Here is a 114,430-nt window from a genome sequence, read left to right on the forward strand (position 1 = left end):
GTGAGTTGGTTCTGGGGGGAAAAAAAAGCCTTTGGCTGTTTACTGCTCACGGGTCTAGATTTGAGTCTAGGCTCTGGTCACTCCCTGTAGTCGGTGACCTTGGTCGCTGAGACGTGGTTCCTTCCTCCTTGGGTTAATGATTGGCTACAGCTATAGATAGATAGCACTTGGGCCAAGACCCTGTCCTTCTAGGTGTAAACTGCCTGCTTTCTTAAAGGGGCAGACAGATGCTTGATCTTGAGGACACTGTCAGGGATGGCAGCAGTCTTTTCTGTGAAAGGCAGGGAATGTTGGCCTAGGTCAGCCAGAGGTCAGCTTACAACCTTCCCATGGCCAACTAATGATATTTTATTTTTAGAAAGTACAACATACCTACAGATAACTTGAGACAATCTGGAGAGTGAGGATTGTTTTCCTATGGTCGCCTGAAACAGAATCATGAGTGTCTGCACTAAGGCCAGATGGGGTGGGCCAGGGAAGTCTTTTAATCAACCTTTAGGCTATGAAGCCAACAGCATAAATTCCATCCCAGAAGAGGGAAGAACAGTTTTCAAGGAGAAAATTCCATAATTTCCAAAGGCAGGTTTTCTAGTCAGAAGGGCCCTGAGCTCCACTCTGTGTCAGGCATTCTTTCAGTCTCCAGCCATGGATAGAGGGGAGAGGGAGAGGGAAAGGGAGAGGGAGAGGGAGAGGGAGGGGGAGGGGGAGAGGGAGGGAGAGGGAGAGAGGGAGAGGGAGAGGGAGAGGGAGGGGGAGGGGGAGAGGGAGGGGGAGAGGGAGAGGGAGAGGGAGGGGGAGGGGGAGGGGGAGAGGGAGGGAGAGGGAGAGGGAGAGAGGGAGAGGGAGAGGGAGGGGGAGGGGGAGAGGGAGAGGGAGGGGGAGGGGGAGGGGGAGAGGGAGGGAGAGGGAGAGAGGGAGAGGGAGAGGGAGGGGGAGAGGGAGGGGGAAAGGGAGAGGGAGGGGCTGGGGGAGGGGGAGAGGGAGGGGGAGAAGGAGAGGGAGGGGGAGAGAGAGAGGGAGAGGGAGAGGGAGGGGGAGGGGGAGGGGGAGAGGGAGAGAGAGGGAGGGAGAGGGAGGGGCAGGGGGAGGGGGAGAGGGAGGGGGAGAAGGAGAGAGAGGGGGAGAGAGAGAGGGAGAGGGAGAGGGAGGGGGAGGGGGAGGGGGAGAGGGAGAGAGAGGGAGAGAGAGGGAGAGAGGGAGAGGGAGAGGGAGAGGGGGAGAGGGAGGGGGAGAGGGAGAGGGAGGGAGAGGGAGAGAGGGAGAGGGAGGGGGAGAGGGAGAGGGAGAGGGAGAGGGAGAGAGAGAGAGAGAGGGAGAGGGAGAGGGAGAGGGAGAGGGAGGGGGAAAGGGAGAGGGAGAGGGAGGGGCAGGGGGAGGGGGAGAGGGAGGGGGAGAGAGAGAGGGAGAGGGAGAGGGAGGGGGAGGGGGAGGGGGAGAGGGAGAGAGAACGAGAACTTGAGAGGGAGAGAGGAAATAAAAGAGCAATTAAATTGGGCACGACACATCCTCCTGGAGGAAAGATAGACGCAGTTACTTAAATGGTGTCATGTGTGCATAGCAAAGTGACCCAGAGGCCTGACCTCTAGAAGGCATGCTTCAGGATTGGTCATTGGCCGCCATCTGGGAAGCTGATTTCCGGGGGCCCTTTCTGTACAGTCTGCTTAGACTGCACAAACAGTGTGAGTTTAAAGTGAACACTTGCTTTCCTTCTGTGAGTCTGATGCGGGGAACAACCCCCGGTCCTGAGTGCCAAATGAGTACCCTATTCTGGAAACTACGGAAACTACCTCGTGTCCCTGCATTTTATCCAGGTGGGAGGGGATGGGAAGCCGGCCCCAAACCTGCCTCTGACCCCCCACTTCTGGTGTCTTCTCCCCTCTCTTGCCCAGCGGTACCCTGACTGTGTCCTTTAGAGACCTTCGCTGGTGTACTGCTGCCTGCGTATCAGTTAGCCCTTCAGGAAGAACCGCCATGTGGCAGTTCTGGGCGTCCAAGTATTCGTGGGTGTCTGCAGGTAGTGTCAGGGCAGCAGCACCATCAATGGAACAGAAACGCCAGATGTCAGGAGAGGAAACATCAAATGTGGAGCGAGCTGTAAGGCATGGAGAAGGAGGTAGGGCAGGGGAAAAAGGCCGTAGGAGAGAGATCTGAGTAACCTTGATGGAAATGAGGGAGGGAGCCTGGGAAACACATTGGGGAGCGTTTGGGGCATGATGGATGAGGGCAGAAACAGCGCCACGGCTCCGTTCTTGGCCACCTCTGCGCCAGAGCAGACTGATATCTTAGACTACTCATTTATGAAATAAGTACAATACCAGGATGGCACAGACATGGTTAGATTGTTGAGAGGATCAAATGACATACTTCTAGACATCACTCAGCAAATGTTCTTATTAGCTGTCGTCCGGACATGTGGTGACCCCATGCACAGAGGTATGAAATACTGCCCTGAGTCTGTGTGATTGAGCCACTGGGATCCACAAGGTTTCTATGAGCTATTTTCAACTCCCCGCCCCCAGCCCCAAATCTGTTAGATCTCTCTGGAGACAGTTATACCTTGGCCCTTGGCTCCGCGCGAGAAAGAATCCATGCCGAAGCCTGGGTCATGATCCAAGTGAGTTTTATGAGAGTTAGAAGAAGTTTCAGGTTTACACGGCACCCATAGGACTCCTCCCGACCACGCAGCCTAGCGGAAGCTACTCAGCGTCAAGCAAAGTTCTCTCTCCCCCTCTCGACTCTAGGCACCTGCCTTTTCAAGCATTCCACGGGGAGGCTTGGTGGACGACCCCTGCTCGACCCCATTGGCTGAACTGAATTCACCTGGCCTACGTGAGCCAATCCAGGTGGCTTAGGTGAGCCAATCCAGGTGGCCTAGGTGGGCCAATCCAGGTTTAGTGCCCACCCACGCCTACTGGCGGGGAAACCTGAACCTCTGAGCATGTGCAGTGCGCCACTCCTTGTTCCCGTGCTTGGCTCTCTGGGCATGCGTCAACGGACATTCCCCATCCCTACGCTAGAACTACCTAACAAATCCACTTTAATCTGAAGTTCTCCTGAAATCTATTTGAATTGTAATCGAACTTGAGATTTCACTGGCAGGTGGTGCTGCACATGGGGATTAAGCCCAGGCTACCCACATGGAAGGTGATAACGGCCGCCTTCTCACAATATTGCCAGTTGCTGCGATGCCCTGGGTGGCAGAACGTGAACATGGGTCATGCAGAGGACTAGTTGTCCAGGGTGGGTACTGGCAAGCTTAGATGATTCTTTCGTTGATGTTCTTGTTGTTGCTAGGTGCTGTAGACTAGGTCTGACCCACAGTGACCGTGTGCACAGCAGAATGAAACACTGCTCAGCCCGGCACCCTTCTCATAATTGTTCCCAGGCTCTAGCCCATTGTTGTAGTCAATCCATCATGATGTCAATTCATCTCCTGGAGGACCTTGCTCTTTGTTTGCTTCCCCACCTTTTTTTTTAATGTATAGGAAGGAGCTTTATATCAAGAAGTAACTTAATATCAAGAAAGCATCCTAGCCCAGTCCAACTCAATTTGTTAGAACAAAGTGTTCTTGTATTGAGGGAAGGTGTGAGTCGAGGCCCAATGCCCATCTGCACACATTCTTGTTTTTCAACACTTGAAAGAGGTCTTTTAAATAAGATATTATGTTTTTAATATTTAATCTTCTCTTTGCATTTATAGCATAAGTTATATCAACAATCACAGAATCCTCTTCTTCCAATGCCACAACTGTTACAAATGAACACTGGTACTGCTGCGTATCAAAATACACAAGACAATTGATATTTTATATAAAACCACGCTCTGTTAACTTGTTCCCAACCCCCCCCTTTTTTTTTCCTTTTTTAGCCTGGTTAAAAAAATGTTGTTACAAATATTTACAGCATTTTCTTCTGTTAGATGAACATTCTTACAAACGTAAAAAAGGGAGTTTCATGAAGACACCACATAACAAACAGAGGATGATGTCAGAGGCTCCTTGCTGTGCTCTTTTCCCTGAATACAGTACTGAGAATGCCCATCAACCCTTGTCTTCCTAGACCATTCTGTTCGAAAGAGGTCTTGGGGAGCAGATTTACCTGATGCAAAACATCTTTTGATCTCTTGACTGCTGCTTTCATGAGCATGGATTGTGCATCAAGCAAGACAAAAATCCTTAAGAACTTCAACCACTTCTCCACTTATCATAATGTTACTTATTCATCTAATTGTGAGGATTTTGGTCTTCTTTACATTGAGTCGTAATCCATATCGAAGACTGTAATCCTTGATCTTCATCAACAAGTGTTTCAAAGTCCTTGCTTTCGGCAAGCCAGGTTGTGCCACCTGCATGTTGCAGGCTGTTATGCCTTCCTCCAGTTTTGATGCCACCATCTTCTCCATAGAGTCCAGTATCTCTGACTGGTTGCTCAGCATACAGATTGATGACAGGCTACAACCCAGTAGCAGATGTTTCCTGATTTTAAATCATGTAGTATTTCCTTGCTCTATTCCAACCACTGACCCTTGATCCATGGACAAGTTCCTCATGAGCACAATGAATTGTTCTGGAATTCCGTTTCTTCTCAAGCTTATCCATAGTTGGTTATTATCCTCAGTCAATGCCTTGGCATAGTCAACAAAACACAAATACACATCTTTCTGGTATTCTCTGCTTTCAGCCAAGATCCATCTGACATCAACAATGATATCCCTTGTCCACGTCCTCTTCTGAATCCAGCCTGAACCTCTGGCAGCTCCTTTGACAATGTACTGCTGCAACCACAGTTGGATAATCTTCAGAAAAATTTTACTGGCATGTGATATCAATGATACTGTTCTATAGTTTGAACATTCTGTTGGGTCACCTTTCTTTGGAATATGTATAAATATGCATCTCTTCCAGTCAATTGGTCAAGTGGCTGTCTTCCAAATTTCCTGCCTGTAGGTTGCAGCGGTCTGAGCCTGGGTATAGCTGACATCTATGGGTTGTCCATAGGTTCATAACTTTGTTGTCCATGTGCCTGGGTGTTTTGTGCATATCCTTAAGTAGGCTGGGCCGTGTAAGCACTGTAGCCTTGCTGGGCTGCAGTTTGGCTATCATCAGCAGATGCCATTTTCTCCCCCTTCTTCCTGGTTCCCTCAATGTCCATTTCCTGTTTCCCGTCTTTTTAATGACCCTTTATTTTCTTCATGAATGATGGTATTGATGTCCTCCCAAAGTGTAACAGGTCTTCTGTCGTTGATGTTTAATGTGTGTCAAATCTGTTCTTGAGGATGTTCTTGAAATTCAGACTTATCCTGAACATAAAGATGAGCTATCGATGGTCTGTTCCACAGTCATCCCGTGGCCTGGTTTTAGCTGCTGATGTTGAACTTCTTCATTGTCTCTTGACACAGATGTAGCCGATTTTATTTCTGTGTATTCCATCTGGAGAACTCCATGTGTATTAACTGTCTTTTGTTGAAAAAAAAAAAGGTATTTGCTACGGACAAGTTGTTGATTTTACAAAATTCTGTCATGTGAACTCCAGCTTCATCTCTATCACCCTACCAATATTTTCCAACTATTGTTTCTTCCTCTTTTTTTCCAACCTTTGCATCCTAATTGCCAATAATTATCAATGTTTCTTGATTCCATGTTTGATCAATGTCTGACTGAAGACGTTGGTAGAATTCTTAAATTTCTTTATTACTAGCTTTTAAGTTGATGTATAAATTTAATAATATTGTCTTGATTGGATTTCTTTGAAAGCAGATAGATGCAATCCCATCACAGACAGCATCGTACTTGCATGATTGGCCTTGCAATGTCCTTTTTGACAACGAATACCAGGTTATTCCTCTTGTTTATATTAATCCAGGCACAGTAACTCAGATGATTTTTTTGATTCAAATTGCCAGGATATAATGAAATGTGCTCCATTTCATGTCTGATGACTTTCAATTTTCCTGGATTAATATTTTACATATTAGCAGATTTTTGCAGCTGTTTATTCTTACCTTGAGTCGTTCCCCATCACCAAATGAAGATTCCAAAGGTTCCACTCTCATAGGCTTTACTCGACTCCTGCCACCACAGTCGACTCGATTTGAGAAAGCAACTCTTCCTCGGTCACATTTCGAGTGCCATCCAACTCAAGTGTAAAGCTTAATAGAGTCTGATAAAAACCAAAGTTCTTCCATGTTTGCCCCAGAACTCACTCTATAAAGTTCTACCCCACGGCTGACCCTATAAAAAGTTCTGCACAAACCCAAAAGAATGTGCCTTTGTCAGAAACCAGTGAACCAAGGACAGTGAGGGAAGACAAATGATGACCACAAATGAACACCTGGAGCTTTTGGGAAAATCCTATGATGCAGAATATCCCCCAAAAACAATGGCCTGTATTTTTCCATACAGATACTTCCCCCCTGGCTCCCAGTTCCCCCAACCCCACCCCATCTTTAGCCTTGTATTGTACATAAGGGCATTCACACTTATGGTCAGGACTGATATACTATTCTGCCTCAGTCAGTCCACACCCAGAGACATGACATAAATCTTACTATTTGTTAACTCTTGGCTATGACTTGAGCCTTCAGGTTGAACTTGACATTCTGGCACATTCATTAGGTCTTCAGTATCTGACAGTGTTTTAAAGCTATGTGTAAGGTTTTCAGTGATGACTTTCTTTAAAGTGGAGTTCTTCTTTGCCTGTTCTTAGTCTGGAAGCTCAGTTGAATTCTGTTCATTTTGGGTGACCCTGCTGGCATTTGAAATATCAATGACATGGCTTCCAGCAGCTCAGCAGCACACAAGCCACCACAGTACAACAAATGGACAGGCGAGCGGTAGGATGGTCCCTTCAGTTTGTGTCTATTTTAGGAACCAAGTAATTGTCCCCAATCTTCTCTTTAATCTTTCTCTCTTTCAAAATGTTCAGTTTTCTTTCTTACTCGCCCCTTTTCCTTTTCCCACATGAGTGAACTATTGATCAGCTCATGAATCCAGTTTCTAGACCAGCTTGTGCAGCCGGAGAGTCAGTTTAGGAAGGCCATCATTGGGCACCTGTTTGCCTGCCAGAGTCACACCCATCTGGGTGCCTTTTGGATAAGGTGGTTCTGTCTTTCAGAACATGAAGAGAATCTCACCCCAAGAACTAATGAAGAGCATGACTTCTTTCAAAGCTATTCTGCTTGCCAGTTTCTAATTGCTTACTAAGTTTTTCCAGATCTAATTCCTACCTAGATCTTGTTTTTGTCCCATTTCCCAACCTTTGTTATCATTGCCTAGCTCAGGGTTTCTCCGTCTAGGCACTAATGGCATTAGGGCTGTTCTTTCTGTAGGATTTTAAAGAACAGCCCTAATGTCTACCTGCTAGATGCCAGGAGTCACCTCACTTGTGACAGTCAAAAGCAGCTTCAGATATTGCCAAAATTTCATAGCGAACAAAAAGTGACCCATGTGGAGAACCATCTGCCTACCTTTAGCACTCATGACTTGTACCTAAAAACTGCATTATGCTCCCCACTACCAGATTCTCCTGCTGAATCACTCCTATCTGCCCTTTGTACTTTTTCTAGAGAAATTTTGATTGAATTCCTTGTTCATGCTTTGATGAGTTCCCATCACTCCTAAATGCAGTTTTAGCTCTTTTACTTGGCATCATAATCTTTTACAGTACAACCCAAATCTTCCTTTTGTTCCCCCAGAGGCTCTGCCAGGTCCTCCCTTGACTCACGTTGTGAACTCTTCATCTTTTTAGCCCTTTATAAGCCCTCCTTGCTTGTAATATTTCCCCTTCCGATTCCAGGCCACCTGCCTGCTTCTTTGCTTGCAATTCTCAACTGGCTTTGTGACTGTCTGCTCAGTCTGCCTTGTTTACTGTTTCCTTGAAGCTAGAGGCTGTATCTGTCTCTCTTTTTAGATTGTCTTGAAAACATACACACCAAAACATCAGCCAGCACAACAACCTTAATATTTATAATGCAATTACATCGATTATATTTTTCATGTTGTGCCCACCCCACTACAATCCTTTATTAATACCTTCTGGGAGACAGACAAATCTGGGGCAGGGAGAAAAGAGAATGTTGGAAGGAATTCAAGCACAGAGGGAGGAGAAAAAACAAATTTCCTTTATCAATAGTTTTTAAAAGGGAAGGAATTGCCAACACAGGTAGGGAAAGGTAGTAAAATGTTGTGAACTGAATGTGAGCACAGCCCCCACAAGTGACTGCTTTAACTCCTGGTCTCAATATACAGAAAATCATATGAGACACAAATAGGAAGTAAACAAACAAGTAAAAATCCAACAACAGGGTGAGGATCAAGCAGGGCCATGTCATAAGAAAGAATTGTTCTTAGATTGGGGCTAGAATTAAATGTGAAACCCAAATCCATCCATATATCAATGAATTATATATGTCTCTGATTCACCTTCATCATTATCATATTATGTTAGAGAACTTGATCAAGAATACCCTTGGGGAATAAGGTAATTCTATTGATAGTATCATTAATTTAGCCAGTGGTATATGTTTGACTAGAGACACAAGTCCAGAGACACTCATATGTGTGTAAGAGAGAGCTTTATATCAAAGAGCAATTGCATATTGAGAAAACATCCCAGCCCAGATCAAGTCCATAAGTCTGATATTAGCCCATATGTCTTATACTAGCTCATAAATTCCTGTTTAGACTCACACATCACATGCAATGATGCTGAATGCAGGTAGATCACAGGCCAGTGGTGGGTTTAGTGGTGGTGGAAGCATCTCAACCCTGGTGCGGTCTCTACATGGCTCCTCCAGCTACAGGAGTCTGGCTGCCATCAGCATGGTTCCATGTGGCTTGTCAACAGGAATGTGAAGAGAGAGTGTGTGTCCCATCTCCAGGGAGGAAGACAGAATACTCAGGAGAAAGCCATACCCACACAGAGGCATCATTGGCTATGACCTGATTGACAGGTTATACTCCACCCCTTCGCTTAAGTTGATAACAGATTATATAACTGTCACAGTTTATAATTGAAAACACTGTTTGCAGGATGAGTGAATCTATAAAGACAATAACTGGACTAGTGGTTTCTTGGGGAGAGGGCAGGGGGGTTGGAGGGAAATGGGGAGCTAATAGCAATAGAAAGAAGAAACTATTCTAAAATTGATTTGGTAATAATTGTACAAGCCTTCTTAGTATGATGAAACCATTGACTTATATAACATGTGGACTTTGTCCCTACAAAGCTGTTTTTATTAAAAAAATAAGTTAAGACACTATTGTGGAAAGGAAATTACATAAATATAAGCCAGCTTCAGACTGAAATTCATGAATTTTTGACTTGTGTAATTTAAATTCTTAAGTGAATGGACAATGGGGGTTGGTGACAGGGCAAAAATTTTCAATAACACTTATTCCCAAAGGTAGAACCATGAATACCAAAAATAATACATGCCATAAGAAAGCAAGGAGGGCACTAAAATAGTAAAACATATGGTAAGTCTCGGGTTATCAATCACTGGGCACACTCGAAGCAGGAGATCAAACCAATTCAAAGATTGCCAATTCCATAACCTTGGGATAGTAGGTTGTTGTCACAAGAGGGCATTTCAGCCTTAAGACAGTATGTTGATTCTATGCATGTATTTTGCCTACCTCTGATTATTAGCCTATTTTTGTTTTTTAGTGTAAAGTGTGTCTTTTGATAGCATTGGCTCAATAGGGAAAAGAAGGAAAAAGTGCAACACAAACACACACCACAAGTGGATATGATAGGTAGGAAAACACCCAACACACAGGGTACAAGATGATGTCATAGAGTCCACAGATGGGTGTAATAACACTGAATACCAGTGGCCTAAAATCAGGCATTAAAAGGCAGAGACTAACAGACTGGTTCAGAAAGCATAGCCCATCGATCTGCTGCCTCCAGGAGACACATCTCAAGCCTGCAGACAAAAACAGGTTGAGAATTAAAGGCCTGAGAACGGCAAACGGTAATGCAAAAAAAAAAAAAAAATGTAAAAAAAAAAGTAGGGGTAGTGATCTTAATATTTCACAAAATTGATCTCAAGGTTCAGCCCATAACAAGAGACAAGGAGGGACACTATATAATGCTCAAGGGAACAGTAGACCAAGAACCAGTGAGCCTAATAAATATATTCATGCCCAATGGGTGACCCATGAAATTCGTAGATTAAACACTCCAAAAGATGAAAAAAGAAATCACAGGATCAATAATTATAATTGGTGACTGTAATACACCACTTTCTGAAAAAGACAGATCATTGGGAAAGAAACCCAACAAGGAGGCTACAGATCTAAACAGCACAATTAGACCACTTGACTTGATAGATATTATCAGAGCTTTCCACCCAAATGCAAAGGAATTCACATTCTTTTCAAGTTTACAGGGCACATATTCTAAGATAAACCACATACTGGGACACAAGTCGAACTTGAGTAAATTCAAGGACACAGAGATTATACAGACGTCTCGCTCCAATCACTGTACCATAAAGTTGTAAATCAACAGAAGGATGGTGAAGAAAATAAGGGCAAACAATTGGAGAATGAATAATTCTCTATTACAAAAGGAGTGGATCAGAGATGAAATCAGGAAGTTTCTATAAACCAATGAGAATGAAAATATAATGTACCAAAACCTTTGGGATACAGCAAAGGCATTTATCAGAGGAAGGCTGATAGCAATAAATGGGCGCATGAAAAAAGAAGAGAGACTTGTGGTTGATATACTGGCACAAAACTCACACCAATTAGAGCAGAGTCAACAGAACAAACCTACTAATAGCAAAAGGATAGAAATAATAAAAAATCAGAGCTGAGATACAGGAGAGGGAGAACAAGAAAACTTTGGAAAAAATTAATGCAGCTAAAAGTTGGTTCTTTGAAAGGATTAACAGAGTTGATAGACCGCTGGCAAATCTAATCAAAGAAAAGAAGGAACAAATGTCAATTGCAAGGATGAGGGATGAATCAGGTAACATTACAATGGACCCTAATGAAATCAAAAGGATAATTACACAGTACTATGAATTCAACAACTGGGAAGACATGGAAAAATACTTGGAAACACAATCCCTCCCTAGACTATCCCAGATGGATGTCAAGAACCTTAACATACCCATAGCAATAGAAGAAAGAGACAAAGTTATTAAGGGATTGCCAACAACAAAAAAAAAACCCAGGCCATATGGCTTCGCAGGAGAATTCTATAAAGCATTCAGGAAAGAACTGACACCAATCCTACATAAATTATTCCAGAACATAGAAAAAGACTAAAACTCCCAAACTCCTTCTATGAAGCTAGTATAACTCTGACACCTAAAGCAGGTAAGGATCCCACAAGAATTGAGAACTACAGACCAATATCCCTAATGAACTTCAATACAAAAATTTTTAACAAAATATGGGCCAATAGAATACAAAAGTATATTAAAAAAATCACCCTGACCAAGTGGGATTCATATCAGGGATGGTTCAACATATGAAAGACCATTAGAATTATTCACCAAATTGGCAGGAAAAATTATAAGAACCACTGATAATATTGATAGCTGCAAAAAAAGTATTCGATATCATCCAACACCCATTCCTGTTTAAGACACTCAAGAAGATAGAAATAGAAGGAAAATTCCTCAATATTATACAAGCTATATATGAAAAAAACCAATGGCCAACATAGCAGTCAATGGAGAAAAGGCAAAAACAATTCCACTGAAAAGGGGGACCAGACAAGGTTGCCCTTGTCCCCACTCCTATTTAACATCATATTGGAGGTCCTAGCTAACAACATAAGACAAAGAAAGGTATTCATCTGGGGAAGGAAGAGGCAAAGTTATCACTGTTCACATAAGATATGATTCTATACATTGAAAATCCCCTAAACTACAAGTGGAGTGTTGGATGCAATAGAGGAATATGGCAGAGTGGCAGGATACAAGATCAACAAACAGAAATCTATCGGTCTGCTATACATATCACACAAGATCACAGAAGAGGCAATTAAAAAGGCAGTACCCTTTACAATAGCCAAGCACAAATTGAAATATCTAGGGATATACCTGACCAAAAAAAATAATAAAAAATTTGCAAGAGGAAAATTATAGAACACTATTACAAGAAACCAAGAGTGACCTCAACAAATGGAAGAATACCCCATGCTCATGGACTGGAAGACTCACTATAGTAAAGATGTCAGTTCTGACCAAGCCACTATAAAAGTTTAATGCTATCCCGATAGGAATACCACCATCCTTCTTCAAAGAACAGGAAAAACTGATTACCAGCTTCATATGGAGAGGGAAGAAGCTCAAAATTAGCAGAGAACTCCTCAAGAAGAAGGACAAAGTGGGAGGGCTTTCTCTACTTGACTTTAGCATGTATTTTATGGTCACAGTAGTCAAAACTGTGTGGTGCAGATATTCAGACAAATAGAAGGGAGCTGAAGACCCAGAAATAAAAACATCAGCATACAGGCGACTGATTTTTGATAAGGGCCCAAAAATATCAATTGGGAAGTGGATGCCCTCTTCAATAAATGGTGCTGGAAAAAAATGTACATCTACCTGCAGAAAAATGAAACAAGACCCTAACCTCACTTCATGCACAAGAATAAACCCAAGGTGGATCACAGACCTTGAGGTAAAACCCCAAACAATTAGGGCCACTAATGAGGGTATTTGGATAAATCTGAGAACTTTGGCACAGGGAATACATAGGCTATCAGAAATAGGGAAGGATACAAATATGGAGGAATCACAAATTGACAAGCAGTATATACTGAAGATAAATCACCTGTGTACACAGAAAGAATTCACCAAGAGAGTAATAAGAGGGCCCATGGACTAGGAAAACATCTTTAGCAATGACACATCAACAAAGGCCTTATTACTAAAATTTAGCATATTTTGCAAGCTTACAATAAGAGAAAAGCTAACTGCCCACTCAAGAGGTGGGCAAAGGACCTGAACAGAATTTTCACAGGGGCAGAAATCTGAATGGCCAATAAACATATGAGGAAATGTTCCCATCATTAGCCATAAGAGAAATGCAAATTAAAACAACTATGAGATACCATCTAACACTCTCAAAGACAACCTAATTCAAAAAATCAGAAAGCAACACGTGTTGTAGGGACTGTGGTAAGATAGAAACTCTCATCCACTGCTGGTGGACCTGTAGGTATGTACAGCCATTATGGAAATTGATTTGACGACTTCTAAAACAGATAGAAATTGAGCCATCATACACCCAGTAATCCCCTTTCTGGGCATATACCCAGAAGATTCAAGAAACAAACCATGACCAGACATCTGTCCTCAATTTTCATCTCAGGACAGTTCACAATTGCTATGAGTTGGAAACAACCCAAATTTCCATCAACAGACGAATGGATTAAAAAACTGTGGTATATACATGCAATGGAACACTATGTATCACTAAAAAGCAGTGATGAATGCATGAAGCATATCACCGCATGGGAAGAACTGCGGGAAATTATGCTAAGTGAAGTGAGCCAAGCATAAGAGGACAAATACAACATGGGTCTGCTGAGGTAAGCTTAAAAAATGCAAAAGAGGCACAGGGAAACAGCTACTGTATACAAACATCCCTGGGGTGAGGTTCAGGTAGTATGGTAGGGGCCAGACCAAATCCAGGGGTACATATTGAGAGGCGGAGATGCAGGCGCAGAAAGGAGACAGGGCTCAGTCAGGAACAAAAAGTAAAGAAAGGCTTTATTAAGACAGGGACAACTCGCGGGCGAGTTCCACAACCCAACGAGTTAGGTCAGGGAAGTCGGGTCTGGCAGTGACGCAGTGGGACATATATAGGACTTGAGTCAAGGACGTATGTGCTGATAAGGGGAAGGAGGCTTTCTGATGTTGTAGTTGCAGGGTCTGAGCCAGGATGTGGTCTGAGTAAATGATCTTGTTTTTCGCAGACCTGCTTCCTGGACAGCTGAGGGAAGGGACTGTAGAGACCTGGCCTGGAGATATAAGCTCCTTGGAATGCTGGAAGCAGGGACTGCACAGTCCAGCTGTGGCCTTGAGAGGCGGGGAAGGGGCCACACAGTCCAGCAGGCTATCTTATGGGAGAGCTGGGGGAAGCAGCTGCATTGTCCGGACTCTGCCCAAACATTCCAAACGCTTAATAGTGGTAATGGGCGTCCTATTCTATCATTAAGTACTTCCTGCTGTGGTCGGGCAACAAGGGGAGGGATTAAGAGTCTGAAGGTCTGGGGCCTGGGCTGGTAGGCAGCTGATTATAAGGATGAAAAAAGAGCTGGTTGAAGGTCAGGTTGGAGATGGCTTTCATTCATTCTTGCAAAAATGTAAACACAAGAGAGCTAAAAGTAATAATACATGAATTATTATTAAAGGCTCTCTGAGAGGCATAATCCAGGACATGACAGAATTTTGAAACCACAAGGAGGATCCGGGAGTGCTCCACTGACTTTTTCTGATTTCGTTGGCCATGTTGCAGAGTGCGTTAACATTTTGTTCAACTATACCTGACCCATTAATATAATAACATTCTTCATTCAGCAGAGACAGGACTCAGTGTGAGAGAAGATCCTGCAATCTGTGGGTGGATACTGTCTGGATAGGCTCTCCCAGCTTTAGAGCTTCTTTGGTGGGAGTTGTGGCTTCTGCCAGGGCCTGGCCACACGGTTGCCAACCTCTGACTGTCATATCTAGCTGCTTGGACAGATAAGCTACAGGGGATAGAGCAGGCCCCAGGGGCTGAGTCAGAACTCCAACTGCTGTACCTTGTTTTTCGTCAGTGTAGAGTGAAAAAGATTTGGTGAGGTTTGGTAAATGCAGAGGTGGGGAGTGGAAGGGAGCATGTTGGAGGTTGTTAAAGGCTTCTTTGAGTATCCAGGGAGAGGCTAGAAGGCCAACAGGGTGGTCTTAGCGGCTTTGTACAGGGGTTTAGCTAATAAGGAAAAGTTAGGAATGCAGTGTCTGGAGAATCCTATAAAGCCCCAAAAAGGAAAGTATTTTGTCTGCGGTTTCTGGAGTTTGGAGCTTCCTTACCTCCCGATGATGGTCTTTTGTAAGTCCCTGGGCGGTGGGAGTGAGCTGTAGGTCCAAGTAGGTAACAGTCATGCATGAGAGCTGGGCTGTAGCTCATGAGACCCGATAGCCTTTAGAAGCTAGGAAGTTTAAGAATTTGGCTGTGTGCTTCAGAGATCTGGTTTTAGATGGTTTGCACAGTAGTTGATCATCTACGTACTGCAGCAGAGTGGGCGGTGAGAGGGGAGAGTGTAAGAGGTCTGTGGTTAGTGCTTGGCTGAACAAATGAGGGGAATCTTGGTAACCCTGAGGCAAGATGGACGACACATATTGGGAGGCAGTTCCAGTGTCTGGGTCCTCTCAAGTGAAGGCAAACAAAAACTGGCAGACTGGGTCCAGTGGAATTGCAAAGAAAGCGTCTTTCAGGTCAAGCACGGTAAAATGAGTTGTGTTGGGTGGAATGTGAGATAGAAGAGTTTAGGGATTAGGGACGATGGGATCGATAGGGACTACAGCTTCATTGATAAGGCCCAAGTCCTGTTCTAGGTGGTTGGACCCATCTGCTTTTTTTAGCAGGATAGGGGTGTTGCACGGAGAGTGAACAGGCACAATGAGTTGGCCAGTTAGGAGGCATTGGATGACAGGTTTCAGGCCTTTATGGTGAATGAGGGAGATTGGGAACTGGGGGCAAGATGGGAAGGTGGATGGATTTTTAAGGAGAATAAAAACAGGCTGGTGATATCTTGCAATGACAGGTCTGGCAGTATTCCATACTTCCGGGTTTATGTGGTGAGGCAACAGAGTGGAGGAGGGTGCAGGTGGAGGTTCAATGGCTGAAAGCAATAGCAAAAAGGATATTGGGGAAGGAGAAGTGGGTAGCAAATGGTTCCACTGGAGACTAACTCCCAGCTTAGAATGGAGATCCCTATCCAGTAACAGCACAGGACATGAAGGCATTATTAAAAAGAAGTGAGAAAGAGGGGATTGTTCTATATCTAGGAACAAAGGAGGGGTTACTAAAGGCTTTGAGGCTTGACGTCTATACCTACATCCATGACCGGGGAAGGAAAAGTGGGTTGGGAGAAGAAAGGAGGAACTGAGAAGGCAGCTCCCATGTCCACTGAAAAAGAGACTTGTTTGCCCGCTACCTTGATTGTCACCTGAGGCTCAGAGAGGGTCACTGGTATCGTTGAGTCCGGTGTCTTCAATCACTGTCAGTAGCCAGGCCCAGCATTGCCAGCAGCAGGTCAGGGTTCAGAGGGATCATCCCTCCAAAGATAGGCACCAAGGGGCAGTCACTTCTCCAGTGGCTCTGCTGATCAAACACCAGGCAAGGCTTGCTGGGTGGTCGGGGTTTCGGGCAGTGTTTGGCCTAGTGTCCTCTTGGCCACATTTAAAGCACAGCCTTGACAGTGGACGGTTAGAGGCATGGCTAGAGTTGTTTCCTCATGTCTTCGGACCCCTCCCTCTGGCTGTCCTTAGAGAGGCAACCAAAGCCTGGGCTTGCCAGTTAGCCTGTTGGTGGGCTCAGGACTCATGTGCTGCCTCAGCCTGTTCCTCTCGGGCATTAAAAATTTAAATAACATGTTTACCAGGTCACGGATGGAGGTCTGAGGGCCATCTTTGGCCCTTTTAAGTTTCTTTTTAATATTAGTAGCTGACTGAGTTATAAAATGGGTGGCTAAAACAGTAGCTCCTGCTGGAGAGGTGGGATTTAACCTAGTATACTGGGTTAAGGCTTCAGTTAGGTGCGAAAGAAAAGCTACAGGGTTCTCATGTGTCTGCTGAGTAATTTCTGCAACTTGTCAAAATTGACTGCTTTGTGGGAGATGGCTTGTAAATTGGCCAGCAAACATCATATCATGTGGTCTCAGCTAGCTCTGCCTTCTCATCCAGCTTGGGTAGCTGTCTGATACGTCCAAGCTGGCTCTTCTCTAGGAGCTGCCTGAGGGCCTACGGGCATGGGGGCATCTGTAATATGGACCTGGTCTGCATGCTGTGGGCACCTATAAAAACCTACTCTCGCTCGTTAGGGGTGAGGGTAGAGGTGAGGACTATATAGAGATCATGCCAGGTTAGGTCATAAGCTTCGGTGAGGTATCAAACTCTTTAATATAGGGAGTGGGGTCATTAGAAAAGGTCCTAAAGCACTTTTCTATTTGAGAGAGATCCGTGAGGGAGAACGGCACATGAACTCGGATAGGGCCTTCCACCCCAGCTACTTCACAGATTGGGCAAACGTAATGTGACCTGGTGTGGGAAGCAACAGGGGAGGGTAGAGGGTCAGGAGAGGGAGGCAGGGGTTGGGGAGCTGTGAAGGCTGAGGAGGAGCCTGAGTAGGCTCTGGTTCATATGAGATGGTAGGGAATAGGGTGGAGGATGGGTAGGTGGGAAGGACAATGCTACCACAATCCACACATATATCCACTATGTCAAGCACATTTGTACATTTGTTGGCATGATCATTCTCAAAACATTCGTTTTCTACTTGAGTCCTTGGTATCAGCTCCTCATTCCCCTCTCCCTCCCCTCATGAATCCTGGATAATTTATAAATTATTATTTTGTCATATCTTATACTGTCATACATCTCCCTTCATGCACTTTCTGATTTCTATCCCCCCACAGAGGAGGTTATGTGTATATCATTGTAATTGGTTCCCCATGTCTACCCCACCCTCCTTCTACCTTCCTGATATCGCCACTCTCCGCACTGGTCCTGAAGGGATCATCTGTCCTGGATTCCCTGTGTTTCCAGTTCCTATCTGTACCAGTGTACATTCTCCAGTCCAGTCGGATTTGCAAGGCAGAATTGGGATCATGATAGCGGTGGGGGTGGGAGGGGAGGAAGCATTTAGGAACTAGAGGAAAGTTACATGTTTCATCGTTCCTACACTGCACTCTGACTAGCTTGTATCTTCCCTATGACCCTTCTGTAAGGGTATGTCCAGTTGCCTACAGATAGGTCTTGGGTCTCCAATCTGCACTCCCCATCATTCACAATGATTTGATTTTTTGTTCTTTGATGCCTGATACCGTTGACATCTCATAATCACACAGGCTGGTGTGCTTCTTCCATGTGGGCTTTGTTGCTTCTGAGTTAGATGTCCACTTGTTTACCTTCAAGTCTTTAAGACCCTAGACACTATATCTTTTGATAGCCAGGCTCCATCAGCTTTCTTTACCACGTTTGCTTATACACCTGCTTTTTCTTCAGTGATTGTGTCGGGAAGGTAAGCATCATGGAATGCCATTTAATAGAACAGAGTGTTCTTGTATTGAGTGAATACTTGAGTGGAGGCCCAATGTCCATCTGCTACCTTAATACTAAACCTATAAATTATGCACGTAGATCTATTTCCCCATCATCATATATAAATATATTTACATACATACATGGCTGTACTTAGACCTTTATAAATACCCTTTGATTCCTAGCCCTTTCCTCAATTTCCTTTCACTTTCCTCCTGTCCCTCTATCATGCTCAGCCTTCATTTGGGTTACAGTAATTCTTTTTGGTTACATTACCCTTGATCAAGCCCTACCAGGCCTCCTACACCCTCCTCACTACCGATTTGGATCACTTGTTCCCTTGTCCCTGGATTTGTTAATACCACTTCCTTTCCCCTCACTTCCCCCTCTCCCATGTCCCCCTGGAACCGTTGGTCCCACTGTTTTTTCCTCCATATTGTTCGTTTAGCCTATCTTATTTAGACAAAACCTGCGGAGATAATAACATGCATGAAAACAAGACAGAGCAAAACAAATCAACAAAACAAAACTAAACAACAACAACCCCCCAAAAAGCCAATGATAAACAAACCCTGTAGTTATTTCAAGGACTGTTTGTTGGCCTTTAGGAGTGTTTTCCAGTCGAGTCTGATGGGGTGACATGCCCTGGCCCCAAAGTCAAATTTTGGTATTCCCTGGGAACTTTGCTGCTCTGCTCTGATCAGACATGTCCTCTCCCTGAGCTGTAGCTTCTATCCTGTCCTCCGAAATAAATTCTTCTGGGGAGCGGGGCAGGTGTCCACATAGTTGGGATTGGGGCTGGCCCCTCAAAGATTCTTAGTGTAAATTTTATGATAATAACATTCAGGAAGGAGTTAGTTGGCCTATCAGGATAAAATAAAAAGGCAAAGAAAGATAATTCCCTTGTTCCATGTGTTCTAATTCTGAGAACAGTTTCAGGCTAAGCTTTCTAGTTCTTCTTTGTGTGGGTGCACATATGTATGTGTGTGTGTGCCTGTCTTAATATTGACATGTTCCCCCATCTCTTTCCGTAAGCACACTACTTTTCCCTATTTATCTAGACTTTGTCCTGGTCACCTTTGTAGGGTAGTGGTTAGAAATACTCCAGATGGCTTTTAGGCTGATTCAAGACACAGAATGGAGACAAGCTTTGGTTTGCAGGCTGCAGATTTCTGCACAACCAATGACTTCTAGTTTCTGGAACTGATGCATTTTCTCTCAGTGATGAGAGGTTGAAGGTATCACACTGATTAAACGTTTAGCTGGTCTCTCAAGGTGGCAGTCATGGCAGACCCTTTACATTCACTGCACTGATTTTCCACAGGTGGGATAGTTAGGGATTATGTCAGCTAGACCCTCCTGTCTAGAGGGATGTCAATCCAGTCAATCAAGTTGCAGCTCGATGACCCCTCCTTGATGTCATAGCCCTATTTGTATAAGATCAAGATAAACAGAGACAATCTCTTTATCTGCCACTTCTCCTTACTTCTCACTGGGACTTCCCTGGGATTCTGTGCCCACCTCCACAGCCCATGTGAGCCAGCAGGCCCAGAGAGCTGTCAACACCCTGCTGTGTTTCTACCAACCTTGGATCCACACAACTCTGCATCTACTACCCTGTGATCTCCCTGCTTCTTGCTTTACTTTTCTGCATCACCAGCCTGTGAGTCTGAAGAGGGCTCTGGTTTGCATTGGGCTTGTGGACATGGTAAGGTTGAGAGAAGAGACTCAATTCAGTCACAAGGCCAGGTGGGTTACAAACAGCAAGGTGTGTTTCTCTCATGGGTGCAGAATGGTTGAGGCAGAACAGTGCATCAGCCTGGGCTGAGGCTATAACATGTATCAGCCCAAGCTCAGGGACTTATATACTGTACAGAAATGAAGAATGGGGTTGGTCCCTCTGGGGTGAAAAACACAGGCTGGGATCATCTTGATAGATCAGCATCATAAAGTTCGGTTTTCATTGTCATTGTTTGGTCCTCATTGTTCATGGTTCACTGATTCCTTCATAGTTGCCACTCTCCTTGTTTCTCTGGTTTCTGACAAAAACACATTCTTTCTGTTTGTGCAGAATTTAAGAAATTTATTATTAATTGGAATTGAATACATATACCATATCATTCCATATTTCAATCATGTCAAGTAGAATTGTACAATTGCTACAACAATTAGTTTCCAAACATTATTTTTCTATGTGGGCTCCTTGACCTCACCTCCATTTTAGCCCACCACCGTCACTGCACCCACCTCCCCCAAGCCCCTTTTCCCACTCGCTGTCCCTATGTCAATCCTGGGTTTGATATTAAAAAAACAGAAGCATATAATACAGCTTCAAGAGGATGACCTCCATTGACACAACACTTCTGGGATTTTCTCTAATATGAATAAACAAAAACCAAACAAAACCATACAAATTAAAAATATACAAAATTTTGGAAACCAGATCAGATACAGCCTGTGAAGAACCTTTTACAGGGTCAGACTGGGGGCATAACTTTATAGGGTGGGCTTGGGGGCATCCATGGAGGGACTTTGGTTTTTAGCAGACTCTTGTTTAATGGTTGTGAATGTACACTTAAAAAAAACGGGGGGCTCTTCCAGCTCTTATCACAAGGCACACATGTCTTCACTGTATCAAACACATCTGTACATATGTTGTCACCATCTGTATCAAAACATTTTCTTAGCAGACTCTTAACTTGGACTGGGCTGGGATGCTTTCTTTTGGTAAAAGATTACTTGTTGATATAAAGCTCTTTTTTAATATAAATTGGTGTCACTGAATTTGTTTCTCTAGACAACTGAGCCTAACATGATTGGATGCATAGGAATCTTTATCAAGGATTAGATGCAAGCAAAGTCTCCATCAAGTACCTTGTAGGGTTGATGAAGCCTGAATTCATCACTTTGGCTTATGGTGTTCTTTCCCCACTACTCTGTGAGGCATCAGTGAAAGACAGTACTATGAGTGGAATGCACATGAAAATCATCACTAATCCTTGTAAAGCCGTTCTAGCTCACGGGCTTATTCTTGTTCTGCCGTCCCTGTATTATTTATCATGCGCAGCAAGAAGTGCTGGAGTCCACACAGACTTTACCTTGCTGGATTAAAATCATCCATTGCCTGGCTGGCCCAAGACAACTTTGATCAATGAGTTTAATGATTGCTTCTGAACTCTTATCTTCTCAGTAACGTCTCCTGCTCTTTCCCGCCCCCCCGCCCCGCCACCCCATGGTGATCGATACATTTCTCAGACTGTTCCAACTCCAGTGTATTCTAAGGATTAAAGCTCTTAAAAATGACCAACCCCCACCTGAGTGTTGGACTAAGTGGTTTCCTCCTGACTTCCTTTTCTATAGCATGCAATGCTTCAACCTTAGTCTTCCAGTATTTAGGTATCTTAAGGTAATCTTGAGGTCCCAAAGCACATGGTGTGCATATCCAATATGAGACTGCCCATGCATATCTGCTGTCAACATGACTGGGCTCATTTAAACTGGACTGGATGAGACCCTGGTTTGATCTCATCATGATGGAGACTGATGCCTTTTTGGTCCAGCATTCCCTTTCTCCAGGTTTGGCTCGCCAGACATGTGTTCTTGCCTTTACCAAGAGAAGCATTTTTTCTTTAGGCGTACAGGCAACACTGGAGAAACTTATCAGGAGCTCCAAGGAGGGAGTAGCCATATAATCAGTACAGCCCCAATATCAGCTCATTTGCTCACATATACATACGACCATCCCTTTGCGGGTTCCTGCAGGCAAGGATTTTGAAACTTCAATCCAGCCATGCTCTGTTCCTACTAAATGATCTCACGTAGCACTGGGTTCTGGGGAATGTTGTTTGGAGGGTAAAGGGCAGTCCACAAGATAGTGCCTTTTTGACTTAAAATAACTTAAAGGTTTTGTTAAGAGAGACGACCGACCCATCCACTGGAATTTTCTGAGTTCTAATCCCATCCAATTATATAAGGGAACCATTCTTGCCCCTCTCTCTGGTCCAGTCTCTAATGTTGCTCCCCTACCAGCTTTTAGCTCCATTCCTTGTATCTAGTTCTCTGCTTGCTGAGTGTTGCCTGCAAGGCCAAGGCTTATTTTGAGTAACTCTGGGTCTTCAGCTGGGGGCTGAAGGAGCAAGATTTCAGGCACTACTGTGAGCAGGTCTGGTTTTACATCAATATTTTGTTCTTATACCAGAAGGTTACAGCTTGGACAGGAAACCCTCAGGCTACCAGAAAATCTACATTCAATCTACTCACCCATCATCATATGCAGGAAGAGCTTGTCAGGCTGTTACAGCATGAAATTGTGCCTCTGGTGCTGGTCTTCACTGTACGGCCTTCTTATTTTTAGTTGCTAAATGGTGGGGTTTTAATAATAGAAGAAAAAGAGAAAAATATACCATGCATTTCCATATCAACAAGAGGATGGATGGGCCCTAGGCAAATAGCCAGACACAATGGGCTGAGCAGTAATGAGCAAGGCCTGGGGCATCAAGAGCTGCCAGTCCTATGGAATCAGGAAGCTTGCCAGATTTGATGCTTTGCTATCTGGTTCATTTGTTCCCCATGGGGATGTGCTAAAGTTTTTCTACAAGCTTAACCCTATGTGATCTGTGCTAAGGGGAATGCAGGTGAGGGTTTGTGCCCATTGGCTCATGTTAAATAGAGGCAAGCCTAATGGGGACATAAAGACTTGACACCAAACGGGGAAAGAAGAGACCACTGGTCAGCTCTTCTCTATAGCTAGGAGGTCCCTTTCATTTTATCCCAGGAAGGTTTGAGTTTAATAAATTGATTCACTGTAATATTGAAATATTCACTAGAGTCTCAGAACCCTAACCCTTTCTGTGCCTATTATCATGTTGTTTACTAAAATAACCCTGCAAGGGAGGCATCAACTTGAGACTGCATAACTTCAGAATAGCAAAACCAAGACTGAACCTGCAGGACATTGCTCCCAAGCAGCAAGGTGGGGTCAAAAATATATAGTTACTTTTTTCCAAGGGCCATTGCATTTTTGAATGAATGAGTTGTGTCCTGAGCCTTTTACTTCCTTTACCCTTTTTGCTTGGTAAATGCACTCCTTCAACATATTTATCTACAGTCATCTAAGCAGTGTTAGCTAAGTCTACTTGAAAGATGCACATTAACATGTGTGATCCAAGGGTTATCATTAATTTAGTTCATGATCAGAGGAAGGAAATATATTAGAACTTAAATTCTGAGTACTTGATTTGCAGAAGGCTATAAATGACAGTGAAAGTCCAAAATCCATTTGCAGAATCCACGCTAAATTCCCTGTGACCATTGACCAGGGCTATGAATAGTCTTGCCACCAGATCGAATGCGTGGAGAGTGGATTATCTTCACTGCCCCACTACTGGCCAGCACAGGGAAGGGCAATCTCCCTTAGGGGCTTATCTGGGTATATCCCTGGTGGAGGTCACCATACTGGGGGTCACATAGTCATGAATTCATGAATCATGCCATAACTGCCTCAGTGAAGCCCCTGGATCAATATTGTAGCTCTTCTGTCTAGCATAATGTATGTGTCCCAATCATGACCTTGTATGCCATTTTGGGAGTTCTACTGGTAAATAGGATGTATTGTTCTGCCATCAATTATATTCTCATGATAGTTTTCTTCGATCTCTTATGCCATTTTTATAGCTCTGTATTTCAGCAAACCCTTGGACACTGTGATAGTTAGCGTAAGGTTTTTCAGAGACGAGACAGAGTGAGATTTTTTTTAATTAATAGGTTTTATTAAGGGAAATGAGATTTATAGAGAATGTGAGAACAAAGGACGTGACGTGAGAGGAATTTAGGATACTCACATATAGGAAAGTTAGAAGCAGCCCTGTGTCTGAGGCCAGGGGACTAACCAAGTGGAAGAGAGAGAGAGAGAGAGAGAGAGAGAGAGAGAGAGAGAGAGAGAGAGAGAGCTGATATAGACCACAGAAGCCACCCCAGCAGAACAGAAAAGAATTAAAGTTGGCATATCACTGGACTGCAGTGATGCTTGGCAAAGTAAGAGTTAATGACAGAACCCCACACAGAGCCCCACACAGGCAGGGTGGCAAAAGTGAAACTCGAAGAAAGCAAGCAGAGTGCTGGAAAGAGAGAGGTGGCCAGAAAGAGCGGCTGCCTTTCAGGTGCAGAAAGTGAGCAGGATGCAGAAGAGGAAAACAGAAGAGAGAGAGAGGACAAAGAAAATTCCCATGTATATAAGTCTGTAGTGTTTCCGGACCCATTCATTAGCTAATTTTATGTCAATTTGAAGATGTACAAAAGAGTAGGGGCGGAATCCAATCTGTGAATTAGGTCACAGCCTGATGTGGTCTCTTTGGGGGGTGTGGTCTTATAAGGAGGACACCAGGAGCCTCCTCCTCTCTCTGCCACTCTGCCTTCCTGCTTGCTGGGTCTCTGGTGGCCACCCTGAGAGCTGCCAGTTCTCTGCCATATTTCCACTGACCTTGGATCCACATGACTCTGCACCCACCAGCCTGTGATTTTTGTGCATTCTGCATCACTGCATGTGGCTGTGTGGGTCTGAAGAGGGACTTATGGGCTTGAGTTGGATTGGGCTGCAATGTATTTTTGATTTATAATTACTTCTTGTTATAAAGTTCTTTCTTATACATGTATGAGTGTCACTGGATTTGTTTCTCTAGTCAACCTGACCTACCACAGGCACCATTATGATATCTGGCTAATGATTGCACTCACCCAGATGTTATGTCTCTGTAGTTATCTTGTCCTTGTCTCTTAATAAATGTTCTCTTTAAATAATAATAATTTAAAAATTCTGCCTACACTTAGGAAGGAGGAAGGAAGAGAGGGAGGAGAGAGAGAAAGATCACTGTGTTAAGTAACCTTACAAGACTGGGTAGCACTGATCCTGTAATGCTCAATGGGAGTAGAAAACCCTGCCTTTCTTTTGAGGAGCAGTGGGTGGTTTGGAATTGCTGAACTTTCTGCTTCGAACATTAGTAATGGTCTTCTTGTTTTAGGGTCATTGGCTAATAAATGAGGTTGGGATCTCAGTTCATTGTTCATCAGAAATGACCCCATTGTCATGACAGACTACCGGTTCATTGGTCATGACAGATTAGTCTACAGGTCAACCATAATATGTTTTTACAAAACAAAACATAAATAATATGGACACTTCTTTCACCAGATAAGCATGTCTTTCGATCAATGGCCTTGACAATATAGATTTCTAATGGTCTGAGGTGTTCTGTCAGTCAGGCCCTTTGAAAGCCTATGGAGCTGGCTAGGCTTGTTAAAAAAATCCTTAGTGCCCCTTTGTCTTTTCATAACCTCAAAATAGAAGTTCTTTTGACTTACACTGATTGCTAGGCCTTTCCCCCAAGGCACTTCTCGGGCACTCAAACCTCCAGCAAACATGTTAACCATTTGTACTACCCAGGGGCTCCCCAGATTTTTAGATCTCACATATCCTTTTTTAACATCTTAGTGTTACTATGGAAGGACCCCTGCTGGCATAGCAGTTAAGTGTTGGGCAGTGAGCCGCATGGTCAGCGGTTGGAAACCACCAGCCACTATGTGGGAGAAAGATAGGACTTCTTACTCTGGTAAACATTTGCAGTCTTGGAAACCCCCACAGGGGGGTCACGAGGAGTTGGTATTAACTCGATGGCAGTGGTTGTTTGTTTGTTGTGTTCCTATGAGACCATTAGACATTTTTGTAATTGAACAGATGATGGATTTCTGTTTTGAAGCTATTGGACTTTGCCTGATGTAAGTGCACATTCCAGGCACTGAAAGCTCCAGTGGGTGGGGGTGCTGCATCCCTCCTGTCACCGGTGTGGGTTAATGGTGTACCAGCAGGAATGTCGAACAGATTTCACTTTTCACCCACGAAGGCCTGTTGTGTTCTGTGTTAGTTAGAGTTCATGTCAACTTGAATTTGTATGGAAGGGTCTGAGTGAAGTCCAACCTGTCAGTCAGGCCATGGCTGGTGAGGCCTCCTTGGAGATGTGGCCTTTTCTATAAGAGAGACGTTGGTCTGAGTGAAAAAAGGAGGAAAAGTAAAACTGATGTGGATTTTAATGAAATACAAGCTCATTTCAAATATATATATGTAGATAGATAGAGAGAGAGAGTCTTCTTCCTCTTTTGCCCTTCGTCTTCATCCTTGCTGACACTCAGTATCTGCCTCTAGGGGAAGCTTCATGTGGGCTGATGACCCTGAGAGCCGACCTCTGAGCTGTCCACCCACCATGGACCCACTGCACTCTGCACTCACTGCCTTGTGATCTTCCTGGAAGCCCCATCACCTTCCTGCATCATTGGCCATTGGCTCCATGAGTCTAAAGAGGGTCCTGGCTAGCATCAGACCCATGGACTTGAGTTGAACTGGGCTAGGAGGTATTTCTCAATATTAAGTTACTTTTTTGATATAAAGTACCTTCTTATATAAGTGAACCCAGCCTAACACAGGATCTCAGCAGTTTTCTTCAGAGTTGAGTTGACTTCATACTGCATACATAGAGTGGCCCTTCGTAAGGTAGTGTTCAGGTAAGTCAGCAGGGTGTCTTTGCTTAGACTATAAAGCATATGCTGATCTTGTGATTCCTGTAGGTCTTCCTGATTTGGAGATCTGTGAGCACACTGGTGGGAAAGGTCTCTTCCACATGGGCCTCATCTGGTATTTGAGCAAGAAAGTCAAATACTTGCGTGATCCTGTGGGGGAATCTTTGTTACTAGGTTGTCCAATTCCATTTAGGGGTTTCTGAACCAAGAGTAGGATTTCTGGTAATGTAGTGGGTTAAGAGTTGGCACAAAGTTTGTGCTTTGAACCCACCAGCAGCTCCATAGAAGAAAAGTTAGGCAAATTCCTAATTTTTTAGATGAATTTGTTTGTCACTAAAGACTCCAAGTCCATTTCAGTTTTACTTTCCCTTCCTTCCTTTTTCCTTTTTAAAAGCCACTCAGACCACTATTTAGGTTTGTGGGATAGGAATTGTGGTAGTTACATAATCTGGTGTCAATTTGAAAGGATTATGAGTGAAGGGGTGGAGTCTGGCCTGTCAATCAAGATATAACCAATGAGGCCTCTGTGGGGACATGGCCTTCTCCTGAAATTTTTGGGAACTCCTATATTTCCTCCTTGGAGGCAGGAGACACTGCGCTCTGAGACATCCCTGAGGAGAAGCCACATGAACCAACCCGATGCAGCCTGGGAGCTGGAGAAGCCACGTGGAGACCACTATCAGTGCTGAGAGGTTTACAAAGTCACTGGATCCACAAGACTTCCCTCCCACTGGCCTGTGATCTTCCTGCATTCAGCATCATTGCATGTGCTTTGTGAGTCTCAAGAGAACTTTATAGATTGGTAACAGACATATGGGCTAATTTTGGACGTATGGACTTGACCTGGACTGGGCTGGGCTGTTTTCTCAATGTTCACTTGTTCTTTTTTTTTTTTAACAATTTATTAGGGGCTCATACAACTCTTATCACAGTCCATACATATACATACATCAATTGTATAAAGCACATCTGTACATTCTTTGCCCTAATCATTTTTTTTCTCCTTTCTTTTTTTACATTTTATTAGGGACTCATACAACTCTTATCACAATCCATACATATACATACATCAATTGTATAAAGCACATCCATACATTCCCTGCCCCAATCATTCTCAAATCATTTGCTCTCCACTTAAGCCTTTTGCATCAGGTACTCTTTTTTTTTCCCCTCCCTCCCCTCTCCCCCCTCCCTCATGTGCCCTTGGTAATTTATACATCGTTGTTTTGTCATATCTTGCCCTATCCGGAGTCTCCCCTCCCCCCCTTCTCTGCCGTCCCTCTCCCAGGGAGGAGGTCACATGTGGATCCTTGTAATCAGTTCCCCCTTTCCAACCCACTCACCCTCCACTCTCCCAGCATTGCCTCTCACACCCTTGGTCCTGAAGGTATCATCCACCCTGGATTACCTGTACCTCCAGCCCTCATATGTACCAGTGTACAGCCTCTGCCCTATCCAGCCCTGCAAGGTAGAATTCGGATCATGGTAGTTGGGGGGAGGAAGCATCCAGGATCTGGGGGAAAGCTGTGTTCTTCATCGGTACTACCTCGCACCCTAATTAACCCATCTCCTCTCCTAAACCCCTCTATGAGGGGATCTCCATTGGCCGACACTTGGGCCTTGGGTCTCCACTCTGCACTTCCCCCTTCATTTAATATGGTATATATATATATATATATACACACACACACACACATATATATACATATATATACACATACACTGTAATCATTCTTACTATGACTTCTTTCTCATCAATTTCTCGGCAAACAGCTTTCCATAACTTTCAAATTTCTTTCGCATTCTGGCACAGCCAGACATTCTATAATAAGTTATCCAACTTTATTTCTGATTATTTTCAGCTTACTCTGACCTTCTGAATCTTGCTGTTTCCATCTAGACTTAAACATTCAATGAAATGAAAATTGTTTTAACTAAGTGTCAGCAAAGGGCTAAAGGTTGGGAGTCGCTTCTGCTGCATTGCAAAAAGGCTGCTGCGACCACTCTCAGGGAGTTTAATGGCTTCTGGTGTCTATTTTAGAGTTAAACTGAGTGGTGGGGTGGGACACAGGCCTAAACACATAGCAGCTCAACGAGATAAGTGCTTTGGAGGGAGAGAAAGGTTAAAGGAGCTGGTCTGTGTTTGCCTTGGAACTGCTTTTAAAGGCAAATGAATGCCGACAAGTTGGGTTAAGGGGGACTAAAGGTCTGGAGGGATGACCATCAGTTCCCATAACTGAGACAAGGGAAGGGGAAGTGGGGCCTGAGAAGCAGGGGAGGACTGAGAAGACAGATCTCTTGAGACCACCACAAGGAAGCCGGCTTACCTGCTGCCTTGATCACTACCATGGGCTTGGCAAGCGTGTGTGTGTATGTGTGTGTGTGTCACTAGGGTTGTTGAGTGGGCTCTTGCAGTTGTTGTCAGTGGCCAGGCCAAGCAGTGTTAATGGCGGTGGCGGTTCAAGGTTTGGAGGGACTGACCTTCTGTGGCTAGGCGCCAAGGGGCAGTCGCTTCTCCATTGGCACTGCTGACCTCATGATGGGCAAGGTTTAGTGGGTGGTCAGGGATGTGGGCAATGCTTAGCCCAGTGCCTTCCTGGTTGTATTTGAAGGAAGGTCCTGGTGGTGGGTGGTCAGTCACTGTTGAAGTTGCTGCTTCCTGAAGTCTTCTGACCCCTCCCTCCAACCGGCCTCAGGGCGGCAACCAAGGCTAGGGCTTGCCAGCTTGCCTTCTGGTGGGCCTGGGATTCATAAGCTGCCTCAGCCTGTTCCTCTCGGTGTTAAAACTTTAAATGCCATGTTTACCAGGTCATGCTTGGAGGTCTGAGGTCCATCCTCAGCTTTTTAGTTTAAATATTAAGTGAGGATATAAGCCTGAGTAAGGAATTGGAACTTTATTTAATAAAGGTGATAGGGTTTTGTGAGAAAACATTTAGCTGACTTTCTACTGGGAGAGGTCTATCAGGGAGAATGGTGTGTGGACTCTGACTGGGAGAGGACAGACAAGGGTATGGTGGGAATGGATGTGGCTGTCAATGGGAGGTGATGGCAATTATGGGGTTTGGGAGGTTGCAGGTGTTGCCTTTGAGGAGGCCGAGTAAGGAGGGAGCAGGGAAGGGGAATGAGAGAGAGAGAGACTCTAGGGAGTCCGCTGGGTCCAGCTTCAGGGAGGGGGCAGGTATTGGGGGTGCAGCTGCCTCAGCCTCTGGGAGTTGAAGGAGTAGTGGAGGGAGGTGGTGGTTAGGGGCACCCGGAATATTGAGGAGGCCTTACTGGGGGTTCAGACAAGGAGTCAGGGGTTTCAGAGAAAGATGAGGGGGAGTACTGCCAGGGGCCTGGCTAAGAGAACTTGAGCAGGGTGACAGGCAGTGCATAGAGAGGGATAGGAGCAAAGAAAGAAAAAGACCTGAACATATGAGACTGACCACTGTGCGTTTGCTGACAAAAATTGTTTAGGTCACCGAGGATGTTAAAATTGAAAGTGCCATTTTCTGGTCAGCTTGACCTGTTGTATAACTGGTATTGAGGCCAGACTTGGTTACAGAAAAAGACCAGGCACTTCGGGCGAATGTCTGGGGCCAGGCCCAGCTCAGTGAGATTGGCCAGCAGGTATCCCAAAGGACTGTCTTTGGGAGGCTTAGAGAGGGTGCCTCGAACTGGCACCATGGGGGTATGGGCAGAGGAGAAGGAGGTGTCCTGGTCCCTGTCTGCACCTGTCAGTCAGGAGGTGGCCCAGTAACCCTGAGAGGCATCCATCAGAGTTAGGGACCCAGGGGGAATGTCCTGGACTCTTCAGAACAGGATGGTTCCCTGGCACAGGCCTGCGACTTTACCGGCAGACAGGAGCCTTGGATCAATGAGAGACACTATGGGGAGTTAAGGAGGGTGGAGGAGGGGCCTGGCCTCTGACTGGTAAAAAATGGAGAGTGGTCAGAGGCCTTTTTTCAGAGTGAGGAAAGGAGGAAGTAGATTTTAGAGTAGTTCTGGGAGCAGGCACCACAGAGCTGCAAACACAAACAGGTAGGACAAGCTCAGACTCACTGCACTCTAGTGCAGTCAGAAAGTGCAGTGACTGCTAGGTACTCACTTGTAAATGTGGTGGATGGCAGCTGAGAGGCCCAGGTTCAAGGGAAAGGGGGATGGAGGAGAGAGGTACACCACACTCGCCCAAGGGTGGGCGGGGTCAGGTCAAGATACCTCTTACTCCTTCTGGGTTTCGGCACCAAGATGAGAAGTGGAAAATGAAGGCAGAGCAGAAGTAGAAAGATTTTATTGAAACAGGGAAAGAACTCTGGGGAGGGAGGGGAGAGCAGAGAAAGGGATGGGGGCATTTTGAGCTCCCAGGCAGGTTCCGTGACCCAATGAGTTAAGGTCAGGGAAATCACGCATGGCAGTGAGGCAGTGGTACACATATAGGGCTTGAACCAAGGACATATGTACCGATAAGGGGAAGGAGGCTTTCTGATGCTGTAAGTTGCAGGGTCTGAGTCAAGATATGGTCTGTGAGTATCTTGTTTTTCGCAGACCCGCTTCCTGGAACACTGAGAGAAGGGGCTGTACAGACCCAGCCTGGAGAGATAAGCTCCTTGGAATTCTAGAGGCAGGGACTGCACTGTCCAGCTGTGGCCTTGGGAGGTGGGGGGAAAGGGGCCACATGGTCCAGCAGGCTATCTTTTGGGAGAACTGGGGGAAGCGGCTGCATGGGCTGGCCCCAGCCCCAAAACTGTATATATCGACCTAGCCCATCTCAAGAAATTAAGTCAAAAACCAAATCCTGGTAGGCAGTTTTCTTCCATCAAGATGTCCAGCCTCAGGACTCCATGGTGCGGTTCGACTCTGTTCTGCGGGGTCACCGTGAGTTGGAAACAACTTGTTGACAATGAGTTTGGCTCAGTGGGTGGAGGCCAAGAGTATTTCTTGGAGTTTTTCTGCTTACAGGGCCTTCTTTTGAAACTCCTTCTTTCTCCTTGGGATTGTCTCTGCCTGTGGGTACAATGGACTCAATGAGGGGTGCTTAGTGCGTCCTCTCCTTCCAGAGCAGGAGCTCCAAGATGCTTCCTAGCACATCTTGATTCCATGATGTGCCCTTCAGAGGTTCTTTTTTGTCCCCCTGTTCTTTAGGATATCAAAAGGAAACAGATGTGGCCCCCAAATCACTCTGTGGCTTAGATATTTAACTGAAGGAAACTATGCAGATTTTTTATCGTTTTGGACCAAATCCACACACTGTAGCAGGGCCCTCTTTGGTTGATTGCTGGAATCATTTGGGAGTTTAATGAGTGTTCATATCCTGGTCTCCATGCTCAGAGATTTTGAGGAATTGAATCAAATGAGGCCTGGGCTTCTGGGAATTCTAAGATGCAACCACAACTGAGAATCATGCAGCAGAATTCGTGCAGCAGCTTGATACATGAGAGATGATCCACACAGGCACTCTGGTTGCACTTGATGAAAGCTGCCTTTTAAAGAAAGTCAAAAGCAGCAGTTTCTCCTTAATTCCAAACCTCTTTCTTCAAAAAGGAACCCTAGTGGTGTAGGCTATGAGTTGGGCTGCTAATTGCAAGGTCAGCTGTTGAAACCCAGCAGCCACTCCTTGGGAATCATCTTTCTACTCTTGTAAAGGTTCACAACTTTGGAAACTCACAGGGGCAGTCCTACTTCGTATCGTAGGGCTGTTATGAGTCAGACTGACTACAGCCTCTGCTCTCCTTCACCATGCCTCTGCTTGCCGTTGCACCTAACTAGAATCAAGAACTCTGAGGTTAGAATTAAGGCTGAGGTTAAGCCTTGAAGTTCACTCAGAAGGCATGATTGAGTGAATAATAATTCTGGGTTTGAGGATTAGCTAAAGGACCAACCTCCTCATTAGTAGATACTAATCTTGAGCATCTTCTCAGCTGGCCAGGTTCAGGAGTTTTCCTACTTTCCTCTTTCTATTCTGAGTACTTATTAGTCTGTGAAAACTAGAGCAGATCTGACAAGTGCAGTAAAGACATCTAGTTATTGGTGGTTTAAATCTTCTGGGAAAATGTGCTTCATGCATTTGTCTTTGTCCTTCATACCATCTAGGTATCTATCCATTTATCTCCCAATGGTTAAAGGAAAAAAATTTTAACATTAACAATAGTTGTCCTTTGGATGCAAAATTATGGGTAATCACTATGCCATATTTTCCAACTTTCTCCTCCAGTGTGTTATTTTTATACTCAGAGTGAAAGGGGAAAAATCTATTACCCCAAAATGCTATAATTAGGAAGCCCACATTCATAATGAATTGATCAGTCTGGAATAAAAAGACATACTATATGAAAAAGAGAAAAATTATATTAAAATGTTATGGTGGTTACTTGAATAAGACAGACTACCTACGTTCAAATCCTGGATCCATTCATAGGATATCGGGAGAGTTAACTGGCTATACCTCAGTTTTCTCATTTATAAATATGGGTGATAATATTCACTTAATGATTTTGTGAATTATTATTTTTGGCTCTTTTCAGCGCATTGCTTGACGGAGTTACACTAGCCCAATGCGTTAGTCTGGGTAGACTAGCAAAACAAATCCAGAGACACTCATATGTGTATAAGAGAGTTTTATATAAAAGAATAAATGTGTATTAAGAAAACATCCTAACCCAGTCCAGATCAAGTCCATAAGTCTGATATTAGCCAATATAGCTGATACCAGTCTATAAATTCCTCTTCAGACTCACGCAACACATGAAATGACACCAAATGCAGGAAGCTCAGAGGCCATGGGTGGGAAGTCTTGCGGAAACATCTCAGCGCTAGCATGGCTCTCTGTGTGGCTGTGAAGCAGGTAGATGAAGCAGAGAGAAAGTGTGTCCCACCTCCAGGAAGACAGGAGCTCCCAGAATCCTCACGAGGCCATGTATACAAGGAAGGATCAATCAAGCTGTGGCTCCTTTCACTCAAGTTGACAGGAGATTATGTAACGGTAACACCCAAGTTAAAAGTGGACTCCCAAATGTTTACATCATACAAGTTATGAGGTTTTAAGCTCCTGACAAGGGACAGAGAGCATTTTTCTACTCATTACAAGGAAATCCTCACGTAAGCTTCCATGAGCCACAAGCACTAAAAACCCACGAACCTTCAGCTGGTGGTTCTTAGCCAGTCTAATCTCTATAAGGAAACTGGCATATGTTCTTGTGCTGGTCACCTGGTAGCTTAATCACTTCTCAGTACTCTGGATGCTCACTCACAGTACCAGTGCAGGCACAGTTCCTAAATGCCTTCACTAGTTTCTATCGTAATCTTCATCGATCCCTTGGACAGCAGTAAGGAAGGGTCTTCCTGCCATTTCTCTGGAATTCCTAGAGGGATATAATCCTCAGTCCCTGAAGGAAGCAGGTCTCAACCTTATTTGCATCAGTAAAGAGTGGAGGTTCTGGATAGCAGACATACGACATGATTCCTTTTCCTCCGTGGAAATGGCCAGCAGGAGAAGGCGGGCAGGGGGCACGGAGAATCAGGAAGCGAGGGGGCTTGAAGGGGAAGGCTGCTGAGTCCTCAGTGGCAGCTCAGTGGCTGGGGCCCTACTATTATTCACAATGAATGAACACATGTAAAGTGCTTAGAATATGGCCAATCAGAGGATTTGATAAATCACTCGCTCTCATTATTACACACTTTCCCAGCACCATGCGCGTCTCCTTCACAGGAGTCAGTAGAGACGGAGTTTACTAACTGCTGTGTGTGATGCGTACCATCGTCTCTCTCCCGTACACCTTTGAGGCAGAGATGAGTGTTTTGCTCGTAAGCGCATCACCGGAATGTACATTAGGTCTTGGCATCTTGGGTGTTGGGTATCCTCCACTCCTAACCCTTGCTTGTCTCTTGGCCCTCCCGAAGCCTGACCTCTAGTCCTTTGCTTCTGATTGAGTTTGGCGACTGGCAAACACTGGCAGATGATGAGGAAAGAGGTTGGGAAAGAGAAAGAGGTTGGGATTATTTTCTTCTGCCAGGACACAAGCTAATAGTGGCGATGTGCCTTTATCAGAGACCGCTGATCCTGTTGCTTTTTAGGCTTCAGTGTCATTTCCACTTCCCCACGATGACCAGGGCCAGGGGGCTGCTGTGCCACCTTTGTTTTCTACTGTCTGATCATATAGTTACAGGCTGACCTTTCTATGTCAAGTCATTTTATTGGGGCTTATATAATTTTTTTAATTAAAACATGCTTTAATTTTATTTTTTTGGCTTGAAAGAGACATTACAGCCAAAGCAAGCAATGGTCTTAGAAAATCTTCTGTACTTTTCAATCCAACAGTTGCCCCAGCGTGCTCTCAAGAGTCCATGCTAACTCCAGTTCCGAGAGCTTCCTTTCTTAGTTGTTATATTCTTGTAGAGCCTGGGCCTTGAAGAGTTTGCCTAGGTTTTGGGCAGTGAACTCCTTAATATTCTGGCAGTAAGTGTTAATCTGGCCTGCAATGAGCAGCGAGTCCATCCTGGCCGGGGCCTGGGGGGCTTGAAGAGTTTGGACAAGTCCTCCTTGGGGAGCGGTGGCTCTCCTCGGCTCTGACGCTGCATATTCTCCTGCTGGCGCCACTGCTGGTACTGATGTTTCTGCTGCTGCTTGCTAGTGTTCCTCGTGTACGTGTTGTATTTAACTCTATCTTGGCTCATTTCATCCACTCTGTCCATCAGCAACTGTAGATTCTTCCCCAAATGGTTGCTGCTCGCAAGGCTGAGCAATTCGTGTTTATCTGCAACCGCCGACTTCTTCTCAAGTTCCCACATCAGAACGTTGATCAGATGTGAATTTTTTATTACGATAGGCACTTCTTCAAACATGTGCTCAAAGGTGATCGTTGCCTTTTTCAATGCTTCAGGAGAAAAATCCTTTTCTTTACAAACTTCCATCCGTTTCGGAGTCAGTCTGTATTCCTTCAGCGAAAGAGATCCTTGGGCAGTTTTTATGGGATCGTAAATGAGCACTACGGACTCCTCGATGGCATGCTGGCAACTGAACTGCGAGTCCAGGAGCGCCCGCGTGACGAACGAGCCATAGAACGTGGACTGGCACCAACCCACGTGGAGGTGATCAATGTTTACGTGGCGAAGGCTCCGCATCATCTCCATCTGATACTGGACTTCATCAAAATCGGCATCATCCTCCGTGTGCTGGGGGAAAGGAAAGCAGTTGGTGATTTCAAGCCGATCTTCGACAATCAGGCCCAGAAGCACTCCTTGGACAACCTCAGTTCCTTCTTGATAATGCTTGATTATTTTTAATACCACCAGGCCATCGATCTGCACTTGTTTCACAGCCGAGTCTGCGGAGCCGCCTTTGCCTTTGCCCTTCCCTGCAGCGCCGGTCGCAGAGGTGGAGGTGGTGGTTGCTGGTCCAGTGCCTTCCTTCGGGGCTTGTATAACTCTTATCCCCACTTACTCACAAACCCTTGATAATTTATAAATTATTTTGTCATTTTACACTGTCCGACGTCTCCCTTCACCCACTTTTCCATTGGCTCTCCCCCAGGAAGGAGGTTATATGTAGATCCTTGTGATCCATTCCTCCTTTCTACCCCACCTATCCTCCACCCTCCCAGTATCGCCGCTCTCAGCACTGGTCCTGAGGGCTTCATCTGTCCTGGATTCCCTGTGATTCCCATTCCTATCTGTCCCAGTGTCCATGCTCTGGTCGAGCCGGCTGTGTAAGGCAGAATTGGGACCATGATAGTGGGGCCATTGCTATCTATAGGCTGCCCTTTCCTCCAACTGTCCCAGTGCTCCAGTTCAGTTTGCCATTTCTGTACGTCTGGGGCCCTGGCTGATACAAGAGGTCTGTGCCAGTCTTTGGGGAATGAATGAAGGAAACCATCTCACTTGTCTGTTTTATCACACACATTTAGTAAGCCGCATTCCAGACCATGGATAAGATTGCTGTAATGCGTTCATAAAAAACAGGAGACTTTTAAAGATGAGGTTATGAAGCAAGAGGCCCTTAGTATAAGTGTACATCAAGATGACCAAGACAGCTGCTGGGTCCGTCCGACCACTAGAGATTCTCATTGGGCATGCCTGGAGAAGTGTGAGATACTTTGCATTTCTAACAAGTTTTCTGGTGCTGCATATAGCCTGGAGACCATACTTGGAGAAGCACTGAATGAGAAAAATTCCAGTGGTTTTTGCTATTTATGAATCTCAAGTCTCATGGTTTTTAAAGATAAGAAAGACTTAACTGTCTTTGAAGATACAAAAGACTAAATAAAATATCATCTATGCTTTATTTTATATTTCTCTAATTATTGAAATCTACAATAGAGGTTTTTGATAAAAAAAAAGATAGAGACATGCAGTGAACAGTCAATGCCTGGGCTTAGATGAGTGTGTGCAAGGTTCAGTTGGGAAGGGCTGTACATTCTGTATGGCAAACCTTCAGGTGGCTTTTGGGGCCTGGGCCACCCAGGTTCAAATCCAGAGGTTAGGAATAGAAAGGATTTTCTGCTCCATCCCAACTCAGGTTGCACAGGCCTGGTACAATGGAGACACACTCATCAAAGTAAACTAAACATGCCAATAGCTGTGTCTCCTCTTTGTTTCTTCAGGCTGCAGCAGTACACACACACACACACACACACACACCCTCTTACACACACACACACACACACACACACACACACTCTTACTTCCCCCTCCCCCCCAAGCCACAGGGACATACCCTAATGCCCAGGCACATCCAGTCACACATTTGTAACACAATACTTTTGATTTCAGGTGTCCATCCTGGGTTCAAGGTGTCAGCTCCAGTCAATATATGTGAACAAACCCAGGAAGGAAGCAGAGGAAACATCCTACTGAGGAACTGGGGTTGGGCAGGTTCAGTTAGGGAGGCCCAGACACTAGTTCTGAGAGGTCTTTGAGCTCTGCTCTGCTCCTGAATAGCCAGTCGAGAAGGAAACAGAGTGCCAACAGGCCAGTCCCCAGGAGGTCTCCCAGTCCTGTAAGGTAGGGGATGCAGTGGCTGTCAGGATCCAGGGTCTGGTGCCAAGTCAGACGAACCATCACTTCTGCCAGGTACAGCAGGATTGTTACCTGGTCATATGCAAGCAGACACAGAAGTAAACATGTATGATTATAGTAGATGGTTTCAACCCCAGGTAGCTCCCTTTCTCCAGCTTCTGTTGAGATCTGAGGCTCACCAGAAGCAATGTCATTCCTCATCCACACGTTTCTCGGCTCCTTTCTGATGGTTAAGGCTGGTTCTTATGCCAGACAGACCTGTGCCACTCACAATTCTCGGGTCTCTCTGACCCAAGACCATAGTCATCTAAGGACCTGGAATCTTAGATCTGGATCTTGCTAGCACTTTACCTTGGAGTTGCTTGAGCTCCTTTGTCGTGTGACTTACTCGTGACTGAACTCTTGAAAGAGGGAGCTGTGCATTTCACTCGGGACCAAGAATGTGAATAGCCAAGTTCATGTTTCCTTTATGATGTAGCCATTCTTACCTGGATCAGACCTGCTAGCAGATACAGCACCACGAAAGTCTTGCTGCTTGTGACGGAGTGACCCTCTACGAGGTAAACCACTAAGAAGAAAATCAGATGGCCTGGAATCACCAGGAAGAGCAGAACTCTGGCTGACATGGAATTAGTTTCTGGAAGAGATAAAACAAAGACACTCTCATGACATGCTTGGTAGCCTAGGTCACCTTAGAATGTGACAGTCTCCAACAATGCCTCCACCTTCACTGATCCATTGATCCTGCACATTTACTGAACATCTGTGGCGTACCAGACACTCCTTAAACACAGGGGATACAGTTCTGTCCCTTCCCCTCATGGAGTTCACCTATTAGAGACGATAGATAAGCAATAATTGAGTAAGCAGATTAACCCCCCCGCAAAATATTATGAAGAAAATGAAACAAGGTAATATGATAGAGAATGACGTACACATTAGTGGGAATGAGCTCTTGGAGACTGGGAGAACTCATCCAGAAGACAACATTAAAGCTGGTGTCTGCACAGGTCAGGGATGGAGTGAGGAAACCCCAGGTCAGTGGTTCTCAGCGTTCCTAATGCCGCGACCCTTTCATACAGTTCCTGATGTGGTGGTGACCCCTCCAACCATAAAATGATTTTTGTTGCTACTTCATCACTGTTATTTTGCTACTGTTATGAATCGTAATGTAAATATCTGATATGCAGGATGTATTTTCATCGCTACAAATTGAACATAATTAAAACATAGTGATTAATCACAAAACAATATTAGTTATATATTGTGAAATATTTATTTCTAATTACAAATAAATGAAATTTTGTCTTAAAGCATGGTGTAGCATGGGTAACAGTCTTAAAATAACAACAGTAAACTACATTGTTACATCTTGCGACAGTAGGTGTCAAAAGCCAATGTCAGTGTAAAGGTTGAGATAGCTTCTTTCTCACCAGATCAGAAATTCTTGGGGCAGTCTTTGCAAGAGCATAACGAAGATCATCTTCCACAACAAGTCTACTTCTATATTTAGACCTGAGAACCAACAAGCTGGAAAACCCTGTTTCACAAAGATATGTTGCTGGAAATGGAAGAAGAAGGCACAACACAGTCTCAGACAGAACAGCATATGACTTGATCCAGAATTTTGTAGCTGGCATTGTAGAGAAATTCATTCTCACTGCATCACTGTTAATAAGTTCTATGAACTCCTCTTGTGCTGTCTCAGGAACATCTTCAACTTTGACTGTGAATGGGCTTCTGGCAGGTGCAAAAGGGGGGTCAGGTAGATTTGGAAAGTTCAATGAACTTTCGTCTGCAAGCATGTGCAAGTGTTCTTTCACAGAAATTATCATCATAATCCTTTCTGGTTCAAGGTCATGTTCCTCAAAGAAAGCAGTTGAAGTAGTCAACATGTAAATTTTATTTTCATTCAATTTTTTTTTTTTGCCAAAGCAGAAGTTTCATTTGGAATGATTGGATCTTTTCGGACAAATTGAGGCACGTTGCATTTGGTCCCTGCAGTGATACATTTAACTCATTCAAGATGGCAAAATGTCAACCAAGTAAGCTATTTTCTACAGTTCACTTTCATTGCTGAAAAGTGCTTTGAACTGTGTGTGGTCTTGCTTTCTGATTAAAAAACGTTTTGAGATCATCACGAAGCTCAAAAACATGTTTTAAAACTTTTCCTCTCAACAATCATCTTACTTCAATGTGAAATAGCAGAGCATTATTTGGGGCATCCAACTCGTTGCACAGTTGTGAAAAGTCAACCGTTTAAAGTGCTCGCCTTTACAAAAACGACAGAACTTATGACACTTTTCATTACTTCTTGTAACTCTTGTGGCAGCATCTTTGTTGCTAATATTTGTTGATGAATCATACAGTGAGCTCCAATGATTTTTGATGACTCATTCAGTACCAAATGTTGAAATCCAGATTGACATCCTAGCATAGCTGGAGCACCATCTGTGCAAACACCACAAACCTTTTCCCAAGAGATCTTATGCTCTTCCAAAAATGAACCGACTGTATTAAATACATCATGTTCAGTAGTAGTTGTTTCAAGAGGTTTGCAAAAAAGAAACTCATCTTTAAAGTCGCCATAATTAGTATACCTCATGTACACCAGTCACTGTGAACAGTTTGCAATGTCTATAGATTCATCAAACTGGATACTAAATATTGCAAGTGGAGCAGATTTAATTTCCTGGATCACCAGATCAAGAATATCAGCAGACATGTCATCTATTCTTCTGTGGACAGTGTCATTAGATAAGGAAATTGGCACTCAATTGTGTAACAAATTTATCTCCGATCATAATTCAAACAATGTTGTTGACCGCTGGCAACAGTAAATCCTCAGCAATGGTGTGAGGATTCATAGCTCTGGTGATTCTGAGTGCTACCAACTATGAAGCTTCAATGGCTGCTACGTTTTGTTTGTGGTACTCGCCACCAGTGTCAAGTCTGGCTTTCTTGAGTCCATCAGCTTTGCTTCTAAAATAGTTGGTATCTTTGCTGGCAAAGCTTGGATGCTTGCTATCAAAATGGCGTTTTAGTTTGTTTGGCTTCATAGATTTGGCTGATAGAACTTGACAATGAATAACACATTGCGGTTTCTCAGTTCCTGCTGTGATTATTGAGGTAAAACCATACTGTGAAAAATCCTCACTATATTTTCTTTTCTTAACATTCCTCTCTACACGATCCATTGTTATGGGATGGTTTGCTAGTGAAAATAAAATATAACAATAGCTTTAATAATACAAAAGATGACACATGGCATAGTTCAGTCAGTACAGTTCATTAAAGTTCCCTATGATTTACCATTCTCTGTGTTGCTTATTTTACATACCTGTTACTATCACCAGGGGGCAGTGAGCACATCAACCAGAGCTGAACATAAAAAGATCAATCCGTATCCAGGTTAAGTTCCCACGGTACAGATATATATCCGTGCTTTCGACACAGCAGCTGCGTTCTACATAGTAGCTGCTCTCTACACATGTGTGACTGGTCCGCATAAGTACATTATGGTATCAACCTTGTTAAGACCATCAGAAATATGTGTTTTCTATTGGTCTTAGGCGACCCTGTGAAAGGGTCATTTGACCCCCAAAGGGGTTGAGACCCACGGGTTTAGAACCGCTGCTCTAGATAAAAGAAAAATAAAGTGCAAGAGGCTTAGGAGCCTGGGAACAAGGAAGAAGAAAGGTTGAGTGTGAGCAGCTAGGGATCCATGAAGAGACACAATGAGGTAGGATGTGCGGTGCAGACTGGGGTTGAGACTAATATGTTGAGAATCACTTGGAGATTTTAAGCTGAAATGACATGTATTCTTTAAAAAGAGCACTCTGGCTACTATGTGAATCGAAAGGGGCAAGGATGGATCCAAGGAGAAGTAGAGACCATTGGTGTAGTCTGAAGGAGATAGTAGTGAAAACAGTGGGGTGATAAGATTTGGAGGAGAGAGCAAACAGGAATTTTTTAGGGCCTGGACATAAGGAATGAGGGAAAGAAAGATCAATGATCACTTATAATATCTTTGCAGGAGACAAGCCAGTCAGTGCAGTACAGCACCGATGAAACATCCAACTTTCCTCTAGTTCTTTAATGCTTCCTCCCCCCACTATCATGATCCCAACTCTACCATACAAATCTGGCTAGACCAGAGGATGTATACTGGTAAAGATAAGAGTGGAAAACACAGGGAATCCAGGACAGATGAACCCCTCAGGACCAATAATGAGAGTAGTGAAATCAGGAGGGTAAAGGTAAGGTAGGGTAGAAAGGGGAAACCAACCACAATGATCTACATATAACCCCCACTCTGAGGGACGGACAACAGAAAAGTGGGTGAAGGGAGACATCTGACAGTGTAAGACATGAAAAAATAATTTATAAATTATCAAGGGTTCCTGAGTGAGGGAGGGTGGGGGCGGGAAGAGAAAAATAAGGAGCTGATACCAAGGGCTTAAGTATAAAGCAAATGTTTTGAGAATGATGATGGCAACAAATGTACAAATGTGCTTGACACAATGGACATATGTATGGATTGTGATAAGAGTTGTACGATCCCCCAATAACATGTTAACAAAAAAATCTTTGCTCTGAGCAATTGGGTAAGTAAAGTGCCATCACAGGGTTGGAGAAGATGGGAGGAAGAGGAGATCTGAGGCCACTTGGGTGCCACAAGGCTGAGATGTCTATGCGACCCCCCAATATAAGACCAGGCTCATTCGGGGTGAGACAGGTCCATTTTAGAGTCGCTGGTAGTGAATTAAACTTTACCAGTCCTTTGCTGCTGGGACAAATAGCACAGCTGGGAACAGGAGTCTAGATGTAGTTACTGCTGCCTGACAGTGACAATGGAGAAGACATTACTCCTGGTCTGTGTATTCAGGAAACTGTTATAGGAGGGAAACAGGGAAGTACATTGCCTGAGGCTAGCAGTTACATTCTGGTGTGTATCCAACTAGTCTGAAAACAGAATACATATTCATCTTATCAACTGCTTTTATCATGTGGTTATAGTTCGGAGTTAATTTTTCTATAGTATTGCTTTTAGAGACTATGTGATAATCTATTGCATAATGAATACTAGAAAACACACTCCACAAGAGTGACAATATTGTGTATTTCATTCATGTGTGCACTGCTATATGGTCATAATGATAATTACTCACACTGTCAATATTTTTCCATGTCAGCCACTGTTTTTTAAAAAGTTTTATTGGCATAAAGTTCACATATCATATAATTCAATAGTTCAATGATATCAAGAAGAGTGGTACAATCATCACCACAAGCAATTTTAGAACATTTTCTTCTTTCTTGTATTCACTGTTAGCAACTCCCCATTTCTCTCCAACTTCCCTGCCAGGCCCTCAAGAAACCCCAGGAATCCAGTTACTGTCTCTATAGATTTAGCTATCCTGGATTTCATACACCAAAAAGCATACAAATTCCACCCCCCAAAACTAACAACAACAACTAAACAGAGACAAAGCTCAAATGAAAAGAAAATAGAAAACATTAAAAACTAAAACAACTTTAAAATGAGTAGGAAGAGAGATCAAATGATAAGGTGTTACATTTTAACCTAACTTCATCTGCCATAAACTACTCTGCACGATAGCATGGTAGTCACCCCTGGGCTGTGGTCAAGGAGAATCGGCGGGCTTAATCCACGTGTATTCCCCCCTCCTCTTTTTCTGAAACGGAAACAGCTTTTAAATAAGTCAAAAAGGAGATCAAATAAGATATTACATTTAACTTAACTATATCTGTCATGATTTTCTTTACAATATTCTGTCTGATAAGTCGATTCACATCTCTCAATGATGGTCAGAGGGGATTCCCTGGCGGCTTATGCTCTGTGGGACCCTGCAAGTGGATTTTGGGCTTCCCCTGTCATCCATGTCCTTCTGAAACCTGGGCGTTTACCATTTAAGCTCTGGTGCCATTCCTGCCTTTGGATTTGGATCATGTTATTTATAATCTTTGGATCACCCAGACGGTGTGCTTCTTCCATGTGGACTTGACTGATGCCTCACTGAGATGCTGTTTGTTTGGAGACAAGCCTTGAAGACTCCCATTCTTTCTGATAGCTGGGCACCATCTAGTTCCTTCATCACACTTTTCTAGATCATCCATATCATCGGCGCTGCTATGAGGGCTAGCACCAAGCAGGGAGCCACTACTTTGAGTAGTTTCATACACTTGAAAACTCGCCCAGTAATATTTTAATAGTGTGAGGTCATTATCGTTATACGTAGTTTACAGACAAAGCACAGAAAGGCTAATACTTTCCCAAACTCCTACAATAAATTGGTGATGCTCAAATATTTAGTGAGTTAGGATTAAATGGATAAATTAGTACTTCTAAAATTGAAATAATCCTTCTTCTTTGAATGATCTTTCTTAGGCTGCGCCTTGCGCTCTTTGCTTAATTCTATCAACTAGGAATTAGGTAAATAATGATCAGTTTGCCTGACTCATGATATCAAAGGCTAAATAAGCTTACATTTTTGCCTACATTCCCAAGGGCTCACATGGGGATTTGATATCAAGTGGAGTCCTGACAAATAGGCCTTAGCTAATACCTTTATGAAGGGCCTGAGCCCATTGATTTACCAGGGACTACCCTGCTGTTTTCAATAATTCCTGAACGACTTTATCAAAGCTGACAACCCCTGGGGCATGAAAACACAATCCATTGGTTCCCACTCATCTGTTCTGCTTCCTTCGTCTCTACCAAGTCCTACTGCCAACTCCATTACCTAGACGAAGTCACTCCCAACTCCTTTGCACGTAATGGACTTCCTTCCCATCCTCAGTCATGGGCTTAGTTCAAGTCCCTTTGAAACCTTCTCTGAAGTAGGTTGTCATGCAGCCTCTTCCTCTTTTCCCCATGCTCCTTTACAATGTCTGTTATACCACTGTTACTTAGAGTGGGCTCCGGGACCACTAGCTTTGACATCATGTGGGAGTTTGCGATAAATGTTCAGTTTTGGACCCACCCCAGATCTGCTAAGTCAAAATCTTGGGATGGGAGCTAGAAATATGTTTCAACAAGTTCTGCTGCTGATTTTTAGGTACATTGGTGGTGCTATAGGTTTGGTGTTAAGCTGGTAATCACAAGTTCAGTGGCTCAAATCTACCAACTTCTCTGTGAGCAAAAGATGGGGCTAATCTACTCCTGTGAAGATTGTCAGTCTTGGAAACCCTATAAAGCAGCGGTTCACAACCTGTGAATCACAACCCCTTTGGGGGTCAACGACCCTTTCACAGGGGTCGCCTGGTTCATAACAGTAGCGAAATTACAGTTATGAGGTAGTAACAAAAATAATTTTATGGTTGGGGATGACCACCACATGAGGACCTGTATGAAAGGGTCGTGGCATTAGGAAGGTTGAGAACCACTGCTGTAAAGACTTGCTATGAGTCAAAATTGACTCAATGACAGGGGATTTGTTTTTTGTTGGGTAAAAGTTGAAGAAATGCTACTTAACATTATTGCAATTTTTAAAATTAAAAAAAATGGAAGAACACAGCTCAACACTGGGAAATTTTATTTTATTTTTTTGGCATCTATGGACTGTTTTCCCATGATCTTTATTTCTTATTTAATTCATTATCTCCAGATGCACAGAACTTATCTCACAGTACAGCTATTGTACAAACTGGGAAATTTTAAATGACTGCCTGTCTCCCTTATGGCATCACTGACTTCCTACTGAGCCTCTTATCTTCTTAGTCTCATCACTCACCGTGAACCTCTCGGTTCCAGTCTACTGTCCCACTTCACAAGCCACTCAAGGTTCTTGGAGAATGTCAGAACTTTCTGCCACCTCACAGTTCTCATATGGGCTGTACTTTGGTTTTCTCCTGCGACATCTATATTTAAGTCACTATAACAGAAATACCACAAGGGGGTTTATTCTTTCATAGTCTGTAAGGCTTACTCAGGGTGTCAGCTGTAAAGGACGGCTTGCTCTTTCTGCCTGTTCTGTGGGAAGGTTCTTGTGTCCTTCCACCATCTGTGGGCCGGGTTCCTTAGAGAGCTCCATGTGTCCTGGCGCCTGTCTTCCCCTGTGTCCAGGAGGTTTCCAGGGCAAGGATCCCGGTTCACACTGGGTGTTCTGCTCCTGATTCTTTTTCTCGGTGGGACTGAAGTCTCAGATCTCTGCCTGCTCATTTAATCTCTTTTATAAACTCAGAAAGATGGAATCAAATTATAACCTAATCATTTAGATTGTACCCTGACTCATTAGCATAATGTCCACGAATCTCACCTCATTAATAGGATTTCTAACATGTAGGCTGATTACACCAGGCACAGGTGGAGGATAATTGCACAGCACTAAGAATCGTGGTCCAGGAAGGTAGACACACATTTTGGGGGAAACAATTCAATCCATAGTCCAGACCTTCTAGAAATTCCAGGCTTAGTCCTCTGAGGAAGCAAGGCAAATTGAGTCTCACTACGTCTGTCGACTCGTCTGACTGGCAGACTCCATGGATGATGATATTCAGGAAAAGAACATATCACTTTTACAGCCCTCTTGTATACTACATGTGTAAGGCAGATTATCAAATCCAAGTTTTAGGTTACACATAGCACACAATGGACTACTCCCATGGCAAAAAATAATAAACCTGCAACTGTCAAGTTCAAGGGACTTTACAGGACAAAGTAGAACTGCTCCACAGGGATTCCAAGGCTGTAACCTTTTAGAGGCAGACTGTCATATCCTTTCCCCCCACCCTCTGCAATGGAATGGTTAGTGGGTTTGGATCATCAACTTTTCACTTAGAAGGCAAATGTTAACCATTGTGCCACCTGGGGACCTCTCTTGTGGACACTGAGTCTCAAAATGGTAATCCCATATGGCTGCCGAGAGCTACACTGATTCCAAGAAGATTCCATTCTTGGCTGACCCACTCTAGGGCTCCCAACTGAACCCTAGTGCATTGTGACAACACCCTCTTCTTCATAAGTACCCAGCCTCTGTCAATACCTAATATTAGTGACATGGTTATTAATGATGCCCAAGTCCTATGAGCTTGAGGTTTTACAGTACAAGTGATTGACCTCTCCACACTTTCATAAACTCTAACATGTGAATGATTTCTCAAACAGAAACAAAGCATTTTAATGAAACGTGAGTTTCAATCTGTCTCAGAATTAATAGAATATACTTCACCAAATTAACAAGGAAAGGGAGGAAAGACCGTATTTGGTTTTGAAACGAAACAGTCTGCCAGGAAATAAGCAGTGTGTGAGAGACAGCAAGAATGCATAAGAGAACCAAATCTAGTCAGGATGAAAATTTAGTCAAGGAACTAAATGATATTTTAAATGTAAAGAGGAAGAAGTAAACTAATTACTGTGTGCTGCTGGCATGAAAATTCAAGAAAATCTACTGGGAAAAAAGCTATACAAACAAGAACTCAATAAAAATACTCTGGGTAAACAACATAGTAAACAAATATTGTTTCAGTATACACATGAAAAGTTGGAAAATGTAATGGGAACTCTTCATTTCTCTTCCTGAGTGCCTCTAAGAACTCTACATAGACAAGCCCCAAACACGCAGCAGACTGACAGGTGGAGAGATGTCAGACCGACTCTGGAGCTTGAGACCCAAAGAACACCTACAACGACAAGTCCATGAGTTTCCTTCTTTGCCTCCCACAGCCCAGCCATGGGCCGACCCAGAAACACCCATCTGCGGAGGCAAAAGAGCCGCGACCCCAGTCTGCTCTCTTGAGTTAAAGGATCAGGAAAGGGGTGCCCAGCAAAGCAGTGTCCTTTTAGAGAATAACTGCTCTATGGCAGCCACATCGCATCGGGACGACGAGCAAACAGAAAGGCATCCCTGTCACTCTGAGCAAAAACCTCACGGGGAGCTGCACCTTCCCCTTTCATTCGGGTGTAGGGTGGCACCCACTCCATCCTGAAGAGGTGATACAAGGGGGGGCAGTATGAAGGCTCTCTTTCCGTGGTGTCAGTGAGGAGCCTGGACCTCCACTTCCACTTGGTAGTAACAAGGCACTACCCACCCCCTTTCCCATCAAGGCCATGTCAGAGGAGCCCAAGTAAGATGCTGTAAGTTTACTGCAGCACAGAGATAACAAGGCCACCCTACACCACGGTGTCTGTCAGTAGAGGGGGGAGATGTGCTAAGTGGTAACAGGGCACTGCCATGCCTCCCAGCCAGGATACTATCAGTGGAGGCTTCGTGGAGAGCTGTGTACACAGCACATTCCCTGACCTTCCAATACAGCGAGCTAGGAGGAGTCCATCTAAAGCAGAACTTGAAATAAGATCCAGAATGTCCAGGGATAAATCTAAAATCATTCATCGTACCAAGAACCAGAAAAATAAACGACAATCAACTAACACCAATACCAAGATGGTTCAGATGTTAGAACTATCTAAAAATGATTTTAATAAAGTGATCTTAAAAATGCTTTATCAAGTAATTAGGCAAATGCTTGAAATAAATAGAAGATTCAAAAATCCCAAATAACCAGATGGATTTTTTTAAACATAAAAAAATGTACTAATTGGGAGTAAAAACTCAATGAATATGGGGATTTCAAAAGCATGGCTATGTAGCCAGAAACTCTGTAACACTCTCTCCAAACAAAACTTGCCAAAAAGCAGAGAAGACTAACAAAGCCAAGTGTGTTAGGCTGGGTTGCCTAGAGAAACAAAATCAGTGGCACTCATATATGTCAAAGACCTTTAGATCAAGTCATCTTAGAGCAAGAAGGCATCGCAGCCCCATCCAGCTCACGTCTGTAAATCCAATGCCAGTCCATAAGTCTCTCTTCAGACCCAAGCAGCTGCAGGCTGAGGATGCAGAAGGAGATCACAGGCTGTGGGTGCAGAAACGCGTGAGTCCAAGGTCAGTGGAAGCAGGGTAAGTGTGCCAAAAGCTCTCAGAGTCAGATGGCCCCATGTGGGAGGCAAACACAGAGTCCCCAGCAGGCAGGAAGGCCCAGGGACAAAAGGGGGTGGTAGTGTGTTCCCAGTTTCTTCCTTTAAGAAAGCCACACCCCCAAGGAGGCATCATTTGGTTGTGACCTGATTGTCCAGTTGCACGCTGCCCTTGCACTTTCATACAAATCCTTGCACTTTCATACAAATTCAAGTTGCCATAAAATCATCCAAGGAGTGCAAAACCTCCCCAGGAGAACAGAAATCTGCCTGGTAATTCAGAGGAGTCAACCAGTGCAAGCCACCCCTCCAAAGTCTCAGATTCCTGGCTCCTGGAACAGGATTCCCATGGAGATAATCCTCCTCCAGCAGCTCCTGCAGCTCCAGGCCTCTGGGGGGAAGGGAGGGACAAAGAGACACGTGAACCTACTCATCACCCCCTGTGAAGGCCCTGGACCCTGGAAGAGCAACACAGAGGACAGTGGCACTTTCCCCACAACACACTTGGAGGGGAGGGCTTCACTAGGGTGGGAGGTGAGTGCCAATGAACCTGGGAGGGGAAAATTCACTAGCTCCCTGAAGACCTAGGCTGGAAGAGACAGTCCGCACACAGAATTCCTGCCAGATAGGAATGATTTAAGTCAGCTGGAGGCTCACTTCCAACGGCTGCCTGGGCTGTGGAACTAGCTCCGGCCCTCTGGAGGGCCGTGGCAGCCAGACCCTGGTGTACCTGGGGGATGAACCTGTCCTGGGGGAAGGCAAAGTTTGGTGAACCTGCTTCAGGGCAAATTAACATGGGGGAGTTTGAAATTCAACTCTCTGTAGCCCTGGCATTTAGAGAGTCCACTTGTCAGCTCAGGGTCAGAGGAGATTAATTGTAAGAGACTGCAGGCCCTGTTCTGACATTCAGAGAGCACAAAGACAGCTTGACTGAGTGGGGATATTGTCTTCTCTTCTTTTTGTGACAACTGTACTGGTCATTGGCCAAACTTCTGCAAAAATTGCAGGAGCCTACCTCGAGGCCAGGACCTTGGAAGGGGACAGCATTTAAATTTTCCTGGCATTAACCCCTTCTCAGGATAAGGAATTTCCACATAACCCAGACACCTAACTCCTCAGTACAGCAAATGCAAAGTAAATAGTCCTCATTCCAAGACAAAAACAAAAGCAACATCGTGTCTTAGCAGCAACAGCCAAACTCTGCACATGAGAAAACAGGGAAAGATGATGCAATCAATGGACCACAAGCAGCATGAGGGCTAGAAAACAGACAATTCGCTAAAGATGACATCCAGGGAGCCAATTATCCTCATAAGCTATGAGAGAAATACAAATTAAATCAATGATACCACACTGACATTGACAGTACACAGTATTTTTCAACAAGAAAGAAATGCAATGCTGGAGAGGATGTGCAGAGATTGCAACACTCAAAACCCGCTCGTGGGATGGCAGAAGTGCAACCACCACGGGGACAGTATGTGCTCTGTGAGACGCGTGTCAATGGAAGTATCAGTCTCTCTACTGGGTACTCATCTCCAAGGCCAGAAACACACCAGCAGATATATGTTGTCAGGTTGGCTCCAACACACAGCGCCCCCGTGTACAGCAGAGCAACACACCAGCGGATCCTGTCCCATCCTCACAGTTGTTCTTATGGTTGGGTTCATTGGTGCAGCCACTGGTCAGTCCACCTCCTTGAGGGCCTTCCTCTTTTCCGCTGCCCCTCTACTTTACCAAGCATGACATCCTGTCATAGACCAGTACCTGAGACAAAGCCATGCTATCCTTGCTTCTAAGGAGCATCCTGCTGTACTTCCGAGACAGATGTTTGTTTTTTGGTAGTCTGTGGTCTTTTCAATATTCTTTGCCAGCACGGTAATTCAAATGCATCGATTCTTCTTCGCTCTTCTTTGTGACATGGCTCGGGTCAAGCACACCTTACTCCTCAAAGTAACCTCCTTGCCACCGACACTTTACAGAGGCTTCATGTAGCAGATATATCCAATGCAATGCATCATTGGATCTCTGGACTCCTGCTTGATTTTTCGGTGTGAATCTTGTGTCATAAAGGTGATGCTTCATGAAATAAAAAGCATAAAGTGGAACCAGAGTAAAGATCCAATTGGTCAAAGCAACAGAAGAGAATGTTCCTCCAATGACTTTCCATGGCTCTCACAATAGAATTCAGTCCTTCTTCAAGCTCTGCGCAATCAACTCCGGCCTCAGCTTCCTTTATTCTCTCTCCTGCTCAGTGTGCTTGGTTCTCTCTGGCCTTTCCGTTCCTCAGATGTGCCAAACGCCTTCCTCTCACAGGCCTCTGCTCTGAATGTTTCCTCTGCATTGAATCCTTCTCTTGCTCCATCCAGCATGCCTCCTCAACCAGTCCTCGCTCATCTTCAGAAAGGATGGTAACGCTCTGACCCCTGCAATTGTCTTTCATGACACCTTGTGTTAATGACATATCACAACATATGTAATTATGCGTCTCATTGTTTTATGCTTATCTGCCCTTCTAGGCTAAGAACTTCATGCGAGCAAGAATCAACTTTCTCCATTTCACTAATATAATCACGACACCCCGTACAGAATAGTCAGTACTTATCTTGGAGGGGATGAATGAATAAAGGAAAGGCAGGCCTGAGGAGTCAATAGCTTTAGGATGCTAGGATCAGCAACCCTGTATGCTGAGTCTAGCATCAGCTTCCAACTTCCATTGCTACCAGTGCCACATTCCAATGGCATTGTTTACTTGTTCCTCAACGACAGTGGCTTCTAATTGTTTGAAGAAAAGGCACATGGCTTCTGGAAGACAACAGACCCACCTGAGGAGCAGAAAGTAGAACATGGGTTAGGCCAGAACTTTTCCATCCAGAGGGGTAGGACCCCAGGTGAGCTCCAAATGTGCAGGTAGGTAGAGATCCGGCTAGTCTGAATGGCCACCAGATTGCCACCAACACCTAGGAGGAGAACAGTAAGTTAGTTTCCCCTTCTTCATGCCAGCATCTGAATTCCAGCCCATCTTTCAAGTTTTGCTGTCTCCTGAATTGATGACTCTCTTGACTTTCTTTCCTCCCCTCCCACTGTTTGCCACCAAGTAAAGGTGCCCCAATCCTTCTCAGAGAGATTCTGAGCTAGTAAATTGGCATCCCATCTCATTAAAGTAGAGAGAAGGGTGGAGAGCAAAGTCAGATCTCAAAATGTTTTCTGAAGAAAGGCAGTGTAAAAAGGTAGCAAGGAATCCAGGAAAGGAATGGGGATTGAGGATAATAAGGAGAGGAGAGGTGAGAGATGATGGATTTATGGGAGAATAGCTACTTTGGATGAAGGTGAACCTCAGAAGTGGTCAAGTTGGAATACATGAGACATTTTCATCTGTTTTTACCTCAAGGTGGGGAGAGGAAGAACCTGACCCGTGGATAATCAGAGGGCAGTGGAAAAATGAAGGAGACCACTATCATAGGGTGACAGACAGGCCACAAGGTGAGTCATCCAATGGAAACCTATGAGGCCAGAGGGACTTTTCGGAAGAGAGAGTTTCTTACTGGGTCATCTCAAACCGCGGTGGGCTCCCCAAGTCCTTATGTGTTGAGCGGCTAACCAACTCTATCAGCTGCTTCCGGGAGAACCAAGAGATCTTCTGCTCCCATCAAAGGGGAAGTTCTGCACTGTCTTTCAGGGTCACGATGAGTCAGAACTGACTCGACGGAAGTGAATTTGATTTTTGGTTTAGGGATTATGAGTAGCTTGATAAAGCACCAAACAAGACCAGTACCTTAGCAGCAGTCAGAGGCCAAGTAAACATACGCCTGCGGCTCCTCAGAAATTCTGGGGCTCCTTGCTGAGACCCTAAACTTCTTTAGGGTGTGGACAGCTGATCAGATCCATGCTGAACTCCTCTGCCTAGCCTTGGTTAACTGTTTCTTTGAGAGGGTGGCTGAGAGGGGGGAATGGGCTTCTGTCGTTTTATCTTCTTGGTCCCAGGGAGCACAATCTGTCACTGGACCAGACAGGCCTCAGTGACCATTTCCAGCAGAAAGCAGACTGCCTTAGCTTCTTCCTGAGCATACATACAAAGGCCTATGGGCCAAAAATGGCCACAGATTAATCTTTGCACATGGTTTACAAAAGACAGAAAAGTGTTAACAAATTAGACCCATTTATATAAAATCTAGCTTCTCTTCACAAAAGAGCTCTGGCAACTCTAGGTCAGCATTCCCACAAAGCAACAGCTGTCTAGAGCTGAGCCGTCACTACATCCTTCAGGGTAGAGACATGCTGTGTTCTTTGGTGGGTTCCCTATCCTTCCTCACTGCCTAACTGTCCACTTGCTTATGTAATTCATTCGTACTGTGTGTTTTGGTGGCTGCAGCCATGGGAGTTGGCGACCTCAGAGAAAATTATTCCGAGCTTACAGCCATCTGCATGTGATTTAGCGGTTGCTGTCTTCTTCACTCTGTTTGGATCTTCTATGGGAAACAAACATCCCTGGAAGGCAGGTTTTGATGCCCACAGCTGGGAGCTGTGCACCTGCACGGGCCTGCACAGCATCTCTGAAGTTCCTTAAGACTGGGGCCTGGGGACCAAGCAAACTTGGTCATGTGTTACATGTTTCCTTCTCTTGGTGACTGGTCAGCTCCATTCCAAAGCATTTTCAGAAATCCGATCAAATTTAAGCTGTAGTTACAGCAGGGGTCATCAACAATGTCTGTAGCAGCGGCTCTCCACCTTCCTCACGCGCGACCCTTTCATACAGTTCCTCACGTGGTGGCGGCCCCCAACCACAACACTATTTTTGTTGCTACTTCATAAATATAATTTTGCTACTGTTATAAATCATAATGTAAATATCTGATATGCAGGGTATATTTTATATGTGTTTCCCGATGGTCTTGTGAAACCCCTGTGAAAGGGTGGTCTGACTCCCACGTGGGTTGAGACCTACAGGTTGAGAACCGCTGGTCTACAGTGTCCAGGCCTAGGAGGTAAGCCAGTAGAGGAGACCAGATGTACGACCCTAGAGAGTGGTGGAGATTGATGTCAAAGTGAAAAGCGCCTGTTCTGGGTCCATGCAGGCATGGAGCTGCTGATTTCTGCTTAGTATTGACCTAGCTGGCTTGCAAACCAAGCATTATCACAGCCTTACTTGCTAAGGAGACAACAAAGACACCAATCTTTATGAGTTAAGTGTCTGATTTTAAATATCAATTAATCTAAATCACACACACAATACAACACACCCGCAAATAAGAAAGCATGAGAACCTAGCAACCCTGTGCTGTCGGCCACTCTGGGTCAGGAGGCAGGTTCTAGGTCCAGCTCTCCCAGCTTAGGCTTGTCAAGACAGCCTAGGGCTCGGTGGCAATGGATGGGGAATAGGACACATTGATGACAACAGTGAGGGGGACTTTCTCGTCTTAGCCCCCTCCCTGAAGGGCAGTGTCAGCCTGCAGCTGGGGTCCTGGATGCTGCACAGGGGCTGCAGTTGGATCTCTGCAGTTATTTCTGGTCTGATGTGGCCAATCCCTGGAAGCCAATCTGGACCAGAAAGCACCCATGGGCATTGGGAGATCAAGTTGAATACCTACCACAGATGATGGGTGTGAAGATGGCCATATTTTGGTATTGTGGTTCAGAGATGGTTTTGCTCAGTATGAGCCCTCCAAAACTGGGGAAAGAAGACAGTTTTCCCATGGTCAGCAGGGCAGACTCATGGGGGCTTGCAAAGCTCCCTGTACACGTTGCCCGTCAGCCTACCTTCCCAGCTCAGCCCCCACATTCTAGTCTCTTATACAAACTATATGTACATATAGGGACATGTTGGTCTTCCAGCTTTCTCCCCAAACTGTACACATTTCCCCATATCCACCTCTGTTCTGAATCTCAGGTGGTCTAGAAGCCCATAAGAAAGCTCAGTCCATCTAAAAAGAAAAAAACAACAACAACAAGAAACAAAATATTTCCTGGGTTCCTCAGCTGGCTGGGTGGTCACATGAGAAGTCCATGAATAATAGATCTGTGGTTCCAGGGAAACGTTGCAGTAATACTTCCTAAATCTAGACAGTTTGAACATGGTCCACTAAGGAGCCCTGCAGCCTTTGCAAGATACCTAGACCACAGCCTCTTTGCCCTGAGATGCCGTTAAAAAATACGCCAGTATGTTCCAGAGTGGCCTTCATAAGGTTTCCTAACAGAAGAACAATCTTGTGAGGGTGAAAAGACCCTGAGTCAGGGTGCTAGGCTCAGCTTAGGCCTAAAGGCCCCAAGGGGCACTTCCTTCACAGTCTCTCGAGGTTCCACCAGTTGCCATGCTTTGGCAACGGTACCTGGGCAAGTGAGAGGATTAAGGTAGTTACAGCCCTGAGCCTTGGACCCACTGCAGTTTGAGAGAGGCCTGGCTCACAAGAACTTTGTTGGCATCGGCTGTGTGATACCCACTGGACAACAGTGACCAGCCGTGGCAGTAGGCTGTGTGGATACAACTGGCTTTCCCAGTGTGGTGTGCCTCGTGGCTCCCTGGCTCTCTGAGCCTTGTAAGCAGGGTTGCCTGTTTTAGAATAACCAAAGGCTCTAGAGCAGCGGTTTTCAACCTTCCCAATGCCGCGACCCTTTCATACAGTTCCTCATGTTGTGGTGTCCTCCAACCATAAAATTATTTTTGTTGCTACTTCATCACTGTCATTTTGCTACTGTTATGAATCAAGCAACCTCTGTGAAAGGGTCATTCAACCTCCAAAGGGGTCGCGACCCACAGGATGAGAACTTCTGCTCTAGAGGGAGGGCAGCCTCAAGGGAGCTCCCCACAGGCTTGAAAGCAGAGGAGTCTGGGACTGGGACTCGAAGCCATGCAGTCACATTTCACTCTAGCCCCATCACGGAGGTAATGAGCACTGCCCTCCCCCAGGGCCCACACCCTCAGCTGCTCCAGAGGCCAGGCGTGGCAAAGCCCTGTGCACACTCACCTGCTGAGAACCATTGCTAGAATGATGGGGAACCACCCGAACTTGAGGACCTTCTGGATGGATGGGCTCTGCTTCGCCATGATGCCCCACACTGGGGTCAGAGTGACAAAGACCACACAGACCAACAACGGCAGGTATCTGCTGTCTGCAAGAGGAAGAGAGGATGCCACCCCACTGAGGGGCAGGGCTGCAGCACGTGGCGGGCAGGGGAGGGCAGGGATCTTGAGGTCTGAGACAAGATGCAGCAGCCCAGGGGTGCATTGACTTGCGGGCCACTTTTTCAGTCCAGTTCAATTGTAAAATCACTTCCCACTAACCTCCTAAGTCGGAGCCCTTGTTGTAGCTGCTTATACTTGGGACGGTTAACCACAAAGTCAACAGTTCCAAACCACCAGCTGCTCTGTGGGAGAAAGCTGAGGCTTTCTATCCCTGCGAAGAGTCACGGTCCCGGAAGCCCACAGAGGAAGTTCTACCCTGTCTGCAGGGTCGGCAGGAGTTGGAATCAATTTGGTGGCAGTGAGCTGGTTTGTGGGTTTCACCTCATGAGTCCCTCTTGCCTCACAGTCTTCCCAGCATCGTAAGGATTGTGACTTGTCTTCCCAACAATGGAGTGAGTGAGCCCGAGGCTGCCCACCAGAGGAGTGAGTCAGCCAGCTGTGACTCACTCAGACAGGAAGGTCACATACTAGGCATCAGGCCAAGTGACTCTCTTATCCTAAAACAAATATAAACCTGCCATCTCACTGAAGAGAGACAGCCCAACGATTTGCCTCCCCGAGGAGACACCCAACGAAGCAGGCATGGACCATGTGCGGGTACAGTGGGGAACACAGAGGAGGGTTTGGAAGGGATGCGACTCATTTGTTTTGCAAACCGATTCAAGTAATGAGCGCAAATACTCTTGTTTTAAACCCAGTGGGTGTAAAAATAAAATTAGGTGATCTTACTCAACTCCTGCAGAATCTTCCTGTCATCTCCAAACTGTTAGCTATGTTTGACAGGAGCCAATACGAAGGATGACTATGAGATGGCTCCAGAACAGAGACAAGAAAGGTCCTAGAGCTAGTGCTTCGTAAACCAGAGTGATGCGATTTCAGATGTTCACTTGAGAACATGACAATGGTTCACAATGGTCTCACAAGTCGCTGGGCCCCAGCTTCCCCAGGTGACCACAGTCAACTGGAGCTTAGTGGAAGGTGTTCCCTTACTCTACCTGCCTTCCACCTCCCCACTCCCGACAGCCTCAGCCTTGCTCACTCCATTCACAGACCACCCCCACAGGCATATGCAGTAGGACAAGGCTCGGAATCAACAGGAACTAGTACAAACGGTTGTGCGCATCTCTCTAAGGGATTCTGGACCAAGTTGAAAGCCTCCCTATTCCTGAAACAGAGATGGAATCCGCAGAGAAGGCTGGCCAGTTGTCCAGATCCTGCAAGGGGAGGGGAGCATCGTGTGGGCTTTGGTAATGTTTCCTGGCCCCAAGAGAAAGCACTGCTCCCCAAATGGTACTCCTGGCTTACCTTGAAATGAAGCCCCTGCGGGCCTGGAACACAAGACATGTGGAGACCCCCCTGTGCCCCTAACCCAGCCACAAGGCCACCTTCGAAGGAGCCCGAGCGTCTCCTTGCTTCAAGCTTGCAGGGAGAATGCATGCTACCACGATCCTCACACTTTTCCTGTGGAGCCACGTCATTGATTTACATGATCTGTCAACCTGTGAGAACACACCCAAGTGGTGGGCCAGCCCTCTATGCCAGTCCCTCCCCTTTCTCCCTGCATCCCTGGATTGTAAAGGTTGGCATTAGCTACCTGTGCCTATGTGGAAGCTAGTTGCTATTCCCTCTCACATGCTTGGGACAATAACTGACAGAGAATATCTCCCAACCTGTCTGTCAAAAGAGGGCTGGGGCCCCATGGCACCGTAAGTCCCTGGCTAGGTCCATGAAGTCCATCTGAACGAAGCTGGCTGGATGTAAGAGCTCTCGTGGAGTCTTGGGGGCAACCTGCCCCAGGGCTGTGCCTCCTTGGGGCTTCCATACCTTTGTGTCTATAGAAGAAGCTGCTGACTAGAGCCAGAATGGACAATGTGATGAGGTCTCCCAGGCTCGCTGCGATGGGTGTGGCGATGTTGTCTGGGTTGATCCCGAACTTCCGAGCCCCAATCACTATGCAGACCATCAGTATTCCTGTAGGGTCAGACAGAAGAGCAAGGAGACGCAAATCCCAGGAAGTCATTGACCGGGAACAGGTCAGGAACACAGGTGGTCATGGCACGGGGCTGGGACAGCAGCCGGCCGTGAGGCTGTCTACGAGCTCCCCTTCGATTCCCGGGGAAGCCAGGCCACCACAGCCCCTGCAGAGCTTCTCCCACTACCCTGGAGGCCTGACATGGCAGCAAGATTTCGATCAAATTTGAGACAGGGAAATGCTAATCAATGTCCGGTACATTTTCTATTCCTGTACTTTTTATAATTGATTTTTCTTTCTGTTGAGCTGCTGAGAATATACACAGCAGAACACCCACTGGTTCAGTCATTTCTACATGTCCAGTGGCACGGCACCAATGATAAATTATTGAGTAGTGCCACCATTCTCACCCTCTGTTTCCTGAGTTGTCCCCTTAACATAAACTAACTGATTCCTAAACTTCTGATCTAATTTTGGATCGGAAATGTGGGGTCAAACAACATTGAGACTAAGTGTAATATATAGGCGTATATCTCCACCACTTGCCTGTCCATTTGTCACACTGTGGTGGCTTGTGTGTTGCTGTGATGCTGGAAGCTACGTCACTGGTGTTTCGAATGCCAGCAGGGGTCACCCCAAACAGACATGCTTCGGTGGAGCTTACAGACTCCAGAGGAAACAGCACACCATAAACCTTGTGCATAGCATTGAAACACTGTCAGATGCCAAAAACCTCATGAATGGAACACTGTCTGAAACAGTGCTGGCCGATGAGCAAAGTCCGTGGGAGTGGAATCTTCCAGATCTTCATTTGCTGATGAGGCACAATTCAAGGTACAAAGAAACAGTTGCAACAACTTCTAATCATTGGAATTTGGAATGTATCAAGTCTGGATCTAGGAGATTGGAAGTAGTTGAAAATGAGATGCAACCCATAAAGATCAACGTTGCAGGCAGGCACTGGTGAGCTGAGATGGACTGGTATTGGCCATTCTGAATCAGAAAGTCGTGTGGCTTATTCTGCCAAGAAAGACACAAGCCAAAGGTGTAGCAATGCATTCATTGCCAGAAGGCCCATGTCAAGACCTGTCTGTGATAGAATGACCCTTATCTGCCGTCAAGGAGGTCCAGCAAACCAAACAATGATTCAGATTTAGGCACCAACCACGGAAACTACTGCTGCAGAAATTGAGGAATCCTACCAACATCTTTAGTCTGAAATTGATCAAACAAGCAATCGAGATGCATTGATACCATATATACTGGAGTATAAGCTGATCCGAATATCAGCCAAGGCACCTAATTTTACCATAAAAACTGCATTAAAATGTGATGAAAACTCAGCTTATACATGATTATGTATGGTAATTATTGGTGATTGGAATATAAAACTTGGAACCACAGAGGAAGAAACAATAGTTTGAAATATGGATTTGGTGATAGAAATGAAGCAAATATCCTTTTTAACAACACAAACTGCAACTATACACATAGACTCCTCCAGTTGGAATGCACAGAAATCAAATTTACTACATCTGTGGGAAGAGATGATAGAGGAGCTCACTATCTGTAGCTAAATCCAGGCCAGGGGCTGACTACGGAACAGACTGTCAATTGCTTACATATAAATTCAAGTTGAAGAAAATTAAAACAAGTCCACAGGAGCCAAAACACGACCTTTAGTCTATCCTACTTGAATTTTGAGGACATGTCAAGGTCAGATTGGGGGCACTGAACAGTAATTTCAGAAAGGCTGAACAGTTGTGGGATGGCATCAAGAACCTCCTCTATGAAGAAAACATACAGTCATTAAAAAGATAGGAAAGAAAGAAAAGGTCACCAATGATTCAGAAGAAACTCTGAAAACTTGTTCTTAATCTTAGAGTAACTAAGCAAATGGAAGTATTGATGAAGTCAAAGAGCTGAACAAAAATTTCAAAGGGCAGCTAGAGAAGACAAAATAAAGTATCCAGTTAGAAAACCAAAAAGGAAGATCATGCTCAGCATATCTTAAATGTAAGGAACTCAAGAAAAAAATTCAAGCCTCAAGTTGAAATATTGAAAGATTCTATAGGTAAAATATTGGATGATGCAAGACGCATCTGAAGATGGAGAAAATACACAGAGCTAGGTGACATTGAATCACTTCAAGAGGTTGCATATGAGCAAGAACCAGTGGCGCCGAAGGAAGAAGTTCAGCAGCACTGAAAGTATCAAGCAAAAACAAGGCTCCAGGAATTGATAGAGTATCAGTGAAATGTTTCAGCAAGCTGATGAAGCACTGGAAGCACTCACTCATCTATGCCAGGAAATCTGGAAGACAGCTACCTGGCCAACTCACTGGAAGAGACCCACATTTGTGCTCATTCCAAAGAGAGGTGACCCACCAGAATGCTCAAAGCATAGAACAGTATCAATGACGTCACATGCCAGTGAAATTTTGCTGAAACTGTCCCACGATGGTTGCAATAGTACATTAGTTGGGGCTTCCGGTTCTGGCTGGAAGCAGTGGTGGTGGATGACTATGAAATGGAACCGACCAGGTAGGTGGGGCTCTCAGACAGCTTGAGCCTCTCAAGTGTAGTAAATGCTTCCCATGCTTTGCTGAACCCCTGTACTTTTACTTTCAGTAAAACTTTCCAGTGCTTTGCTGCATGCTGTCTTTTGCCTGAATTCTTTCTCTCAAGAAGACTAAGAGCCAAGGAATAATAGAACCAGCCCGAGATCCACCGTAACACAGACAAGTACACCCTTGTGTCAGGTCCCAAAGAGAAGCAGGGTAAAGCACGGCCTTCAAAAACTAGTGGGGGCTAGTTAAAGGCTCTCCCTTGATTCAGGTTGGGCTTGCTATCCCTTGGGCTGCAATCCACAGGGTTGACAGTTCGAAACCACCAGCAGCTGCTTGGGAGAAAGACTGGGCTTTCTACTCCCATAAGTAGCTATAGCCTCAGAAACCCACAAGGGGTCGCTATGAGTCAGCACTGACTCCATGGCAGTGAGTTGGTGCTTCAAGTACTGAGAACATAAATAAGCCCCTGGATTCAGGTAGCAGTTAAAGCTTGCAGGGCAGGGAACAAAGGAAAAATGAATAATCACTTTGAAGTAAACAAAACAAGATCTTAAGGTAAAGGATGTCTGGATAGGGAGGATACTTCAGAGTGCTGACCAGAGAAGGCCTCCCATGGGTAGTGACATTGGACCATCACCTCTATTATCTCTGGGCTCACCCCTTTTTTTTTTGCCTCCCTCTGTACTATGGGGACACATCAAGGAGCAGGGCCCTGTGCACTTTGCTCACCAGTGTGTCCCCCGCACTTTGGCCAGTGACTAATCCATAGGGGTTTGTATAACCACTAGAATAACAACGCTGTCCTGAAAAGGCAAGGAGCCTGCTCACCAGAGTTGGTGGTAAAAAGCCGCCTGCAGGAGGAAGAGGCTTTCTGTCCCCATAAAGGTGACGGCTTCAGAACCCCCGGGGCAGCTCTACTTCATCCTGTAGGGCTGCTCTACGTTGGCATGGCCTGGGTGGCAGGAGGGGAGGGTGCATAAATGCACACATGCATGCGTGTGCTTCCCCATAACGAGTGTGCCTCCCCAGCAGAGATTAAAGGAGCGCAAATGTAGTAGCGTCCTTTAGTCTAGGAGCCTGCTTAAGAAGGTGACACATGCCTTCTTCCCTGCCCATTGGAGGCCCCCCACCCTTGCATGATGCCCGCAGCCTCCCTTACTGTCTTTCTTTCTGGTATCTCCAAACTCTCTGCCCTCCAGTTGATTCTGACTCATCGTGCCCTTAGAGGACAGGAGAGACCTGCCCCGGTGGGTTTCTGAGACTGGAACTATTTACGGGAGTAGAAAGCTCGGTCTTTCTCCTGCAGAGCCGCTGTTGACCTTGCAGTTAGCAGCCTAACACGTAACCACTCCACCACCAGGCCTCCTCTGGCATCTTCAGGAAGGGAAAATAGAGAGAGTTGGGAACAAGGCACTAGAGAGCTGGACAGGTGAGCAGCCAGTGGGGTGTGGGGGGTGGGGTGAGCTCACCTAAAGCCAAGGCGGCGAAGAAGGCCGTGAGGACACTGCTGGCACACAGCAGCCCCACCTTGGCGAAGTCCACCTCCTCACTGGACACGGCTCCCAGCAGCATGGCGGCCAGAGCAGCAAGGAGCCCCACGATAGTGGCCTGAACCTGTGAGGACAGAAATGGAAAACAAAGTCAGGTCCACGGCGGACAGCAACGCTCCTCCCATGAGTAAGTTCCCTCTAGGACATTTGTGGGGTCCAGAAATGACTCTTTCCCCTCACCTTCACACCTGCTAAAGCAGCGGGTCGCAACCGGTGGGTCGCAACCCCTTTGGGGGTTAAATGACCCTTTCACAGGAGTTGCCCGATTCATAACAGTAGCAAAATGGCAGTTATGAAGTAGCAATGAAAATAATTTTATGGTGGGGGGTGGGTCACCACAACATGAGGAACTGTATTGAATGGTTGTGGCATTAGGAAGGTTGAGAACCACTGTGCTAAAGGCTTCTCAACGCCAGAAAAAACAAAACACAACACTAAAATATTTCAGTTCAGTTTCCTTGGAAACCACAACTTCCTACCTTCAGTCACTTGCCAGACACCGTCTTTTTCTTTTCTTTTAACTTTTGAATTGGGAGAAAGTGTCCGGAGCAGATGTCAGTGTGGCCCTCAATAATTCCTGCACATTTTGCTTCATCTCATGCTTTGCAAGCCCCTCAAGGCTCCCTTCCTTTCCCCACGCTCCCCCTGGTGTCTTGTTTCTGTGCTTCCTCCTTTGTTGACCCTTCGGAACTTAGTTCTTGGGTAAATGCTTCACTTTTGAGTATTCTAAAGTTTGCATAGCTAGTTGGTATTATTTCTCCCCTCACAGATCTGTTTATTGTTTGGCTGAAAACCGAGGTAGGAGACCGGAAAGGTGACTAAGAGCCACAATCCCAGGCTCCCAACCGTCTATCTCACCAGAAAGCCCACTCTCCTTTCTGAGGCTGAGTTTTGCTCCATAGTTTTCTCTCACTCTATCCAGGAGCTTCGGATACCATCCCTTTTAGAGAAGGAGGTCGTGGGAGGTGGGATCCAGGGACCAGTTGGATCACAAACTGCTTGGATCACATGCTCCCATAGGAGAACCTCTGGGATCACGCCGGTCCGTGGCGGTCTCCCTGCACACTCGCTGTTTCTCTCAAGAACTTCTCTTCCCTGGAACTTTCCCTCCACAATAACACGATCCTTCTCTGCCTTCTCCTCCAGGAAATCCCATAAAATCCCAGACCTGGGCTCCATCTGTATCCTAGTAAGAACAACGTCTCTGCTGCTTGTTTAGAAGCCCCAGATCTGAATACCAGCATTGGAACTTCTTCTAGTTTAGGATGTCAAAAAATGAAACATCTATTAATGAACATTGAGTAAATAAAAGAGCTCAACCAGGCATTATCAATAAAAAAGTCAGTATTATAAAAATTAAAACTATCCAGACCCAAGTTTTTGTAACTCTAGTAAAAATTCCAATAAGATTTTTCATGGACCTTGACAGTGAATTTTGTTTCATAAGGATAAGTAAATGTACCAAGACAACTCTGAAAGTTTAAAAAAAAAAAGATCGACTAGAGAATAGTTGTCAAATTCATTATTAATGCATTTTAAAGGCAAAGTTATTAGAACTGCATACTACCTAAAGCAATCTACAAATACAATTTAATTCTGATCCAAATCCCAACTTCATTCTTTCAAGAAATAGAAAAACTAATTATCAACTTCATTTGAAGAGGGAAGAGGCCCAGGGTAAGCAAAAAACTTTTTCAAAAGAATAAAAAAGTAAGAGGCTGAACTACCAGACCCCCAAACCTACTCTACAGCCCCAGTAGTCACAACAGCCTGCTGCTGGCCCAAGGAGAGATGTGCACCAACGGACCAGGAGAGGAAACACAGAAATACAAGTGCCCACCTACGGGCAATTGATTTTTGACAAAGGACCTAAAATATGAAATGGAAAAGGGACACCATCTTCAACAAATGGTGCTGGAAAAATTGGATCTCCATCTGCAGAAGAATGAGCCAAGAATCACACCTCTCCCATGTACAAAGATGGACTCAAGATGGGGATAAATATAAGTCCCAGAGCGCTCAGGATCATCAACGAGAAAATTAGGGCACACTCAGGGCCCCACTGGAGGGCCTACACGGACTATCAAATATAATACAGGCAGCGCACGCAGTGGAGGGCACAATGCATGACTGGGACCTATTAAAATAAAATTATTATGCACATCAAATACTTCATCAAGAGTAAAATGAGAACCCACAGGTAGGGGGAAAATCATTAGCAATGATACAAGGGACTAATTACTAAAATCTATAAAATTCTATAACACTTCAGCCAGAAAACAACAATCCAATTAAAAGGTAGTCAAAGGACATAAATAGACAATTTATAAGGGATGGGATGGCTGAAAACACACGAGGAAATCTTTAAGATCACTAGACTTTTGGGAGATGCAAATGGAAACAATGATGAGATGTCATCTTACCCCCCCCACAGATCTAGCAGTGAAAACAAACAAACAAACAAACATAGGACAACAAATGCTGGAGAGGATGCAGAGAGATCGGAACTCTTACACACTGCCGATGGCTTGTAGAACCACTGTGGAAAGTAATGTGGAGCTACCTAAACCAACCGTATGATCCAGCAATGCCTTTACTAGGTATGTACACACTCCAAAGAAATGAGACAGACCTGAACAGATGTATGCTCTCCCACGTTCACTGCAGCAGAGTTCCCAATAGCAAGAAGCTAGAAACAGCCCAAATGCCCGTCAGTAGAAGAATGGATAAAGAAATTATGGCGCAGTCACACAATGGAATAATATGTATGCCTAAAAAGAAGGATAAAACCATGGAACAATTCAAGCCATGGCTGGACCTGGAGCCAATTTTGCCCCGTGAAGTTAGTCAATCACAAAAGGACAAACCTTGCATGAGCTCACTACTATAAGGATAATCACCAAGAACAAGGCAGGCTTCTGCTGTTAGGTCATGTGATCTAACCTGGTTTCCCAAGCAAGGCGGTAGAGAACCTGCCTCATGCCCATGAGCCACATACCACCCCCTTTATGTGTACGTCACAAAAACCCCTTCAACAGAGGAGCCGTCGCCTCAGCGGGGGTCAGTTTTTCAAGAAGTGGGGAGAACATTCAGTTGTTGCCATACAACATTATGCTAGCGTCACCCCAAGTCAACAGACCCTCTTACCAGAGTGCTAAGTGAACCTTACTGGAAATCCAAGTCCCGATTGGGGTGGGGATTTGTATGTCTTAGAAAGAGTGATTACATTTCCATTGGTGGGTAAACTGGATGGAGCAGCCTGCCCTTGAGAGGGGCGGGTGTGGGGGATGCTTAATAAAACTTATAGAGAACCCAGAGGGAGAATACACCCCCATTATGTTGCTAATTGGATACTTTTGACCTCGTTTCTACCTAGCCCTTGGTGGCCCAGGCATAGACTACTGGGACTTTAGACTCTGTCCTTTCAAGGTGAACTGGTCACATCCTTCATAGGTCACAATAGAAGTATTCAATGTAAAAACCCCACTAAGTGAACTGGGCTTTACCTCAAACTTACCTGTAGCAGATTTAAGGAACTGCCGTACTGTATTGGAATTAAGGCTGAATTATCTTAGTGTAAGAAGAAGCAGACGACTGCTATCCCAAGGTTATGGAATTGTAGGTTGTTAATCTTTGCTTCCTAGCGCTTGCTTTGAGGTTGCCCCATGAATGGTGACCTGGGCCTACCATACATTTACTACTTTAATGCTCTCTTTGGTTTCTTAGATGCATGTATTAGTCTGAAGGCAAGGTTCTGTCTTTGTATATGTGTTAGTGAAGGTTTTGTCCTATCATCAGCTCTCATTGTTTGTTTAAATAGTGCTTAGTCACTTAAGCGTTTACTCTGTAAATGCCAACAATTCATATGTTGTGGTCTGAAGCGCACCTATAGTTGTATAATTTCCTTTTCTCAACAATGCTCTACGTTACCATTGGTTAAATCAATGACCCTATCAATAGAATTACCTTATGCCCTTGAGGGATGATTTATAAGGTTCTCTATCATATAAAAAAAGATGTTTCTAAAGTGAACCAGAGGCATAGCTAGACCAGGGGCATATGAATGAACTTTGGCCCCTAAGAACAATTAGTTCTTATGGCAGAGCCTTACTTGGCCTCATGCAGAGATCACTGAAGATATGGGTACCGTAGAAAAATATAGTGCAGAAACCAGATGATGCCCAGCTATTATGAACAGTGTCTGGGATCTTACAGGATTGTCTTAAAACAAACAGCCATCTAAGCAAAGCACCAACTAAGTTGATATGGAAGAAGCACACAAGCTTGTGTGAACCAAGGACTGTAAATAATAAAATCCAAATCGGAAGGAAAGAAGAGCTTAAATTGTGAGCACGTGGCTTGTAGAAGGCTACCGATGACAGCGGAAGCCCCAAATCCATTTGCAGGGCCCCCACATGGAACAAGTTTCTAGTGAATCACTGCTGATCATAGTCTAGGGATGTGAAAAGCTTTGCTGTACGACAGGGAATATTGTAAAGTCAATTGTGCCAGATGTAATTAGGTTAAAGCTTTATCATTTGCTGTCCCCTTTGACCCATCTTAATTTCACTTTCTAATATTTTCTGCTTTATTTCAATTAAGGTTTGTCTGCATGTCTATTCATTATTGTTTTTGTCTATTTATAGTTTGTGTTTTGTATGATTTTCCATATATGAAATATAGGTAAATCTAAAGAGCTAGTAACTGGATTAATAGTTACCCAGGGGAACGGCAGAGAAAGTTTCTGGAGAAATGGGGAGCTAAACACGAGTATAAGGAGAAAACTGTTGTGAAATTGATTGTGGTGGGGATTGCACAACTCTTCTTAATATGACTGTACGATTAAATTGTATGCTCTGTGAAGAATATGCCCATAAAGCTATATTTTTAAAAGAATAAGCAAGATTATAAAGGAAAGAGACCAAAGTCTAAAAGAAGAAACTAGTCTATAGCATGAATGCCCTACCCAAGCCATAATCTCATTTATCCTGAGCCCAGAAATACCAGATGGTTCCCAACAGATAGACCCTTATGGAGGGAGGAAAAACAATACGGAACTGAAGTCAAATCCTCAAAATGTCTACTTATTGAACCAGTTGGGAACAGATGCCTCTTTGAGCTCCTCGTTAAACCTTGAATCACAACTTTCTCCTGAGCTCACCTTTTACAAAACAAACTATGAACAAATTCTTATGCACACTGCACACATATTATTTTGAAGTAAAAAAACAAACAGGGCAAAAACACCCGGCGGGCCGGATAAATGTCCTCGGCGGGCCGCATGTGGCCCACAGGCCATAGTTTGAGGATGCCTGGTATAGACCATGAGAAAGAGATGTCAGCAAATTTAGGCAAATAAAAACCTTTAGCATGAAGGAAAATAAATGGAAAAGAGAGGGAAGTATGCCAGGACACTGGGCTCCAGAGAAGGCATGGAGTTTCTGGTGGGTCTGGTGGTACCCTCGGGCCAGTCTGAGCCTCTGGTGGCGAAGTGACTGGGGTCTGTGTACAGGGACACAGGCTCCTTTAGCCCTCACTCTTCCTACGTGGAGCAGGACTAGCACAAGTTCAGAAAGGAAGATCTTCATATACACGAGACAGTGGATACTCACCTGGACAAGGGCAAGGTTACTGCAGATGACTCTGTGCTGCTCTCGGGGGTCTTCGATTTGTCCCGTGTTGGCCTAGAATGAGAGAAAAGGAAAGGGGTAAGTCTGGCAGGTCCCAAAGCAAGATCAACTCTTCATTGGACAAGGTAATTTCTCTTTTTTTTTTTTGTGAGTGAGTAAGTGAGTGAGACAGTGAGTGAGTGAGTCAGTGAGTGAGTGAGTGAGACAGTGAGTGAGACAGTGAGTGAGACAGTGAGTGAGTGAGACAGTGAGTGAGTGAGACAGTGAGTGAGACAGTGAGTGAGTGAGACAGTGAGTGAGACAGTGAGTGAGACAGTGAGTGAGACAGTGAGTGAGTGAGACAGTGAGTGAGTGAGATAGTGAGTGAGTGAGACAGTGAGTGAGTGAGACAGTGAGTGAGTGAGACAGTGAGTGAGACAGTGAGTAAGTGAGACAATGAGTGAGACAGTGAGTGAGACAGAGAGTGAGACAGTGAGTGAGACAGTGAGTGAGTGAGACAGTGAGTGAGACAGTGAGTGAGACAGTGAGTGAGACAGTGAGTAAGTGAGACAGTGAGTGAGACAGTGAGTGAGTGAGACAGTGAGTGAGACAGTGAGTGAGACAGTGAGTAAGTGAGACAATGAGTGAGACAGTGAGTGAGACAGTGAGTCGACAAGGTAATTTCTCAAGAGAAAAGCCAACACATCTCATCTCATTGATGTCAGAATTAATCACTCTGCCCAGTTTCCTAAGCAGCGATGCAACTTTTGTGGACAAAATAGGAGAGGGGTCAGAATGCAAAATGGATGGTGTCAAGGATCATCTTCCCCGGTGCAAAGTTCTCAAACACACGTCACCTACAATCCTTTGTAAGGCGACCACTGACTTCTCCAGGTTCTCTTCAATTGAAACACTCATCAGTAAATCACCACCACTCCAGCTCAATCTCACCTCTGCAGTTACCCTCTGCAAGCCTGCCAGTCCCTCATCTCTTACGATGGGAAAAAAATCCAGGAATACAGCTTTTCCCTTTAACAATTACCATGCTTCCCCCAAAATAAGACACTGTCTTATCATTCTGTTTCCTCAAGAAGACACACTATGGCTTATTTTCAGGGGATGTTTTAGCTTTATTAAGTAAAGTACAACAATCTACACTGATTCAAATAGAGTTAAGTTGTCTTCTTCTGGAACATCGACAGCAGTGCTGAGTAACACGGCAGCCCCAGCGTGACTTCTTCCCCGAGGACACACAGGACCCAAAGCAGAGCGTCCTGCTCCTCACTTCACTGAGGGGACTTTGACTTTCCCTGTCTGTCTCCCTCTCTGCCTCAGCTTGCAGCACGCACAGAACGACCGGCCCTGACGGGGGAGCCGACCTCGCGGATGGGGCTGCCCGCACCTCTCCCGTCCCCTCCGAGACAGCAGCTGTCACGCTGGGCACATGAGCAGGGCTGCCCGTCTTCGTGACTGCTCCGCCCGATGCGCTGCAGAGCCACGCAATCACGATGTCTTATTTTCTTACATTGCGCAAATGCTTAGAGATCCTGCTACAGCTTAGTTTACGGGATGTCTTATTTTTGGGCAAACATGGTACAGTCCGCTTCTAACAGTACAGCAGTTGACAGCAAAGTCCAAGACCTAGGATTTAAAAAAAGATCTGAAGGCAAACATGCTTTACTAGTTCATTAAGCTCCCAGACCCCAAGGAAAGAAATACGAAGATGGGTCAACTGCTAATGAACTTGGTATTTACTTTTTATATTTACAAATCCAAATAGCTAAAGTGTTGTTAGCATGACGCTGGCCCCTGGGGCAGGTCGCATATCTCTCGATAAACGTCTGTCTCCTCACCTAAAACAGGCACAGCACCTCACGGTGTTCTTGTGGGAACAGCAGAATAGTGGCAAAAGTCCACAGCATGCTGAACGCCTAAGGCTGGTGGGTCCATTTCTCAAATACCCTTCTCTTCTGCTCCCAGAGTTGAGCTGTGTGCTGCCAAGGCTCAAGAGTATCTACTTCCTGTTTCACTGAAAATATCTATTAATCATTCAAACTCCAACCTTGGTGCTAATCCTATCAGAGGGTTGTTTCTAGCACATATGATCTGCTAGTATGAACCAGCAAAAGACATTCATTCCTCAAGACACTTTATTTCATCTTTTGGAAAGCTGTTAGGAGACCTGGTGGTGTGGTGGTCATGCATTAAGCTGTGATCCTCAGGGTGAGCAGTTCAAAGCCATCAGAAGCTCCTTGGGTTTTCTACTCCTGTAAATAGTTGCAGTCTCTGAAACTCACAGGGGGCTCACTATGTGTTATCATTGACTCAGTGGCAATGACTTTGGTGAGTAAGTCAAGCTGTTTGAATAAGCACACAAATCTCTCACCTGTGCAGCCCTTCAAGCCCTGGCTTTTGAGAATGAATTCTTAGATAATGACACCAAAATCACAAGCAGTAACAAAGATAAATAAATTAGACTTCAAAATGTAAAACCTTTGTGCATGGAACGGCTTTATCAAGAAAGAGCTAGGCTTTGGAATGAAGACATTTTTGGTAACTATACATCTGATGAAGCTTTATTAGCCAGAATAAAAGCATATAACTGATTCCTACAAATCAACAATAAAAACAAACTGCCCAGTTGAAAACACTGGCACGGGGCTTGAATACATATTGCTAAAAACACACACAAATGGCCAATGAGCATATGAAAAGAATTCAAAGTCATTAGGGAAATGCAAACCAATCCTCCATGAGATACCATGTCAAGTTCATGAAGATGGCTATTACCCGGGGAAAGGAGCATACAAGTGCTGGTGAGGATGCAGAGACCCTGGAGCCTTTGTCCACTGCTGCTGGGGATGTAAAATGACAGAGTGGGCAACAGCACAGAGACAAATTTTATTCGTGATCACCAGGGGCTGAGGGGAGGAGAAAATGGGGGTTAATGTTTGAGTAGCTTTCAGTTTGAGCTACGGAAAAACTCTTGGAAATAGATGGTGATAATAGTTACACAAGATAGTAAATGTTATTAAAGCCACTGTACTGTATACAGTTCAATTGGTGAAAATGGAAAACTTCCTGTTCTCTATATATTACTACAATTAATTCGTTCTTCTAGTAATGAAAAACAATTAAAAAATTTTAATAATGTTTCCATTGTAAATTAGGTGGGAGTTTACATTTCATCAATTTAGTTTAACCAAAGTTTAAATGGCTAATCCAACCCTCCGATAGTTTGCCCGTCACCTGCTGCTTACTGAGTCTCCCTCTTGCTAACTACTAGCTTCCATTTCACTCAGGTTACTTCTTGTCAACCATCTACCACTCTCTTGCTTTCTTTCCCTCTTACTCGCTCCCACTTCTGCACGCTCCAAATTCTGTATGAAAATTTTAATTTTTAAAAATTCTTTATAATCATGGTCTCATATAATATTTGTCTTTAAAAATCATTTTATTGGGGGCTTGGACAACTCTTATCACAATTCATATATACATCCCTTGTGTTAAGCACATGTGTACATTTGTTGCCATCATCATTCTCAAAACACTTGCTTTCTACTTGAGCCCTTGGTATCAGTTCCTCATTTTTACCCCTCCCTCCCCAGCACCGCTTCCTCATATTTGTCTTTTTGTGATTGGCTAATTTCACTCAATATGATTTCTACATCTATCTTTGCCATGAGGCGCTTCGTGTTTGTGTGTGTGTGTGTGCAATTTAGTATTATTTTATATGTTCCTATCAGGTTTATCTATCCATTCTTCTACTGATGGGCATTTAGGTTGTTTCCATCGTCTTTCCATTGTCAACAGTGTTGCAATCAACATGGGTGTGCCTTTTTCTATTCACAGTATGACTCTTACTATTTTTAGGATGCATACCTAGCAGATGGCTGGATCGTCTGGAATTTCTAGTTCCTGTTTTTTGATGTAGCACCATATCAATGTTGACAGCAATTGTACAAATCACCAGCAGGGTATAAGTGTTCCAAGCTCTATGTAGCCTCTCCAGAAATTTTATTTTTGTGGGTTTTTAAAAAAAACTTGGCTGTCAATATCAGTAAGGTGCTTTCTCATTGTTGGTTTGATTTGCATGGACGGATAGGGCTCATGAGCATTTGTTCTTACGTATCTTGGCCCCTCGGATGTCATTTTTGGTGAACTGCCTGTTCATGTCCTTTGTCCACCTTTTAATTGAGTTATGCACTTTTCCTTTTTGAGGTGTTGCGGTTTTCTGTGTTGCTGTCAGGTGCCACTGAGTCATGGTGACGCTCGGCACACAGAGTACCACGCTGGTCCTGCCCCATCCTCACGACTGTTCTTCTGTTTGAGCCCATGGTTGCAGCCCCTGCGTCAATCCATCTTGTAGAGGGCCTTTTTATTTGTCACTGCCCCTCAACTAAGCATGAAGTCCCTTTCTAAGGACTGATCTCTCTTGATAATATGCCAAAGTAGTCTGCCCATCCCTGCCTCCAAGGAACATTCTGGTTGCACTTCTTCCAAGACAAATTTGTTCTTTTGACAGCCCATGGTGCTTTTCAGTCTTTGCCAGCACCATCATTCAAATGCATCAACTCTTCGGTGGTTTCCCTTATTCAATGTCCAATTTTCCCATGCATATGAGGCGATTGAAAATACCATGGCTTGACTAGGTGCACCTTAATCTTCAAAACATCACCTTGGCTTTTCAAATTTTAAAGAAATCTTATGCAACAGATTTACCCAATGCAATCCGTCATCTGATCTCTTGACTGCTGCTTCTGTAAGCATTGATTGTGAATCTAAGTGAGACGAATCCTCGATAACTTCAAGATTTTCTCTGTCTATCATGATTTTACCTATTGGCCCAGTTGTGAAGATTTTTGTTTTCTTTACATTGAATTGTAATCCACATTGAAGTCTGCAATCCTTGGTCTGCATCAGCAAGTGCTGCAAGTCTTCCTCATTTTCAGCAAGCAAGGTTGTGTCATCTGCATATTGTAGGTTGTTCATAAGGCTTCCTCCAAACCTGATGCTACATTCTTCTTCATATGATCCAGCATCTCTGATTTGCTCAGCACAGACTGTTCTTGATTTTAAACCATAAAGCATTCATTCCCCTGCGCTAGTCGCACAATTGCCTCTTCATCCACATTCAGCTTCTGCATGAGCAGATTTAAGAGTTCTGAAATGCTCATTTCTTCAAGACTATAGTTAACTGTGACACATACAATGGAATGCCTTTGTATGGTTTTGTGTAGATTTTGGAAATTAACCCCATTCCCATTATTTCATTGTCAACCCCCCCCCCTGCACTCATAGGTTTTCTTTTTTGCTCTTTTGATGCACATAAGTGTCTTATTTTGGTAGGTCCCAGTCATCTACTGTGTCTTCTACTGTGCATTTCCTTCATTATATTTGATAATGTGTTTATGGCCTGTATTTTGTCCTTGAGGGAATTTATTTGTCCTCATTTTTTTCATTGATAACTTTATAATTTTACCTTTAGGGACTTACATTTAGGCCTTTGGCCCATCTTAAGTTCCTTTTTGCAAATGAGTTGAGGCATTCATTCTTCTGCAGATGGAAATCCAATTCTGTCAGCACCACTTGTTGAAGAGATTACCTCTTCCCTATTTAATGATTTTTTAACCTTTTGCCAAAGATCAGTAGTCAGAGAGTGGATGAATTTATCTCTGTGTTCATACCAAAAGGAACAGACTTTGGAGATAGCCAAGGGCAAGTGAGGAAGGGGAAAGTGACGACTAGACAGGGTATGAGGGTTAACCTTTGTGTAATAGATGATAGTAACTCACAAGAGAAAGAAGGGTAATCAAGGAACAGATGAAGGGTCAACTTTTGGCAGGCACTGACTGGTAATTTAAACTGTTGAACACAAACTTTTTGGTTATTTACAACAAAAATGAGAAGAAAAAATCAAAGTGGATGTCAGAAAAAAATCCCTGAAACTTGCTCCTGAATGTAGTGTAGCTAAAGCAAATAGAAGAAATGGTGGTGTAAGATATGAAAATAAAAATAATTTATAATTTATCAAGGGTTCATGAGGGTGGGAGGGAGGGATAAAAAAGAGGAACTGATACCAAGGGAACAAGTAGAAAAAGCAGGTTTTGAAAATGATGATGGCAACGTATGTACAAATATGCTTGATATGATTGATATATATATCAATTGTTATATGAGCTATAGGAGCTCCCAATAAAATTATTTATTAATAATAATTAAAAATGTTGAAGCAAAACTGATGAACAGAAAATTTCAAAAGACAGCTCAAGAAGACAAGATAGAATATTAAAATGAAATGAACAAAAATGAAATGTATAAAAGTCTGGAGTCAGAAAGCCAAAAAAGAAGATTATACTCAATAAATTTCAAGTTGAAAGAACTAAAGAAAAAATTCAAGCCTTGAGTTATAATGCAGAAGGATTCTATAGAAAAATATTGAACAATGTAGGAAGAATCAAAGAAGATGGAGGGTGTACATAGAGTTACTGTACCCAAAAGAACTCACTGATATATGACCATCCAGAGGGACATATAAGCAAGAATCGAAGGTAATGAAAGAAGCCTAAGCAGCAGTGAAGGCCTTAGTGCCAAGTAAGGCTCTAGAGACTGATGGAAATGTTTCAACAAGCCGATGGAGTACTGGGAACACTAACTTGTCTGTGTCAAGAGATTTGGAAAACAGCGAGCTGTGTCACCAAGTGGAAGAGCACCATAGGCGTACTCATTTTGAAGGAAGGTGACATGACAGAATGGGAAATTATCAAACAATATCATTCATGACATATGTAAGTAAAATTTTGCTGAAGAAAATGTAAAAGGAGTTACAACGGTATGCTGACAAGAAGCTGTTAGAACGTCAAGCCAGCATGAGAGGAGGACACGGCACGAGGGAAGTCATTCCTTACAACACGTGCCTTCTGGCTGGAAGCAGAGACGGTCAGAAGGATGTTTACTTGTGGTCTATTGAGTATACAAAGACACTTAAAAGCTATGGCTATCAATTCACTTGGAAACTGCACATAAACCAAGAGGCAGTGGTTCAAACAGAGTAGGGTAATACCATGTATTTTAAAATCAGGAAAGGTGTGCATCAGGATTTACCATAGGATTTAATCTGTACACTGAGCAAATAAATGAGAAATTGGACTACCTGAAGAAGAATGCGGTATGAGGAATGGAGCAAATCTATTAAAAACCTGCAAAAAGCAGACTATTCTACCTTGCTTACTGAAAGTGAGGCGGACTTGAGGCACTTGCTGATGAAGATCAAGGATGGCAGCTTTCGGTATGGATGACAACTCAAAGGAAACCCCAATTCTCACAACTGGACCACATTATGAAAAGTGAAGAAAGAACTGAAATTGCCAAGAAGTTCATTTTACTTGAATTCACAATCCATGCTCCTGGAAGCAGCAGTCAAGAACTCAAGTGACGTATTGCACTGGCCAAATCGGCTGCACTACACCTCTTTAAAGTGTTGAAGCGCAAAGGTGTCACGCTGAGGACTACGGTGTGTGTGTAAAAGTTGGATATGAATAAGGAAGACCAAAGAAAAATTGATGCATTAAATTATGATGGTGGCAAAGAACATCAGATGTTCCCGAAGAACAAACAAGTCTGTCTTGGAAGGACAAATGGAAGGTTCCTTAGAAGTGAGGGTGGTGAGACTTTGTCTAAAGGACTTGGGACATGTCACTGTGAGGGAGCGACCAACCCCTGGAAAAGGACATGGTGCTAGGTAAAGTAGATGATCAGTAAAAAAGGGGAGCTGACCCCAAGAGTTCAATAGAAAGTAAACGTCTAGAAAAGAACGATGGCAACACATGTACAAATATGTCTGATACAATTGATGTATGGATTGTAACAAGAGTTGTAAGAACCCCCAATAAAATGATCTTTAAAAAAGAAAGAAAACTAAACATACCCCAGGTTCTGTGAAAGCAAAAATAAAAACCAAAAAAAAAAAAGTAACTGATGAAAAAGAGAAAAACCCTCACCAACATGGGTTGGCACAGTGGCTCCACCAAGCAACTGGCACATAACGAAGACTGAAGATGGCACAGGGCTGGGCAGTGGTTTCTTCTTTTGTGCACAGAGTTGTTTTGAGTCTGAACCCACCCAGCGGCACCTAACAACAACATATGGAGAAGACCCCCAGGAAGCCGAAGGTCACTGGAAAACTCCACAGTTGGATTTCATACATCAGCAGTGAGCAATCCACAGAGGAAAGTAAGGAAACAACATTAGGAGCACCTGAATGTCCAGGAATACAAATAGAGAACGTGAAAAACGTGTCCCCTGTGAGTAAAACATCCCTGAAAGAAAATGAAGATCTAAATCAGTCATAGCACACTGGTGTTTCAGGGGTAGGATTCTCACCTTTCACGGGGGAGACTGGGTCAAAATGAGGAGCAAGGAAACTCAACACCAGACAAGGCCTGGATGTTATGGAAGTTTGCATGCTTCTCTATTATTTTCAACAGGTTTCTGGAGTGCTTTTCAACTACGATTCTCTAGAAAGGCAGGTCTGATGATCTACTTCGGGAAATGACTCGAGGGAACTCACAATGGCCGTGTCTACAACCAGTCATGGGGATGACACAGGACTGGACGGTCAGGGCTTCTTCCGATGTGGCGGGGTTGCCGTGATGACTCACTCCCTAGCAGTGGATTTGGAACAATAAAAAGGTGCCCTAGTGGCACAGTGGTTGGGGCAGTGGACTCCTGACTGCAAGGTCAGCATTTCAGACACGTGGGTCACTCTGCAGGAGAAAGATGAGACTGCGCCTGTAAAAATGTCGTCTTGGAACCCCAAAGGGTAGTTCTACTCAGTTCTAGATGGCAACGATACTGAGAATAAAACTCAACAACACAGTGCTTCTAGAGTCCTACAAGAACTTACCATAAATGTACTGGTCTAAAACAACAAACGCCTATAGTTCTGAATCTAGAATTCTGAAGTTAGTCTTGTCAGCTGTTGTAGACTTGATTACAGCTCACAGCCAACCCCAGATGTTCCCAAAGAGACCTGCTCCGCAGGATTTTCTCAGCTATAAACATCATGGAAGCAGATCACTAGGTCTTTTCTTCCACGGCACCTGTGGGTGGGTTTGTCACCCACCTTTTGTTGAAGAAGAGAGGGAAAACCATTGGCATCACCGAACTCCAAACCAAATCCATCGCTACTCTGTTGATTCTGACCCATGGCAACCCTAGGACAGAAACGAACTACTGCCAAAGGCTTCCACGGCTGCCATCTTTATAGAAACAAACGGACAGTTCCTTCTGCCCGCCGAGTGGCTGGTGGGCTTGAACTCGCACTCTTTCAGCGAGCAGCTGTGCTGTGCTACCTCACAATGGCTCATGGCGTGGAATCCAGTGGTTGACAGAGCTGTGCTTTTCCCGGAGGCTCGAGGGAAGGTCTGTTACCTTGCTTCCTCAGTACCGAGGCCAGTGTTCCTTATATAGGTTTTCACTTGGAGGTGGGTGGGTGGGGTTTCCTTCAGCCTAAGCCAGGCCCATAACATCTGCTCTCTTGGACTGTTTCTGCTCTGTCTCAGATGTCATTCCGCCTCTCTCTTATAAAGGATCCTGGCAATTCCATTGGGCCCACTCAGATAACTCAGCATCTTTCCCCATCTCAAGATCCTTAGCTTAATCACATCTGGGTAGACACTTTCCCACATAAATAGTCACAGGTTCCAGGGATTAGAACATCCGTGTCTTTAGAAGCCAAAGAACACGTGTCTCTTCACACCCCACCTATCTCCTCATCATCCTAAACCCTCTAAACTGGAGCTCCATTGCGCTCTCTGTGTTCCTTAAATACACCATACCTCCTTCACCACGTTGCCAGGAGCAGCCGAGTTCTTCCAACTTATAGCAACTCTGTGTACACAAAACAAAACATTGCCAGCCCTGCGTCTTCCTCACAAGGGTTATGTTTGATTCCATTGTTGAAGACACCTCACATATGGCGTGAAACAAAAGAATCTGAATTCCCCAGGGTAACCTGGAGGAGAGAGCAGAACCAGGACAGCTAGGAGCTGTGTTGGTCAATGTGTTCCGGGAGAGAAGCCTTGGCTGATAGGGGTGAGGTGAAGTGACTTGAGGCTATCCCCAGCTGCCCGTGAAATCCTCCTTAAGTCTGATTGCTCCCCAGGACTTTTTTGTAAGTGTGCAAGAGCTGGATTCTGGTCCAAGAGGCTGTGAAGTGAACAGGGACAACCTAAAGACCTGGGGCAAAGGGGGGACCAACATGTACAACAGGCCTGGAAGAAGTGGCCCAGGAGAGCCTATAAGGTAACAGGACCCAACATCACTTATCTTGGTCCTCCGACTTCACCCCAAAAGTAGTGTTCCGAGAATCCAAACTGCCCACCACCTAGCTGCAGAGGGGAACTTGGTAGGGGGAGATTATTCATTTTGGGCTGCCGAGGATTATATGCCCAAATGGTGACTTACAGCTGTAGACAGTCGTGAAGCCAGTGTCATTTCCAGGTTCCCCTTCAGACCCACCAGGGGCGGCACCAATGTCATGAGCTCTTTCACCTCCACAAACACAGGCCAGTACTGGTGAGAAAGAACAAGGAGATCAAGACACATGCAGATACTGGCCAGAGAAGGCCATTCCTTGAGAGTTACTTCTCGTTCCCTAAAAATGAAGAACTAAGATGAAGGAGTTTCTTAAATAGTTGCAAACTAACAACAACATAATGATAAAACTGTCAATCAAGTGGTAGCTCCATGACAACTCCTTGTGGATGTAGCATTGTATTAGAGCAAAATCAAACAGAGATGATTTCTGTTTGCCCCTTGTCTTTCCTGCTTGCCGGGATCAGGGTCAGCCTCTAGGCGTGGCCCCTGCTATGCTTCCACTGACCTTGGATCTACATAACTCTGCCACCTCGGGCTTGTGATCTCAGCTTCATTTTTCACCTGCAGCTCCAGGAGTCTGAAGAGGGCCCTGTCTAGTATTGGAGGGATAGACTTGAGGTGAATTGGGTTGGGGTGGCTTACTGATGCAAAGTTGTTCCTTGATAAAAAGTTTTTTTCCTTTTATATGTCACTGGTTTGTTTCTCTAGACCCAGCTTAACACAGTAGCAGAATGGACCCACAATATGCTATCTTACAAGTGACATACCTTACATACAAGGCAAGAATAGAAAATAATGTATCAAGTTCATGTCAATCAAAGGAGTGGCAATATTGATTTCTGATAAAATAGACTTTAATGCAAAACCCCAGTATTAGAAGTAAAGGAGGACATTATTAATCAAGGTGGCATTGAACAAGAAGACATAACCATAATTAATATCTATGCATTCAATAAAAAGCCAAAATACATGAATAAAATTCTCAAATAGTTTAAGAGAAAAATCGATAGCTCTACACTAATACTAAGAGACTTCAACACACCACTTTCAATGAAAGATAAAACAACTTGAAAGAAACCCTATAAAGACACACAAGAACTGAACACAATCAACCAATTCGACCTTGTCGACACATATTGAAAACTCCTCCCCACAGCCCAACAGATATTCTTCCCCAGTGAACACAGACCATTCCCTAGAATAGACCATATGTTATGCCACAAACAGGACACTGCAAAGCATCTTTTTAGATTACAATGTTATAAAAACAAAAACATGAAAACTGAATAACCACCTGCTTAACAACTACTGTGTAAAAATATTTTAAGGGGAAATTAAAAAGTTCTTTGAGTCAAATGAAAACAAAAATACAATATACTAAACCTTTATGATAGCACAAAAGTGTGGTGAAGAAAGCTGATGGTGCCCAGCTATCAAAAGATACAGTCTCTGGGGTCTTTAAGGCTTGAAGATAAATAAGCGGCCATCTAGCTCAGAAGCAACCAAGCCCACATGGAAGAAACACACCAACCTGTGTGATCACGAGGTGTTGATGGGATCAGGTACCAGGCATCTAAGTCCCAGAACAAAATCATACCCAAGGTGAATGGTGGGGGCATGGAGTGGAGATCCAATGCCCATATGTAGACAATGGACATCCCCCTACAGAGGGGTCACAGGGAAGAAATGAGCCAGTCAGGGTGCAGTCTAGCACCGATGAAACACACAACTTTCCTGTAGTTCTTTGGTGCTTCCTTCTTCCCACTATCATGACCTCAATTCTACCTTACAAATTAGACCAGAACATGCACACTGTTACAGACAAGGACCCCCAACACAGGGAATCCGGGATAGATAAGCCCCCAATGAGAGTAGAGATACCAGGAGTGTTAGGGGAGAGGTAATCAGGAGAAAAGGGGAATCAATCACAACAATCAACCTAAAACTCCCCTCTTGGGGGATGAACAGAAAAGTGGGGGTGATGGAGAATGATGTAAGATACAGAAATAATAATCTATAACTTATTAAGGGTTCACGAGGGAAAGCATGCGGGGGAAGAAGGGGGAAGAAATTGGGAGCTGATTTCAGGGGCTCAAGTGGGAAGAGAATATTTGAAAATGATGAAGGCAGCATATGTGCACATGTGCTTGACACACTGGATGAATGTATAGATTGTGATAAGAGATGTAAGAACCCCAAATAAAAGTATTTAATAATAATAATAAATGATAGCACAAAGGCAGTACTCAGAGGGCAATTTATAGCAATAAATACACACATCGTGAAATACCAAACACGTCTCTTTCTGTGCTAAGAGCAGCCATGATTCATGGCCCTTAGAAGCATATTAAATGCGTAGTTATCCTAAAGCATTGGATGCTGGACAAACTGACTGGTATGTTTGCTCCTTTTCTGCTCACCGGATCGCACAAGCCGAGATAATGTCCCCCACTGATCATTTTCTTAAGAAACAGACTTAAGTGTGCTCTGACAGGAGATAAAGTTAAAAAAAACAAACATGTGGTTCATTAAGATTGATGACAAGGTCTGAATTGATATAGCCTACTCTGCTGGTTTTGTGGATGTCATTAACATTGGCAAGACCAGAGAGAATTTCCACCTGCTCTATTACACCAAGAATCACTTTGTTGTTTGTTATATCACCTGAAGAGGTGAAGTGCAAGTTGTGCAAAGTAAAGAAGACCGTTGTAGGCGCAAATGGAATCTCTCATCTGGTGACCTATGATGTTTGCACCATCCGCTATCCTGCATCTCTCAGCAGAGTGAATAATACAATTCAGATTGATTTGGAGGTTGAAAATATTACTGATTTCACCAAGTCCAACACTGGTAAGGTGTGCATGGTGACTGCAGGCGTGACCTTGGTAAAAATTGGTGTAATCACTAGTAGAGAGAGACATCCTGACTCTTTTGATGTGGTTCATGTGAAAGATGCCTTTCCAATATTGTCATTATTGGCAAAGGTAACAAACCATGGGTTTCCTTCTCTGAGGAAAAAGTATCCATCTCAGCACTGCTGAAGAGCAAGACAAGACACCGGCTGCCAAATAGAGCAGTGGGCGAAATGATTTCTAGGTTGTGTGAATGAAGAGATCTTTAAGACATTAAAGCATAATCTTTTTTAAAAAATGAAAGAACTGAAACATACACCTGAAACCAACATCTCCAACAAACAGAAAACGAGCAGCAAAAGATGCCTATAGCCATCAAAGAAAAGAAATCATAAAGATCAGAGCAGAAATTAATGGAACAAGAACTAGAAAAGCAACCGAAAGACTCAACAAGACAAGAAGTTGGTTCTTTGGAAGGATTAGCAAAATGGGCAAACCACTGTAAAGCTAACAGAAAGAAAGAATGAGAAGATGCAAATAACATGAATAAGAAGCAAAAGGGTTAGCATCGTAACAGAACAAAACTAAAAGTATGGCAGACCACTATGCAGATCCGTACTCCAACAAACGAGAACACCTAGACGACATGGCATATTTCTAGACACACTTTACCTATGTAAATTAGCACCGAGTGAAGTAGAATATCCGAGAAGATCCATAACAAAAGAAGAAAACAAATAGATCATTAAAAAAAAAGTTCTGGTCCAGACAACTTTGCTGGAGAATTCTATCAAACATTCAGAGAACTGACATACTATAAAGATTAACATATGAAAATATTAACATAAATACATAGTTATGAATATTTTATAGTACTTACCCTAGACAATTGATTGAAGAACAGTTAAAATTTATTTTATTTTTATTTTTGATGTTTTTAGAGCATATATTTATTTGCTGACTAGGTTTTCTACTTAGTGCCGCACTCCCCTAAATTGTAAAGTTTAAGGAGCGTAAGGAGTCTGTCAGTCTTGTCCGACACCTTATCCTAAATAGCTCATAAACTGGCTGACACATTAAAAAAAACCACCAAAATTTAAATTAAGATGACACAGCTGTAAACATCTATTTATTAGAATTTTGGAATGTACAAAGTACAAGTCTAGGAAAATTAGAAGTCATCAAAAATGAAATGGACTACATTAAGATTTATGTCCTAGACAATAATGAGCTGAAACCGGCTGGTACTGATCATTTTGAATCAGACAATCCTCAGGTTTACTCTGCTGGGAATGACAAAGTCAAGGGAATAATGGCATTGCATTCATTACCAGAAAGGACATTTCAAGATCCATCTTCAAATACAATGCTGCCTATGAAAGAATAACATGCATACAAGGAAAATCCAATCAATACAACTATTAGTCAAACTGATGCACAAACCACTAAAGCCAATGATGTAAAAAGTGAAGAATTCTACCATGTCTTCAGTATGAAATTGAAGAAATACGCAATCAGGATGTACTGTTAATGACAGCTGATTGGATTTTGGAAGTTGGAAACAAAAGGAAGGAACAGTAGTTGGAAAATATGTCATTGGTGATAGAAATGAAGCTGCAGTCCACATGATAGAATTTTGCAAGACCAACGACTTCTCATGGCAAATGATGACTACACACATGAACATTTCCAGATGGAACACACAGAAATCAAACTGACTACATCTGTGGGAAGAGATGATGGAGTAGCTCATTATCAGCAGCTAAACTGAGGCCAGGGGCCGACTGCAGAATGGATTAATCACTCCTATAAGAAAACGAAAACAAGTCCACACTAACCAAAACACAACCTTGGGTCTATCCCACCTGAACTTCAGAACGTCTCAGGAACAGATGTGATACACTGAACATTAATGACAGAAGGCTTGATGAGCTGTTGGGAGCACACCAAGAACTTCAAACATAAAGAAAGCAAAAGGTCACTAAAAAAGACAAGAACGAAAGAAAGATCAAAGTGGATTTCAGAAGATACTGAACATTTCCCTTAATCATAGAGTAGCTAAAGCAAATGAAACAAATGATGAAATATGAGTTGAACAGAAAATTTCAAAGGGCAGCAGGTGAAGACAAAGTAAAAGTATTATGATGTACAAATACCTGGGGTTAGAAAATTAAAAAGGAAGAAATTGCTCATCATATCTCAAGCTGAAAAAAACTGAAGAAAAAATTCACACCTTGAGAGTTGCATTATTTAAAGCTTCTACGTGTAAATTATGGAACGATAGAGATAGCATCAAAAGAAGATAAAGGGAGTACACAGAGTCACTATGTCAAGAAGAACGCATCAACTTTCAACCATTCCAAGAGATAGCAGATGATCAAGAATTGATGCTACTGACGGAGGAAGACCAAGCTGCTCCACAGGTACTGGCAAGAAAAGAAAAGCTCCAAGAATTGTCAGAATCCCAACTGATATGTCTCAATGTGCCGATGACGCACTGGAAGCACTCATCCACCTATACCGAGAAATTTGGAAGACTGACTGGAAGAGAACCATATTTGTGCTCATTCCAATGAAAGGCGACCTCACGTAATGCAGAATTTATTGAACAATATCATTTATAGCACACGCAAGTAAAATTTCACTGAAGCTAATTCAACAACAGTTGCAGCAGTACACTGACAAGAGCTGGCAATTCAGAAATCCAGGCTCTATATTAGAAGAGGACATGGAACAAGATGGATCATTGCAAATATCAGCTGGATTTTGACTCAAAACAGGGAATACCAGAAAAATGTTTCCTTATGTTTTACTAATTAAGCAAAAGCATTCTACTGGGTGGACCATAAACAACTCTGGATAGTATTGAGAAGAATGGGGACTCTAGAACACTTAGCTGTGCTCATGCAGAACCTGCACATGGATCAGGAGGCAGTTGTGCAAATGAGGAAATACTGCTAGGTTTCGAGTCAGGAAAGTAACAGGTTTTCACCTGTCAACAGGTGCCCTGGTCTCAGCCAGGGGTATCTCATCGCTTTGTGCAGAACCCAGCCTCTCCCAAGCCCTTAGTCATGGCTCCACCGGTTCCCTCTCCCAACCTGAAGTCAGTGAAGTCTCTCTTTCTGTCATACATGCCAGGCCATGGGCTATCTGTTCTTTGCTGCTTCTGTGTGAGTGTAACTTCAGTGACTTGGAAACTGGATAAGCCATCTTGTGTCCTGCCTCAGTATCTTGGCTCGTGTGGTCCCCTCTCCCATGAATTTCCTTTCTCAAGACTTTGTTCCAACATCACCTCTTCCATAAATTCTCTCTGACTCCCTTCCCCATTTGGTCTTCGGTGGCTATCCCTCGTCTGTGCTCCCATAACCTACACCTGGGACCACTTCATCCGTGGCAGAGAGCCCGTGCCTTGAGGTCATTCCCCAGGAGGGAGGTGCCTGGGGGCAAGGACCCTGTAGCGTTCACTCACTTCTGTCCTTCTGGCCCAGTTCTTGGCATGCAGTAGGGATGCAGCATGCTGTCTGCTGAATAAACAGGGGAGGTGAACTGTGGTGAAACGATGGAAATAGCATATCCACAGCGTGCTCTGCTGTCACCAGCTGAGTAACCAGCACAGAACCATGCGTGAAAACACATGTTACCAAGTGAGAAAGTCCATTCTGGGGCATGGTCTTTACTGGTGAGTTACAAGCCTCCGTTGATAGACCGGTCATAGTTAAGGTCATTTGGCAGAAGCAGACTTAAAAAACATACAGAAGGGCCGAGAACTAGCAGTGGGAAGTGACAGGTTTTTAGAGACCTGACAAAATGAAACAGTGGCCAGGACCTGTCCCTAGGTCTGCAGATTAAGCTCCCTCAGGTAAAAATGAGAAGCTTGGGCTTCAGAGCAGTTCATAGCTAGTTGAGTTGATTTCATTGAATGTTACTAGTGCATAACAGCCCCAGCGATAGTCTCCTCTTCCTTCCCCTCAAATGGCACCAACCTGAAGCCAAGGGACCGCCCAAGGCGTGCTGGCCTCCTTCTCTAGCCTGAGTCCTCCATGCAGCCCATCCTTATTAAGCCAACGTGAGGCCCTGCTGGCTTCCTCATCCTGGTGTTTTCTACTTCACAGCTTGTGCGGCTACAAAGGCTGAGGAGTGCAGACCCAGCTTTGTAAAGGCGGCTTCCCCAAGCACGCTGCAGGCTAGAACTGGGTCTACCTCCAATGCCCCAGTAGACCAGGATGACCTTCTCGGTGGTCTTCTAAGACAAAGATCATGAAGGACAGCAGTCTGCCTTCCTTCAAGTTGAACTTCTTCGATGAGACTCCTAGTGCCGCCTTCATTCAACAACTCTACCCAACTCCACCCGGTCTGAGCCCAGTCCTCCTAACCTACGGCCCAAATGACCTGCTTTGGCCGGGCCAATGAAAACAGAGAGGAAGGAGGAGAGCCTTCTCACACCCTCAAACATGAGCAGCTATGGATGGACGGGGTTAAGAAGCCAGAAAAGGGTGGAGGTGTTCAAAGCTAGGCTCCAAAGGAGACAGGGGAGAGATGACACACTCAAAGTCCTCCCTTTTGGATTTTTCCATGGCTCAGCATTCACAGGAAAGTCCAGAGGGAGAGGCACACTCTTGGAATGGCTCCCCACGATAAGCACAAGCTATTGTGGGATTATAAAGAGACTTCCCCCCAGCTTTGTCTCCCTCAGAGACATATCAAACATTAGAGGCTATTTGCTAGCATATGGTGGGAGGTCAGATGCTTAGAGACATTCTCCCTGAAGGCAGTCAGTTGCCAGACTACTGTCTGGTACCATCATGGTAGGCCTCATCCTCCCTGCTGTTAAGGACAATGGGTTACTTCTCCCTAAAGGCTTGTGACCATTAGCTTGGTTCCTGTAAGTGGGGTTTACACCCTACTGATAATGGTTTCTATGGTGGACCAGAGAACAGGTCAAACCTGCTCAGTGACATCCAAAGTTAGTCTGTCATCCTGAATCTAGGATCTGCCCATCTTTTGACATTTATACCCCCAACTCCTCTTCTTCCTATTGCCTGTATATCCCTAGATGGTCCCCTCATTGCTGTATAACCGATAGTGCAACCCCTTCCTGTGACGTATGTCTTTACCTGTAATTGGGGGGCTTGCACTCCCCTCAAAGGTATATAGGCCTGGGTGAGCAATAAAGAGTGCTCTCGGGCTCCCCCCTTAGGCCTCTTGTTGGTTCCCCCTCTCCTCTCCTGTCCTCACTCCCCGATTCCCTTTCCCCTTGTCCTCCTTCCCCTCCCCCCTCTCCCCGTGGACCACCAAGCGGACCACCAAGCAGGGCTGAGGTGAGCATGCCGCCATGAAATGTGTATGACTCCATTACTTCTGTCTTTTATCTCTCATGCTCTCGATGACTTTATTATAATATTTATATATCGCAACCATACAATTGTGCCTATCGAACCCATGATTAGTTGTGGGGGGCTGGCATTTCCCCCACAAGCTATCTATAAGACAAGCTGGCTCTCACAGTATGGGCTGCCCAACCCCCAGAGGTGGTGAACATCTAATCCACTTCAGGATGCTTTTGGAGGCGGCCTGCTGGGCAGCCATCTAGCACCCCGGCAGCGATTGGTCTCAGTGGATGCTGCTCACTCCTCTCCAGCTCTAAGACAGGCACACCGGGGACTCTGGAAAGTCACAGCTCAGAGGACACTTCCCATGCTTCTCTCACTGCCATCAGGTCGATGCCGACCCACAGCGACCCTCCTACAGGTTTCCAAGTCTCCTACGGAGCCGCAGGTGACTTCAAACTGCTGACCATACAGATTTCAGCCCAACTCATCACCATTACATCACTAGGGTTCCTTATCTATGCTGAGAGATACAGAATTTTATATAGGAAGGGTACCATGGACTGACAACGAAACAGAGCATTATACACAGCCTGGTCCTACTCACCTAATACTGATATGCACGGAGAACATTTGCCCTGGTAGCTATGCACCGAGATGCGAGCAGCAGAGAGAGTATGCGTGCCCACGTCCTTCATGCAGTCGCTGCAGCGATGCGCTCAAACACAGGGGGGCACATTATGAGGGGGCACAGGACCTGGAAATGTGTCCTTCCGTGCACATAGGCTGCTTGAGTGGGAACAGACTCAAGGGCACGTAACAACAGCCTTTACACATTATTTTTTCTAATTTACGAAGACACAGCACACGAGGCCTGCAACAAATCTCTACGTGGACTCACAGAGAAAGCCCTCAATGATCCGAACAATGCTAGCTGAACCCAGGGCAGGAAGAGTGTGTGCAGCCTGTTTCCCCAGCCAGTACCCTAAAGGCCTCTCTGGCCTCGATGGTCACGGCTCCTTGTCTGCCTGAACAAGCCCGGACCTTGGAACATTTTCTTTCCCTTGAAGAGTCACCTCAGATTTAGGAATGGGCACATCACAGTGTCGCCCCCACAGTGTGATCATACCGAGCTGCATATTTACCTGAGTGCCCACATTGACAGAGGAGAAAACTGGGGCATGGAGCGTTTAAACCCCAGGACTAAAGTCCTTCTAATTAATTAATTAGTTCAAGTTCATTGTAAGGAAAGTCATTTGACCTCTGGGGCTAACAGGTGAATGCACTGGCTGAACATCAGAGGTCATCAGCGCTCTGGGTGCCCTGTGAATTATAGAAATGTCAGCACCCATCATATCCTGCATCTGGCACCATTGATCCTGGGGATCCCAGAGGAAGGCAGGTTCAAGGTTCTCTCTCAGCCCCCTCTGCCCCTCCCCTGGGAATGCCTCACATCCTCCAGACCTGTCCTGCCCTGTTTAGTGGTACCAGGAGGCCCTGGCTACACCTACCCCGCCTACCAAGACCTCCAGATGCCTTTCAGACCCCAAATACATACTTGCACTGTATTCATCACCAGGCCAGCTGTCATCATGCCCAGGCCAGAAAGGAGAATGGGCACCACGATCTGGCAAGCAGTAGTGAGCGCCTTCTCGGGAAAGACTCCATAGGGGGACCGGATGAGCTGACAAGTGAAGCCCCTTAGCTTCTTCCCCTGAAAGCAGAGCTCCAGGTGCAGCTGGGTTACCCCCATGATCAGACTGCCGGCCTCATTCCTAGGAACAGAAACGAAACCGGTTCGAGAGCACCTCCCTAGGAGTCTGAGTCCAGAAGCAGCCTGTCTTCTCTTCTCCACACCCACACCAGGACTCTCTTCTTGAGCTATGCCCACAGAGAGAGGAGTGCCAGTCAGCCTTGTGGAAGGCTCCAGACCCTCCTTCAGGCAGTGGGAATGGGGAGTGAGGGACAAGGCCCGGTGTGCATCAAAGCCTCCTTAGGAGACTCCCACCAACGCATGCTGTTCACTCCCCGCAGATTAAGTTTCCTCAGATAGTGGTCCCTTGCTAGCCAGGAACATCCCCTGTAGGCACGCTGTGAGAAGGCTCACTGTGCCTCAGCACTGACCTTGACATTATTCCCCAGCCTTGTAAACCGCCTCAGGCTGGGTGGACAGAGCAAGAACCCTTGTGGAGCCTGCTCTTGGAAGCTGTCCACATGGAGGCTCACAGTCTGCCTGCACTACGCTCATGCCCCAGGCAGCCTGGGACGAAAAGATCTCCAGCCGGAAAGAATCTATTCCTTCAGACCAGGTACAGAGCTCAGTGAATTCTCCCACAGCCCCCCAAAAGGAGGCTAGTAGTCACCTTGATGTGGGTTTTCAGGATCTCATCTCAACGGGAAGCGACTATGGTCACAGAAGAAACACAGCCCCATTCTCTCTAAAGAGCCTAGAAAACCTGCTTCCAAAGAATCCCTCATTTTCTAAACCGCCCCGACGCCCTGTGGATCACCACTTGAATGAGAGGAGTGCCTGGACACCACCTGTGATTCCAGAGTTTGACTGCTGGGTGTCAGGTGTGCCAGCAACAGGGTGCCCAGGCCTGGACGCAAGAAGAAGCCATCATCAAGGTCACAGCCAGCAGGGTCCAAAGCTGAGGGTCCATACTTGCCGCCTGCTCCCTTTGGGTTTGTCCCTGGTCTAGGCCTTACCCCTGTTCCGACATCATCACCTTCTTAGGCAATATATCTGATGCAGATCACATCTGCATCCTTAGCCTGGAGTTCAAGCCTGTTATCAGTCTAGAGCAGTGGTTCTCAACCTTCCTAATGCCATGACCCTTTAATACAGTTCCTCATGTTGTGGTGAGCCCCCCAACCATACAGTTCCTCATGTTGTGGTGAACCCCCAAGCATAAAATTATTTCAGTTGCTACTTCATAACTGTAATTTTGCTACTGTTACGAATTGGGTGATCCTTGTGACAGGGTGGTTCCACCCTTACTGGGGTCACGACCCACAGGTTGAGAACTGCTGGTCTAGAGTTAAGTTCTACTGCCCAGCATAAGCTAACTCCCTTCCTCACATACTTCCTCACAACTTCTCCAATAATTGTTATGCAAAACCTCTTACGAACATCTTTGCCAGGCCTTTCATGCATGCATTCTCAGTTAATATATTTGGCTCCTCAAGAGGCCATGGTCATAACCTCTGTTGACACTATTTCCATGAAGAGCTGATATTTCTGTTCCTTCCCTCTCATCTGTGACTGCCTGGCCAGTAGAATACAGTGGAAGAAACACTGTCTCAGCCAGTTTTAACATGCAGATCTAAAAAACTTCCTCTTCTTAGAATATGAGATGCTCACACTTAAAACCTAGCGCCCATTTTATGAGAAAGTCCAACCACACAGAGAAGCCACGTGTAGCTATTGCAGCCCGCAGTCCCAGATGAGCTCCCAGTCTTTTAAATAAACTGCCTTGGGTTGGACAGAGCCAATGTCAGACCATCTTACCTGTGTACAGAGAAGATTATAAACATTTTTGCTGACTCCTAGCCAGGTGCTCTGATGGCATAGTGGGTTAGCCTGGCACTGCAATAGTTTGAAACCACCAGCCACTCTGCAGGAGGATGGGTCTTTCTACTCTTGCAGAGATTCACTTTTGACTCATAATAACCCTTTAAGACAGAGTAGAATTGCCCTTGGGGGTTTCCAAGACTGTAAATCCTTATAGGAGTAGAAAGAGATTTGGCCAAACTGCAGATTCGTGATCAGATAATGTTTGTTTTTTATAAAGCAACATTATAATGGGCTAATGGCCCCCTTCATTTTACTTATTTCAGAAACATCAATAATTCTCACAAATCCTTTTCCAGTTCAGATCCATCCTGAGATTTCAGGATACATATTTAATGTCCTGATAGACAGGGACAAGTACCTGATACTGAACTAATCTTTCATGACTGGTTTTTTTTTTCTAAACCAACCATCCCACGTTTTCTGCTTTGATGAACGGCTGTTCAGAAACCTAAGCCAACAGAGGGACAGCCTCCTCTTTAGGACTTTCCAATTTCCAGGTCAGGGAATAACATTTCCATTCCTGAAAGTCACAAATCAATTTCTTGAAGCACCTATAAAAAACTTTTAAAAATAGTTTTAACTTTTTATATTTGAATTAGGTGAAGATATACAGAGCAGATCATTTGTGATGTAATAATTCATATTTTGTTTCACATCATTCTTTACAATCCCCAAAGGTAACACCACTGATCCCACTTTTCTTCCCATTTCTCTTCTTTAACTAAGCCTACTGAACTTTGTCCTTGGGTGAATGCTGCTTGTTTGAATTCAGATGGCTGATTATTAGATAGAGTGGGTACCTCACCCCCTCAATGTGATTGATCCATTAATAGACATGGTTATTTTGTGGCTGAAAATGGAGATGATAAGCCTTTTTAGACCTGAAGACTGAGTAGGGACCAGAGTCTCAGGGTTCCACATTCTTTATGTATGTGAACAGAAAGCCTGGTCACTGTTGTGATTCTGAGGTCTAGTCTGCGTTTTTCTTTCACTCTGTCCAGGACCTAATGGGATCCTTTTCAGAGCAGTTGGTAACAGTACTCGGGCACCATCTAGATCTTCTGATCTCAGTGCTGTGGAGACGGATGGCCAGCAACAAATTCCCTCACGGTATTTGCTTATGTTTGGTCCGCTAGGCTAGTGCATTTGCGTATGTCCCATGTGCTTTTCTATTTTCATCACTCTTTGGTGAGTGGAGTACAGAAGGTTAAAGATAGACGCCTGGCTTGAACTGTTAAAACTTGTCAGCAGATTTTCCCTAGGATGTATGCTGGGTCTGATCTTATTCATTTTGGGGTTGTAGTGGGGTTTTTTGGTACATATTAAGGGGTATCTCAGGAGTATTGTGTCGTTGGGGTCATCCTCTTGAAGTTGTGGTAATTGTTTTTGGGTGCATGAAAATCAGGACTGATGAGCCTATAGAGTCAGAAAGTGGGCTAAGAGTTGGGGGGGAGGAGGGCTCAGAGGTGGTAGTGGGGTGAAGGGATGATGTCAAGGGGTCCATCTAGAATAGGAATGTTTGGAAACTGATTGTGGTAGTAAATGTACAATTATGATGGACGTGATTGAAATATGAATGATTTGATATATGCATTAATCCCAATTAAAAATAAATTTTAAAAAGGAATGAAGTTGGAGATCTATGATAGAAATTGGCAAGACTAATGACAACATAAACAGTGACTGCTCATGTGGACCTCACCAGATGGAATACATATGAATCAAATGAACTACATCTATGTGCAGAGACAATGGAGAAACTCAACTCCTCAGTCAAAACAAGGCCAGAGCTGTGGAACAGACCATCAATTACTCATTTGCAAGCTGAGTAGCTAAAGCAAATGGAAGAAATGAAGTAAAAGAGTGAACAGAAAATTTCAAAGAGCAGCTCAAAAAGACAATAAAAAGTTGTATAATGAAATGTGCAAAGACTCTAGGTTAGAAAGCCAAAAATGAAGAAAGCACTCATTATATCTCAGGCTGAAAGAATTGAAGAAAAAATTCAAGCTTGAGCTGCCATACTGAAGGATCCCATGGGCAAAATACTGACTGGTGCAGGAATCATGAAAAAAAGGTAGAGGCAGGAGAAGTAAAAGATTATAGAGTCACTGTACCAAAAAGAATTGGTCAACGTTCAACAATTTAAGGAGGTAGCACAAGATAAAAAAAAAAAAAAAACACCCCAAAGACATTGAAGGAAAATGTCCAAGCTGTATTGAAGACAGTATAAAAAAATACGGCTCCAGGAATTGATGAAATACTGATTAAAAATGTTTAAAGACACCGACGAAGCACTGAGAGCACGCACTATATGTCAAGAAATTTGGCAGACAACTACCTCTCCATAACTGACTGGGAAAGATCCACATTTACGTCCATTCCACAAAGTGACGGTAGAAGCTGTCACATCAACAGAGAGTTGTCAGAAATTTAAGACATAGAAAAGACATGGAAAAAGGGACTCCACTGCAGACATCGGGTGAATCTTGGTTGAAAGCAGAGAATCCTAGAAAGACGCTTCCTTGTGTTGTGCTTTATGGACTATGCAAAGGCATTCAACTGTGTGGATCATCATAAACGATGGATAACACGCACAGCATGGGTATTTCAGGACACTTAATTGTGCTCCCAAGGAGCCTACACATGGAGTGAGAGGCAGTCATTCACACAGAAAAAGGGAACATTGCATGGTTTAAATTCAAGAAAAGTGTGCATCAGGGTCGCCTCCTTTTACCATACTCATTCCATCTACATGCTGAGCAAAAACTCAAAGAAGAACTCAACGTCAGGAGTGGAGGAAGGCTTATGAACAACCTGCGATAAGCAGATGACACAACCTTGTTTGCAGAAAGACTCAGTACACTTGCTGATGAAAATCAGAGCTTTCTGTATGAACTGCAACTCAATCTAAAAAACATAAAATCCTCACAACTGGACTCATAGACAACGTGGCTCCACAATCAACACTCATGGAAGGAGCAGTCAACAAGTCAAATGACGCAGTTCATTGGACCAACCTGCTTCACAAGACCCCTTTAAACGGTTCAAGAACAGAGGCGGATCCAAATCAGTGGATGAATGGCTTCAGTTTTCTAGCAAGGGCACAGGGAACGCTATCATTCTGAGGCCTCTGTGACAATGAGAGAGTTAAGGCAGAGGATCTGCTGACCTCCGTACTTCTTCCACATCAATACTACTCCTTCTGCTTTGCCTACATCTGACCCTCTTTGATCTCAGCCACTGTCAATAGGAAAGATAGGGCTGGTAGTGGCTTACACTAGTCTTGAGTAGTGCTATAGATGGAGCTGTGCTCCTACCCCCACCTCACAAGGATGTGTCAGATTACTCCATCTTTCACTGCCATTGAGCCAACTCGGACTCGTAGCCACCCTGTAGTACAGGATAGAACTGCCCCTGTAGGGTTCCAAGATGGTAACTGTTTGTGGGAGTACAAAGTCACATCTTTCTCTTGCAGAACGACTGGTAGATTTGAACTGCTGACCTTGAGGTAAGCAGTCCAATACCTAACCGCTATGCCACCAGAGTTCAGTATTATGTGAGTATCCTCCATTTGGAGAATTGATGTAATTATCTGTGTTGTAAAGTCTTACCTCTCTGCCTTGGTGGTAATGTTAGGTAAGTGTTGGACTGCTCACTGGAGGTTGGCAGTTCAAATTCACCAATTGCTCATCGGGACAAAGATGAGGCTGTATACTTCTGTAAATACTTACAGCCTTTCAAGCCCTATATAGGGTCACTTTGAATTGGAATCAACTCAGTGGCAATGGGTTATAGTTATGGATTACGCTATGATGCTAATGAGATAAAAATGTTGATGAGGAAGGATGAAATCTATAGGATGAGATTGTACATTGAGTCAATCTCTTTTGAGAAATTCCAAAGATTCAGTAAGTGGGCAGAAAGGGAATGGACCTGACTACCATCAGGAAAGATGAGATAGCAGCACAGCATGAGTCCCTGACCTGCGAACCATCCAGACCCAGGGGATGGTTGATACCCAAGCACATAAAGATCACGTGGATTATCAAGCCCACGAATATTGAAAGGAGACACGGACCTTCCCGCGGAGCCCAAAGAGAATGAGAACCTTTCCCAGGAGTTGGTACCCTGAATTTGGACTTCTGACCCCCTTATATGGGAGAGTGTATTTTTGCTTGCTAAAGCCATCCATTTACGGTATTTGTTAGGGCAAAGCTAGATAACCAGGACAGGTAGTACCCCTTCTAGACAGGACTCCGGAAGAATGTGATGCCGAGAGGAGCGGGCTCTAACTGAGAATAATAATATGGTGCATGTGTTAGATATGTAATTTTTCTGTCTGAGATTCTGATGGGGTCCTGCTTCCTCTCAGAGAGTGATGACAATATGACACCAGATGCCCAAGCCGAGGATGGCACCCCTTAGGAAACAGTGATCGACAGGAGTGGGTATTTGATCTCAGAGGAGCAGGCTAAAGTCAATTTTGGTGATTGATATTTATGAAGAGTGAAAACACTACTTTTCTAAGAGTACCTAGACTAAAAGTTGACAGCCAAGGACCTGTCCCCATTAGAGAGAACAATCGTGTATGAAAAATGACATAGTGCTGAGAGATAGAGTTAGCATCTTATTATTATATAAGCACCTAGATTAAGCTATGCCTGAAATCCAAACTATCACATATTTCAATTCTTTTTTTTTTTTAATTTTTAAGCAAAAGGGAAGAAATTTATTGGAGCCTATACGGGAAACCCTTGGGGGGGGGGGGTCCAGCATACCCTACTGTGTAGGCATGCCCAGCAAAGAGTCATACCATTCACTGTACCCCCATGTCCCAGAGGGACTCCCCTTGAGCCAAGCCCCACATATTTCAATTCTATAAGATAAAAAAATTATTTAAAATTAAACTCGGTTAAGTTTCATTTCTGCTATCAGTAACTAGAAGAAAGCTGGCCAGTAGAAAACAAAAATTTTGCAGGGGGCGGTGTTGGAGGGTGGATCCTTGCCCTTCCTTGTGTCTTTTAAATGAAACCCAATGTGTAGCTGCCAACTTTAAAGGTTGATCTTGTACAGTCTCCCTACGACCACCATCCCACTTGTTCCCTGTTACCTGGAAATAGTTCAGAAGCACGCCAGCCACGGAGAGCCCAAGGCCTGCAAACACGAAGGGTAATGTGACCTCAGCACCAATGGAGAGCGTGGTCTCCCTGCTGGGCTCAGTGCCCAGCTGTTTGGGAGCCACCCGTTGGCTCTCAGGACCCTTCCACCGTCCATCTTCTGAAGTTGCAGAGGGCGTTTCTGGACTAACTATCTGTGGCAGCCCCGGCTCCTCTGGCTTGCCAAAGCCCTCTGACCTCCGAAGCCGAGCCCCTGCTCTCTCCATCCAAGCACAGTTGAGCTTCTGGCAGCCTTACCCTAGAAGACACAAAGCAACAGGCATTGTAGAAAAGAATTCATGACTCCCAAAGTGTCTATAATGAGTCCTGGAGGCATAGTGTTACCATGTTGGGCTGCTACCGGACAGCAGTTCAACACCACCAGCTGTTTCTTGGGAGAAAGATGAGACTCTCTACTTCCACAAAGACTCGAAATCTTGGAAACCCACAGGGGCTGTGGTAGTTACATAATCTGTTGTCAATTTGAGACTTAAGAGTGAAGGAGTTTAGTCTGTCAATCAGGTCACAGCTTGATGAACTCATTTGGAGGCACTAAAGAGAGAGATAAATAGCTCGCTGGAGGCAGAACACAGACACACTCCCTGAAAGACATGCTTGCTGACAAGACACGTAGCTATGCTAGAGCCCAGGCGCTTAAGGAGCCACATGGAGACCCCTGCCAGTGCTGAGATGCTCTACTGCCACTGGATCCACAAGACTTTCCACTCACTGGCCTGTGATCTTCTTGCATTCCGCATCATTGCATGTTTCATGAGTCTGAAGAGGACTTGATAGATTGGTATTGGACATATGGGCTAATATTGGACTTTTGGACTCGATCTGGATATGGCTGGGATGTGTTCTCAATATTCAATTGCTCTTGTACATAAAGCTCTTTCGTATACACATATGAGTGTTTATGAATTTTCTCTAGTCTACCCAGACTAACACGGGGGCAGTTCTATAGGGTTACTATGAGTCAGAATCGACTCAATGGCAGTAAGTAATGATAGTAAAAGGTCTGTCTGTTAGGTTTTCTCCGGTTAGAAATACCTCAGTCCTTGGCTCTGCATGAGGAAGAGTTCCTGCTGAAGCCTGGTTTGTGATCTAAGTGGGTTTTTATAAAGGGTAAGAATTTCAGGGTTTACACAGGTACCCTCAGGGCACTTCACACCCACATGTGGAAACCTGAGGCCAGAGGAACCCTGGAAAAGAGGACCCTCGGCTGGGCAGCTGGTCAAGGTACTGCTTGATCCCACTGGCTGAATTAAGCCCACCTGGCCTAGATTGAGGCCCACCCAGGTGTACTGCCTATCTAGGTGTACCGCCCCCACCTAGCTCAGAGCCCGAATGTAAGCATGCCTTCTACCTTTATGACTGGCTGGGCTCCCCTGATTCTCTGCAGCAACCTCCTGTAGGGGCGCCTTGGCATAGAGAGAGACAACTCCCTCTCTGGCTACTTAACATATCCTGTACCTCCTCAGACCCTTATCCAACCAGAGGCTGGCATTGTGCCAGCTGATTCGTAACCACTAACTCAGCTTCTGCTCTGCACGGCCCCTGCAGCCTCAAATTTGAGGCTGAATACCTATACAGACAAGGACATACATCCACATGTGTCAGACGTTAGTCAAAAGGACACTGAAAATATTTCCTCTGTGAAAATTAGAAAACCCTTGAAGTGGTCAGAATGAACATTTCAGAAGTCTGAAAGCTAAGCAAAGCCTTGGAGCAGAACGAGAAACAGTAATGACAAAAGCAAAATGACACAAAACAAAAGAACCTGTTGAATCTTAGTAAGAGCACTGAGTTTGGTGGCTCCTGAAATTTGTAGTGGCCTTGAAAATAAACAGCCTGCACTGGGAGTGAAGTCCAGGAGCCTGGAGGGCAGAATAGGGCAGCTCCTTCGGTGCCTCCATCCTGGAGAACTGCATGTGGCTGATCCGTTGGCTGTGTCGCTGGAAGTCTTCACCTACTGAGTTGCTAGTATTTGACCTGGTTTGACGTTTTCATGGTGGAAAAAGCGTTTTCTTTGGAGGCTGTGTATTGTAAACAATTATATTTGAGTTCATAGTTGCTTGAGGGAGTGGATATTAAGGTTTAAAACAACAACAAAACTAACCAAAAAGGTCAAAAGGTAAGGCTGGGCCACAGCTCTGGCTAGTTAAAAGACCACACACAGGTGTAGGATTGTATTCGCCAGGGATTGGGAACATGCCCATGAGAGACGGGAGAAGGCCCTAAGATCCACATGTGGCTGATCTGGAAACACTTCACAGCAGCACGTGAACAGTGGAGACTAACGCCTGTTTGTTCACCATCTGAACGAGGTTTGAAAGCATGCCCCAGGAGCTCAGAGATGGGCTGGTGTCGTGATGGTGTCCAAGGACCTCATTAATAACTGATTACTAAGGAGAGACTTGTTTAAGGGTCACAAACAACAAAGAATAGAGACTTTAAAGACTAGGTGTAGAAAAGTCACTAAATTAGCATACAACAACGGCAACGACTATGACGACTACAACAACAACTACAGGTAGCGACAAAGGCAAACCACGGTGAGGGAGGTCATATTGCCACAGTTCTACACGATACTATTCCCGTGGCCGCTTTTCAACGACAACAAAATATGCGTCCCATTTAAAAGCAAGACGTTACGGCCCATCGCAGGACGTAACAATACTCTAATGGAAACTGGCCTTGAGGAAGCCCAGGCTTTGGACTGACTGGACCAAGACTCCACATTTTAAATATGTCCTGCAAACTAAAGGAAATGTGTAGAGTCCTAAAGGAGAGTATGAGAAAAAGTCTCATAAAATAACAACAAAGAAACAGAGACTCTTTTCAGAGGGCTAAATAAGAATTATGGAGTTGAAAAGTATCATGATTCCAAGAACAACTTTACTGCGGGGATTCCGTATCTGATTGGAGCGGCAAGAAGGGAAGAATCAGCGAACTAGAAGGTAACTGAGATGATAGAGTCTGAAGAACAAAAGAACAAAAAAGAAAGAAGAAAAATGAACAGAGCTTCAGAGATCAATGGGACAGCTTCAGGTAAGTTAATCTATGCAGAAGGAGGGAAAGACGAAGGGGCATAGAGAATAATTTCCAAAAAATGGGGGAACTTCCCATATTTGATGAACTGTGTTAATGGCTATGCCAAAGAACCTCACAGAGATCCACGGGGACCCATCAGAATCAAACGGCTGAGAAACAATGAAGGCAGGGAAAGCAGGTCCACCCCTACAAAGGACCCTCAAGGAGAGAAAGGTGTACTTCTCATCTGAAACCAGGGAAAGTCACAAGGCACGGGGATGACATTCAAAGTACAGAACAGAAAAGACAAAAATATTACCCCAGCCTTCTACCAAGCCAGCAAAAGTAGCTTTCAAAACGGAAGGTGAAATTCAGATATTCCCAGATCAGCAAAAACGGACAGAATCTGCTCTGTAAGACACGCGAAAGGGAATCAATTCTCCAAGCCAAAGTGCACTTTAGATCTCAGAAAGTAACCTGAATCCGTACAAAGAAATAACGGACATGATACAATCTTTTATCTTTACTTACAGGAGAGTAACTCTGTAAGGAAATACAAAAGGCAGCATAAATAGATTTTCAATCAATGCTATTACTCGACTGAAAATACAGTTGCACAAAGAAATAATAATGAACCTGTGTTAGGAGATACAGTGTACAAAAATGTAATCCGTATCACAATGAGAAGACACAAGGGGAGATGAAACTATGCACAGGTTACGGATCTTGCAATAAAGGCAGTTCATCTTGCAAAATTCTATCCTGGAACCTCCAGCTTCATTTCTTCATTTTCCCAAGGCCATATTTTCCAGTTCCTTCTTTGTTTCCAACTTTTACATCCAATTTCCAATAATTACTATGACATCTTAATTTCATGTATTAACAACTTCAAACGGAAACAGTCTCCTATTTCTTCATCACTAACTTTAGTGGGTAGTGAATATATTTGAATAATCGTATTAGCTGGACTTCCATGTAGGCGTATTGATATAATCCAATCACAGACACTCTTAGATGGGTCTTGAAATGTCCTTTTAGATGATCATTATGATGTCATTCCTCTTGGGGTTGTCATTTCCAGTATAAAACCCTATGAATGTCAGGTTCAAATGGCCAGTACCAGTCTCACTAATGCCTGGGATACAGATCTGTATGGGTTCCATTTTTGATGACTACCCATTTTTCTAGGCTCATCCTTTGTAAATTCCATGCTTGGATTATTCATGGATGCTTGCAGCTGTTTCTTATTTTAAGTCATGCTCCATCAGCCACTCATGGTCTCCAATGCTTTATTCCACCCATGTCTATTTGAGGAGGCAGCTCTTCCTGGTCACATTCCATATGCCGTCCACCCTGAGGGGCTCCGCTTCCACCCTATGCCTCACAATAGTCCTCTTCTATGCATAGAATGCTCAGGGGCGACTTCTTCAGAAGGGAGCAGCCTACTTTTCCCTCTTGGTACGTTCTCACGCCTGGAAGCTCTGCTGACACCTGTTCACCGTGGGTGACACTGCTGGTATTTGATATACCAGAGGCAGTGTCCAGTATCACACCAACACACAAGCCACCACAGTCCGACAAACTGACAGCCACGCCATGCAGAGTCCAGCAGGAGGAGGCCTGTCCTGTCTTTTGTGAGTGAGCCCCTAGCCTGCTAAACCAACCAACGTGCAGGCACTACAAATGGTTTGCTGTGAAACACTGCCATCTGGTGGACATGTCTTTCTCCTGGATTAGCTCCTCTACTGAAACTGCGTTTACCAATACCAGTAGATCTCAGACAGACAGACAGACAGGCAAACCTGCTGCCATCCAGTCAATGCTGACTCATCGTAAGCACCTGTGGGTTTCTGAGTAGAAAACCCAGTCTTTCTTCCGCAGAGCTGCTGGTGGTTTTGAAGTGCTGACCATGCTTAGGGTTGCCAGACTTAGCAAGTAAAATGGGACCTGTTTTTTGTTAAGACAATGATTTGTTATTTAAGTTTATAGTTGACTGGGCACCCTCTATTTTATCTGGGACCACTTTCACACTTCCAGATATCTTGGTCACTTTGTTTCCCCTACCTTATCAGCAGTTTTCTCTGCTCTTCCTGTACCCACCCAACCATCAGAAGACTCCAGGACTACTTCCCCTCTGGCTGCTGTCTGAAGCCCATCTCCTGATGGTCTCATGCAGTCCAGGGGCTTTAACTGACAGCAATGTGCTCTCCAGCTCACAATCACACAAGACTGAGGTCTGGAGAACTGTTGCTGACACGGGCAGCTAAGAGGCATCTCTAATATATAAGGGGTAATACCTCACACAGGACTAAGAGCAAGCCGTGAATTTTTCCAGTTCTGTCTCTTCCACCTCTTCCTTCTCATAAAATTCCCCAGTCAGTTAACGTAGGAGAAACTGTTTCTTAAGGTGGGGAAGACATAAACAGACAATCATTATTTTATATACTTGTACACACTGTATACACAGTATGTTCATATTTTTAAAGCAATTAAAAATTACAAGCTAAAGTAGCCTTCTCTCATCTATTCATACCGAGAAACATTAATTTGGTAAACAAATCATGACTTATTCCTTGTCTGTTAGGCACATTCTAAATACCAAAAATACAGAGAAAGGTCTTGGTCTCAGGAAATGTGCGTTCAAATAAACAGACAAGATGAAGGCAAGTATAAAGAGAATGGAACGCAGTAAATTCACAGGGACTATGGGGGAAGCTGGAAGGGATGATTTAGATGGGTCACTGGATCGTCAAGGAAGGCCCTTGAGGCCTTGAGTGACATTTTCCCTGAGTCCTAATTGGCAAAACGGGGCCAACTGTGCAAAGGTTTGGGAAACAGAAATTGGGCAGGGAGCAGCAAGACACAGGCTCTGGGGAGGAAACGAGCTCCTTCCTTTAAGGGAATAAAGCCAACAGGTTAACACACCTGGGACAGAGAGAGCAGCACAGGAGACAGGGCAGAAAGCAAGCCGGGTCCACGGGGAAAGGCCACCTGGGAGAGTAAGGAAAATACGGGACAGCACTGAGGGTTTCTAAGCAGGCCAGTGACATCAGAGTGGGCTCTGTTTTAAAAGCTCACCATCCTGCTTTCCCCACGAAAGGAACCAGGGCCCACGTGTGACCCCGTGGCATTAAAGGATCACCCCAGCAAATCAAAGAGCGGATCAATGATAAATCAAAGAAACAAACAAAAATGGTAAATCGTCGTTGTATTCAATCTCAAAGTTGTGTAGCACTTGGTTATTTACCAAAAGATAGGCACCCTCAGATGTATTCCCATTTTGTGCTTGTGTAAATGTTAGCCTTTCCTTTGTGTAAATGTTAACTGTCAGTGTGGGAGGCAAGCCTTCGTTACTAATTCAGCCATGTACTTGACAGAGAATTGGGTACCCGCCATGAACGGATAAAAACTTTTGTGAACTCTGACTTTAAAATACGTGTACTGTTCAGTTCTGATAATTCTAAAATGTAGTGTACAGCAGCACACCATCTCCCTACTATGGAAGTGCCCCACACACCTTAGTCTCACTAAGACAATGGATTCCATAAATTGTCGAATAATGTATTTAGTGCTTCTGCTTAGTGCTTATTTCAGGGGGAAGAGGGAGGTTTCTGACTCCCATAAATAGTCTTGGGCTCCCACGGGGGCAGTTCTACCCTGTCCTATCGGTGGTCCTGAGTCGGCACTGACTGGATGCCAGTGAGGTTGGTACTTTGGTTCTGGAGTCAGTTAAGGCACAATTAGTTTCTATTTTCCTGAAACTACAGAGGAATAAGGAGTCAGGAACAGGAAGAGGAAGTGGAATCTGTGACTAACTGCCTCCACGAACAACTGCCTTGCTGCCCTGAGACCAAAAGAACTGGGCATCTTGCTCAAAGACTCTACAGAAGGATCCGGACCAAATGGAGACAGTGCAGAACAGAACTTCACGTTCTCAAGGTACCCATCCAGATTTTTTCAGAACCAAAGAGGCTGGATGAACTCCAACAACTATTGCACTGAGATCATCTTTAAACTTTGCATTAAAACAAAAACCAACCAACCAACCAACCAACAATAACAAAACAAAACCCCCAGAAGTTTTCTCAAAACCAAACAATAGTTTAGCTTAACTAGTACAGAATGTCAGCCTTGAGCGTTATCCTTTTCACAGGTAATTTGATATGGGATCCAATCTGGCAACAGCAACTTGAGATGTTAGACTGGAACATTAAAGGGCAGTGAGTTTATATTAATTGGAGATAACCAGGGGGAGGCAAGGTGAAACTGTAAAGCTCAGAGAATACAATCGACGTTAGTAAATTGTACATGTAGAAATGGCTGCAGTGGTATATTTCCTGCTATGTATATTTGTAACAGCAAACAAGTATTTCTTAGAAAGAGAGAAAGAAACATGGATCTAAGAGTCTTAAGTCCTTAACAACAAAACTTTATGATGAAGCAGGATTTAGCCCAATGAAATGCATGATCAGGACCCATTTTCTAACTAAGAAGCAACCTATGAAAAGCTTCGTTCTCTTAGATCCTCTGTTGGCCCAAGGCAGGTATTTATTTTCTCTTAGATTTGGTGAGGATCCTGAAACCCTAGGAAGATCCCAAACAGTAGTGAACGTGCTTACACCCGAGAACAACCACACTGAGAAGAGTAATAAGGATGATGAATATATACATTTTCATCCACTACCTTTGGATTTTACAATGCATTTTGTCGTTTTAGTAACAATTATAATTGTTTGTACTTATTTGTTGCCTCCCCCTTCAACAAAGTTAAAATGTGTCTACACATTTTGTTATTTTCCCTCTCTTGCCCATTACCCCTGGAAACCATCAAATAATTTTTTTTAGTGTGAAATCATCAATGTTTGAGTAAGATCCATTTTGCAACCATTATAAGATGTGCACAGTTCAACATCAGAGAAATCAGACATAGCAGATTAATGGCTTTAGTTATATGTTCAGAAGAATATAATTCAGTATACCTGTACAATCCACATTTAAGAGAATGGAGAATTTGATGAATCTATACATTTTGATTTATTGGCTGTATAAATGAGATGCAACAATAGTGGCTCTTAGGTGCTCAAAAAGTTCAAAAGAAAGACAGTGTCTCCATATGCACTACCCAGAAGTCAGTACCATACTGAAAGAACAGAGAGCCGGTGCCCTGTGTCCTCCAGTGTCCCTGGTCAGCCAGGGCGAACTCAGTTTGTCTCAGTAGTCAGCATGGTATGTCAACAGAATCTTTGCCTCGGGATTTGAACCACCTAAAGACTGGGATAGGAAAGACCTTCTACAAATGAAAAAAACAAAACCGCCCACACATTAAAAGCAGAAGAGGGGTGGGGAGGTAATTCATTTGACCCCATCAAGGTTTAAATAGCCTATGAGACAAAATGTCCAAACAAAATGATAAGATAAGCAAACATCAAGGGAGAAAATGATACCTGTAGAATGGTGTGGTAGTTAAACTTTATGCCGGCTTGAGTTTGAATGAAAGCAGAGGAATCCACTCTGTCACTCAGGTTAGCCTGATGATGCCTCCTGGGGGGGGGGGGGTGGCCTGTTTAGAAGGGAGGAGCTGAGAACTTTTTCTCTCTTTTGCCCTTTGTCTTCATCCTTGCTGGGACTCTGTGTCTGGGCCACCTGACCCTGAAAGCTGTCATGTATCCACTGATTGGGGTCCACATGACTGCACCCACTGACTGGCCTGACATCAGCCTGCCTCCCTGCTTCATCAGCCTGTAGCTTTGTGAATCTGAAGAGGGCCCAGGCTGGTGTCACACTTGTGGCTGAGTTGGACTGGGCTTAGATGCCTTCTAGATATAAAATTACTTCTTGATAAGAAGTCCTTTTTATCCATAGAGCAGTACCCACTGGTTTTGTTTCCTTGACAGCCCAGCCTGACACAAATGGAAAATCAGCAAGGAAAAAAAAAATCTAATGAAGAAACAGCCAAGGGCTATGCATGGACACAAAATACAGATGTTCAGATGTACCGTATATGGAATAAAAGTTGAAGGGCACCGTGGACTGATGATTCAAGTAATGAAAAAAATGTTACCAGATGTACTTAATCAGTCAAAAAGGTAGATTACCATTCCCAACTTCTTGCTAATCCCACTTGCATATGTCTTTTCGGTCAACAGACCACCAACCCGGTGGACTAGCCGGCTCCAAAAAATTCAGATGCATGCACAAGTGTTACCACTGCCTTTTTACCAAGGCCGGAAAGTGCAGACTCATGGAATTCACTCACTGTCACTGAGTCGATTCCAACACATAGTAACTCAATAGGGCAGAACAGAACTGCCCCATGTAGGTTTCAGAGGCTGTAATTCAAAGTAAAAAGACTCATCTTTCTCTCAAGGAGCAGCTAGTGGTTTCAAACTGCTGACCTTCTGGTTAGCATCCCAACTCATCACCTACCATGCCACCAGGGCTCCTTCAAGAAGCACCACGTCATTTGTGCTACATGGATGCATTTCAGAAGCAAGGGATCCCTTGGTTTCTTTCCTCCAAAAGTAAACTCCACTCTTTGTGAATAATAGATACATTTCTCACAGACAAATCCTTAATATATAAAACTTCTTCTTGTTTAAGAAGACAGTAAGTTTAGTGATCTACCTGTCTCCTTACCTAAAAGTGCTAAACTATGCTAAGCTCCAGTACCTCAAGACTCTTATGTCTGCCTTCATTAGAGGGCAAGCTGCGACCACATTGTGTTCCGTAACAATAGGAAAAGAAAGCCCTCTTACCAGGGATAGGAAATGAAGCAGTGGAAGGCCCTATTTCATCAATCAGACGGCCCCTGTGGAACAGGTCACTGTCACTATGTGGCTGCAGAAGCAGGGGGAAATACGCCTCCTGCGTCAGTCAGCATGCAGTCTCATGGGCTCCGGATGCGCCCCACCAGGCAGCACATCTGCCCAGTGCAATACATCTTTGACTGATTTACCATTGCCCCCATGCGCACTGATTGTGGATTCAAGTAAAATGAAAGCCTTGACAATTTCAGTCTTTTCTCTGCTTATCATGATGTTGTCTATTGGTCCAGTAGAAAGAATTTTGGTTGCGTTAACATTGAGTTGCAATCCACACTGAAGGCTGCAGTCTTTCAACTTTATCAGCAAGTGTTTCAAGTTCTCCTCACTCTCAGCAGGTAAGGTGGTGTTAGTTGCATATCACAGGCTGTTACTAAGCCTTCCTTCAATCCTGATATCTTGTTCTTCATATGTCTTAGCTTCTCAGATCATTTGTTTAGCATACAGATGAATTAAGATGGCAAAAGGATACAACCTGTCACACACCTCTCCTGACTTTAAACAATGCAATGTTCCTTTTATCTGTTTGAATGGCTGCCTCTTGGTCTAGGTACAGGTTCTGCACGAGCACAATGAAGTGCTCTGGAATTCCCATTCTTCTCAATGTTACTCATAGTTTGTTATGATCCACAGTTGAATGACCTTGCAGAGGCAATAAAGTACAAGTAGGCATGTTTCTGATACTCCGCTTTCAATCAAGATCCATCTGACAGCAGGAATGATATCACCTCGTCCGACTCCAGCTCGAATTTCTGGCAGCCGTCACTGTACTGCTACAACATCATTTAAAACGATCTTCATCAAAATGCTACTTGCATTAGTGACAATGTCTTCATTCTGTTGGGTCACCTTTCTTTGCAATGGGCACAAACACAGTGGCGGTAAGTTTGGCTTTGGTCCAGTCAGTTGGCCAGATACCTGTCTTCTAAATTTCTTGGACCTGGCAAGTGAGTGACTCCAGGGCTTCATTAGCTTGTTGACACAGGTCCATTGGTATTGTCAATTACAGGAGCCTTGTTTTTCCCTAGTGCCTTCAGTGAAGCTTGGACATCTTCCTATCCTACCATTAGTTCTTAATTAGATGCTGCCTCTTGAAATGGTGGTTGGTCGACCAATTCTTTTGGATGTAGCAATTCTGTGTATTCCTTCCATCTTCTTCTGATGCTCACTGAATCACTCAATAGACCAGGGTCACTATGGGTCAGAATTAATTGACTGGATGGCAATGAGTTTGGTTTCGTATCTTTCAATAGTTTGCTCCTAGAGTCCTTCAGTATTTCATCTCAAAGACTGAATTTTTTTCTTCAATTTTTTTAAGCTTGAAATATGCTGGGCATGCTATTCTTGTTGGGCTTCTTTTGTACATTTCATTGCTTTGTCCACTTGAACTTCCCTTTGAAATTTTCTGTTTAGCATTTTTACTTCATCATTTCTTCCATTTGCTTTAGTTCATCTACGTTCAAGAGCAAGCTGTAGAGTCTCTTCTGATATCCAATTTGGTTTTATTTTTCTTTTTTCCCCTTAGAACACATTCTGTATTAACTAACTGAAGTTGCTTGGGCACATTTTGCCTTCAAGGTCATTGTAAGTGCAAAATTCTCTATTGAAATAAACTCACATGATCAATTCTCCATGACACGAAGACTACATAATTCACAAGCAGTCATTTGTCTTTAAAGCAAATCAGAGTATCTTTTTTCTTTTTAAATATAATTTTGCATCAAAGTTTCTTAGAGTAGCTATTAAAAGTCTAAAATCTAGTTATTTTTTCTTCCAGCTTCTAGGTTCGCCCTCTTTTTTCAGTCTTATCTTTCTTTCCTACCTTTTCAAGGACCTTTCTTCATGTATAATGTTCCTGATGTCATCTCACACGGTTTCTGGTCAGTAGTAGTCAATGTATCAAATCTGTGCCTGAGATGTTCTCTAAATTCAGGTGGAATATATTCAACGTTGTATTTGGGGTCTCATGGACTTGTTTTAACCTTTGTCAGCTTCAATCTGAACTTGCATATTAGAATTTATGGTGTGTACTAGAGTTATCCCTTGGCTTTGTTTGACTAACAACATTGAACTTCTCCATCACCCTTTCCCATAGTTACAGCAGTTTCAGTCTTTGTACTCCATCTGCCAGAATTAATTGATGCTGTTGAATAAAGGTATTTGCAATGAAGAAGTGGTAGGTCTTGCAAAATTACATCATGAAATGTACAGCTTTGCTTCTATCACCAAGGCTGCATTTATTAACTACTGATCCTTCCTCTGCTTTCAACTTTCACATTCCAATTACTAATAATTATCAATGCATCTCGATTGCATGTTTGGCCCATTTCAGACTGAAGAATTTGGTAGAATTATTCATTTTCTTCATTACTAGCTTTTGAAGGTAGCTAGATTAGGGATAAAGGAGGTGGGGGGTTGTCTCCACCAAATGCCCGTGCGAACCGAAAATCGCTGGCTGTGCCACAATAAAGGGGCTGGAAAGGAATCAGGCAGAATAAGGATACACCTATGGAAAAATCCAAAGTCACAAGTCACCTAGGTTCAGGTGAAGGGAAGCCTGTGCCCACACACAACACTAGGCACATGACCTCACATAGGTGGGTTTAAACTCACAATAAAGTTGGCCAGTACTCGCAGCCATGACCCTGCCCCGAAGTGGGGAATAGGAGGGGACGAATACCAGCCTGAGGGCAGGCCACTCCCTCCCTCTTGTTCAGGTGCTCTCCTGCAGGCTGCTGTCTCCAAGGCCATGTCCTCTCTCCCTTGGCTCTAAACTTTGGATTCCAGTTTCCGGTTCCGGTACTCCTTTCATGTGTTTTCCACACTCCCCTAGAGTGGCCATTTTCAGTCCCGAACTTTCCCACAGCCTCCACCATACGGCCTTGTATGCTTTCCAGAGAGTGTGTACTTTTTGAGACGGTAATATTTAAAACTTCCCTTTCACTCATAAAAGTGACTTGGATTTATCAAAGCGCTTCTGCTGCGTGAATTCTTTCAGTGTTGAAAAGCAAGAACGGAGGTAAACCACCGCAGAAACCTCACAGCTTTTAGTGGTTGGTGCATACATCTGATTAGAGGTTGCATTAACTGGACCTCCTGTTAGGCATTTAGATACTATCCTGGTGCTCATCCGGAGGTTCAGAGCAGCTACGGATTTCGAGGTGGCAGGTCGAGCGTAGCAGAGGGAAGGAAGCTTCAGAGCTTAGGGTCTCTCCCCTCTACTCACAACAGGGTATTTCTAACAACAAGAAACTGCTGCCTCAGAAATGACAGAGGGAGTGAAAGAGCTAGCCTGCTGTTTCTCAAAATACTTGAAATATGAATTCAGATCTAGTTTGTTGGAAATCCAAAATGGGGTTTTCTGTAGCAGCATGCACCAGTCCCCTCCTTTGCAGTAAGAATTCCTTTTAAGCCTAATTAGTATCGATAGTCTTCTAATTTAAGGGGGTGGTGAGCAAAGCTATTCAAGACAGGCAGCCAGCATGAAACAACCCTGATTTAGATAAGCAATGGAGCAGTGGTGCTTCAAAGGACAGTGGTCTGATGAATGTTACTCTCACGATAAACAAAATCCTTGGAAAATACAGGTGCAGATAAGTGCTTCCTGTGACCACTGCAAACCCTACTTGTCATCACCTAGTGTGGAGGACAAAACTTGACTTTCACTGGATTTTCGAAGCAGTTTGGACATAGCAAAACCCACTGTCACCCTCTGTCCTGCACTTGCAGGATAAACAGGGGTCCTCCAGTCAGCACAGTTCTGTCTTTGGGTGAAACAGTGACCCAAGTCATTCCAGACCCTCATTCCCAGCCACAGACCCCAACTTGAATACCCTACCTTAAAAGATACCTATAGAGGTCTGATTGTAAAGAGCCTGAGACCAGGTTCCTCCTAGATGGAAGGACGTGTGAGGCTCTGATAAGACTCACACATCCTGCTGGAGGTTTTTCCTGCATTTAATTAGGGCAAGTTAGCTGAGCCAGTGGCCTGAACTAGTAGAAGCTCCACCCAAGGCAGTGCATATTCCTTGGGGTAATGAGACACTATAGGGGGGGCTCTGAGGGAGAAGGGAGGTTAGTGGGTCATGTCTGTGAGAAGCTAAAACCATAAATCATAAACCAGGTAATATATCAGCTCTGTCCAGTCTGACAAGCCTGCTAACTTTGGCTAAAGCAGAAGAATAGAAACCTGAAATGCCTAAAGAAGTCTTCATATGCTAATTAACCTATGCTCCCCAGAGCCCTTCGAGGTGCCAGTGACTAACAATAGGAGGCAGCACTTGATATGCAGAGGAGTGGGGGCACAGAGGGCTCGGAGCCAGGCATCCTAGGTACTCTGTTTCCCCTTGTTATAGTTCCTTATTCTGTCTATGCAAATTCTCAATGTATGTTGACAGCTGTAAGAGAACAGCCAAGGTATACAAACTTTGTAGTTTTTACCATCTGGGAAGCATTGAGATGTAGTCTTGGTTGTGATAGAGAGCAATGAAAGACTTAGTTTCTGCATCATCAAAGCACTAGAAAGATAGTTTAAGGCTCAGTTACAAATCGAAAACGGAGTTTTCTGTCACTGCATGCACCAGCAGTTCCCTCCCCTTGCAAAAAATCATTTCAGTTGAACCAGAGGGGATGGTTTTCTCACTTCAAGAACGTGGCAAACAAGACCTATAAGGTTGGTAGCCAAGCACGGAGCAACTCCCCACAAGAGCAAACACGCCCTGGAAAGTGTGTTATTGGCTATTGTTTCTATGATCGTTACAAAACCTATAGAATTGCCATTGTTGTCTCTCTGATCACTGTAAAACCTGTTTCTGCCATTCATTTGGGATTAGGGTATATAGCTTGCTTGCTCCTCACTGACATTTGAAAACAGTAATGGAGGTGGCAAACCCCACTGTTTCCTTCCTTCCCGAGCTTGCAGAATGAACTCAAGAGCTCCTCCAATCAACCTGGCCTCTGCCTTTGGCTGAAAACTGTGACAGGCATTTCTGGGCTCTTGCTCCTGGCGAGTCAGAGTGTTTTCCGGGGTCCCCTCTCCTAATGAATTCAATCAACTGTCTTTCTGCTCACCTCGGGGTGGTTATTGATCAGGCCCTATCGCTCCGGGGCAGGACCGCGCATTTTGGAGGTTAACATGGGTGACACTTTACCCACGGCTCGCGCTGGTGTGCTGTGGCTTTGGCAATGAATACGTCGGAGAGAAGAGGGGCGCGGAGGTCAAGTACACGCAGACACAGGCTGTGGGAAGAGCGAGTCTTGGCGGGACCCCGAGGGCCGGGAAGCCCTTTCCGGGACCCGCGCGGCCATCTGTGCACCTCGGGCAGGCGAAAGGCCACGACAGGCCAAGCCTCCAGCACAACGTTGCACCTCTGGCCAGACCCGGCCGAGCCACCTGCCCGGAGCCTCCCTGCTGCTCCCGCCGCAGCGCCACCCTGGGGCTCAGAACGCTCCGCAGAGCCGCACCTCCCCGCCTCCCAGTGTGGCCAACTCCCTCCGGGTTCGGCCCCGCGGGAGCACTTCCGGGGCGTGGGCTCCGCCCCGGCCCCGCCCCTTCCCGGTCCCCCCCCCAGGCCCCGCCTCCCCCGCCGCGCGGCTCCAGCGGGAGACGCCGCGTTTACCTCAAGTCCGTTCGGGATCGCGCGGAAGGAGACGGCGGGATGCGGCCGCCCCTCTTCGCCGGGAGCGGCCAGGCCTCGGGCTTGGAGAAGGATGGAGCGCGGTGACGGAGGCGATGCTTAGGGGCGGTCCCTGCGCCGCGGGAGGAACCGCGGAGGTGCTGGCGACGCCCCGCCCCTACGGCGCCGTCCGCCGGCCCCGCCAGCCGCGGGGCGGCCGGGGAGGCGGGGCGGCCGGGGAGGCGGGGCGGCCGGGGAGGCGGGGCGGCCGGGGAGGCGGGGCGGCCGGGGAGGCGGGGCGGCCGGGGAGGCGGGGCGGCCGGGGAGGCGGGGCGGCCGGGGAGGCGGGGCGGCCGGGGAGGCGGGGCGGCCGGGGAGGCGGGGCGGCCGGGGAGGCGGGGCGGCCGGGGAGGCGGGGCGGCCGGGGAGGCGGGGCGGCCGGGGAGGCGGGGCGGCCGGGGAGGCGGGGCGGCCGGGGAGGCGGGGCGGCCGGGGAGGCGGGGCGGCCGGGGAGGCGGGGCCCCAGCGGCCGCCACTCCCTGCGAGCTCTGTAGGCCGTGCCCTGTGGCTTCAGAGCTCTTTGCTGCGCAGACAGACCCCATGCGCCCCCAGAAGGAGGAGATTCAGAGCACGCACACGCACGCGCACGCACACACACGCACGCACACACAAGAAAGGCCACGGGAGGTTCACTAAGTACCACCCCGTAGTAAACCGGAGGCCTGGAGCTCAGACAAGATCTTCTGGAACCGCGGTTCTCAACCTGTGGGCCGCGACCCCTTGGGGAGTGTGTCGAACGACCCTTTCACAGGGGGTCACCCGATTCATTGAAGTAGCAACGAAAATAATTGTATGGTTGGGGAGGGGTCACCACAACATAAGGAACTGTATTAAAAGGCTCACGGCATTAGGAAGATGCACTGAGAGCTTTGCAGATGGAGAGGACCTGATGCCACACTTCCAAATGCAATCTAGCTTTACCTCGGAGCCCTTGATGGTATGAAACCGTCAGCTCCCTAGGAGAAAGCGGGGCTTTCTACCCAGGGAACGAGTTGCAGCTTTGGAAGCCCAGAGGGGCACTTCTACCGTATCCTGGAGGCCCGCTATGAGGCCGAATTGACGCGTGGGAGTGAGTTTGGTTTCAGTGTTTCCATGGGAGGGACCTTTACCAGCATCTTCCATCCGTGATTGCACGACATTCTCACAACAACCCCATTCTTTAAAGGAGAAATTATACGTCTTCTTTAATGGGCTGGTGTGATTACCAGAGATGACTTGCGTGTTGGTGCACTCTAAAGGGTTCCCATGATCTCGATTAGATGCGTGTGTTGTGAAGCGTTTTTTTTTTTTTTTTTTTTTTTTTTTTTTTTTTTTTTTTTCGTGAAGCGTTTTCTTATGGAAATATCCAAACATGCAGACTAGAATACTAAAATGTAGCCTACATCGCACCCACACACACAAACACTTATCAGCCACCTTTTGCCATTCTCCCCCCCCCCCCACTATATTCCCAGATCCCCCACCATTTGGGGTAATTTTAAAGCATATTCCAGGAGACATCATTCTGTGTTTCAGTGCATCAGGATCTGTTACCTTCAGAATTATATTGCCATTATCACACCTAAAATAAACCAAGAGAAGTCTTTAAAATCATCTGGCACCTAGTCCAGTCAATATTCCACTAATGACTCAAAAATGCCTATTTCCTGTTGATGGGCTTCATCCAGGATACAAAGACCTTTGTAGGAGACTCCTGCAAGGTTCACTTGCAGGATTATTCTGGAAGTCTGCTCATGTGGCCAGAACCTGGGGCTGGCTGAAGGCAATGTCCTAAGGCAGCAGTCATGCAAGTGCAGACCAGGTATCTAACAAGGCTTAGTAAACAGTGGATTCTATCATTTCAACCAAACCTTTTCATATTAAGCTCCTACACACGCAGACTTTATTCTGTTTTTCCATAGATACACAGCCTTGATCGGAACCTGGTCCCCGTACTGAGTACCTCCCCAAGCCTCTGGGCTTTAGAGCGTAGCATTCCGGCTCTCCTTCAGTCTGGCCCTTCCACAGAACAAGGGGTCCTTTCTACTGGGATCCAGTTGTCTTGTTTTGGTCTTTGTAGATCATGATCTGACTAGCTGGACTGTTTTGTGCCCAAATCTGGACTGTGTGCTGGCCTCTCACCAGAGGACAAGGGAGAGTGGAGTGGGGACAGCCTCTTCTCACAGGCTGCATGGAGCTGCAGGGATCAGAGAAATTCTAAATTTGTACCTGGCCTCCCAGGTTATTGAGACAAGAGACAAGAATACCGGTGCTACCGTCAGATGATTGATTGATGATTTTAAAACACTTAGACACTTGGTTCATGGACCTCTATTTGTCTTCTTGACCCTGGCTCTGTATATGTTGAGGTATACCTGTTTGGTTTCAAGGAGCATTTTATTTTCTTCTGAACTCTTAACACAAAATAAATAAACCAGCAAAAAGTATGATAGAAGGTAACTTGCAGTTTGCCTCAAGAATTGAGTAGTACAGGCCTTGGAGAATGCAGAGGATCTCTCTGAATTGTAGGGGGCCTCAGCTAAGAGCCAGAGGTGGCTGTATGCCTGGATACCAGGTCCATTCCATAGACATCAGCAAGTGATCGTGCATGCCAACCATGAAAAACCTCCCCTTGCTCACAGGCAGTTGCCAGTCCTGGGAGTACTGGCATGAGGTGAAACATGGACAGCTTGTGCAAAGAGTTGCCCATCACCACTGCTCAAAGGTACTGTGCCGGGGGGCAGATGGAGAGATACGCCAAGCCCCCCAAACCAAGCCTACTACCAGTGAGTCCATTCTAACTCTTAGCAGCCCATCATTGGGTCTCTGCAAATCTTTTGGGAGCAGACAGACGTCTTTCTCCTATTAGAGCAGCTAGTGGTTTTGAACCACTGACCTAGCAGTTAGTGGCCCAATGCCTAACCCACAATGCCACCAGGATCCAGATACAACAGACATTTGTAAGTGTTAAAGGTACAAGCGCTGTTAGAGAATGAAGTGTTAGTAAGCTAGTCTTGGGGCAGCCGATGTTCTGCAGTGTTCTGTACAGTGGGGAGAACGTCCTGGGACTTATGGCTCCACGGGATGGGCTAAGTCAGATCCCTCAGCACAGTGCCTCCCAGATGGTGGAAGCTCAATAGATGTCTGCTTATTGTTCGTGTTAAAACAGCAGTGGAACAATGCCCATGCCTTCGCTCAGTCTGTCCCAGGCCTTGGTCCTACTCCACTGACCTTAGAGTATGTGTGGAGTTCATGACCTACCACCCACCTTTTTTCCATAAGCCATTGGGTCCCTGTCCTGACACCGCAGCTCCCAGGGAGCGCCATGCACTCTGGTGCCTTTTGTAGACGTACTCTCATTCCAATACCTCTTCGAAAACTGGGGAGGTTGCCTTCTTCTGAGAAGTCTTACAGAGACTTTTCTTGTGCCCAACTCCCCAAACACTTTTAAGTGCTGCCACTGGTAGATTAGGATGGATGTTTTAGAACTCTCTGCCTTAATGACTGTGAACCTCCCAGGGGATGACATGGTCCTTCCCCTCTGTACCCCTGCCATGGAGCTGGCACTCGCTGTGTCCCCAAAGCTGGACTCCCAAGTGGACTCTCATGATCCGTCTTTTGTTCTGTAGAGTCCCTGTGGACTCTAGGATCATAAATGGGAAACCATTGCTCCAGAGGAACACAGTTCCTTCCCGTGAGCTGGTCACAGCTTCTTTGGTCAATAATCGTTTCTACGTATGTGTCTATTTAAAGACACCTTATTGAATGTATTGTCAAATCATTAATTGAACTCCTCGGCAAAAGTATTGGAGTCGATGATGGAATGAAACGTATTTGACGTGTTTTCTCTGAGGCATACCCATCTGCTTGTGACTGGAAATGACACCAAATGCTTGGGGGCCATTTTAAACCTCAAAATCACCAACAAAAGGTGCAACAATTGTGAAAAAATACAACCTGGTTACAAAACTGCAACAAGAAGGCAG

At 44.8% G+C, this 114,430-nt stretch overlaps 1 protein-coding gene and 1 pseudogene across 5 annotated transcripts; both read right to left on the reverse strand.

Annotated features, from left to right (window-relative positions):
* Positions 1–35,020: 35,020 nt before the first annotated feature.
* On the reverse strand, positions 35,021–36,710 carry LOC142449314 (eukaryotic translation initiation factor 3 subunit H pseudogene; annotated as a pseudogene).
* Positions 36,711–37,075: 365 nt separating this feature from the next.
* SLC41A3 (solute carrier family 41 member 3) lies at positions 37,076–110,609 on the reverse strand. 5 transcript variants are annotated; one of them, XM_075550247.1, is made up of 11 exons: positions 110,409–110,609; positions 94,888–95,192; positions 78,109–78,216; positions 67,645–67,716; positions 61,952–62,096; positions 57,766–57,912; positions 55,724–55,868; positions 54,350–54,429; positions 51,587–51,721; positions 38,314–38,462; positions 37,076–37,897 (listed from the first exon to the last, which is right to left on the reverse strand). In XM_075550247.1, the coding sequence occupies exons 2-11, from the start codon at positions 95,158–95,160 to the stop codon at positions 37,688–37,690; spliced, it is 1,464 nt and encodes a 487-aa protein (XP_075406362.1). In that variant the 5' UTR covers positions 95,161–95,192; positions 110,409–110,609; the 3' UTR covers positions 37,076–37,687. The 5 variants fall into 5 exon arrangements, with proteins under 5 accessions (XP_075406362.1, XP_075406363.1, XP_075406361.1 ...); XM_075550248.1 differs by lacking the exon at positions 110,409–110,609 and adding an exon at positions 109,941–110,232; XM_075550246.1 differs by lacking the exon at positions 110,409–110,609 and adding an exon at positions 109,861–110,232.
* Between the last annotated feature and the right edge of the window lie 3,821 nt (positions 110,610–114,430).

Source organism: Tenrec ecaudatus, chromosome 5, assembly GCF_050624435.1.
Source record: "Tenrec ecaudatus isolate mTenEca1 chromosome 5, mTenEca1.hap1, whole genome shotgun sequence".
Taxonomy (NCBI): domain Eukaryota; kingdom Metazoa; phylum Chordata; class Mammalia; order Afrosoricida; family Tenrecidae; genus Tenrec; species Tenrec ecaudatus.

Excerpts from the sequence above, each read along its gene's own strand:
- SLC41A3 (XM_075550247.1), bottom strand. The coding sequence starts at position 95,160 with ATGGAGAGAGCAGGGGCTCGGCTTCGGAGGTCAGAGGGCTTTGGCAAG. Across the intron at positions 62,097-67,644 it reads GTAACCTTGCCCTTGTCCAG|GTTCAGGCCACTATCGTGGG; the intron begins GTGAGTATCCAC and ends CTGTCCTCACAG. Across the intron at positions 57,913-61,951 it reads CTTCGCCGCCTTGGCTTTAG|GAATACTGATGGTCTGCATA; the intron begins GTGAGCTCACCC and ends CTGACCCTACAG.